The sequence below is a fragment of the Gorilla gorilla genome, chromosome 11 (assembly GCF_029281585.2).
Source record: "Gorilla gorilla gorilla isolate KB3781 chromosome 11, NHGRI_mGorGor1-v2.1_pri, whole genome shotgun sequence".
NCBI lineage: Eukaryota > Metazoa > Chordata > Mammalia > Primates > Hominidae > Gorilla > Gorilla gorilla.
The window spans coordinates 4,775,544-4,919,722 of record NC_073235.2 but is presented as its reverse complement, the minus strand read 5'-3'; positions in this window follow the sequence as shown (position 1 = coordinate 4,919,722).

Sequence of the window (144,179 nt, the reverse complement as noted above, 5' to 3'; positions counted from 1 at the left end):
CAGATGGCGGTGTAGATATTTCCATGTTCGTACGGATGGCAGTGTAGATATTTCCATGTTCATACAGGTGGAGGTGTAGATATTTCCATGTTTATACAGATAGCGGTGAAGATATTTCCAAGTTTATACAGATAGCGGTGTAGATATTTCCATGTTTATACAGATAGCAGTGTAGATATTTCCTTGTTTATAGAGATAGTGGTGTAGATAATTTCAATTTTATACAGAGAGCAGTGTAGATATTTCCAAGTTCATAAAGATAGCGGTGTAGATATTTCCACGTTTATAGAGATGGCGGTCTAGATATTTCCATGTTCATACAGATAGCGGTGTAGATATTTCCATGTTCATACAGATAGCGGTGTAGATATTTCCATGTTCATACAGATAGCGGTGTAGATATTTCCATGTTCATACAGATGACGGTGTAGATATTTACATGTTGATACAGATGGCGGTGTAGATATTTCCATGTTCATACAGATGGCGGTGTAGATATTTCCGTGTTCATACAGATAGCGGTGTAGACATTTCCATGTTTACACAGATAGCGGTGTGGATATTTCCATGTTTTTGCAGATAGAAGTGTAGATATTTCCAAGTTTATACAGATAGCGGTGCGGATATTTCCATGTTTATACAGATAGTTGGGCAGATATTTCCATGTTAATACAGATAGCGGTGTTGATATTTCCATCTTAATACAGATGGCGGTGTAGATATGTCCAGGTTTCTACAGCCGGCGGTGTAGATATTTCCATGTTCACACAGATGGTGGTTTAGATATTTCAAAGTTTATAGAGATAGCGCTGTAGTTATTTCCATATTTATAGAGAAATCTGTGTAGATATTTCCATGTGTATTCAGGTAGCTGTGTAGATATTTCCGTGTTCATGCAGATAGCGAAGTAGATATTTCCATGCTCATCCAGATGCCGGTGCACATATATCCATGTTCATACAGATGGCGGTGAAGATATTTCCATGTTCATACAGCTGGCGGTATAGATGTTTTCATGTTCGTACAGATGGCGGTGTAGCTATTTCCATGTTCATAGAGATGGCGGTGTAGATATTTCCATGTTTATACAGATAGCGGTGTAGTTATTTCCATGTTTATACAGATAGCAGTGTAGAAATTTCCATTGATATAGAGATGGCGGTGTAGATATTTCCATGTTCATACAGTAAGCGGTGTAGATATTTCCATGTTCATATAGATGGCGGTGTAGATATTTACATGTTCAAACAGCTGGCGGTATAGATATTTCCATGTTTGTACAGATGGCGGTGTAGATATTTCCATGTTCTTAGAGATGGCTTTGTAGATATTTCCATGTTTATGCATATAGCGGTATAGATATTTCCATTTTTATACAGATGGTGGTGTAGATATTCGTATGTTTATAGAGATGGTGGTCTAGATATTTCCATGTAAACAGAGATAGTGGAGTAGTTATTTCCAAGTTTATAGAGACAGCGTTGTAGATATTTCCATGTTTTTACAGATAGCGGTGAAGATATTTCCATGTTTATACAGATAGCGGTGTAGATATTTCCATGTTTATACAGATCGCAGTGTAGATATTTCCATGTTTATAGAGATAGTGGTGTAGATAATTTCAATTTTATACAGAGAGCAGTGAAGATATTTCCAAGTTCATACAGATAGCGTTGTAGATATTTCCAGGTTTATAGAGATGGCGGTGTAGATATTTCCATGTTCATACAGATGGCGGTGTAGATATTTCCATGTTTATAGGGATGGCGGTGTAGGTATTTTCATGCTTACACAGCTGGCGGTGTAGATATTTCCATGTTTACACAGATAGCGGTGTAGACATTTCCATGTTTACACAGATGGCAGTGTGGCTATTTCCATGTTTATGCAGATAGCAGTGTAGATATTTCCATGTTTATACAGATAGCGGTGTGGATATTTCCATGTTTATACAGATAGTTGGGCAGATATTTCCATGTTTATACAGATAGCGGTGTAGATATTTCCATCTTAATACAGATGGCGGTGTAGATATGTCCATATTCGTACAGATGGCGGAGTAGATATTTCCATATTCATAGAGATGGTGGTGTAGATATTTCGAACTTTATAGAGATAGCGCTGTAGATATTTCCACACTTATAGAGAAATCTGTGTAGATATTTCCATGTATATTCTGGTAGCTGTGTAGATATATCCATGTTCATGCAGATAGCGGTGTAGATATTTCCATTTTCATCCAGATGCCGGTGTACATATATCCATGTTCACACAGATGGTGATGAAGATATTTCCATGTTCATACAGATGGTGGTGTAGATATTTCCATGTTCATACAAATGGTGGTGTAGATATTTCCCTGTTCATAGAGATGGCGGTGTAGATATTTCCATGTTCATACAAATAGCAGTGTAGATATTTCCATGTTCATAGAGATGGCGGTGTAGGTATTTCCATGTTTATACAGATAGCAGCATAGTTATTTCCATGTTTATAGAGATGGCAGTGTAGATATTTCCATTGATATACAGATAGCTGTGTAGATATTTTCATGTTCATACAGATAGCAGTGTGGATATTTCCATGTTCATACAGATAGCGGTGTGGATATTTCCATGTTCATACAGATAGCGGTGTAGATATTTCCATGTTCATACAGATAGCGGTGTAGATATTTCCATGTTCATACAGATAGCGGTGTAGATATTTCCATGTTCATACAGATAGCGGTGTAGATATTTCCATGTTCATACAGTTAGCGGTGTAGATATTTCCATGTTCCTACAGATGGCGGTGAAGATATTTCGAAGTTTATAGAGGTAGTGCTGTAGATATTTCCATACTTATAGAGAAATCTGTGTAGATATTTCCATGTATATTCAGATAGCTGTGTAGATATTTCCATGTCCATGTAGATAGCGGTGTAGATATTTCCATATTCATCCAGATGCCGGTGTACATATATCCATGTTCATACAGATGGCGGTGTAGATATTTCCATGTTCATACACATGGCGGTGTAGATATTTCGCTGTTCATAGAGATAGCGGTGTAGATATTTCCATGTTCATACAAATAGCGTTGTAGATATTTCCATGTTCGTAGAGATGGCGGTGTACATATTTCCATGTTTATGCAGATAGCTGTATAGATATTTCCATGTTTCTACAGATGGTGGTGTAGATATTTCCATGTTTATTGAGATGGCGGTCTAGATATTTCCATGTTTATAGAGATAGAGGTGTAGTTATTTCCAAGTTAATAGAGACAGCGTTGTAGATTTTTCCATGTTTATACAGATAGCGGTGAAGATATTTCCATGTTTATACCGATAGCGGTGTAGATATTTCCATTTTTATACAGATAACAGTGTACATATTTCCATGTTTATAGAGATAGTGGTGAAGACAATTTCAATTTTATACAGATAGCAGTGGAGATATTTCCAATTTCATACAGATAGCGGTGTAGATATTTCCATGTTCATACAGATAGCGGTGTAGATATTTCCATGTTCATACCAATAGCGGTGTAGATATTTCCATGTTCATACAGTTAGCGGTGTAGATATTTCCATGTTTATAGAAATGGCGGTGTAGATATTTTCATGTTCACACAGATGGCGGTGTAGATATTTCCATGTTTACACAGATAGCGTTGTAGACATTTCCATGTTTACACAGATAGCTGTGCGGATATTTCCATGTTTATACAGATAGTTGGGCAGATATTTCTATGTTTATACAGATAGCGGTGTAGATATTTCCATCTTAATACAGATGGCGGTGTAGATATGTCCATGTTCGTACAGATGGCGGTGTAGATATTTCCATGTTCATACAGATGGCGGTGTAGATATTTCGAAGTTTATAGAGACAGCGCTGTAGTTATTTCCATATTTATAGAGAAATCTGCGTAGATATTTCCATGCATATGCAGACAGCTGTGTAGATATTTCCTTGTTCATGCAGATAGCGGTGTAGGTATTTCCATGTTCATCCAGATGCTGGTGTAGATATATCCGTGTTCATACAGATGGTGGTGAAGATAGTTCCATGTTCATACAGATGGCGGTGTAGATATTTCCATGTTCATACAAATGGCGGTGTAAATATTTCCATGTTCATAGAGATGGCGGTGTAGATGTTTCCATGTTCATACAAATGGCGGTGTAGATATTTCCATGTTCATAGAGATGGCGTTGTAGATATTTCCATGTTTATACAGATAGCAGTGTAGTTATTTCCATGTTTATAGAGATAGCGGTGTAGATAATTTCAATTTTATAAAGATAGCAGTGGAGATATTTCCAATTTCATACAGATAGCGGTGTAGATATTTCCATGTTCATACAGATAGCGGTGTAGATATTTCCATGTTCATACCAATAGCGGTGTAGATATTTCCATGTTCATACAGTTAGCGGTGTAGATATTTCCATGTTTATAGAAATGGCGGTGTAGATATTTTCATGTTTACACAGATGGCGGTGTAGATATTTCCATGTTTACACAGATAGCGTTGTAGACATTTCCATGTTTACACAGATAGCTGTGCGGATATTTCCATGTTTATACAGATAGTTGGGCAGATATTTCTATGTTTATACAGATAGCGGTGTAGATATTTCCATCTTAATACAGATGGCGGTGTAGATATGTCCATGTTCGTACAGATGGCGGTGTAGATATTTCCATGTTCATACAGATGGCGGTGTAGATATTTCGAAGTTTATAGAGACAGCGCTGTAGTTATTTCCATATTTATAGAGAAATCTGCATAGATATTTCCATGCATATGCAGACAGCTGTGTAGATATTTCCTTGTTCATGCAGATAGCGGTGTAGGTATTTCCATGTTCATCCAGATGCCGGTGTAGATATATCCGTGTTCATACAGATGGTGGTGAAGATAGTTCCATGTTCATACAGATGGTGGTGTAGATATTTCCATGTTCATACAAATGGCGGTGTAAATATTTCCATGTTCATAGAGATGGCGGTGTAGATGTTTCCATGTTCATACAAATGGCGGTGTAGATATTTCCATGTTCATAGAGATGGCGTTGTAGATATTTCCATGTTTATACAGATAGCAGTGTAGTTATTTCCATGTTTATAGAGATAGCGGTGTAGATAATTTCAATTTTATACAGATAGCTGGGTAGATATTTGCATGTTCATACAGATAGCGGTGTAGATATTTACATCTTCATACAAATAGCGGGGTAGATATTTCTATGTTCATACAGATAGCGGTGTAGATATTTCCATGTTCATACAGATAGCGGTGTAGATATTTCCATGTTCATACCAATAGCGGTGTGGATATTTCCATGTCCATACAGTTAGCGGTGTAGATATTTCCATGTTCATACAGATGGCGGTGTAGATATTTACATGTTCATACAGATGGCGGTGTAGATATTTCCATGTTCGTACGGATTGCAGTGAAGATATTTCCATGTTCATACAGGTGGCGGTGCAGATATTTCCATGTTTATACAGATAGCAGTGTAGTTATTTCCATGTTTATAGAGATAGCAGTGTATACATTTCCATTGATAGACAGATAGCTCTGTAGATATTTGCATGGTCACACTGATAGCGGTGTAGATATTGCCATGTTCGTACAGATAGCGGTGTAGATATTTCCATGTTCATACAGATAGCGGTGTAGATATTTCCATGTTCATACAGATAACGGTGTAGATATTTCCATGTTCATACAGATAGCGGTGTAGATATTTCCATGTTCATACAGTTAGCGGTGTAGATATTTCCATGTTCATAGAGATGGCGGTTTAGATATTTCCATGTTCATACAAATGGCGGTGTAGATATTTCCATCTTCATAGAGATGGCGGTGTAGATATTTCCATATTTATACAGATAGCAGTGTAGTTATTTCCATGTTTATAGAGATAGCAGTGTAGATATTTCCATTGATATACAGATAGCTGTGTAGATATTTGCATGTTCACACAGATAGCGGTGCAGATATTTCCATTTTCATACAGATAGCGGTTTAGATATTACCATGTTCATACAGATAGCGGTGTAGATATTTCCATGTTCATACAGATAGCGGTGTAGATATTTCCATGTTCATACAGATAGCGGTGTTGATATTTCCATGTTCATACAGATAGCGGTGTAGATATTTCCATGTTCATACAGATAGCGGTGTAGATATTTCCATGTTCATATAGATAGCGGTGTATTTATTTCCATGTTCATACAGATGGCGGTGTAGATATTTACATGTTCATACAGATGGCGGTGTAGATATTTCCATGTTCGTACGGATGGCAGTGAAGATATTTCCATGTTCATACAGGTGGCGGTGCAGATATTTCCATGTTTATACAGATAGCAGTGTAGTTATTTCCATGTTTATAGAGATAGCAGTGTATACATTTCCATTGATAGACAGATAGCTCTGTAGATATTTGCATGGTCACACTGATAGCGGTGTAGATATTGCCATGTTCGTACTGATAGCGGTGTAGATATTTCCATGTTCATACAGATAGCGGTGTAGATATTTCCATGTTCATACAGATAACGGTGTAGATATTTCCATGTTCATACAGATAGCGGTGTAGATATTTCCATGTTCATACAGTTAGCGGAGTAGATATTTCCATGTTCATAGAGATGGCGGTGTAGATATTTCCATGTTCATACAAATGGCGGTGTAGATATTTCCATCTTCATAGAGATGGCGGTGTAGATATTTCCATATTTATACAGATAGCAGTGTAGATATTTCCATGTTTATAGAGATAGCAGTGTAGATATTTCCATTGATATACAGATAGCTGTGTAGATATTTGCATGTTCACACAGATAGCGGTGTAGATATTTCCATTTTCATACAGATAGCGGTGTAGATATTACCATGTTCATACAGATAGCGGTGTAGATATTTGCATGTTCATACAGATAGCGGTGTAGATATTTCCATGTTCATACAGATAGCGGTGTAGATATTTCCATGTTCATACAGATAGCGGTGTAGATATTTCCATGTTCATATAGTTAGCGGTGTAGATATTTCCATGTTCATACAGATGGCGGTGTAGATATTTCCATATTTATACAGATAGCAGTGTAGTTATTTCCATGTTTATAGAGATAGCAGTGTAGATATTTCCATTGATAGATAGCTGTGTAGATATTTGCATGTTCATACAGATAGCGGTGTAGATATTTCCATGTTCATACAGATAGCGGTGTAGATATTTCCATGTTCATACAGATAGCGGTGTAGATATTTCCATGTTCATACAGATAGCGGTGTAGATATTTCCATGTTCATACAGATAGCGGTGTAGATATTTCCATGTTCATAGAGATGGCGGTGTAGATATTTCCATGTTCGTACGGATGGCAGTGAAGATATTTCCATGTTCATACAGGTGGCGGTGCAGATATTTCCATGTTTATACAGATAGCAGTGTAGTTATTTCCATGTTTATAGAGATAGCAGTGTATACATTTCCATTGATAGACAGATAGCTCTGTAGATATTTGCATGGTCACACTGATAGCGGTGTAGATATTTCCATGTTCGTACAGATAGCGGTGTAGATATTTCCATGTTCATACAGATAGCGGTGTAGATATTTCCATGTTCATACATATAACGGTGTAGATATTTCCATGTTCATACAGATAGTGGTGTAAATATTTCCATGTTCATACAGTTAGCGGTGTAGATATTTCCATGTTCATAGAGATGGCGGTGTAGATATTTCCAAGTTCATACAAATGGCGGTGTAGATATTTCCATCTTCATAGAGATGGCGGTGTAGATATTTCCATATTTATACAGATAGCAGTGTAGTTATTTCCATGTTTATAGAGATAGCAGTGTAGATATTTCCATTGACATACAGATAGCTGTGTAGATATTTGCATGTTCACACAGATAGCGGTGTAGATATTTCCATGTTCATACAGTTAGCGGTGTAGATATTTCCATGTTCATAGAGATGGCGGTGTAGATATTTCCATGTTCATACAAATGGCGGTGTAGATATTTCCATCTTCATAGAGATGGCGGTGTAGATATTTCCATATTTATACAGATAGCAGTGTAGTTATTTCCATGTTTATAGAGATAGCAGTGTAGATATTTCCATTGATATACAGATAGCTGTGTAGGTATTTGCATGTTCATACAGATAGCGGTGTAGATATTTCCATGTTCATACAGATAGCGGTGTAGATATTTCCATGTTCATACAGATAGCGGTGTAGATATTTCCATGTTCAGATAGCGGTGTAGATATTTCCATGTTCATACAGATAGCGGTGTAGATATTTCCATGTTCATACAGATAGCGGTCTAGATATTTCCATGTTCATATAGGTAGCGGGGTAGATATTTCCATGTTCATACAGATGGTGGTGTAGATATTTACATGTTCATACAGATGGCGGTGTAGATATTTCCATGTTCGTACGGATGGCAGTGAAGACATTTCCATGTTCATACAGGTGGCGGTGCAGATATTTCCATGTTTATACAGATAGCAGTGTAGTTATTTCCATGTTTATAGAGATAGCAGTGTATAAATTTCCATTGATAGACAGATAGCTCTGTAGATATTTGCATGGTCACACTGATAGCGGTGTAGATATTGCCATGTTCGTACAGATAGCGGTGTAGATATTTCCACGTTCATGCAGATAGCGGTGTAGATATTTCCATGTTCCTACAGATAACGGTGTAGATATTTCCATGTTCATACAGATAGCGGTGTAGATATTTCCATGTTCATACAGTTAGCGGTGTAGATATTTCCATGTCCATAGAGATGGCGGTGTAGATATTTCCACGTTCATACAAATGGAGGTGTAGATATTTCCATCTTCATAGAGATGGCGGTGTAGATATTTCCATATTTATACAGATAGCAGTGTAGTTATTTCCATGTTTATAGAGATAGCAGTGTAGATATTTCCATTGATATACAGATAGCTGTGTAGATATTTGCATGTTCACACAGATAGCGGTGTAGATATTTCCATGTTCATACTGATAGCAGTGTAGATATTACCATGTTCATACAGATAGCGGTGTAGATATTTCCATGTTCATACATATAGCGGTGTAGATATTTCCAAGTTCATACAGATAGCAGTGTAGATATTTCCATGTTCATACAGATAGCGGTGTAGATATTTCCATGTTCATACAGATAGCGGTGTAGATAATTCCATGTTCATACAGATAGCGGTGTAGATATTTCCATGTTCATATAGTTAGCGGTGTAGATATTTCCATGTTCATACAGATAGCGGTGTAGATATTTCCATGTTCATACAGATAGCGGTGTAGATATTTCCATGTTCATACAGATAGCGGTGTAGATATTTCCATGTTCATATAGTTAGCGGTGTAGATATTTCCATGTTCATACAGATGGCGGCGTAGATATTTCCATATTTATACAGGTAGCAGTGTAGTTATTTCCATGTTTATAGAGATATCAGTGTAGATATTTCCATTGAGAGACAGATAGCTGTGTAGATATTTGCATGTTCATACAGATAGCGGTGTAGATATTTCCATGTTCATACAGATAGCGGTGTAGATATTTCCATGTTCATACAGATAGCGGTGTAGATATTTCCATGTTCATACAGATAGCGGTGTAGATATTTCCATGTTCATACAGATAGCGGTGTAGATATTTCCATGTTCATATAGTTAGCGGTGTAGATATTTCCATGTTCATACAGATGGCGGTGTAGATATTTCCATGTTCATACAAATGGCGGTGTAGATATTTCCATCTTCATAGAGATGGCGGTGTAGATATTTCCATATTTATACAGATAGCAGTGTAGTTATTTCCATGTTTATAGAGATAGCAGTGTAGATATTTCCATTGATATACAGATAGCTGTGTAGATATTTGCATGTTCATACAGATAGCGGTGTAGATATTTCCATGTTCATACAGATAGCGGTGTAGATATTTCCATGTTCATACAGATAGCGGTGTAGATATTTCCATGTTCAGATAGCGGTGTAGATATTTCCATGTTCATACAGATAGCGGTGTAGATATTTCCATGTTCATACAGATAGCGGTCTAGATATTTCCATGTTCATATAGGTAGCGGGGTAGATATTTCCATGTTCATACAGATGGTGGTGTAGATATTTACATGTTCATACAGATGGCGGTGTAGATATTTCGATGTTCGTACGGATGGCAGTGAAGACATTTCCATGTTCATACAGGTGGCGGTGCAGATATTTCCATGTTTATACAGATAGCAGTGTAGTTATTTCCATGTTTATAGAGATAGCAGTGTATAAATTTCCATTGATAGACAGATAGCTCTGTAGATATTTGCATGGTCACACTGATAGCGGTGTAGATATTGCCATGTTCGTACAGATAGCGGTGTAGATATTTCCATGTTCATGCAGATAGCGGTGTAGATATTTCCATGTTCCTACAGATAACGGTGTAGATATTTCCATGTTCATACAGATAGCGGTGTAGATATTTCCATGTTCATACAGTTAGCGGTGTAGATATTTCCATGTCCATAGAGATGGCGGTGTAGATATTTCCACGTTCATACAAATGGAGGTGTAGATATTTCCATCTTCATAGAGATGGCGGTGTAGATATTTCCATATTTATACAGATAGCAGTGTAGTTATTTCCATGTTTATAGAGATAGCAGTGTAGATATTTCCATTGATATACAGATAGCTGTGTAGATATTTGCATGTTCACACAGATAGCGGTGTAGATATTTCCATGTTCATACTGATAGCGGTGTAGATATTACCATGCTCATACAGATAGCGGTGTAGATATTTCCATGTTCATACATATAGCGGTGTGGATATTTCCATGTCCATACAGTTAGCGGTGTAGATATTTCCATGTTCATACAGATGGCGGTGTAGATATTTCCATGTTCATACAGATGGCGGTGTAGATATTTCCATGTTCGTACGGATTGCAGTGAAGATATTTCCATGTTCATACAGGTGGCGGTGCAGATATTTCCATGTTTATACAGATAGCAGTGTAGTTATTTCCATGTTTATAGAGATAGCAGTGTATACATTTCCATTGATAGACAGATAGCTCTGTAGATATTTGCATGGTCACACTGATAGCGGTGTAGATATTGCCATGTTCGTACAGATAGCGGTGTAGATATTTCCATGTTCATACAGATAGCGGTGTAGATATTTCCATGTTCATACAGATAACGGTGTAGATATTTCCATGTTCATACAGATAGCGGTGTAGATATTTCCATGTTCATACAGTTAGCGGTGTAGATATTTCCATGTTCATAGAGATGGCGGTTTAGATATTTCCATGTTCATACAAATGGCGGTGTAGATATTTCCATCTTCATAGAGATGGCGGTGTAGATATTTCCATATTTATACAGATAGCAGTGTAGTTATTTCCATGTTTATAGAGATAGCAGTGTAGATATTTCCATTGATATACAGATAGCTGTGTAGATATTTGCATGTTCACACAGATAGCGGTGCAGATATTTCCATTTTCATACAGATAGCGGTTTAGATATTACCATGTTCATACAGATAGCGGTGTAGATATTTCCATGTTCATACAGATAGCGGTGTAGATATTTCCATGTTCATACAGTTAGCGGTGTTGATATTTCCATGTTCATACAGATAGCGGTGTAGATATTTCCATGTTCATACAGATAGCGGTGTAGATATTTCCATGTTCATATAGATAGCGGTGTATTTATTTCCATGTTCATACAGATGGCGGTGTAGATATTTACATGTTCATACAGATGGCGGTGTAGATATTTCCATGTTCGTACGGATGGCAGTGAAGATATTTCCATGTTCATACAGGTGGCGGTGCAGATATTTCCATGTTTATACAGATAGCAGTGTAGTTATTTCCATGTTTATAGAGATAGCAGTGTATACATTTCCATTGATAGACAGATAGCTCTGTAGATATTTGCATGGTCACACTGATAGCGGTGTAGATATTGCCATGTTCGTACTGATAGCGGTGTAGATATTTCCATGTTCATACAGATAGCGGTGTAGATATTTCCATGTTCATACAGATAACGGTGTAGATATTTCCATGTTCATACAGATAGCGGTGTAGATATTTCCATGTTCATACAGTTAGCGGAGTAGATATTTCCATGTTCATAGAGATGGCGGTGTAGATATTTCCATGTTCATACAAATGGCGGTGTAGATATTTCCATCTTCATAGAGATGGCGGTGTAGATATTTCCATATTTATACAGATAGCAGTGTAGATATTTCCATGTTTATAGAGATAGCAGTGTAGATATTTCCATTGATATACAGATAGCTGTGTAGATATTTGCATGTTCACACAGATAGCGGTGTAGATATTTCCATTTTCATACAGATAGCGGTGTAGATATTACCATGTTCATACAGATAGCGGTGTAGATATTTGCATGTTCATACAGATAGCGGTGTAGATATTTCCATGTTCATACAGATAGCGGTGTAGATATTTCCATGTTCATACAGATAGCGGTGTAGATATTTCCATGTTCATATAGTTAGCGGTGTAGATATTTCCATGTTTATACAGATGGCGGTGTAGATATTTCCATATTTATACAGATAGCAGTGTAGTTATTTCCATGTTTATAGAGATAGCAGTGTAGATATTTCCATTGATAGATAGCTGTGTAGATATTTGCATGTTCATACAGATAGCGGTGTAGATATTTCCATGTTCATACAGATAGCGGTGTAGATATTTCCATGTTCATACAGATAGCGGTGTAGATATTTCCATGTTCATACAGATAGCGGTGTAGATATTTCCATGTTCAGATAGCGGTGTAGATATTTCCATGTTCATACAGATAGCGGTGTAGATATTTCCATGTTCATACAGATAGCGGTCTAGATATTTCCATGTTCATATAGGTAGCGGGGTAGATATTTCCATGTTCATACAGATGGTGGTGTAGATATTTACATGTTCATACAGATGGCGGTGTAGATATTTCCATGTTCGTACGGATGGCAGTGAAGACATTTCAATGTTCATACAGGTGGCGGTGCAGATATTTCCATGTTTATACAGATAGCAGTGTAGTTATTTCCATGTTTATAGAGATAGCAGTGTATAAATTTCCATTGATAGACAGATAGCTCTGTAGATATTTGCATGGTCACACTGATAGCGGTGTAGATATTGCCATGTTCGTACAGATAGCGGTGTAGATATTTCCACGTTCATGCAGATAGCGGTGTAGATATTTCCATGTTCCTACAGATAACGGTGTAGATATTTCCATGTTCATACAGATAGCGGTGTAGATATTTCCATGTTCATACAGTTAGCGGTGTAGATATTTCCATGTCCATAGAGATGGCGGTGTAGATATTTCCACGTTCATACAAATGGAGGTGTAGATATTTCCATCTTCATAGAGATGGCGGTGTAGATATTTCCATATTTATACAGATAGCAGTGTAGTTATTTCCATGTTTATAGAGATAGCAGTGTAGATATTTCCATTGATATACAGATAGCTGTGTAGATATTTGCATGTTCACACAGATAGCGGTGTAGATATTTCCATGTTCATACTGATAGCAGTGTAGATATTACCATGTTCATACAGATAGCGGTGTAGATATTTCCATGTTCATACATATAGCGGTGTAGATATTTCCAAGTTCATACAGATAGCAGTGTAGATATTTCCATGTTCATACAGATAGCGGTGTAGATATTTCCATGTTCATACAGATAGCGGTGTAGATAATTCCATGTTCATACAGATAGCGGTGTAGATATTTCCATGTTCATATAGTTAGCGGTGTAGATATTTCCATGTTCATACAGATAGCGGTGTAGATATTTCCATGTTCATACAGATAGCGGTGTAGATATTTCCATGTTCATACAGATAGCGGTGTAGATATTTCCATGTTCATATAGTTAGCGGTGTAGATATTTCCATGTTCATACAGATGGCGGCGTAGATATTTCCATATTTATACAGGTAGCAGTGTAGTTATTTCCATGTTTATAGAGATATCAGTGTAGATATTTCCATTGAGAGACAGATAGCTGTGTAGATATTTGCATGTTCATACAGATAGCGGTGTAGATATTTCCATGTTCATACAGATAGCGGTGTAGATATTTCCATGTTCATACAGATAGCGGTGTAGATATTTCCATGTTCATACAGATAGCGGTGTAGATATTTCCATGTTCATACAGATAGCGGTGTAGATATTTCCATATTCATATAGTTAGCGGTGTAGATATTTCCATGTTCATACAGATGGCGGTGTAGATATTTCCATGTTCATACAAATGGCGGTGTAGATATTTCCATCTTCATAGAGATGGCGGTGTAGATATTTCCATATTTATACAGATAGCAGTGTAGTTATTTCCATGTTTATAGAGATAGCAGTGTAGATATTTCCATTGATATACAGATAGCTGTGTAGATATTTGCATGTTCATACAGATAGCGGTGTAGATATTTCCATGTTCATACAGATAGCGGTGTAGATATTTCCATGTTCATACAGATAGCGGTGTAGATATTTCCATGTTCAGATAGCGGTGTAGATATTTCCATGTTCATACAGATAGCGGTGTAGATATTTCCATGTTCATACAGATAGCGGTCTAGATATTTCCATGTTCATATAGGTAGCGGGGTAGATATTTCCATGTTCATACAGATGGTGGTGTAGATATTTACATGTTCATACAGATGGCGGTGTAGATATTTCCATGTTCGTACGGATGGCAGTGAAGACATTTCCATGTTCATACAGGTGGCGGTGCAGATATTTCCATGTTTATACAGATAGCAGTGTAGTTATTTCCATGTTTATAGAGATAGCAGTGTATAAATTTCCATTGATAGACAGATAGCTCTGTAGATATTTGCATGGTCACACTGATAGCGGTGTAGATATTGCCATGTTCGTACAGATAGCGGTGTAGATATTTCCATGTTCATGCAGATAGCGGTGTAGATATTTCCATGTTCCTACAGATAACGGTGTAGATATTTCCATGTTCATACAGATAGCGGTGTAGATATTTCCATGTTCATACAGTTAGCGGTTTAGATATTTCCATGTCCATAGAGATGGCGGTGTAGATATTTCCACGTTCATACAAATGGAGGTGTAGATATTTCCATCTTCATAGAGATGGCGGTGTAGATATTTCCATATTTATACAGATAGCAGTGTAGTTATTTCCATGTTTATAGAGATAGCAGTGTAGATATTTCCATTGATATACAGATAGCTGTGTAGATATTTGCATGTTCACACAGATAGCGGTGTAGATATTTCCATGTTCATACTGATAGCGGTGTAGATATTACCATGTTCATACAGATAGCGGTGTAGATATTTCCATGTTCATACATATAGCGGTGTAGATATTTCCAAGTTCATACAGATAGCAGTGTAGATATTTCCATGTTCATACAGATAGCGGTGTAGATATTTCCATGTTCATACAGATAGCGGTGTAGATAATTCCATGTTCATACAGATAGCGGTGTAGATATTTCCATGTTCATACAGTTAGCGGTGTAGATATTTCCATGTTCATACAGATAGCGGTGTAGATATTTCCATGTTCATACAGATAGCGGTGTAGATATTTCCATGTTCATACAGATAGCGGTGTAGATATTTCCATGTTCATATAGTTAGCGGTGTAGATATTTCCATGTTCATACAGATGGCGGTGTAGATATTTCCATATTTATACAGGTAGCAGTGTAGTTATTTCCATGTTTATAGAGATATCAGTGTAGATATTTCCATTGAGAGACAGATAGCTGTGTAGATATTTGCATGTTCATACAGATAGCGGTGTAGATATTTCCATGTTCATACAGATAGCGGTGTAGATATTTCCATGTTCATACAGATAGCGGTGTAGATATTTCCATGTTCATACAGATAGCGGTGTAGATATTTCCATGTTCATACAGATAGCGGTGTAGATATTTCCATGTTCATATAGTTAGCGGTGTAGATATTTCCATGTTCATACAGATGGCGGTGTAGATATTTACATGTTCATACAGATGGCGATGTAGATATTTCCATGTTCGTACGGATTGCAGTGAAGATATTTCCATGTTCATACAGGTGGCGGTGCAGATATTTCCATGTTTATACAGATAGCAGTGTAGTTATTTCCATGTTTATAGAGATAGCAGTGTATACATTTCCATTGATAGACAGATAGCTCTGTAGATATTTGCATGGTCACACTGATAGCGGTGTAGATATTGCCATGTTCGTACAGATAGCGGTGTAGATATTTCCATGTTCATACAGATAGCGGTGTAGATATTTCCATGTTCATACAGATAACGGTGTAGATATTTCCATTTTCATACAGATAGCGGTGTAGATATTGCCATGTTCATACAGTTAGCGGTGTAGATATTTCCATGTTCATAGATATGGCGGTTTAGATATTTCCATGTTCATACAAATGGCGGTGTAGATATTTCCATCTTCATAGAGATGGCGGTGTAGATATTTCCATATTTATACAGATAGCAGTGTAGTTATTTCCATGTTTATAGAGATAGCAGTGTAGATATTTCCATTGATATACAGATAGCTGTGTAGATATTTGCATGTTCACACAGATAGCGGTGTAGATATTTCCATGTTCATACAGATAGCGGTGTAGATATTTCCATGTTTATACAGATAGCGGTGTAGATATTTCCATCTTAATACAGATGGCGGTGTAGATATGTCCATGTTTGTACAGATGGCGGTGTAGATATTTCGAAGTTTATAGAGATAGCGCTGTAGATATTTCCATATTTATAGAGAAATCTCTGTAGATATTTCCATGTATATTCAGATAGCTTTGTAGATATTTCCATGTTCATGCAGATAGCGGAGTAGATATTTCCATGTTCATCCAGATGCCGGTGTACATATATCCATGTTCATACAGATGGCGGTGAAGTTATTTCCATGTTCATAGAGATGGTGGTGTAGATATTTCCATGTTCATACAAATGGCGGTGTAAATATTTCCATGTTCATAGAGATGGCGGTGTAGATATTTCCATCTTCATACAAATGGCGGTTTGGATATTTCCATGTTCATAGAGATGGCGGTGTAGATATTTCCATATTTATACAGATAGCAGTGTAGTTATTTCCATGTTTATAGGGATAGCTGTGTAGATATTTTCATTGATATACAGATAGCTGTGTAGATATTTCCATGTTCATACAGATAGCGGTGTAGATATTTCCATGTTCATACAGATAGCGGTGTAGATATTTCCATGTTCATACCAATAGCGGTGTAGATATTTCCATGTTCATATAGTTAGCGGTGTAGATATTTCCATGTTCATACAGATGGCGGTGTAGATATTTACATGTTCATACAGATGGCGGTGTAGATATTTCCATGTTCGTACGGATGGCAGTGTAGATATTTCCATGTTCATACAGGTGGCGGTGTAGATATTTCCCTGTTTATACAGATAGCAGTGTAGTTATTTCCATGTTTATAGAGATAGCAGTGTAGGTATTTCCACTGATATACAGATAGCTGTGTAGATATTTGCATGTTCATACAGATAGCAGTGTAGATATTTCCATGTTCGTACAGATAGCGGTGTTGATATCTCCATGTTCATACAGATAACGGTGTAGATATTTCCATGTTCATACAGATAGCGGTGTAGATATTTCCATGTACATACAGTTAGCGGTGTAGATATTTCCATGCTCATGCAGGTGGCGGTGTAGATATTTACATGTTCATACAGATGGCAGTGTAGATATTTCCATGTTCGTACAGATGGCGGTGTAGGTATTTCCATGTCCATAGAGATGGCGGTGTACATATTTCCATGTTTATGCAGATAGCGGTATAGATATTTCCATGTTTATACAGACGGTGGTGTAGATATTTCCATGTTTATAGAGATGGCGGTCTAGATATTTCCATGTTTATAGAGATAGAGGTGTAGTTATTTCCAAGTTTATAGAGACAGCGTTGTAGATATTTCCATGTTTATACAGATAGCGGTGAAGATATTTCCATGTTTATACAGATAGCGGTGTAGATATTTCCATGTTTATACAGATAACAGTGTAGATATTTCTATGTTTATAGACAGAGTGGTGTAGATAATTTCAATTTTATACAGATAGCAGTGTAGATATTTCCAAGTTCATATAGATAGTGGTGTAGATATTTCCACGTTTATAGAGATGGCGGTGTAGATATTTCCATGTTCATCCAGATGGCGGTGTAGGTATTTCCATGTTCATACAAATGGCGGTGTAGATATTTCCATGTTCATAGAGATGGCGGTGTAGATATTTCCATGTTCATACCAATGGCGGTGTAGGTATTTCCATGTTCATAGAGATGGCAGTGTAGATATTTCCATGTATATACAGATAGCAGTGTAGTTATTTCCATGTTTATAGAGATAGCTGTGTAGATATTTCCATTGATATACAGATAGCTGTGTAGATATTTGCATGTTCATACAGATAGCGGTGTAGATATTTCCATGTTCATACAGATAGCGGAGTAGATATTTCCATGTTCATACAGATAGTGGTGTAGATATTTCCATGTTCATACAAATAGCGGTGTTGATATTTCCATGTTCATACAGATAGCGGTGTAGATATTTCCATGTTCATACAGTTAGCGGTGTAGATATTTCCATGTTTATAGAGATAGTGGTGTAGTTATTTCCAAGTTTATAGAGACAGCGTTGTAGATATTTCCATGTTTATACAGATAGCGGTGGAGATATTTCCATGTTTATACACATAGCGGTGTAGATATTTCCATGTTTATACAGATAGCAGTGTAGATATTTCCATGTTTATAGAGATAGTGGTGTAGATAATTTCCATTTTATACAGAGAGCAGTGTAGATATTTCCAAGTTCGTACAGATAGCGGTGTAGATATTTCGACGTTTATAGCGATGGCGGTGTAGATATTTCCATGTTCATACAGATGGCGGTGTAGATATTTCCAAGTTTATAAGGATGGCGGTGTAGATATTTTCATGTTTAAACAGACGGTAGTGTAGTTATTTCCATGTTTACACAGATAGCGGTGTAGACATTTCCATCTTTACACAGATAGCGGTGTGGATATTTCCATGTTTATGCTGATAGCAGTATAGGTATTTCCATGTTTATACAGATAGCGGTGCGGATATTTCCATGTTTATACAGATAGTTGGGCAGATATTTCCATGTTTATACAGATAGCGGTGTAGATATTTCCATCTTAATACAGATGGCGGTGTAGATATGTCCATGTTTGTACAGAAGGCGGTGTAGATATTTCGAAGTTTATAGAGATAGCGCTGTAGATATTTCCATATTTATAGAGAAATCTCTGTAGATATTTCCATGTATATTCAGATAGCTTTGTAGATATTTCCATGTTCATGCAGATAGCGGAGTAGATATTTCCATGTTCATCCAGATGCCGGTGTACATATATCCATGTTCATACAGATGGCGGTGAAGGTATTTCCATGTTCATACAGATGGTGGTGTAGATATTTCCATGTTCATACAAATGGAGGTGTAAATATTTCCATGTTCATAGAGATGGCGGTGTAGATATTTCCATCTTCATACAAATGGCGGTTTGGATATTTCCATGTTCATACAGATGGTGGTGTAGATATTTACATGTTGATAGAGATGGCGGTGTAGATATTTCCATGTTCATACAAATGGCACTGTGGGTATTTCCATGTTCATAGAGATGGCGGTGTAGATATTTCCATGTTTATACAGATAGCAGTGTAGTTATTTCCATGTTTATAGAGATTGTAGTGTAGATATTTCCATTGATATACAGATAGCTGTGTTGATATTTGCATGTTCATACAGATAGCGGTGTAGATATTTCCATGTTCATACAGAGGGCGGTGTAGATGTTTCCGTGTTCATACAGATAGCGGTGTAGATATTTCCATGTTCATACAGATAGCGTTGTAGATATTTCCATGTTCATACAGATAGTGGTGTAGATATTTCCATGTTCATACAGATAACGGTGTAGATATTTCCATGTTCATACAGATACCGGTGTAGATATTTCCATGTTCGTAAAGTTAGTGGTGTAGATATTTCCATGTGCATATAGATGGCGGTGTAGATATTTACATGTTCATGCAGATGGCGGTGTAGATATTTCCATGTTCGTACAGATGGCGGTGTAGATATTTCCATGTTCATAGAGATGGCGGTGAAGATTTTTCCATGTTTATGCAGATAGCGGTAAAGATATTTCCATGTTTATACAGATGGTGGTGTAGATATTTCCATGTTCATAGAGATGGCGGTCTAGATATTTCCATGTTTATAGAGATAGTGGTGTAGTTATTTCCAAGTTTTAGAGACAGCGTTGTAGATGTTTCCATGTTTATACTGATAGCAGTGAAGATATTTCCATGTTTATACTGATAGCGGTGTAGATATTTCCATGTTTACACAGATAGCAGTGTAGATACTTCCATGTTTATAGAGATAGTGGTGTAGATAATTTCAATTTTATACAGATAGCAGTGTACATATTTCCAAGTTAATACAGATAGCAGTGTAGATATTTCCACGTTTATAGAGATGGCTGTGTAGATATTTCCATGTTCATACAGATGGCGGTGTAGATATTTCCATGTTTATAGAGATGGCGGTGTAGATATTTTCATGTTTACACAGATGGCGGTGTAGATATTTCCATGTTTACACAGATAGCGGTGTAGATATTTCCATGCTTACACAGATAGCGGTGTGGATATTTCCATGTTTATGCAGATAGCGGTGTAGATATTTCCATGTTTATACAGATAGCGGTGTGGATATTTCCATGTTTATGCAGATAGCGGTGTAGATATTTCCATGTTTATACAGATAGTGGTGCAGATAGTTCCATGTTTATAAAGATAGCGGTGTCGATATTTCCATCTTAATACAGATGGCGGTGTAGATATGTCCATGTTCGTACAGATGGCGGTGTAGATATTTCCATGTTCATACAGATGGCGGTGTAGATATTTTGAAGTTTATAGAGATAGCGCTGTAGTTATTTCCATATTTATAGAGAAATCTGTGTAGATATTTCCATGTATATGCAGATAGCTGTGTAGATATTTCCATGTTCATGCAGATAGCGGTATAGATATTTCCATGTTCATCCAGATGCCGGTGTAGATATTTGCATGTTCATACAGATAGCGGTGTAGATATTTCCATGTTCATACAGATAGCGGTGTAGATATTTCCATGTTCATACAGATAGCGGTGTAGGTATTTCCAAGTTCTTACAGTTAGCGGTGTAGATATTTCCATGTTCATACAGATGGCGGTGTAGATATTTACATGTTCATACAGATGGCAGTGTAGATATTTCCATGTACATACAGGTGGAGGTGTAGATATTTCCATGTTTATACAGATAGCAGTGTAGTTATTTCCATGTTTATAGAGATAGCAGTGTAGATATTTCCATTGATATACTGATAGCTGTGTAGATATTTGCATATTTTTAGAGATAGTGTTGTAGATAATTTCAATTTCATACAGAGAGCAGTGTAGATATTTCCAATTTCATACAGATAGCGGTGTAGATATTTCCATGTTCATACAGATAGCGGTGTAGATATTTCCATGTTCATACAAATAGCGGTGTAGATATTTCCATGTTCATACAGTTAGCGGTGTAGATATTCCCATGTTCATACAGATGGCGGTGAAGATATTTATATGTTCATACATTTAGCGGTGTAGATATTTCCATGTTCATACAGATGGCGGTGTAGATATTTCCATGTTCATACAGATAGTGGTGTAGATATTTCCATGTTCATACCAATAGCGGTGTAGACATTTCCATGTTCATACATTTAGCGGTGTAGATATTTCCATGTTCATACAGATGGCGGTGAAGATATTTATATGTTCATACAGATGGCGGTGTAGACATTTCCATGTTTGTACGGATGGCAGTGTAGATATTTCCATGTTCATACAGGTGGCGGTGTAGATATTTCCATGTTTATACAGATAGCAGTGTAGTTATTTCCATGTTAATGGAGATAGCTGTGTAGATATTTCCATTGATATACAGATAGCTGTGTAGATATTTGCATGTTCATATAGATAGCGGTGTAGATATTTCCATGTTCGGACAGATAGCAGTGAAGATATTTCCATGTTTATACAGATAGCGGTGTAGATATTTTCATATTTATACAGATAGCAGGGTAGATATTTCCATGTTTTTAGAGATAGTGTTGTAGATAATTTCAATTTCATACAGAGAGCAGAGTAGATATTTCCATGTTCATGCAGATAGCGGTGTAGATATTTCCATGTTCATCCAGATGCCGGTGTAGATATATCCATGTTCATACAGATGGCGGTGAAGATATTTCCATGTTCATACAGATGGTGGTGTAGATATTTCCATGTTCATACAAATGGCGGTGTAAATATTTCCATGTTCATAGAGTTGGTGGTGTAGATATTTCCATGTTCATACAAATGGCGGTGTGGATATTTCCATGTTCATAGAGATGGCGGTGTAGATATTTCCATATTTATACAGATAGCAGTGTAGTTATTTCCATGTTTATAGGGATAGCTGTGTAGATATATTCATTGATATACAGATAGCTGTGTAGATATTTCCATGTTCATACAGATAGCGGTGTAGATATTTCCATGTTCATACAGATAGCGGTGTAGATATTTCCATGTTCATACTAATAGCGGTGTAGATATTTCCATGTTCATATAGTTAGCGGTGTAGATATTTCCATGTTCATACAGATGGCGGTGTAGATATTTACATGTTCATACAGATGGCGGTGTAGATATTTTCATGTTTAAACAGACGGCAGTGTAGATATTTCCATGTTTACACAGATAGCGGTGTAGACATTTCCATCTTTACACAGATAGCGGTGTGGATATTTCCATGTTTATGCTGATAGCAGTATAGGTATTTCCATGTTTATACAGATAGCGGTGCGGATATTTCCATGTTTATACAGATAGTTGGGCAGATATTTCCATGTTTATACAGATAGCGGTGTAGATATTTCCATCTTAATACAGATGGCGGTGTAGATATGTCCATGTTTGTACAGATGGCGGTGTAGATATTTCGAAGTTTATAGAGATAGCGCTGTAGATATTTCCATATTTATAGAGAAATCTCTGTAGATATTTCCATGTACATTCAGATAGCTTTGTAGATATTTCCATGTTCATGCAGATAGCGGAGTAGATATTTCCATGTTCATCCAGATGCCGGTGTACATATATCCATGTTCATACAGATGGCGGTGAAGGTATTTCCATGTTCATACAGATGGTGGTGTAGATATTTCCATGTTCATACAAATGGCGGTGTAAATATTTCCATGTTCATAGAGATGGCGGTGTAGATATTTCCATCTTCATACAAATGGCGGTTTGGATATTTCCATGTTCATACAGATGGTGGTGTAGATATTTACATGTTCATAGAGATGGCGGTGTAGATATTTCCATGTTCATACAAATGGCACTGTGGATATTTCCATGTTCATAGAGATGGCGGTGTAGATATTTCCATGTTTATACAGATAGCAGTGTAGTTATTTCCATGTTTATAGAGATAGTAGTGTAGATATTTCCATTGATATACAGATAGCTGTGTTGATATTTGCATGTTCATACAGATAGCGGTGTAGATATTTCCATGTTCATACAGAGGGCGGTGTAGATGTTTCCGTGTTCATACAGATAACGGTGTAGATATTTCCATGTTCATACAGATACCGGTGTAGATATTTCCATGTTCGTAAAGTTAGCGGTGTAGATATTTCCATGTGCATACAGATGGCGGTGTAGATATTTACATGTTCATGCAGATGGCGGTGTAGATATTTCCATGTTCGTACAGATGGCGGTGTAGATATTTCCATGTTGATAGAGATGGCGGTGAAGATTTTTCCATGTTTATGCAGATAGCGGTAAAGATATTTCCATGTTTATACAGATGGTGGTGTAGATATTTCCATGTTCATAGAGATGGCGGTCTAGATATTTCCATGTTTATAGAGATAGTGGTGTAGTTATTTCCAAGTTTTAGAGACAGCGTTGTAGATGTTTCCATGTTTATACTGATAGCAGTGAAGATATTTCCATGTTTATACTGATAGCGGTGTAGATATTTCCATGTTTACACAGATAGCAGTGTAGATACTTCCATGTTTATAGAGATAGTGGTGTAGATAATTTCAATTTTATACAGATAGCAGTGTACATATTTCCAAGTTAATACAGATAGCAGTGTAGATATTTCCACGTTTATAGAGATGGCTGTGTAGATATTTCCATGTTCATACAGATGGCGGTGTAGATATTTCCATGTTTATAGAGATGGCGGTGTAGATATTTTCATGTTTACACAGATGGCGGTGTAGATATTTCCATGTTTACACAGATAGCGGTGTAGATATTTCCATGCTTACACAGATAGCGGTGTGGATATTTCCATGTTTATGCAGATAGCGGTGTAGATATTTCCATGTTTATACAGATAGCGGTGCGGATATTTCCATGTTTATGCAGATAGCAGTGTAGATATTTCCATGTTTATACAGATAGTGGTGCAGATAGTTCCATGTTTATAAAGATAGCGGTGTCGATATTTCCATCTTAATACAGATGGCGGTGTAGATATGTCCATGTTCGTACAGATGGCGGTGTAGACATTTCCATGTTCATACAGATGGCGGTGTAGATATTTTGAAGTTTATAGAGATAGCGCTGTAGTTATTTCCATATTTATAGAGAAATCTGTGTAGATATTTCCATGTATATGCAGATAGCTGTGTAGATATTTCCATGTTCATGCAGATAGCGGTATAGATATTTCCATGTTCATCCAGATGCCGGTGTAGATATTTGCATGTTCATACAGATAGCGGTGTAGATATTTCCATGTTCATACAGATAGCGGTGTAGATATTTCCATGTTCATACAGATAGCGGTGTAGGTATTTCCAAGTTCTTACAGTTAGCGGTGTAGATATTTCCATGTTCATACAGATGGCGGTGTAGATATTTACATGTTAATACAGATGGCAGTGTAGATATTTCCATGTACATACAGGTGGCGGTGTAGATATTTCCATGTTTATACAGATAGCAGTGTAGTTATTTCCATGTTTATAGAGATAGCAGTGTAGATATTTCCATTGATATACTGATAGCTGTGTAGATATTTGCATCTTTTTAGAGATAGTGTTGTAGATAATTTCAATTTCATACAGAGAGCAGTGTAGATATTTCCAATTTCATACAGATAGCGGTGTAGATATTTCCATGTTCATACAGATAGCGGTGTAGATATTTCCATGTTCATACAGATAGCGGTGTAGATATTTCCATGTTCATACAGTTAGCGGTGTAGATATTCCCATGTTCATACAGATGGCAGTGTAGATATTTACATGTTCATACAGATAGCGGTGTAGACATTTCCATGTTCATACATTTAGCGGTGTAGATATTTCCATGTTCATACAGATGGCGGTGAAGATATTTATATGTTCATACAGATGGCGGTGTAGACATTTCCATGTTTGTACGGATGGCAGTGTAGATATTTCCATGTTCATACAGGTGGCGGTGTAGATATTTCCATGTTTATACAGATAGCAGTGTAGTTATTTCCATGTTAATGGAGATAGCTGTGTAGATATTTCCATTGATATACAGATAGCTGTGTAGATATTTGCATGTTCATATAGATAGCGGTGTAGATATTTCCATGTTCGGACAGATAGCAGTGAAGATATTTCCATGTTTATACAGATAGCGGTGTAGATATTTTCATATTTATACAGATAGCAGTGTAGATATTTCCATGTTTTTAGAGATAGTGTTGTAGATAATTTCAATTTCATACAGAGAGCAGAGTAGATATTTCCATGTTCATGCAGATAGCGGTGTAGATATTTCCATGTTCATCCAGATGCCGGTGTAGATATATCCATGTTCATACAGATGGCGGTGAAGATATTTCCATGTTCATACAGATGGTGGTGTAGATATTTCCATGTTCATACAAATGGCGGTGTAAATATTTCCATGTTCATAGAGATGGTGGTGTAGATATTTCCATGTTCATACAAATGGCGGTGTGGATATTTCCATGTTCATAGAGATGGCGGTGTAGATATTTCCATATTTATACAGATAGCAGTGTAGTTATTTCCATGTTTATAGGGATAGCTGTGTAGATATATTCATTGATATACAGATAGCTGTGTAGATATTTCCATGTTCATACAGATAGCGGTGTAGATATTTCCATGTTCATACAGATAGCGGTGTAGATATTTCCATGTTCATACTAATAGCGGTGTAGATATTTCCATGTTCATATAGTTAGCGGTGTAGATATTTCCATGTTCATACAGATGGCGGTGTAGATATTTACATGTTCATACAGATGGCGGTGTAGATATTTCCATGTTCGTACGGATGGCAGTGTAGATATTTCCATGTTCATACAGGCGGCGGTGTAGATATTTCCCTGTTTATACAGATATCAGTGTAGTTATTTTCATGTTTATAGAGATAGCAGTGTAGGTATTTCCACTGATATACAGATAGCTGTGTAGATATTTGCATGTTCATACAGATAGCGGTGTAGATATTTCCATGTTCGTACAGATAGCGGTGTTGATATCTCCATGTTCATACAGATAACGGTGTAGATATTTCCATGTTCATACAGATAGCGGTGTAGATATTTCCATGTACATACAGTTAGCGGTGTAGATATTTCCATGCTCATACAGGTGGCTTTGTAGATATTTACATGTTCATACAGATGGCAGTGTAGATATTTCCATGTTCGTACAGATGGCGGTGTATATATTTCCATGTCCATAGAGATGGCGGTGTACATATTTCCATGTTTATGCAGATATCGGTATAGATATTTCCATGTTTATTCAGACGGTGGTGTAGATATTTCCATGTTTATAGAGATGGCGGTCTAGATATTTCCATGTTTATAGAGATAGAGGTGTAGTTATTTCCAAGTTTGTAGAGACAGCGTTGTAGATATTTCCATGTTTATACAGATAGCGGTGAAGATATTTCCATGTTTATACAGATAGCGGTGTAGATATTTCCATGTTTATACAGATAACAGTGTAGATATTTCCATGTTTATAGACATAGTGGTGTAGATAATTTCAATTTTATACAGATAGCATTGTAGATATTTCCAAGTTCATATAGATAGTGGTGTAGATATTTCCACGTTTATAGAGATGGCGGTGTAGATATTTCCATGTTCATCCAGATGGCGGTGTAGATATTTCCATGTTCATACAAATGGCGGTGTAGATATTTCCATGTTCATAGAGATGGCGGTGTCGATATTTCCATGTTCATACCAATGGCGGTGTAGATATTTCCATGTTCATAGAGATGGCGGTGTAGATATTTCCATGTATATACAGATAGCAGTGTAGTTATTTCCATGTTTACAGAGATAGCTGTGTAGATATTTCCATTGATATACAGATAGCTGTGTAGATATTTGCATGTTCATACAGATAGCGGTGTAGATATTTCCATGTTCATACATATAGCGGAGTAGATATTTCCATGTTCATACAGATAGTGGTGTAGATATTTCCATGTTCATACAAATAGCGGTGTAGATATTTCCATGTTCATACAGATAGCGGTGTAGATATTTCCATGTTCATACAGTTAGCGGTGTAGATATTTCCATGTTTATAGAGATAGTGGTGTAGTTATTTCCAAGTTTATAGAGACAGTGTTGTAGATATTTCCATGTTTATACAGATAGCGGTGGAGATATTTCCATGTTTATACACATAGCGGTGTAGATATTTCCATGTTTATACAGATAGCAGTGTAGATATTTCCATGTTTATAGAGATATTGGTGTAGATAATTTCCATTTTATACAGAGAGCAGTGTAGATATTTCCAAGTTCGTACAGATAGCGGTGTAGATATTTCGACGTTTATAGCGATGGCGGTGTAGATATTTCCATGTTCATACAGATGGCGGTGTAGATATTTCCAAGTTTATAAGGATGGCGGTGTAGATATTTTCATGTTTAAACAGACGGCAGTGTAGATATTTCCATGTTTACACAGATAGCGGTGTAGACATTTCCATCTTTACACAGATAGCGGTGTGGATATTTCCATGTTTATGCTGATAGCAGTATAGGTATTTCCATGTTTATACAGATAGCGGTGCGGATATTTCCATGTTTATACAGATAGTTGGGCAGATATTTCCATGTTTATACAGATAGCGGTGTAGATATTTCCATCTTAATACAGATGGCGGTGTAGATATGTCCATGTTTGTACAGATGGCGGTGTAGATATTTCGAAGTTTATAGAGATAGCGCTGTAGATATTTCCATATTTATAGAGAAATCTCTGTAGATATTTCCATGTATATTCAGATAGCTTTGTAGATATTTCCATGTTCATGCAGATAGCGGAGTAGATATTTCCATGTTCATCCAGATGCCGGTGTACATATATCCATGTTCATACAGATGGCGGTGAAGGTATTTCCATGTTCATACAGATGGTGGTGTAGATATTTCCATGTTCATACAAATGGCGGTGTAAATATTTCCATGTTCATAGAGATGGCGGTGTAGATATTTCCATCTTCATACAAATGGCGGTTTGGATATTTCCATGTTCATACAGATGGTGGTGTAGATATTTACATGTTCATAGAGATGGCGGTGTAGATATTTCCATGTTCATACAAATGGCACTGTGGATATTTCCATGTTCATAGAGATGGCTTTGTAGATATTTCCATGTTTATACAGATAGCAGTGTAGTTATTTCCATGTTTATAGAGATAGTAGTGTAGATATTTCCATTGATATACAGATAGCTGTGTTGATATTTGCATGTTCATACAGATAGCGGTGTAGATATTTCCATGTTCATACAGAGGGCGGTGTAGATGTTTCCGTGTTCATTCAGATAACGGTGTAGATATTTCCATGTTCATACAGATACCGGTGTAGATATTTCCATGTTCGTAAAGTTAGCGGTGTAGATATTTCCATGTGCATACAGATGGCGGTGTAGATATTTACATGTTCATGCAGATGGCGGTGTAGATATTTCCATGTTCGTACAGATGGCGGTGTAGATATTTCCATGTTGATAGAGATGGCGGTGAAGATTTTTCCATGTTTATGCAGATAGCGGTAAAGATATTTCCATGTTTATACAGATGGTGGTGTAGATATTTCCATGTTCATAGAGATGGCGGTCTAGATATTTCCATGTTTATAGAGATAGTGGTGTAGTTATTTCCAAGTTTTAGAGACAGCGTTGTAGATGTTTCCATGTTTATACTGATAGCAGTGAAGATATTTCCATGTTTATACTGATAGCGGTGTAGATATTTCCATGTTTACACAGATAGCAGTGTAGATACTTCCATGTTTATAGAGATAGTGGTGTAGATAATTTCAATTTTATACAGATAGCAGTGTACATATTTCCAAGTTAATACAGATAGCAGTGTAGATATTTCCACGTTTATAGAGATGGCTGTGTAGATATTTCCATGTTCATACAGATGGCGGTGTAGATATTTCCATGTTTATAGAGATGGCGGTGTAGATATTTTCATGTTTACACAGATGGCGGTGTAGATATTTCCATGTTTACACAGATAGCGGTGTAGATATTTCCATGCTTACACAGATAGCGGTGTGGATATTTCCATGTTTATGCAGATAGCGGTGTAGATATTTCCATGTTTATACAGATAGCGGTGCGGATATTTCCATGTTTATGCAGATAGCAGTGTAGATATTTCCATGTTTATACAGATAGTGGTGCAGATAGTTCCATGTTTATAAAGATAGCGGTGTCGATATTTCCATCTTAATACAGATGGCGGTGTAGATATGTCCATGTTCGTACAGATGGCGGTGTAGACATTTCCATGTTCATACAGATGGCGGTGTAGATATTTTGAAGTTTATAGAGATAGCGCTGTAGTTATTTCCATATTTATAGAGAAATCTGTGTAGATATTTCCATGTATATGCAGATAGCTGTGTAGATATTTCCATGTTCATGCAGATAGCGGTATAGATATTTCCATGTTCATCCAGATGCCGGTGTAGATATTTGCATGTTCTTACAGATAGCGGTGTAGATATTTCCATGTTCATACAGATAGCGGTGTAGATATTTCCATGTTCATACAGATAGCGGTGTAGGTATTTCCAAGTTCTTACAGTTAGCGGTGTAGATATTTCCATGTTCATACAGATGGCGGTGTAGATATTTACATGTTAATACAGATGGCAGTGTAGATATTTCCATGTACATACAGGTGGCGGTGTAGATATTTCCATGTTTATACAGATAGCAGTGTAGTTATTTCCATGTTTATAGAGATAGCAGTGTAGATATTTCCATTGATATACTGATAGCTGTGTAGATATTTGCATCTTTTTAGAGATAGTGTTGTAGATAATTTCAATTTCATACAGAGAGCAGTGTAGATATTTCCAATTTCATACAGATAGCGGTGTAGATATTTCCATGTTCATACAGATAGCGGTGTAGATATTTCCATGTTCATACAGATAGCGGTGTAGATATTTCCATGTTCATACAGTTAGCGGTGTAGATATTCCCATGTTCATACAGATGGCAGTGTAGATATTTACATGTTCATACAGATAGCGGTGTAGACATTTCCATGTTCATACATTTAGCGGTGTAGATATTTCCATGTTCATACAGATGGCGGTGAAGATATTTATATGTTCATACAGATGGCGGTGTAGACATTTCCATGTTTGTACGGATGGCAGTGTAGATATTTCCATGTTCATACAGGTGGCGGTGTAGATATTTCCATGTTTATACAGATAGCAGTGTAGTTATTTCCATGTTAATGGAGATAGCTGTGTAGATGTTTCCATTGATATACAGATAGCTGTGTAGATATTTGCATGTTCATATAGATAGCGGTGTAGATATTTCCATGTTCGGACAGATAGCAGTGAAGATATTTCCATGTTTATACAGATAGCGGTGTAGATATTTTCATATTTATACAGATAGCAGTGTAGATATTTCCATGTTTTTAGAGATAGTGTTGTAGATAATTTCAATTTCATACAGAGAGCAGAGTAGATATTTCCATGTTCATGCAGATAGCGGTGTAGATATTTCCATGTTCATCCAGATGCCGGTGTAGATATATCCATGTTCATACAGATGGCGGTGAAGATATTTCCATGTTCATACAGATGGTGGTGTAGATATTTCCATGTTCATACAAATGGCGGTGTAAATATTTCCATGTTCATAGAGATGGTGGTGTAGATATTTCCATGTTCATACAAATGGCGGTGTGGATATTTCCATGTTCATAGAGATGGCGGTGTAGATATTTCCATATTTATACAGATAGCAGTGTAGTTATTTCCATGTTTATAGGGATAGCTGTGTAGATATATTCATTGATATACAGATAGCTGTGTAGATATTTCCATGTTCATACAGATAGCGGTGTAGATATTTCCATGTTCATACAGATAGCGGTGTAGATATTTCCATGTTCATACAGATAGCGGTGTAGATATTTCCATGTTCATACTAATAGCGGTGTAGATATTTCCATGTTCATATAGTTAGCGGTGTAGATATTTCCATGTTCATACAGATGGCGGTGTAGATATTTACATGTTCATACAGATGGCGGTGTAGATATTTCCATGTTCGTACGGATGGCAGTGTAGATATTTCCATGTTCATACAGGCGGCGGTGTAGATATTTCCCTGTTTATACAGATATCAGTGTAGTTATTTTCATGTTTATAGAGATAGCAGTGTAGGTATTTCCACTGATATACAGATAGCTGTGTAGATATTTGCATGTTCATACAGATAGCGGTGTAGATATTTCCATGTTCGTACAGATAGCGGTGTTGATATCTCCATGTTCATACAGATAACGGTGTAGATATTTCCATGTTCATACAGATAGCGGTGTAGATATTTCCATGTACATACAGTTAGCGGTGTAGATATTTCCATGCTCATACAGGTGGCTTTGTAGATATTTACATGTTCATACAGATGGCAGTGTAGATATTTCCATGTTCGTACAGATGGCGGTGTATATATTTCCATGTCCATAGAGATGGCGGTGTACATATTTCCATGTTTATGCAGATATCGGTATAGATATTTCCATGTTTATACAGACGGTGGTGTAGATATTTCCATGTTTATAGAGATGGCGGTCTAGATATTTCCATGTTTATAGAGATAGAGGTGTAGTTATTTCCAAGTTTGTAGAGACAGCGTTGTAGATATTTCCATGTTTATACAGATAGCGGTGAAGATATTTCCATGTTTATACAGATAGCGGTGTAGATATTTCCATGTTTATACAGATAACAGTGTAGATATTTCCATGTTTATAGACATAGTGGTGTAGATAATTTCAATTTTATACAGATAGCATTGTAGATATTTCCAAGTTCATATAGATAGTGGTGTAGATATTTCCACGTTTATAGAGATGGCGGTGTAGATATTTCCATGTTCATCCAGATGGCGGTGTAGATATTTCCATGTTCATACAAATGGCGGTGTAGATATTTCCATGTTCATAGAGATGGCGGTGTCGATATTTCCATGTTCATACCAATGGCGGTGTAGATATTTCCATGTTCATAGAGATGGCGGTGTAGATATTTCCATGTATATACAGATAGCAGTGTAGTTATTTCCATGTTTATAGAGATAGCTGTGTAGATATTTCCATTGATATACAGATAGCTGTGTAGATATTTGCATGTTCATACAGATAGCGGTGTAGATATTTCCATGATTATACAGATAGCGGAATAGATATTTCCATGTTCATACAGACAGCGGTGTAGATATTTCCATGTTCATACAGATAGCGGTGTAGATATTTCCATGTTCATACAGATAGCGGTGTAGATATTTCCATGTTCATACAGTTAGCGGTGTAGATATTTCCATGTTTATAGAGATAGTGGTGTAGTTATTTCCAAGTTTATAGAGACAGCGTTGTAGATATTTCCATGTTTATACAGATAGCGGTGGAGATATTTCCATGTTTATACACATAGCGGTGTAGATATTTCCATGTTTATACAGATAGCAGTGTAGATATTTCCATGTTTATAGAGATAGTGGTGTAGATAATTTCCATTTTATACAGAGAGCAGTGTAGATATTTCCAAGTTCGTACAGATAGCGGTGTAGATATTTCCACGTTTATAGAGATGGCGGTGTAGATATTTCCATGTTCATACAGATGGCGGTGTAGATATTTCCAAGTTTATAAGGATGGCGGTGTAGATATTTTCATGTTTAAACAGACGGCAGTGTAGATATTTCCATGTTTACACAGATAGCGGTGTAGACATTTCCATCTTTACACAGATAGCGGTGTGGATATTTCCATGTTTATGCTGATAGCAGTGTAGGTATTTCCATGTTTATACAGATAGCGGTGCGGATATTTCCATCTTTATACAGATAGTTGGGCAGATATTTCCATGTTTATACAGATAGCGGTGTAGATATTTCCATCTTAATACAGATGGCGGTGTAGATATGTCCATGTTTGTACAGATGGCGGTGTAGATATTTCCATGTTCATACAGATGGCGGTGTAGATATTTCGAAGTTTATAGAGATAGCGCTGTAGTTATTTCCATATTTATAGAGAAATCTCTGTAGATATTTCCATGTATATTCAGATAGCTTTGTAGATATTTCCATGTTCATGCAGATAGCGGTGTAGATATTTCCATGTTCATCCAGATGCCGGTGTACATATATCCATGTTCATACAGATGGCGGTGAAGATATTTCCATGTTCATACAGATGGTGGTGTAGATATTTCCATGTTCATACAAATGGCGGTGTAAATATTTCCATGTTCATAGAGATGGCGGTGTAGATATTTCCATGTTCATACAAATGGCGGTGTGGATATTTCCATGTTCATAGAGATGGCGGTGTAGATATTTCCATATTTATACAGATAGCAGTGTAGTTATTTCCATGTTTATAGGGATAGCTGTGTAGATATTTTCATTGATATACAGATAGCTGTGTAGATATTTCCATGTTCATACAGATAGCGGTGTAGATATTTCCATGTTCATACAGATAGCGGTGTAGATATTTCCATGTTCATACCAATAGCGGTGTAGATATTTCCATGTTCATATAGTTAGCGGTGTAGATATTTCCATGTTCATACAGATAGCGGTGTAGATATTTCCATCTTCATATAGATGGCGGTGTAGCTATTTACATGTTCATACAGATGGCGGTGCAGATATTTCCATGTTCGTACATATGGCAGTGTAGATATTTCCATGTTCATACAGGTGGCGGTGTAGATATTTCCATGTTTATACAGATAGCAGTGTAGTTCTTTCCATGTTTACAGAGATAGCAGTGTTGATATTTCCATTGATATACAGATAGCTGTGTAGATATTTGCATGTTCATACAGATAGCGGTGTAGATATTTCCGTGTTCATACAGATAGCGGTGTAGATATTTCCATGTTCATACAGAGAGCATTGTAGATATTTCCATGTTTATAGAGATAGTGGTGTAGTTATTTCCAAGTTTATAGAGACAGCGTTGTAGATATTTCCATGTTTATACAGATAGCGGTGGAGATATTTCCATGTTTATACACATAGCGGTGTAGATATTTCCATGTTTATACAGATAGCAGTGTAGATATTTCCATGTTTATAGAGATAGTGGTGTAGATAATTTCCATTTTATACAGAGAGCAGTGTAGATATTTCCAAGTTCGTACAGATAGCGGTGTAGATATTTCGACGTTTATAGCGATGGCGGTGTAGATATTTCCATGTTCATACAGATGGCGGTGTAGATATTTCCAAGTTTATAAGGATGGCGGTGTAGATATTTTCATGTTTAAACAGACGGCAGTGTAGATATTTCCATGTTTACACAGATAGCGGTGTAGACATTTCCATCTTTACACAGATAGCGGTGTGGATATTTCCATGTTTATGCTGATAGCAGTATAGGTATTTCCATGTTTATACAGATAGCGGTGCGGATATTTCCATGTTTATACAGATAGTTGGGCAGATATTTCCATGTTTATACAGATAGCGGTGTAGATATTTCCATCTTAATACAGATGGCGGTGTAGATATGTCCATGTTTGTACAGATGGCGGTGTAGATATTTCGAAGTTTATAGAGATAGCGCTGTAGATATTTCCATATTTATAGAGAAATCTCTGTAGATATTTCCATGTATATTCAGATAGCTTTGTAGATATTTCCATGTTCATGCAGATAGCGGAGTAGATATTTCCATGTTCATCCATATGCCGGTGTACATATATCCATGTTCATACAGATGGCGGTGAAGGTATTTCCATGTTCATACAGATGGTGGTGTAGATATTTCCATGTTCATACAAATGGCGGTGTAAATATTTCCATGTTCATAGAGATGGCGGTGTAGATATTTCCATCTTCATACAAATGGCGGTTTGGATATTTCCATGTTCATACAGATGGTGGTGTAGATATTTACATGTTCATAGAGATGGCGGTGTAGATATTTCCATGTTCATACAAATGGCACTGTGGATATTTCCATGTTCATAGAGATGGCGGTGTAGATATTTCCATGTTTATACAGATAGCAGTGTAGTTATTTCCATGTTTATAGAGATAGTAGTGTAGATATTTCCATTGATATACAGATAGCTGTGTTGATATTTGCATGTTCATACAGATAGCGGTGTAGATATTTCCATGTTCATACAGAGGGCGGTGTAGATGTTTCCGTGTTCATACAGATAACGGTGTAGATATTTCCATGTTCATACAGATACCGGTGTAGATATTTCCATGTTCATACAGTTAGCGGGGTAGATATTTCCATGTGCATACAGATGGTGGTGTAGATATTTACATGTTCATGCAGATGGCGGTGTAGATATTTCCATGTTCGTACAGATGGCGGTGTAGATATTTCCATGTTGATAGAGATGGCGGTGAAGATTTTTCCATGTTTATGCAGATAGCGGTAAAGATATTTCCATGTTTATACAGATGGTGGTGTAGATATTTCCATGTTCATAGAGATGGCGGTCTAGATATTTCCATGTTTATAGAGATAGTGGTGTAGTTATTTCCAAGTTTTAGAGACAGCGTTGTAGATGTTTCCATGTTTATACTGATAGCAGTGAAGATATTTCCATGTTTATACTGATAGCGGTGTAGATATTTCCATGTTTACACAGATAGCAGTGTAGATACTTCCATGTTTATAGAGATAGTGGTGTAGATAATTTCAATTTTATACAGATAGCAGTGTACATATTTCCAAGTTAATACAGATAGCAGTGTAGATATTTCCACGTTTATAGAGATGGCTGTGTAGATATTTCCATGTTCATACAGATGGCGGTGTAGATATTTCCATGTTTATAGAGATGGCGGTGTAGATATTTTCATGTTTACACAGATGGCGGTGTAGATATTTCCATGTTTACACAGATAGCGGTGTAGATATTTCCATGCTTACACAGATAGCGGTGTGGATATTTCCATGTTTATGCAGATAGCGGTGTAGATATTTCCATGTTTATACAGATAGCGGTGCGGATATTTCCATGTTTATGCAGATAGCAGTGTAGATATTTCCATGTTTATACAGATAGTGGTGCAGATAGTTCCATGTTTATAAAGATAGCGGTGTCGATATTTCCATCTTAATACAGATGGCGGTGTAGATATGTCCATGTTCGTACAGATGGCGGTGTAGACATTTCCATGTTCATACAGATGGCGGTGTAGATATTTTGAAGTTTATAGAGATAGCGCTGTAGTTATTTCCATATTTATAGAGAAATCTGTGTAGATATTTCCATGTATATGCAGATAGCTGTGTAGATATTTCCATGTTCATGCAGATAGCGGTATAGATATTTCCATGTTCATCCAGATGCCGGTGTAGATATTTGCATGTTCATACAGATAGCGGTGTAGATATTTCCATGTTCATACAGATAGCGGTGTAGATATTTCCATGTTCATACAGATAGCGGTGTAGGTATTTCCAAGTTCTTACAGTTAGCGGTGTAGATATTTCCATGTTCATACAGATGGCGGTGTAGATATTTACATGTTAATACAGATGGCAGTGTAGATATTTCCATGTACATACAGGTGGCGGTGTAGATATTTCCATGTTTATACAGATAGCAGTGTAGTTATTTCCATGTTTATAGAGATAGCAGTGTAGATATTTCCATTGATATACTGATAGCTGTGTAGATATTTTCATCTTTTTAGAGATAGTGTTGTAGATAATTTCAATTTCATACAGAGAGCAGTGTAGATATTTCCAATTTCATACAGATAGCGGTGTAGATATTTCCATGTTCATACAGATAGCGGTGTAGATATTTCCATGTTCATACAGATAGCGGTGTAGATATTTCCATGTTCATACAGTTAGCGGTGTAGATATTCCCATGTTCATACAGATGGCAGTGTAGATATTTACATGTTCATACAGATAGCGGTGTAGACATTTCCATGTTCATACATTTAGCGGTGTAGATATTTCCATGTTCATACAGATGGCGGTGAAGATATTTATATGTTCATACAGATGGCGGTGTAGACATTTCCATGTTTGTACGGATGGCAGTGTAGATATTTCCATGTTCATACAGGTGGCGGTGTAGATATTTCCATGTTTATACAGATAGCAGTGTAGTTATTTCCATGTTAATGGAGATAGCTGTGTAGATATTTCCATTGATATACAGATAGCTGTGTAGATATTTGCATGTTCATATAGATAGCGGTGTAGATATTTCCATGTTCGGACAGATAGCAGTGAAGATATTTCCATGTTTATACAGATAGCGGTGTAGATATTTTCATATTTATACAGACAGCAGTGTAGATATTTCCATGTTTTTAGAGATAGTGTTGTAGATAATTTCAATTTCATACAGAGAGCAGAGTAGATATTTCCATGTTCATGCAGATAGCGGTGTAGATATTTCCATGTTCATCCAGATGCCGGTGTAGATATATCCATGTTCATACAGATGGCGGTGAAGATATTTCCATGTTCATACAGATGGTGGTGTAGATATTTCCATGTTCATACAAATGGCGGTGTAAATATTTCCATGTTCATAGAGATGGTGGTGAAGATATTTCCATGTTCATACAAATGGCGGTGTGGATATTTCCATGTTCATAGAGATGGCGGTGTAGATATTTCCATATTTATACAGATAGCAGTGTAGTTATTTCCATGTTTATAGGGATAGCTGTGTAGATATATTCATTGATATACAGATAGCTGTGTAGATATTTCCATGTTCATACAGATAGCGGTGTAGATATTTCCATGTTCATACAGATAGCGGTGTAGATATTTCCATGTTCATACTAATAGTGGTGTAGATATTTCCATGTTCATATAGTTAGCGGTGTAGATATTTCCATGTTCATACAGATGGCGGTGTAGATATTTACATGTTCATACAGATGGCGGTGTAGATATTTCCATGTTCGTACGGATGGCAGTGTAGATATTTCCATGTTCATACAGGCGGCGGTGTAGATATTTCCCTGTTTATACAGATATCAGTGTAGTTATTTTCATGTTTATAGAGATAGCAGTGTAGGTATTTCCACTGATATACAGATAGCTGTGTAGATATTTGCATGTTCATACAGATAGCGGTGTAGATATTTCCATGTTCGTACAGATAGCGGTGTTGATATCTCCATGTTCATACAGATAACGGTGTAGATATTTCCATGTTCATACAGATAGCGGTGTAGATATTTCCATGTACATACAGTTAGCGGTGTAGATATTTCCATGCTCATACAGGTGGCTTTGTAGATATTTACATGTTCATACAGATGGCAGTGTAGATATTTCCATGTTCGTACAGATGGCGGTGTATATATTTCCATGTCCATAGAGATGGCGGTGTACATATTTCCATGTTTATGCAGATATCGGTATAGATATTTCCATGTTTATACAGACGGTGGTGTAGATATTTCCATGTTTATAGAGATGGCGGTCTAGATATTTCCATGTTTATAGAGATAGAGGTGTAGTTATTTCCAAGTTTGTAGAGACAGCGTTGTAGATATTTCCATGTTTATACAGATAGCGGTGAAGATATTTCCATGTTTATACAGATAGCGGTGTAGATATTTCCATGTTTATACAGATAACAGTGTAGATATTTCCATGTTTATAGACATAGTGGTGTAGATAATTTCAATTTTATACAGATAGCATTGTAGATATTTCCAAGTTCATATAGATAGTGGTGTAGATATTTCCACGTTTATAGAGATGGCGGTGTAGATATTTCCATGTTCATCCAGATGGCGGTGTAGATATTTCCATGTTCATACAAATGGCGGTGTAGATATTTCCATGTTCATAGAGATGGCGGTGTCGATATTTCCATGTTCATACCAATGGCGGTGTAGATATTTCCATGTTCATAGAGATGGCGGTGTAGATATTTCCATGTATATACAGATAGCAGTGTAGTTATTTCCATGTTTATAGAGATAGCTGTGTAGATATTTCCATTGATATACAGATAGCTGTGTAGATATTTGCATGTTCATACAGATAGCGGTGTAGATATTTCCATGATTATACAGATAGCGGAATAGATATTTCCATGTTCATACAGACAGCGGTGTAGATATTTCCATGTTCATACAGATAGCGGTGTAGATATTTCCATGTTCATACAGATAGCGGTGTAGATATTTCCATGTTCATACAGTTAGCGGTGTAGATATTTCCATGTTTATAGAGATAGGGGTGTAGTTATTTCCAAGTTTATAGAGACAGCGTTGTAGATATTTCCATGTTTATACAGATAGCGGTGGAGATATTTCCATGTTTATACACATAGCGGTGTAGATATTTCCATGTTTATACAGATAGCAGTGTAGATATTTCCATGTTTATAGAGATAGTGGTGTAGATAATTTCCATTTTATACAGAGAGCAGTGTAGATATTTCCAAGTTCGTACAGATAGCGGTGTAGATATTTCCACGTTTATAGAGATGGCGGTGTAGATATTTCCATGTTCATACAGATGGCGGTGTAGATATTTCCAAGTTTATAAGGATGGCGGTGTAGATATTTTCATGTTTAAACAGACGGCAGTGTAGATATTTCCATGTTTACACAGATAGCGGTGTAGACATTTCCATCTTTACACAGATAGCGGTGTGGATATTTCCATGTTTATGCTGATAGCAGTGTAGGTATTTCCATGTTTATACAGATAGCGGTGCGGATATTTCCATCTTTATACAGATAGTTGGGCAGATATTTCCATGTTTATACAGATAGCGGTGTAGATATTTCCATCTTAATACAGATGGCGGTGTAGATATGTCCATGTTTGTACAGATGGCGGTGTAGATATTTCCATGTTCATACAGATGGCGGTGTAGATATTTCGAAGTTTATAGAGATAGCGCTGTAGTTATTTCCATATTTATAGAGAAATCTCTGTAGATATTTCCATGTATATTCAGATAGCTTTGTAGATATTTCCATGTTCATGCAGATAGCGGTGTAGATATTTCCATGTTCATCCAGATGCCGGTGTACATATATCCATGTTCATACAGATGGCGGTGAAGATATTTCCATGTTCATACAGATGGTGGTGTAGATATTTCCATGTTCATACAAATGGCGGTGTAAATATTTCCATGTTCATAGAGATGGCGGTGTAGATATTTCCATGTTCATACAAATGGCGGTGTGGATATTTCCATGTTCATAGAGATGGCGGTGTAGATATTTCCATATTTATACAGATAGCAGTGTAGTTATTTCCATGTTTATAGGGATAGCTCTGTAGATATTTTCATTGATATACAGATAGCTGTGTAGATATTTCCATGTTCATACAGATAGCGGTGTAGATATTTCCATGTTCATACAGATAGCGGTGTAGATATTTCCATGTTCATACCAATAGCGGTGTAGATATTTCCATGTTCATATAGTTAGCGGTGTAGATATTTCCATGTTCATACAGATAGCGGTGTAGATATTTCCATCTTCATACAGATGGCGGTGTAGCTATTTACATGTTCATACAGATGGCGGTGCAGATATTTCCATGTTCGTACATATGGCAGTGTAGATATTTCCATGTTCATACAGGTGGCGGTGTAGATATTTCCATGTTTATACAGATAGCAGTGTAGTTCTTTCCATGTTTACAGAGATAGCAGTGTTGATATTTCCATTGATATACAGATAGCTGTGTAGATATTTGCATGTTCATACAGATAGCGGTGTAGATATTTCCGTGTTCATACAGATAGCGGTGTAGATATTTCCATGTTCATACAGAGAGCATTGTAGATATTTCCATGTTTATAGAGATAGTGGTGTAGTTATTTCCAAGTTTATAGAGATAGCGTTGTAGATATTTCCATGTTTATACAGATAGCGATGGAGATATTTCCATGTTTATACACATAGCGGTGTAGATATTTCCATGTTTATACAGATAGCAGTGTAGATATTTCCATGTTTATAGAGATAGTGGTGTAGATAATTTCCATTTTATACAGAGAGCATTGTAGATATTTCCAAGTTCGTACAGATAGCGGTGTAGATATTTCGACGTTTATAGCGATGGCGGTGTAGATATTTCCATGTTCATACAGATGGCGGTGTAGATATTTCCAAGTTTATAAGGATGGCGGTGTAGATATTTTCATGTTTAAACAGACGGCAGTGTAGATATTTCCATGTTTACACAGATAGCGGTGTAGACATTTCCATCTTTACACAGATAGCGGTGTGGATATTTCCATGTTTATGCTGATAGCAGTATAGGTATTTCCATGTTTATACAGATAGCGGTGCGGATATTTCCATGTTTATACAGATAGTTGGGCAGATATTTCCATGTTTATACAGATAGCGGTGTAGATATTTCCATCTTAATACAGATGGCGGTGTAGATATGTCCATGTTTGTACAGATGGCGGTGTAGATATTTCGAAGTTTATAGAGATAGCGCTGTAGATATTTCCATATTTATAGAGAAATCTCTGTAGATATTTCCATGTATATTCAGATAGCTTTGTAGATATTTCCATGTTCATGCAGATAGCGGAGTAGATATTTCCATGTTCATCCAGATGCCGGTGTACATATATCCATGTTCATACAGATGGCGGTGAAGGTATTTCCATGTTCATACAGATGGTGGTGTAGATATTTCCATGTTCATACAAATGGCGGTGTAAATATTTCCATGTTCATAGAGATGGCGTTGTAGATATTTCCATCTTCATACAAATGGCGGTTTGGATATTTCCATGTTCATACAGATGGTGGTGTAGATATTTACATGTTCATAGAGATGGCGGTGTAGATATTTCCATGTTCATACAAATGGCACTGTGGATATTTCCATGTTCATAGAGATGGCGGTGTAGATATTTCCATGTTTATACAGATAGCAGTGTAGTTATTTCCATGTTTATAGAGATAGTAGTGTAGATATTTCCATTGATATACAGATAGCTGTGTTGATATTTGCATGTTCATACAGATAGCGGTGTAGATATTTCCATGTTCATACAGATAGCGGTGTAGGTATTTCCAAGTTCTTACAGTTAGCGGTGTAGATATTTCCATGTTCATACAGATGGCGGTGTAGATATTTACATGTTAATACAGATGGCAGTGTAGATATTTCCATGTACATACAGGTGGCGGTGTAGATATTTCCATGTTTATACAGATAGCAGTGTAGTTATTTCCATGTTTATAGAGATAGCAGTGTAGATATTTCCATTGATATACTGATAGCTGTGTAGATATTTGCATCTTTTTAGAGATAGTGTTGTAGATAATTTCAATTTCATACAGAGAGCAGTGTAGATATTTCCAATTTCATACAGATAGCGGTGTAGATATTTCCATGTTCATACAGATAGCGGTGTAGATATTTCCATGTTCATACAGATAGCGGTGTAGATATTTCCATGTTCATACAGTTAGCGGTGTAGATATTCCCATGTTCATACAGATGGCAGTGTAGATATTTACATGTTCATACAGATAGCGGTGTAGACATTTCCATGTTCATACATTTAGCGGTGTAGATATTTCCATGTTTATACAGATAACAGTGTAGATATTTCCATGTTTATAGACATAGTGGTGTAGATAATTTCAATTTTATACAGATAGCATTGTAGATATTTCCAAGTTCATATAGATAGTGGTGTAGATATTTCCACGTTTATAGAGATGGCGGTGTAGATATTTCCATGTTCATCCATATGGCGGTGTAGATATTTCCATGTTCATACAAATGGCGGTGTAGATATTTCCATGTTCATAGAGATGGCGGTGTCGATATTTCCATGTTCATACCAATGGCGGTGTAGATATTTCCATGTTCATAGAGATGGCGGTGTAGATATTTCCATGTATATACAGATAGCAGTGTAGTTATTTCCATGTTTATAGAGATAGCTGTGTAGATATTTCCATTGATATACAGATAGCTGTGTAGATATTTGCATGTTCATACAGATAGCGGTGTAGATATTTCCATGTTCATACAGATAGCGGTGTAGATATTTCCATGTTCATACAGATAGCGGTGTAGATATTTCCATGTTCATACAGATAGCGGTGTAGATATTTCCATGTTCATACAGATAGCGGTGTAGATATTTCCATGTTCATACAGTTAGCGGTGTAGATATTTCCATGTTTATAGAGATAGTGGTGTAGTTATTTCCATGTTTATAGAGATAGTGGTGTAGTTATTTCCAAGTTTATAGAGACAGCGTTGTAGATATTTCCATGTTTATACAGATAGCGGTGGAGATATTTCCATGTTTATACACTTAGCGGTGTAGATATTTCCATGTTTATACAGATAGCAGTGTAGATATTTCCATGTTTATAGAGATAGTGGTGTAGATAATTTCAATTTTATACCGAGAGCAGTGTAGATATTTCCAAGTTCGTTCAGATAACGGTGTAGATATTTCCATGTTTATACAGATGGCGGTGTAGATATTTCCATGTTCATACTGATGGCGGTGTAGATATTTCCATGTTTATAGAGATGGCGGTGTAGATATTTTCATGTTTATACAGATAGCGTTGTAGACATTTCCATGTTTACACAGATAGCGGTGTGGATATTTCCATGTTTATGCAGATAGCGGTGTAGATATTTCCATGTTTATAAAGATAGCGTTGCGGATATTTCCATGTTTATACAGATAGTTGGGCAGATATTTCCATGTTTATACAGATAGCGGTGTAGATATTTGCATGTTCATACAGATAGCGGTGCAGATTTTCCATGTTCATACAGATAGCGTTGTAGATATTTCCATGTTCATACAGATAGCGGTGTAGATATTTCCATGTTCATGCAGATAGCTTTGTAGATATTTCCATGTTCATACCAATAGCGGTGTAGATATTTCCATGTCAATACAGTTAGCGTTGTAGATATTTCCATGTTCATACAGATGGCGGTGTAGATATTTACATGTTCATAGAGATGGCGGTGTAGATATTTCCATGTTCATACAAATGGCGGTGTAGATATTTCCATGTTCATAGAGATGACGGTGTAGATATTTCCATGTTTATACAGATATCAGTGTAGTTATTTCCATGTTTATAGGGATAGCAGTGTAGATATTTTCATTGATATACAGATAGCTGTGTAGATATTTCCATGTTCATACAGATGGCGGTGTAGATATTTACATGTTCATAGAGATGGCGGTGTAGATATTTCCATGTTCATAGAAATGGCACTGTGGATATTTCCATGTTCATAGAGATGGCGGTGTAGATATTTCCATGTTTATACAGATAGCAGTGTAGTTATTTCCATGTTTATAGAGATAGTAGTGTAGATATTTCCATTGATATACAGATAGCTGTGTTGATATTTGCATGTTCATACAGATAGCGGTGTAGATATTTCCATGTTCATACAGAGGGCGGTGTAGATGATTCCGTGTTCATACAGATAGCGGTGTAGATATTTCCATGTTCATACAGATAGCGTTGTAGGTATTTCCATGTTCATACAGACAGTGGTGTAGATATTTCCATGTTCATACAGATAACGGTGTAGATATTTCCATGTTCATACAGATACCGGTGTAGATATTTCGATGTTCGTAAAGTAAGCAGTGTAGATATTTCCATGTGCATACAGATGGCGGTGTAGATATTTACATGTTCATGCAGATGGCGGTGTAGATATTTCCATGTTCGTACAGATGGCGGTGTAGATATTTCCATGTTCATAGAGATGGCGGTGAAGATATTTCCATGTTTATGCAGATAGCGGTATAGATATTTCCATGTTTATACAGATGGTGGTGTAGATATTTCCATGTTCTTAGAGATGGCGGTCTAGATATTTCCATGTTTATAGAGATAGTGGTGAAGTTATTTCCAAGTTTTAGAGACAGCGTTGTTGATGTTTCCATGTTTATACTGATAGCAGTGAAGATATTTCCATGTTTATACAGATAGCGGTGTTGATATTTCCATGTTTACACAGATAGCAGTGTAGATACTTCCATGTTTATAGAGTTAGTGGTGTAGATAATTTCAATTTTATACAGATAGCACTGTACATATTTCCAAGTTCATACAGATTGCAGTGTAGATATTTCCATTGATATACAGATAGCTTTGTAGATATTTCCATGTTCATACAGATGACGGTGTAGATATTTACATGTTGATACAGATGGCGGTGTAGATATTTCCATGTTCATACAGATGGCGGTGTAGATATTTCCGTGTTCATACAGATAGCGGTGTAGACATTTCCATGTTTACACAGATAGCGGTGTGGATATTTCCATGTTTTTGCCGATAGAAGTGTAGATATTTCCAAGTTTATACAGATAGTGGTGCGGATATTTCCATGTTTATACAGATAGTTGGGCAGATATTTCCATGTTAATACAGATAGCGGTGTTGATATTTCCATCTTAATACAGATGGCGGTGTAGATATGTCCAGGTTTCTACATCCGGCGGTGTAGATATTTCCATGTTCATACAGATGGTGGTTTAGATATTTCAAAGTTTATAGAGATAGCGCTGTAGTTATTTCCATATTTATAGAGAAATCTGTGTAGATATTTCCATGTGTATTCAGGTAGCTGTGTAGTTATTTCCGTGTTCATGCAGATAGCGAAGTAGATATTTCCATGCTCATCCAGATGCCGGTGCACATATATCCATGTTCATACAGATGGCGGTGAAGATATTTCCATGTTCATACAGCTGGCGGTATAGATGTTTTCATGTTCGTACAGATGGCGGTGTAGCTATTTCCATGTTCATAGAGATGGCGGTGTAGATATTTCCATGTTTATACAGATAGCGGTGTAGTTATTTCGATGTTTATACAGATAGCAGTGTAGAAATTTCCATTGATATAGAGATGGCGGTGTAGATATTTCCTTGTTCATACAGTAAGCGGTGTAGATATTTCCATGTTCATATAGATGGCGGTGTAGATATTTACATGTTCAAACAGCTGGCGGTATAGATATTTCCATGTTTGTACAGATGGCGGTGTAGATATTTCCATGTTCTTAGAGATGGCTTTGTAGATATTTCCATGTTTATGCATATAGCGGTATAGATATTTCCATTTTTATACAGATGGTGGTGTAGATATTCATATGTTTATAGAGATGGTGGTCTAGATATTTCCATGTAAACAGAGATAGTGGAGTAGTTATTTCCAAGTTTATAGAGACAGCATTGTAGATATTTCCATGTTTTTACAGATAGCGGTGAAGATATTTCCATGTTTATACAGATAGCGGTGTAGATATTTCCATGTTTATACAGATAGCAGTGTAGATATTTCCATGTTTATAGAGATAGTGGTGTAGATAATTTCAATTTTATACAGAGAGCAGTGAAGATATTTCCAAGTTCATACAGATAGCGTTGTAGATATTTCCAGGTTTATAGAGATGGCGGTGTAGATATTTCCATGTTCATACAGATGGCGGTGTAGATATTTCCATGTTTATAGGGATGGCGGTGTAGATATTTTCATGCTTACACAGCTGGCGGTGTAGATATTTCCATGTTTACACAGATAGCGGTGTAGACATTTCCATGTTTACACAGATGGCAGTGTGGATATTTCCATGTTTATGCAGATAGCAGTGTAGATATTTCCATGTTTATACAGATAGCGGTGCGGATATTTCCATGTTTATACAGATAGTTGGGCAGATATTTCCATGTTTATACAGATAGCGGTGTAGATATTTCCATCTTAATACAGATGGCGGTGTAGATATGTCCATGTTCGTACAGATGGCGGAGTAGATATTTCCATGTTCATAGAGATGGTGGTGTAGATATTTCGAAGTTTATAGAGATAGCGCTGTAGATATTTCCACACTTATAGAGAAATCTGTGTAGATATTTCCATGTATATTCAGGTAGCTGTGTAGATATATCCATGTTCATGCAGATAGCGGTGTAGATATTTCCATTTTCATCCAGATGCCGGTGTACATATATCCATGTTCACACAGACGGTGATGAAGATATTTCCATGTTCATACAGATGGTGGTGTAGATATTTCCATGTTCATACAAATGATGGTGTAGATATTTCCCTGTTCATAGAGATGGCGGTGTAGATATTTCCATGTTCATACAAATAGCAGTGTAGATATTTCCATGTTCATAGAGATGGCGGTGTAGGTATTTCCATGTTTATACAGATAGCAGCATAGTTATTTCCATGTTTATAGAGATGGCAGTGTAGATATTTCCATTGATATACAGATAGCTGTGTAGATATTTTCATGTTCATACAGATAGCAGTGTGGATATTTCCATGTTCATACAGATAGCGGTGTGGATATTTCCATGTTCATACAGATAGCGGTGTAGATATTTCCATGTTCATACAGATAGCGGTGTAGATATTTCCATGTTCATACAGATAGCGGTGTAGATATTTCCATGTTCATACAGATAGCGGTGTAGATATTTCCATGTTCATACAGTTAGCGGTGTAGATATTTCCATGTTCATACAGATGGCGGTGAAGATATTTCGAAGTTTATAGAGGTAGTGCTGCAGATATTTCCATACTTATAGAGAAATCTGTGTAGATATTTCCATGTATATTCAGATAGCTGTGTAGATATTTCCATGTCCATGTAGATAGCGGTGTAGATATTTCCATATTCATCCAGATGCCGGTGTACATATATCCATGTTCATACAGATGGCGGTGTAGATATTTCCATGTTCATACACATGGCGGTGTAGATATTTCGCTGTTCATAGAGATAGCGGTGTAGATATTTCCATGTTCATACAAATAGCGTTGTAGATATTTCCATGTTCGTAGAGATGGCGGTGTACATATTTCCATGTTTATGCAGATAGCTGTATAGATATTTCCATGTTTCTACAGATGGTGGTGTAGATATTTCCATGTTTATTGAGATGGCGGTCTAGATATTTCCATGTTTATAGAGATAGAGGTGTAGTTATTTCCAAGTTTATAGAGACAGCGTTGTAGATTTTTCCATGTTTATACAGATAGCGGTGAAGATATTTCCATGTTTATACCGATAGCGGTGTAGATATTTCCATTTTTATACAGATAACAGTGTACATATTTCCATGTTTATAGAGATAGTGGTGAAGACAATTTCAATTTTATACAGATAGCAGTGGAGATATTTCCAATTTCATACAGATAGCGGTGTAGATATTTCCATGTTCATACAGATAGCGGTGTAGATATTTCCATGTTCATACCAATAGCGGTGTAGATATTTCCATGTTCATACAGTTAGCGGTGTAGATATTTCCATGTTTATAGAAATGGCGGTGTAGATATTTTCATGTTTACACAGATGGCGGTGTAGATATTTCCATGTTTACACAGATAGCGTTGTAGACATTTCCATGTTTACACAGATAGCGGTGTGGATATTTCCATGTTTATGCAGATAGCGGTGTAGATATTTCCATGTTTATAAAGATAGCGGTGCGGATATTTCCATGTTTATACAGATAGTTGGGCAGATATTTCTATGTTTATACAGATAGCGGTGTAGATATTTCCATCTTAATACAGATGGCGGTGTAGATATGTCCATGTTCGTACAGATGGCGGTGTAGATATTTCCATGTTCATACAGATGGCGGTGTAGATATTTCGAAGTTTATAGAGACAGCGCTGTAGTTATTTCCATATTTATAGAGAAATCTGTGTAGATATTTCCATGCATATGCAGACAGCTGTGTAGATATTTCCTTGTTCATGCAGATAGCGGTGTAGATATTTCCATGTTCATCCAGATGCTGGTGTAGATATATCCGTGTTCGTACAGATGGTGGTGAAGATAGTTCCATGTTCATACAGATGGCGGTGTAGATATTTCCATGTTCATACAAATGGCGGTGTAAATATTTCCATGTTCATAGAGATGGCGGTGTAGATGTTTCCATGTTCATACAAATGGCGGTGTAGATATTTCCATGTTCATAGAGATGGCGTTGTAGATATTTCCATGTTTATACAGATAGCAGTGTAGTTATTTCCATGTTTATAGAGATAGCGGTGTAGATAATTTCAATTTCATACAGATAGCTGGTTAGATATTTGCATGTTCATACAGATAGCGGTGTAGATATTTACATCTTCATACAAATAGCGGGGTAGATATTTCTATGTTCATACAGATAGCGGTGTAGATATTTCCATGTTCATACAGATAGCGGTGTAGATATTTCCATTTTCATACCAATAGCGGTGTGGATATTTCCATGTCCATACAGTTAGCGGTGTAGATATTTCCATGTTCATACAGATGGCGGTGTAGATATTTACATGTTCATACAGATGGCAGTGTAGATATTTCCATGTTCGTACGGATGGCATTGTAGATATTTCCATGTTCATACAGGTGCCGGTGTAGATATTTCCATGTTCATACCAATAGCGGTGTGGATATTTCCATGTCCATACAGTTAGCGGTGTAGATAATTCCATGTTCATACAGATGGTGGTGTAGATATTTCCATGTTCATACAAATGGCAGTGAAGATTTTCCATGTTCATAGAGATGGCGGTGTAGATGTTTCCGTGTTCATACAAATGGCGTTGTAGATATCTCCATGTTCATAGAGATGGTGGTGTAGATATTTCCATGATAATACAGATAGCAATGTAGTTATTTCCATGTTTATACAGATAGCGGTTTAGATATTTCTATGTTCATACAGATAGCGTTGTAGATATTTCCATGTTCATACTGATAGCGGTGTAGATATTTCCATGTTCATACAGATAGCGGTGTAGATATTTCCATGTTCATAGAGTTAGCAGTGTAGATATTTCCATGTTCATATAGATGGCGGTGTAGATATTTCCATGTTCATTCAGATAGCGGTGTAGATATTTCCATGTTCATCCAGATGCCGGTGCATATATATCCATGTTCATACAGATGGCAGTGAAGATATTTCCATGTTCATACAGATGGCGGTGTAGATATTTCCATGTTCACACAAATGGCTGTGTAGATATTTACATGTTCATAGAGATGGCGGTGTAGATATTTCCATGTTCATACAAGTGGCGGTGTAGATATTTCCATGTTCATAGAGATGGCGGTGTAGATATTTCCATTTTTATACAGATAGCGGTGTAGTTATTCCCATGTTTATGAAGATAGCAGTGTAGAAATTTCCATTGATATAGAGATGGCGGTGTAGATATTTACATGTTCATTCAGATAGCGGTGTAGATATTTCCATGTTCATACAGATAGCGGTGTAGATATTTCCATGTTCATACAGATAGCGGTGTAGATATTTCCTTGTTCATACCAATAGCGGTGTAGCTATTTCCATGTTCATACAGTTAGCGGTGTAGATATTTCCATGTTCATACAGATGGCGGTGTAGATATTTCCATGTTAATACTGGTGGCGGTGTAGATATTTCCTTGTTTATACAGATAGCAGAGTAGTTATGTCCATGTTTATAGAGATAGCATTGTAGATATTTCAATTGATATACAGATAGCTATGTAGATATTTGCATGTTAATTCAGATAGCGGTGTAGATATTTCCATGTTCATACAGATAGCGGTGTGGATATTTCCATGTTCATACAGATAGCGGTGTGGATATTTCCATGTTCATACAGATAGCGGTGTAGATATTTCCATGTTCATACAGATAGCGGGATAGATATTTCCATGTTCATACAGTTAGCGGTGTAGATATTTCCATGTTCATACAGATGGCGATGTAGATATTTACATGTTCATAAAGATGGCGGTGTAGATATTTCCATGTTCGTACGGATGGCAGTGTAGATATTTCCATGTTCATACAGGTGGCGGTGTAGATATTTCCATGTTTATACAGATAGCGGTGAAGATATTTCCATGTTTATACAGATAGCGGTGTAGATATTTCCATGTTTATACAGATAGCAGTGTAGATATTTCCATGTTTATAGAGATAGTGGTGTAGATAATTTCAATTTTATACAGAGAGAAGTGTAGATATTTCCAAGTTCATAAAGATAGCGGTGTAGATATTTCCACGTTTATAGAGACGGCGGTCTGGATATTTCCATCTTCATACAGATAGCGGTGTAGATATTTCCATGTTCATACAGGTAGCGGTGTAGATATTTCCATGTTCATACAGATAGCGGTGTAGATATTTCCATGTTCATACAGATGACGGTGTAGATATTTACATGTTCATACAGATGGCGGTGTAGATATTTCCATGTTCATACAGATGGCGGTGTAGATATTTCCATGTTCATACAGATAGCGGTGTAGAGATTTCCATGTTTACACAGATAGCGGTGTGGATATTTCCATGTTTTTGCAGACAGAAGTGTAGATATTTCCATGTTTATACAGATAGCGTTGCGGATATTTCCATGTTTATACAGATAGTTGGGCAGATATTTCCATGTTTATACAGATAGCGGTGTTGATATTTCCATCTTAATACAGATGGCGGTGTAGATATGTCCAGGTTTGTACAGATGGCGGTGTAGATATTTCCATGTTTACACAGATAGCGTTGTAGACATTTCCATGTTTACACAGATAGCGGTGTGGATATTTCCATGTTTATGCAGATAGCGGTGTAGATATTTCCATGTTTATAAAGATAGCGATGCGGATATTTCCATGTTTATACAGATAGTTGGGCAGATATTTCCATGTTTATACCGATAGCGGTGTAGATATTTCCATCTTAATTCAGATGGCGGAGTAGATATGTCCATGTTCGTAGAGATGGCGGTGTAGATATTTCCATGTTCATACAGATGGCGGTGTAGATATTTCGAAGTTTATAGAGACAGCGCTGTAGTTATTTCCATATTTATAGAGAAATATGTGTAGATATTTCCATGCATATGCAGACAGCTGTGTAGATATTTCCTTGTTCATGCAGATAGCGGTGTAGATATTTCCATGTTCATCCAGATGCCGGTGTATATATATCCATGTTCATACAGATGGTGGTGAAGATATATCCATGTTCATACAGATGGCGGTGTAGATATTTCCATGTTCATACAAATGGCGGTGTACATATTTCCATGTTCATAGAGTTGGCGGTGTAGATGTTTCCATGTTCATTCAAATGGCGGTGTAGATATTTCCATGTTCATAGAGATGGCGTTGTAGATATTTCCATGTTTATACAGATAGCAGTGTAGTTATTTCCATGTTTATAGAGATAGCGGTGTAGATAATTTCAATTTTATACAGATAGCTGGGTAGATATTTGCATGTTCATACAGATAGCGGTGTAGATATTTACATCTTCATACAAATAGCGGGGTAGATATTTCTATGTTCATACAGATAACGGTGTAGATATTTCCATGTTCATACAGATAGCGGTGTAGATGTTTCCATGTTCATACCAATAGCGGTGTGGATATTTCCATGTCCATACAGTTAGCGGTGTAGATATTTCCATGTTCATACAGACGGCGGTGTAGATATTTACATGTTCATACAGATGGCAGTGTAGATATTTCCATGTTCGTACGAATGGCATTGTAGATATTTCCATGTTCATACAGGTGCCGGTATAGATATTTCCATGTTCTTACCAATAGCGGTGTGGATATTTCCATGTCCATACAGTTAGCGGTGTAGATAATTCCATGTTCACACAGATGGCGGTGTAGGTATTTCCATGTTCATACAAATGGCAGTGAAGATTTTCCATGTTCATAGAGATGGCGGTGTAGATATTTCCGTGTTCATACAAATGGCGGTGTAGATATTTCCATGTTCATAGAGATGGTGGTGTTGATATTTCCATGTTTATACAGATAGCAATGTAGTTATTTCCATGTTTATACAGATAGCGGTTTAGATATTTCTATGTTCATACAGATAGCGGTGTAGATATTTCCATGTTCATACAGATAGCGGTGTAGATATTTCCATGTTCATCCAGATGCCGGTGCACATATATCCATGTTCATACAGATGGCGGTGTAGATATTTCCATGTTTATACAGATAGCGGTGAAGGTATTTCCATGTTTATACAGATATCGGTGTAGATATTTCCATTTTTATACAGATAGCAGTGTAGATATTTCCATGTTTATAGAGATAGTGGTGTAGATAATTTCAATTTTATACAGAGAGCAGTGTAGATATTTCCAAGTTCATACAGATAGAGGTGTAGATATTTCCATGTTCATACAGATGGCGGTGTAGGTATTTCCATGTTCATAGAAATGGCGGTGTAGATATTTCCATGTTCATAGAGATGGCGGTGTAGATATTTCCAGGCTCATACAAATGGCGGTGTAGATATTTCCATGTTCATAGAGATGGCGGTGAAGATATTTCCATGTTTATACAGATAGCAGTTTAATTATTTCCATGTTTATAGAGATACCAGTCTGGATATTTCCATTGATATACAGATAGCTGTGTAGATATTTCCATGTTCATACAGATGGCGCTGTAGATATTTCCATGTTCATAGAGATGGCGGTGTAGATATTTCCATATTTATACAGATAGCAGTGTAGTTATTTCCATGTTTGTAGAGATAGCAGTGTAGATATTTCCATTGATATACAGATAGCTGTGTAGATATTTGCATGGTCATACAGATGGCAGTGTAGAAATTTCCATGTTCATACAGGTGGCGGTGTAGATATTTCCATGTTTATGCAGATAGCAGTGTAGTTATTTCCATATTTATAGAGACATCTGTGTAGATATTTCCATTGATATACAGATAGCTGTGTAGATATTTGCATGGTCATACAGATGGCAATGTAGATATTTCCACGTTCATACAGATGGCGGTGTAGATATTTCCATGTTTATAGGGATGGCGGAGTAGACATTTTCATGTTTACACAGATGGCGGTGTTGATATTTCCCTGTTTACACAGATAGCGGTGTTGACATTTCCATGTTTACACAGATAGCGGTGTGGATATTTCCATGTTTATGCAGATAGCAGTGTAGATATTTCCATGTTTATACAGATAGCGGTGTGGTTATTTCCATGTTTATACAGATAGTTGGGCAGATATTTCCATGTTTATACAGATAGCGGTGTAGATATTTCCATCTTAATACAGATGGCGGTGTAGATATGTCCATGTTTCTACAGATGGCGGTGTAGATATTTCCATGTTCATACAGATGGCGGTGTAGATATTTCAAAGTTTATAGAGATAGCGCTTTAGTTACTTCCATATTTATAGAGAAATCTGTGTAGATATTTCCATGTATATTCAGATAGCTGTGTAGATATTTTCATGTTCATGCAGATAGCGGTGTAGATATTTCCATGTTCATCCAGATGCCTGTGTACATATATCCATGTTCATACAGATGGCGGTGAAGATATTTCCATGTTCATACAGATGGTGGTGTAGATATTTCCATGTTCATACAAATGGCGGTGTAGATATTTCCATGTTCATAGAGATGGCGGTGTAGATATTTCCATGTTCATACACATGGCGGTGTAGGTATTTCCATTTTCATAGAGATTGCGGTGTAGATATTTCCATATTTATAGAGATAGCAGTGTAGTTATTTCCATGTTTATAGAGATAGCAGTGTAGATATTTCCATTGATATACAGATAGCTGTGTAGATATTTGCATGTTCATGGAGATAGCGGTGTAGATATTTGCATGTTCATAGAGATTCCGGTGTAGATATTTCCATGTTCATACACATAGCAGTGTAGATATTTCCATGTTCATACAGATAGCGGTGTAGATATTTCCATGTTCATGCAGTTAGCGGTGTAGATATTTCCATGTTCATACAGATGGCGGTGTAGATATTTACATGTTCATACAGATGGCGGTGTAGATATTTCCATGTTCATACAGATAGCGGTTTAGATATTTCCATGTTCATACAGATGGCGGTGTAGATATTTCCATGTTGATACCAATAGCGGTGTAGATATTTCCATGTTCATACAGTTAGCGGTGTAGATATTTCCATGTTCATACAGATGGCGGTGTAGATACTTACATGTTCATACAGATGGCGGTGTAGATATTTCCAAGTTCGAACAGATGGCAGTGTAGATATTTCCATGTTCATACAGGTGGCGGTGTAGATATTTAAATGTTTATACAGATAGCAGTGTAGTTATTTCCATGTTTATAGATACAGCTGTGTAGATATTTCCATTGATATACAGATAGCTGTGTAGATATTTGCATGTTCATACAGATAGCTGTGTAGATATTTCCATGTTCGTACAGATAGCGGTGTAGATATTTCCATGTTCATACAGATAGCGGTGTAGATATTTCCACGTTCATGCAGATAACGGTGTAGATGTTTCCATGTTCATACAGATAACGGTGTAGACATTTCCATGTTCATACAGGTAGCGGTGTAGATATTTCCATGTTCACACAGTTAGCGGTGTAGATATTTCCATGTTCATACAGATGGCGGTGTAGATATTTACATGTTCATGCAGATGGCGGTATAGATATTTCCATGTTCGTACAGATGGCGCTGTAGATATTTCCATGTTCATAGAGATGGCGGTGTAGATATTTCCATGTTTATGCAGATAGCGGTATAGATATTTCCATGTTTATACAGATAGCAGTGTAGATATTTCCATGTTTATAGAGATAGTGTTGTGGATAATTTCAATTTCATACAGAGAGCAGTGTAGATATTTCCAAGTTGATACAGATAGCGGTGTAGATATTTCCACGTTTATAGAGATGGCGGTGTAGATATTTCCATGTTCATACAGAGGACGGTGTAGATATTTCCATGTTTATAGGGATGGCGGTGTAGATATTTTCATGTTTACACAGATGGCGGTGTAGATATTTCCATGTTTACACAGATAGCGGTGTAGACATTTCCATGTTTACACAGATAGCGGTGTGTATATTTCCATGTTTATGCAGATAGCAGTGTAGATGTTTCCATGTTTTTGCAGATAGCGGTGCGGATAATTCCATGTTTATTCAGATAGCGGTGCGGATATTTCCATGTTTATACAGATAGTTGGGCAGATATTTCCATGTTTATACAGATAGCGGTGAAGATATTTCTATCTTAATACAGATGACGGTGTAGATATGTCCATGATCGTACAGATGGCGGTGTAGATATTTCCATGCTCATACAGATGGCGGTGTAGATATTTCGAAGTTTATAGAGATAGCGATGTAGTTATTTCCATATTTATAGAGAAATCTGTGTACATATTTCCATGTAGATTCAGATAGTTGTGTAGATATTTCCATGTTCATGCTGATTACGGTGTAGATATTTCCATGTTCATCAAGATGCCGGTGTACATATATCCATGTTCATACAAATGGCGGTGAAGGTATTTCCATGTTCATACAGATGGCGGTGTAGGTATTTCCATGTTCATAGAAATGGCGGTGTAGATATTTCCATGTTCATAGAGATGGCGGTGTAGATATTTCCAGGTTCATACAAATGGCGGTGTAGATATTTCCATGTTCATAGAGATGGCGGTGTAAATATTTCCATGTTTATACAGATAGCAGTGTAGTTGTTTCCATGTTTATAGAGATACCAGTCTGTATATTTCCATTGATATACAAATAGCTGTGTAGATATTTGCATGTTTATACAGATAGCGGTGTAGATATTTCCATGTTTATACAGATAGCGGGGTAGATATTTCCACGTTTATAGACATAGTGGGGTAGATAATTCCAATTTTATACAGATAGCAGTGAAGATATTTCCAAGTTCATACAGATAGCAGTGTAGATATTTCCACGTTTATAGACATGGCGGTGTAGATATTTCCATGTTCATACAGATGGCGGTGTAGATATTTCCATGTTTACAGAGATGGCTGTGTAGATATTTTCATGCTTACACAGATGGCAGTGTAGATATTTCCATGTTTACACAGATAGCGGTGTAGACATTTCTATGTTTACACAGATAGCGGTGTGGATATTTCCATGTTTATGCAGATAGCGGTGTAGATATTTCCATGTTTATACAGATAGCGGTGCGGTTATTTCCATGTTTATACAGATAGTCGTGCAGATATTTCCATGTTTATACAGATATCGGTGTAGATATTTCCATCTTAAAACAGATGGAGGTGTAGATATGTCCATGTTCGTACAGATGGCGGTGTAGATATTTCCCTGTTCATACAGATGGCGGTGTAGATAATTCGAAGTTTATAGTGATAGCGCTGTAGTTATTTCCATATTTATAGATAAATCTGTGTAGATATTTCCATGTATATGCAGATAGCTGTGTAGATATTTCCATGTTCATGCAGATAGCGGTGTAGATATTTCAATGTTCATCCAGATGCCGGTGTACATATATCCATGTTCATACAGATGGCGATGAAGATATTTCCATGTTCATACAGATGGTGGTATAGGTATTTCCATGTTCATACAAATAGCGGTGTAGGGATTTCCATGTTCATAGAGATGGCGGTGTAGATATTTCCATGTTCATAGAGATGGCGGTGTAGATATTTCCAGGTTCATACAAATGGCTGTGTAGATATTTCCATGTTCATAGAGATGGCGGTGAAGATATTTCCATGTTTATACAAATAGCAGTTTAGTTATTTCCATGTTTATTGAGATACCAGTCTGGATATTCCCATTGATATACAGATAGCTGTGTAGATATTTGCATCTTCATACAGATAGCGGTGTAGATATTTCCATGTTCATACAGATAGCAGTGTAGATATGTCCATGTTAATACAGATAGCAGTGTAGATATTTCCAAGTTCATACAGATAGCGGTGTAGATATTTCCACGTTTATAGAGATGACGGTGTAGGTATTTCCATGTTCATACAGATGGTGGTGTAGATGTTTCCATGTTTATAGGGATGGCGGTGTAGATATTTTCATGTTTACACAGATGGCGGTGTAGATATTTCCCTGATTACACAGATAGCGGTGTAGACATTTCCATGTTTACACAGATAGCGGTGTAGATATTTCCTTGTTCATACAGATAGCGGTGTAGATATTTCCATGTTCATACAGATGGCGGTGAAGATATTTTCATGTTCATACAGATGGCGGTGTAGATATTTCCATGTTTGTACGGATGGCAGTGTAGATATTTCCATGCTCATACAGGTGGCAGTGTAGGTATTTCCGTGTTTATACAGATAGCAGTGTAGTTATTTCCATGTTAATAGAGATAGCGGTGTGGATATTTCCATTGATATACAGATAGCTGTGTAGATATTTGCATGTTCATACAGATAGCGGTGTAGATATTTCCATGTTCGTACAGATAGCGGTGTAGATATTTCCATGTTCATACAGATAGCGGTGTAGATATTTCTGTGTTCATACAGATAACGGTGTAGATATTTCCATGTTCATACAGACAGCGGTGTATATATTTCCATGTTCATACAGTTAGCGGTGTAGATATTTCCATGTTCATACAGATGGCGGTGTGGATATTTACATGTTCATACAGATGGCGGTATAGATATTTCCATGTTCGTACAGATGGCGGTGTAGATATTTCCATGTTCATAGAGATGGCGGTGTAGATATTTCCATGTTTATGCAGATAGCGGTATAGATATTTCCATGTTTATACAGATGGTGGTGTAGATATTTCCATGTTTATAGAGATGGCGCTCTAGATATTTCCATGTTTACAGAGATAGTGGTGTAGTTATTTCCAAGTTTATAGAGATAGCATTGTAGATATTTCCATGTTTATACAGATAGCGGTGAAGATATTTCCATGTTTATACAGATAGCAGTGTAGATATTTCCATGTTTATACTGATAGCAGTGTAGATATTTCCATGTTTATAGAGATAATGGTGTAGATAATTTGAATTTTATACAGAGAGCAGTGTAGATATTTCCAAGTTCATACAGATAGCGGTGTAGATATTTCCACGTTTATAGAGATGGCGGTGTAGATATTTCCACGTTCATACAGATGGCGGTGTAGATATTTCCATGTTTATAGGGATGGCGGTGTAGATATTTTCATGTTTACACAGATTGCGGTGTTGATATTTCCCTGTTTACACAGATAGCGGTGTAGACATTTCCATGTTTACACAGATAGCGGTGTGGATATTTCCATGTTTATGCAGATAGCAGTGTAGATATTTCCATGTTTATACAGATAGCGGTGTGGTTATTTCCATGTTTATACAGATAGTCGTGCAGATATTTCCATGTTTATACAGATATCGGTGTTGATATTTCCATCTTAAAACAGATGGAGGTGTACATATGTCCATGTTCGTACAGATGGCGGGGTAGATATTTCCATGTTCATACAGATGGCGGTGTAGATAATTCGAAGTTTATAGAGATAGCGCTGTAGTTATTTCCATATTTATAGAGAAATCTGTGTAGATATTTCCATGTATATGCAGATAGCTGTGTAGATATTTCCATGTTCATGCAAATAGCAGTGTAGATATTTCCATGTTCATCCAGATGCCGGTGTACATATATCCATGTTCATACAGATGGCGGTGAAGATATTTTCTTGTTCATACTGATGGTGGTGTAGATATTTCCATGTTCATACAAATGGCGGTGTAGGGATTTCCATGTTCATAGAGATGGCGGTGTAGATATTTCCATGTTCATAGAGATGGCGGTGTAGATATTTCCAGGTTCATACAAATGGCGGTTTAGATATTTCCATGTTAATAGAGATGGCGGTGAAGATATTTCCATGTTTATACAGATAGCAGTTTAGTTATTTCCATGTTTATAGAGATACCAGTCTGGATATTCCCATTGACATACAGATAGCTGTGTAGATATTTGCATGTTCATACAGATAGCGGTGTAGACATTTCCATGTTCATACAGATAGCGGTGTAGATATTTCCATGTTAGTACAGATAGCAGTGTAGATATTTCCAAGTTCATACAGATAGCGGTGTAGATATTTCCATGTTTATACAGATAACAGTGTAGATATTTCCATGTTTATAGACATAGTGGTGTAGATAATTTCAATTTTATACAGATAGCATTGTAGATATTTCCAAGTTCATATAGATAGTGGTGTAGATATTTCCACGTTTATAGAGATGGCGGTGTAGATATTTCCATGTTCATCCAGATGGCGGTGTAGATATTTCCATGTTCATACAAATGGCGGTGTAGATATTTCCATGTTCATAGAGATGGCGGTGTCGATATTTCCATGTTCATACCAATGGCGGTGTAGATATTTCCATGTTCATAGAGATGGCGGTGTAGATATTTCCATGTATATACAGATAGCAGTGTAGTTATTTCCATGTTTACAGAGATAGCTGTGTAGATATTTCCATTGATATACAGATAGCTGTGTAGATATTTGCATGTTCATACAGATAGCGGTGTAGATATTTCCATGTTCATACATATAGCGGAGTAGATATTTCCATGTTCATACAGATAGTGGTGTAGATATTTCCATGTTCATACAAATAGCGGTGTAGATATTTCCATGTTCATACAGATAGCGGTGTAGATATTTCCATGTTCATACAGTTAGCGGTGTAGATATTTCCATGTTTATAGAGATAGTGGTGTAGTTATTTCCAAGTTTATAGAGACAGTGTTGTAGATATTTCCATGTTTATACAGATAGCGGTGGAGATATTTCCATGTTTATACACATAGCGGTGTAGATATTTCCATGTTTATACAGATAGCAGTGTAGATATTTCCATGTTTATAGAGATATTGGTGTAGATAATTTCCATTTTATACAGAGAGCAGTGTAGATATTTCCAAGTTCGTACAGATAGCGGTGTAGATATTTCGACGTTTATAGCGATGGCGGTGTAGATATTTCCATGTTCATACAGATGGCGGTGTAGATATTTCCAAGTTTATAAGGATGGCGGTGTAGATATTTTCATGTTTAAACAGACGGCAGTGTAGATATTTCCATGTTTACACAGATAGCGGTGTAGACATTTCCATCTTTACACAGATAGCGGTGTGGATATTTCCATGTTTATGCTGATAGCAGTATAGGTATTTCCATGTTTATACAGATAGCGGTGCGGATATTTCCATGTTTATACAGATAGTTGGGCAGATATTTCCATGTTTATACAGATAGCGGTGTAGATATTTCCATCTTAATACAGATGGCGGTGTAGATATGTCCATGTTTGTACAGATGGCGGTGTAGATATTTCGAAGTTTATAGAGATAGCGCTGTAGATATTTCCATATTTATAGAGAAATCTCTGTAGATATTTCCATGTATATTCAGATAGCTTTGTAGATATTTCCATGTTCATGCAGATAGCGGAGTAGATAATTCCATGTTCATCCAGATGCCGGTGTACATATATCCATGTTCATACAGATGGCGGTGAAGGTATTTCCATGTTCATACAGATGGTGGTGTAGATATTTCCATGTTCATACAAATGGCGGTGTAAATATTTCCATGTTCATAGAGATGGCGGTGTAGATATTTCCATCTTCATACAAATGGCGGTTTGGATATTTCCATGTTCATACAGATGGTGGTGTAGATATTTACATGTTCATAGAGATGGCGGTGTAGATATTTCCATGTTCATACAAATGGCACTGTGGATATTTCCATGTTCATAGAGATGGCGGTGTAGATATTTCCATGTTTATACAGATAGCAGTGTAGTTATTTCCATGTTTATAGAGATAGTAGTGTAGATATTTCCATTGATATACAGATAGCTGTGTTGATATTTGCATGTTCATACAGATAGCGGTGTAGATATTTCCATGTTCATACAGAGGGCGGTGTAGATGTTTCCGTGTTCATACAGATAACGGTGTAGATATTTCCATGTTCATACAGATACCGGTGTAGATATTTCCATGTTCGTAAAGTTAGCGGTGTAGATATTTCCATGTGCATACAGATGGCGGTGTAGATATTTACATGTTCATGCAGATGGCGGTGTAGATATTTCCATGTTCGTACAGATGGCGGTGTAGATATTTCCATGTTGATAGAGATGGCGGTGAAGATTTTTCCATGTTTATGCAGATAGCGGTAAAGATATTTCCATGTTTATACAGATGGTGGTGTAGATATTTCCATGTTCATAGAGATGGCGGTCTAGATATTTCCATGTTTATAGAGATAGTGGTGTAGTTATTTCCAAGTTTTAGAGACAGCGTTGTAGATGTTTCCATGTTTATACTGATAGCAGTGAAGATATTTCCATGTTTATACTGATAGCGGTGTAGATATTTCCATGTTTACACAGATAGCAGTGTAGATACTTCCATGTTTATAGAGATAGTGGTGTAGATAATTTCAATTTTATACAGATAGCAGTGTACATATTTCCAAGTTAATACAGATAGCAGTGTAGATATTTCCACGTTTATAGAGATGGCTGTGTAGATATTTCCATGTTCATACAGATGGCGGTGTAGATATTTCCTTGTTTATAGAGATGGCGGTGTAGATATTTTCATGTTTACACAGATGGCGGTGTAGATATTTCCATGTTTACACAGATAGCGGTGTAGATATTTCCATGCTTACACAGATAGCGGTGTGGATATTTCCATGTTTATGCAGATAGCGGTGTAGATATTTCCATGTTTATACAGATAGCGGTGCGGATATTTCCATGTTTATGCAGATAGCAGTGTAGATATTTCCATGTTTATACAGATAGTGGTGCAGATAGTTCCATGTTTATAAAGATAGCGGTGTCGATATTTCCATCTTAATACAGATGGCGGTGTAGATATGTCCATGTTCGTACAGATGGCGGTGTAGACATTTCCATGTTCATACAGATGGCGGTGTAGATATTTTGAAGTTTATAGAGATAGCGCTGTAGTTATTTCCATATTTATAGAGAAATCTGTGTAGATATTTCCATGTGTATGCAGATAGCTGTGTAGATATTTCCATGTTCATGCAGATAGCGGTATAGATATTTCCATGTTCATCCAGATGCCGGTGTAGATATTTGCATGTTCATACAGATAGCGGTGTAGATATTTCCATGTTCATACAGATAGCGGTGTAGATATTTCCATGTTCATACAGATAGCGGTGTAGGTATTTCCAAGTTCTTACAGTTAGCGGTGTAGATATTTCCATGTTCATACAGATGGCGGTGTAGATATTTACATGTTAATACAGATGGCAGTGTAGATATTTCCATGTACATACAGGTGGCGGTGTAGATATTTCCATGTTTATACAGATAGCAGTGTAGTTATTTCCATGTTTATAGAGATAGCAGTGTAGATATTTCCATTGATATACTGATAGCTGTGTAGATATTTGCATCTTTTTAGAGATAGTGTTGTAGATAATTTCAATTTCATACAGAGAGCAGTGTAGATATTTCCAATTTCATACAGATAGCGGTGTAGATATTTCCATGTTCATACAGATAGCGGTGTAGATATTTCCATGTTCATACAGATAGCGGTGTAGATATTTCCATGTTCATACAGTTAGCGGTGTAGATATTCCCATGTTCATACAGATGGCAGTGTAGATATTTACATGTTCATACAGATAGCGGTGTAGACATTTCCATGTTCATACATTTAGCGGTGTAGATATTTCCATGTTCATACAGATGGCGGTGAAGATATTTATATGTTCATACAGATGGCGGTGTAGACATTTCCATGTTTGTACGGATGGCAGTGTAGATATTTCCATGTTCATACAGGTGGCGGTGTAGATATTTCCATGTTTATACAGATAGCAGTGTAGTTATTTCCATGTTAATGGAGATAGCTGTGTAGATATTTCCATTGATATACAGATAGCTGTGTAGATATTTGCATGTTCATATAGATAGCGGTGTAGATATTTCCATGTTCGGACAGATAGCAGTGAAGATATTTCCATGTTTATACAGATAGCGGTGTAGATATTTTCATATTTATACAGATAGCAGTGTAGATATTTCCATGTTTTTAGAGATAGTGTTGTAGATAATTTCAATTTCATACAGAGAGCAGAGTAGATATTTCCATGTTCATGCAGATAGCGGTGTAGATATTTCCATGTTCATCCAGATGCCGGTGTAGATATATCCATGTTCATACAGATGGCGGTGAAGATATTTCCATGTTCATACAGATGGTGGTGTAGATATTTCCATGTTCATACAAATGGCGGTGTAAATATTTCCATGTTCATAGAGATGGTGGTGTAGATATTTCCATGTTCATACAAATGGCGGTGTGGATATTTCCATGTTCATAGAGATGGCGGTGTAGATATTTCCATATTTATACAGATAGCAGTGTAGTTATTTCCATGTTTATAGGGATAGCTGTGTAGATATATTCATTGATATACAGATAGCTCTGTAGATATTTCCATGTTCATACAGATAGCGGTGTAGATATTTCCATGTTCATACAGATAGCGGTGTAGATATTTCCATGTTCATACTAATAGCGGTGTAGATATTTCCATGTTCATATAGTTAGCGGTGTAGATATTTCCATGTTCATACAGATGGCGGTGTAGATATTTACATGTTCATACAGATGGCGGTGTAGATATTTCCATGTTCGTACGGATGGCAGTGTAGATATTTCCATGTTCATACAGTCGGCGGTGTAGATATTTCCCTGTTTATACAGATATCAGTGTAGTTATTTTCATGTTTATAGAGATAGCAGTGTAGGTATTTCCACTGATATACAGATAGCTGTGTAGATATTTGCATGTTCATACAGATAGCGGTGTAGATATTTCCATGTTCGTACAGATAGCGGTGTTGATATCTCCATGTTCATACAGATAACGGTGTAGATATTTCCATGTTCATACAGATAGCGGTGTAGATATTTCCATGTACATACAGTTAGCGGTGTAGATATTTCCATGCTCATACAGGTGGCTTTGTAGATATTTACATGTTCATACAGATGGCAGTGTAGATATTTCCATGTTCGTACAGATGGCGGTGTATATATTTCCATGTCCATAGAGATGGCGGTGTACATATTTCCATGTTTATGCAGATATCGGTATAGATATTTCCATGTTTATACAGACGGTGGTGTAGATATTTCCATGTTTATAGAGATGGCGGTCTAGATATTTCCATGTTTATAGAGATAGAGGTGTAGTTATTTCCAAGTTTGTAGAGACAGCGTTGTAGATATTTCCATGTTTATACAGATAGCGGTGAAGATATTTCCATGTTTATACAGATAGCGGTGTAGATATTTCCATGTTTATACAGATAACAGTGTAGATATTTCCATGTTTATAGACATAGTGGTGTAGATAATTTCAATTTTATACAGATAGCATTGTAGATATTTCCAAGTTCATACAGATAGTGGTGTAGATATTTCCACGTTTATAGAGATGGCGGTGTAGATATTTCCATGTTCATCCAGATGGCGGTGTAGATATTTCCATGTTCATACAAATGGCGGTGTAGATATTTCCATGTTCATAGAGATGGCGGTGTCGATATTTCCATGTTCATACCAATGGCGGTGTAGATATTTCCATGTTCATAGAGATGGCGGTGTAGATATTTCCATGTATATACAGATAGCAGTGTAGTTATTTCCATGTTTATAGAGATAGCTGTGTAGATATTTCCATTGATATACAGATAGCTGTGTAGATATTTGCATGTTCATACAGATAGCGGTGTAGATATTTCCATGATTATACAGATAGCGGAATAGATATTTCCATGTTCATACAGACAGCGGTGTAGATATTTCCATGTTCATACAGATAGCGGTGTAGATATTTCCATGTTCATACAGATAGCGGTGTAGATATTTCCATGTTCATACAGTTAGCGGTGTAGATATTTCCATGTTTATAGAGATAGTGGTGTAGTTATTTCCAAGTTTATAGAGACAGCGTTGTAGATATTTCCATGTTTATACAGATAGCGGTGGAGATATTTCCATGTTTATACACATAGCGGTGTAGATATTTCCATGTTTATACAGATAGCAGTGTAGATATTTCCATGTTTATAGAGATAGTGGTGTAGATAATTTCCATTTTATACAGAGAGCAGTGTAGATATTTCCAAGTTCGTACAGATAGCGGTGTAGATATTTCCACGTTTATAGAGATGGCGGTGTAGATATTTCCATGTTCATACAGATGGCGGTGTAGATATTTCCAAGTTTATAAGGATGGCGGTGTAGATATTTTCATGTTTAAACAGACGGCAGTGTAGATATTTCCATGTTTACACAGATAGCGGTGTAGACATTTCCATCTTTACACAGATAGCGGTGTGGATATTTCCATGTTTATGCTGATAGCAGTGTAGGTATTTCCATGTTTATACAGATAGCGGTGCGGATATTTCCATCTTTATACAGATAGTTGGGCAGATATTTCCATGTTTATACAGATAGCGGTGTAGATATTTCCATCTTAATACAGATGGCGGTGTAGATATGTCCATGTTTGTACAGATGGCGGTGTAGATATTTCCATGTTCATACAGATGGCGGTGTAGATATTTCGAAGTTTATAGAGATAGCGCTGTAGTTATTTCCATATTTATAGAGAAATCTCTGTAGATATTTCCATGTATATTCAGATAGCTTTGTAGATATTTCCATGTTCATGCAGATAGCGGTGTAGATATTTCCATGTTCATCCAGATGCCGGTGTACATATATCCATGTTCATACAGATGGCGGTGAAGATATTTCCATGTTCATACAGATGGTGGTGTAGATATTTCCATGTTCATACAAATGGCGGTGTAAATATTTCCATGTTCATAGAGATGGCGGTGTAGATATTTCCATGTTCATACAAATGGCGGTGTGGATATTTCCATGTTCATAGAGATGGCGGTGTAGATATTTCCATATTTATACAGATAGCAGTGTAGTTATTTCCATGTTTATAGGGATAGCTGTGTAGATATTTTCATTGATATACAGATAGCTGTGTAGATATTTCCATGTTCATACAGATAGCGGTGTAGATATTTCCATGTTCATACAGATAGCGGTGTAGATATTTCCATGTTCATACCAATAGCGGTGTAGATATTTCCATGTTCATATAGTTAGCGGTGTAGATATTTCCATGTTCATACAGATAGCGGTGTAGATATTTCCATCTTCATACAGATGGCGGTGTAGCTATTTACATGTTCATACAGATGGCGGTGCAGATATTTCCATGTTCGTACATATGGCAGTGTAGATATTTCCATGTTCATACAGGTGGCGGTGTAGATATTTCCATGTTTATACAGATAGCAGTGTAGTTCTTTCCATGTTTACAGAGATAGCAGTGTTGATATTTCCATTGATATACAGATAGCTGTATAGATATTTGCATGTTCATACAGATAGCGGTGTAGATATTTCCGTGTTCATACAGATAGCGGTGTAGATATTTCCATGTTCATACAGAGAGCATTGTAGATATTTCCATGTTTATAGAGATAGTGGTGTAGTTATTTCCAAGTTTATAGAGACAGCGTTGTAGATATTTCCATGTTTATACAGATAGCGGTGGAGATATTTCCATGTTTATACACATAGCGGTGTAGATATTTCCATGTTTATACAGATAGCAGTGTAGATATTTCCATGTTTATAGAGATAGTGGTGTAGATAATTTCCATTTTATACAGAGAGCAGTGTAGATATTTCCAAGTTCGTACAGATAGCGGTGTAGATATTTCGACGTTTATAGCGATGGCGGTGTAGATATTTCCATGTTCATACAGATGGCGGTGTAGATATTTCCAAGTTTATAAGGATGGCGGTGTAGATATTTTCATGTTTAAACAGACGGCAGTGTAGATATTTCCATGTTTACACAGATAGCGGTGTAGACATTTCCATCTTTACACAGATAGCGGTGTGGATATTTCCATGTTTATGCTGATAGCAGTATAGGTATTTCCATGTTTATACAGATAGCGGTGCGGATATTTCCATGTTTATACAGATAGTTGGGCAGATATTTCCATGTTTATACAGATAGCGGTGTAGATATTTCCATCTTAATACAGATGGCGGTGTAGATATGTCCATGTTTGTACAGATGGCGGTGTAGATATTTCGAAGTTTATAGAGATAGCGCTGTAGATATTTCCATATTTATAGAGAAATCTCTGTAGATATTTCCATGTATATTCAGATAGCTTTGTAGATATTTCCATGTTCATGCAGATAGCGGAGTAGATATTTCCATGTTCATCCAGATGCCGGTGTACATATATCCATGTTCATACAGATGGCGGTGAAGGTATTTCCATGTTCATACAGATGGTGGTGTAGATATTTCCATGTTCATACAAATGGCGGTGTAAATATTTCCATGTTCATAGAGATGGCGGTGTAGATATTTCCATCTTCATACAAATGGCGGTTTGGATATTTCCATGTTCATACAGATGGTGGTGTAGATATTTACATGTTCATAGAGATGGCGGTGTAGATATTTCCATGTTCATACAAATGGCACTGTGGATATTTCCATGTTCATAGAGATGGCGGTGTAGATATTTCCATGTTTATACAGATAGCAGTGTAGTTATTTCCATGTTTATAGAGATAGTAGTGTAGATATTTCCATTGATATACAGATAGCTGTGTTGATATTTGCATGTTCATACAGATAGCGGTGTAGATATTTCCATGTTCATACAGAGGGCGGTGTAGATGTTTCCGTGTTCATACAGATAACGGTGTAGATATTTCCATGTTCATACAGATACCGGTGTAGATATTTCCATGTTCATACAGTTAGCGGGGTAGATATTTCCATGTGCATACAGATGGCGGTGTAGATATTTACATGTTCATGCAGATGGCGGTGTAGATATTTCCATGTTCGTACAGATGGCGGTGTAGATATTTCCATGTTGATAGAGATGGCGGTGAAGATTTTTCCATGTTTATGCAGATAGCGGTAAAGATATTTCCATGTTTATACAGATGGTGGTGTAGATATTTCCATGTTCATAGAGATGGCGGTCTAGATATTTCCATGTTTATAGAGATAGTGGTGTAGTTATTTCCAAGTTTTAGAGACAGCGTTGTAGATGTTTCCATGTTTATACTGATAGCAGTGAAGATATTTCCATGTTTATACTGATAGCGGTGTAGATATTTCCATGTTTACACAGATAGCAGTGTAGATACTTCCATGTTTATAGAGATAGTGGTGTAGATAATTTCAATTTTATACAGATAGCAGTGTACATATTTCCAAGTTAATACAGATAGCAGTGTAGATATTTCCACGTTTATAGAGATGGCTGTGTAGATATTTCCATGTTCATACAGATGGCGGTGTAGATATTTCCATGTTTATAGAGATGGCGGTGTAGATATTTTCATGTTTACACAGATGGCGGTGTAGATATTTCCATGTTTACACAGATAGCGGTGTAGATATTTCCATGCTTACACAGATAGCGGTGTGGATATTTCCATGTTTATGCAGATAGCGGTGTAGATATTTCCATGTTTATACAGATAGCGGTGCGGATATTTCCATGTTTATGCAGATAGCAGTGTAGATATTTCCATGTTTATACAGATAGTGGTGCAGATAGTTCCATGTTTATAAAGATAGCGGTGTCGATATTTCCATCTTAATACAGATGGCGGTGTAGATATGTCCATGTTCGTACAGATGGCGGTGTAGACATTTCCATGTTCATACAGATGGCGGTGTAGATATTTTGAAGTTTATAGAGATAGCGCTGTAGTTATTTCCATATTTATAGAGAAATCTGTGTAGATATTTCCATGTATATGCAGATAGCTGTGTAGATATTTCCATGTTCATGCAGATAGCGGTATAGATATTTCCATGTTCATCCAGATGCCGGTGTAGATATTTGCATGTTCATACAGATAGCGGTGTAGATATTTCCATGTTCATACAGATAGCGGTGTAGATATTTCCATGTTCATACAGATAGCGGTGTAGGTATTTCCAAGTTCTTACAGTTAGCGGTGTAGATATTTCCATGTTCATACAGATGGCGGTGTAGATATTTACATGTTAATACAGATGGCAGTGTAGATATTTCCATGTACATACAGGTGGCGGTGTAGATATTTCCATGTTTATACAGATAGCAGTGTAGTTATTTCCATGTTTATAGAGATAGCAGTGTAGATATTTCCATTGATATACTGATAGCTGTGTAGATATTTTCATCTTTTTAGAGATAGTGTTGTAGATAATTTCAATTTCATACAGAGAGCAGTGTAGATATTTCCAATTTCATACAGATAGCGGTGTAGATATTTCCATGTTCATACAGATAGCGGTGTAGATATTTCCATGTTCATACAGATAGCGGTGTAGATATTTCCATGTTCATACAGTTAGCGGTGTAGATATTCCCATGTTCATACAGATGGCAGTGTAGATATTTACATGTTCATACAGATAGCGGTGTAGACATTTCCATGTTCATACATTTAGCGGTGTAGATATTTCCATGTTCATACAGATGGCGGTGAAGATATTTATATGTTCATACAGATGGCGGTGTAGACATTTCCATGTTTGTACGGATGGCAGTGTAGATATTTCCATGTTCATACAGGTGGCGGTGTAGATATTTCCATGTTTATACAGATAGCAGTGTAGTTATTTCCATGTTAATGGAGATAGCTGTGTAGATATTTCCATTGATATACAGATAGCTGTGTAGATATTTGCATGTTCATATAGATAGCGGTGTAGATATTTCCATGTTCGGACAGATAGCAGTGAAGATATTTCCATGTTTATACAGATAGCGGTGTAGATATTTTCATATTTATACAGACAGCAGTGTAGATATTTCCATGTTTTTAGAGATAGTGTTGTAGATAATTTCAATTTCATACAGAGAGCAGAGTAGATATTTCCATGTTCATGCAGATAGCGGTGTAGATATTTCCATGTTCATCCAGATGCCGGTGTAGATATATCCATGTTCATACAGATGGCGGTGAAGATATTTCCATGTTCATACAGATGGTGGTGTAGATATTTCCATGTTCATACAAATGGCGGTGTAAATATTTCCATGTTCATAGAGATGGTGGTGAAGATATTTCCATGTTCATACAAATGGCGGTGTGGATATTTCCATGTTCATAGAGATGGCGGTGTAGATATTTCCATATTTATACAGATAGCAGTGTAGTTATTTCCATGTTTATAGGGATAGCTGTGTAGATATATTCATTGATATACAGATAGCTGTGTAGATATTTCCATGTTCATACAGATAGCGGTGTAGATATTTCCATGTTCATACAGATAGCGGTGTAGATATTTCCATGTTCATACTAATAGTGGTGTAGATATTTCCATGTTCATATAGTTAGCGGTGTAGATATTTCCATGTTCATACAGATGGCGGTGTAGATATTTACATGTTCATACAGATGGCGGTGTAGATATTTCCATGTTCGTACGGATGGCAGTGTAGATATTTCCATGTTCATACAGGCGGCGGTGTAGATATTTCCCTGTTTATACAGATATCAGTGTAGTTATTTTCATGTTTATAGAGATAGCAGTGTAGGTATTTCCACTGATATACAGATAGCTGTGTAGATATTTGCATGTTCATACAGATAGCGGTGTAGATATTTCCATGTTCGTACAGATAGCGGTGTTGATATCTCCATGTTCATACAGATAACGGTGTAGATATTTCCATGTTCATACAGATAGCGGTGTAGATATTTCCATGTACATACAGTTAGCGGTGTAGATATTTCCATGCTCATACAGGTGGCTTTGTAGATATTTACATGTTCATACAGATGGCAGTGTAGATATTTCCATGTTCGTACAGATGGCGGTGTATATATTTCCATGTTCATACAGATAGCGGTGTAGATATTTCCATGTTCATACAGATAGCGGTGTAGATATTTCCATGTTCATACCAATAGCGGTGTAGATATTTCCATGTTCATATAGTTAGCGGTGTAGATATTTCCATGTTCATACAGATAGCGGTGTAGATATTTCCATCTTCATACAGATGGCGGTGTAGCTATTTACATGTTCATACAGATGGCGGTGCAGATATTTCCATGTTCGTACATATGGCAGTGTAGATATTTCCATGTTCATACAGGTGGCGGTGTAGATATTTCCATGTTTATACAGATAGCAGTGTAGTTCTTTCCATGTTTACAGAGATAGCAGTGTTGATATTTCCATTGATATACAGATAGCTGTGTAGATATTTGCATGTTCATACAGATAGCGGTGTAGATATTTCCGTGTTCATACAGATAGCGGTGTAGATATTTCCATGTTCATACAGAGAGCATTGTAGATATTTCCATGTTTATAGAGATAGTGGTGTAGTTATTTCCAAGTTTATAGAGATAGCGTTGTAGATATTTCCATGTTTATACAGATAGCGGTGGAGATATTTCCATGTTTATACACATAGCGGTGTAGATATTTCCATGTTTATACAGATAGCAGTGTAGATATTTCCATGTTTATAGAGATAGTGGTGTAGATAATTTCCATTTTATACAGAGAGCATTGTAGATATTTCCAAGTTCGTACAGATAGCGGTGTAGATATTTCGACGTTTATAGCGATGGCGGTGTAGATATTTCCATGTTCATACAGATGGCGGTGTAGATATTTCCAAGTTTATAAGGATGGCGGTGTAGATATTTTCATGTTTAAACAGACGGCAGTGTAGATATTTCCATGTTTACACAGATAGCGGTGTAGACATTTCCATCTTTACACAGATAGCGGTGTGGATATTTCCATGTTTATGCTGATAGCAGTATAGGTATTTCCATGTTTATACAGATAGCGGTGCGGATATTTCCATGTTTATACAGATAGTTGGGCAGATATTTCCATGTTTATACAGATAGCGGTGTAGATATTTCCATCTTAATACAGATGGCGGTGTAGATATGTCCATGTTTGTACAGATGGCGGTGTAGATATTTCGAAGTTTATAGAGATAGCGCTGTAGATATTTCCATATTTATAGAGAAATCTCTGTAGATATTTCCATGTATATTCAGATAGCTTTGTAGATATTTCCATGTTCATGCAGATAGCGGAGTAGATATTTCCATGTTCATCCAGATGCCGGTGTACATATATCCATGTTCATACAGATGGCGGTGAAGGTATTTCCATGTTCATACAGATGGTGGTGTAGATATTTCCATGTTCATACAAATGGCGGTGTAAATATTTCCATGTTCATAGAGATGGCGTTGTAGATATTTCCATCTTCATACAAATGGCGGTTTGCATATTTCCATGTTCATACAGATGGTGGTGTAGATATTTACATGTTCATAGAGATGGCGGTGTAGATATTTCCATGTTCATACAAATGGCACTGTGGATATTTCCATGTTCATAGAGATGGCGGTGTAGATATTTCCATGTTTATACAGATAGCAGTGTAGTTATTTCCATGTTTATAGAGATAGTAGTGTAGATATTTCCATTGATATACAGATAGCTGTGTTGATATTTGCATGTTCATACAGATAGCGGTGTAGATATTTCCATGTTCATACAGATAGCGGTGTAGGTATTTCCAAGTTCTTACAGTTAGCGGTGTAGATATTTCCATGTTCATACAGATGGCGGTGTAGATATTTACATGTTAATACAGATGGCAGTGTAGATATTTCCATGTACATACAGGTGGCGGTGTAGATATTTCCATGTTTATACAGATAGCAGTGTAGTTATTTCCATGTTTATAGAGATAGCAGTGTAGATATTTCCATTGATATACTGATAGCTGTGTAGATATTTGCATCTTTTTAGAGATAGTGTTGTAGATAATTTCAATTTCATACAGAGAGCAGTGTAGATATTTCCAATTTCATACAGATAGCGGTGTAGATATTTCCATGTTCATACAGATAGCGGTGTAGATATTTCCATGTTCATACAGATAGCGGTGTAGATATTTCCATGTTCATACAGTTAGCGGTGTAGATATTCCCATGTTCATACAGATGGCAGTGTAGATATTTACATGTTCATACAGATAGCGGTGTAGACATTTCCATGTTCATACATTTAGCGGTGTAGATATTTCCATGTTTATACAGATGACAGTGTAGATATTTCCATGTTTATAGACATAGTGGTGTAGATAATTTCAATTTTATACAGATAGCATTGTAGATATTTCCAAGTTCATATAGATAGTGGTGTAGATATTTCCACGTTTATAGAGATGGCGGTGTAGATATTTCCATGTTCATCCATATGGCGGTGTAGATATTTCCATGTTCATACAAATGGCGGTGTAGATATTTCCATGTTCATAGAGATGGCGGTGTCGATATTTCCATGTTCATACCAATGGCGGTGTAGATATTTCCATGTTCATAGAGATGGCGGTGTAGATATTTCCATGTATATACAGATAGCAGTGTAGTTATTTCCATGTTTATAGAGATAGCTGTGTAGATATTTCCATTGATATACAGATAGCTGTGTAGATATTTGCATGTTCATACAGATAGCGGTGTAGATATTTCCATGTTCATACAGATAGCGGTGTAGATATTTCCATGTTCATACAGATAGCGGTGTAGATATTTCCATGTTCATACAGATAGCGGTGTAGATATTTCCATGTTCATACAGATAGCGGTGTAGATATTTCCATGTTCATACAGTTAGCGGTGTAGATATTTCCATGTTTATAGAGATAGTGGTGTAGTTATTTCCATGTTTATAGAGATAGTGGTGTAGTTATTTCCAAGTTTATAGAGACAGCGTTGTAGATATTTCCATGTTTATACAGATAGCGGTGGAGATATTTCCATGTTTATACACTTAGCGGTGTAGATATTTCCATGTTTATACAGATAGCAGTGTAGATATTTCCATGTTTATAGAGATAGTGGTGCAGATAATTTCAATTTTATACCGAGAGCAGTGTAGATATTTCCAAGTTCGTTCAGATAACGGTGTAGATATTTCCATGTTTATACAGATGGCGGTGTAGATATTTCCATGTTCATACTGATGGCGGTGTAGATATTTCCATGTTTATAGAGATGGCGGTGTAGATATTTTCATGTTTATACAGATAGCGTTGTAGACATTTCCATGTTTACACAGATAGCGGTGTGGATATTTCCATGTTTATGCAGATAGCGGTGTAGATATTTCCATGTTTATAAAGATAGCGTTGCGGATATTTCCATGTTTATACAGATAGTTGGGCAGATATTTCCATGTTTATACAGATAGCGGTGTAGATATTTGCATGTTCATACAGATAGCGGTGTAGATTTTCCATGTTCATACAGATAGCGTTGTAGATATTTCCATGTTCATACAGATAGCGGTGTAGATATTTCCATGTTCATGCAGATAGCTTTGTAGATATTTCCATGTTCATACCAATAGCGGTGTAGATATTTCCATGTCAATACAGTTAGCGTTGTAGATATTTCCATGTTCATACAGATGGCGGTGTAGATATTTACATGTTCATAGAGATGGCGGTGTAGATATTTCCATGTTCATACAAATGGCGGTGTAGATATTTCCATGTTCATAGAGATGGCGGTGTAGATATTTCCATGTTTATACAGATATCAGTGTAGTTATTTCCATGTTTATAGGGATAGCAGTGTAGATATTTTCATTGATATACAGATAGCTGTGTAGATATTTCCATGTTCATACAGATGGCGGTGTAGATATTTACATGTTCATAGAGATGGCGGTGTAGATATTTCCATGTTCATAGAAATGGCACTGTGGATATTTCCATGTTCATAGAGATGGCGGTGTAGATATTTCCATGTTTATACAGATAGCAGTGTAGTTATTTCCATGTTTATAGAGATAGTAGTGTAGATATTTCCATTGATATACAGATAGCTGTGTTGATATTTGCATGTTCATACAGATAGCGGTGTAGATATTTCCATGTTCATACAGAGGGCGGTGTAGATGATTCCGTGTTCATACAGATAGCGGTGTAGATATTTCCATGTTCATACAGATAGCGTTGTAGATATTTCCATGTTCATACAGACAGTGGTGTAGATATTTCCATGTTCATACAGATAACGGTGTAGATATTTCCATGTTCATACAGATACCGGTGTAGATATTTCGATGTTCGTAAAGTAAGCAGTGTAGATATTTCCATGTGCATACAGATGGCGGTGTAGATATTTACATGTTCATGCAGATGGCGGTGTAGATATTTCCATGTTCGTACAGATGGCGGTGTAGATATTTCCATGTTCATAGAGATGGCGGTGAAGATATTTCCATGTTTATGCAGATAGCGGTATAGATATTTCCATGTTTATACAGATGGTGGTGTAGATATTTCCATGTTCTTAGAGATGGCGGTCTAGATATTTCCATGTTTATAGAGATAGTGGTGAAGTTATTTCCAAGTTTTAGAGACAGCGTTGTAGATGTTTCCATGTTTATACTGATAGCAGTGAAGATATTTCCATGTTTATACAGATAGCGGTGTTGATATTTCCATGTTTACACAGATAGCAGTGTAGATACTTCCATGTTTATAGAGTTAGTGGTGTAGATAATTTCAATTTTATACAGATAGCACTGTACATATTTCCAAGTTCATACAGATTGCAGTGTAGATATTTCCATTGATATACAGATAGCTTTGTAGATATTTCCATGTTCATACAGATGACGGTGTAGATATTTACATGTTGATACAGATGGCGGTGTAGATATTTCCATGTTCATACAGATGGCGGTGTAGATATTTCCGTGTTCATACAGATAGCGGTGTAGACATTTCCATGTTTACACAGATAGCGGTGTGGATATTTCCATGTTTTTGCAGATAGAAGTGTAGATATTTCCAAGTTTATACAGATAGTGGTGCGGATATTTCCATGTTTATACAGATAGTTGGGCAGATATTTCCATGTTAATACAGATAGCGGTGTTGATATTTCCATCTTAAAACAGATGGCGGTGTAGATATGTCCAGGTTTCTACATCCGGCGGTGTAGATATTTCCATGTTCATACAGATGGTGGTTTAGATATTTCAAAGTTTATAGAGATAGCGCTGTAGTTATTTCCATATTTATAGAGAAATCTGTGTAGATATTTCCATGTGTATTCAGGTAGCTGTGTAGTTATTTCCGTGTTCATGCAGATAGCGAAGTAGATATTTCCATGCTCATCCAGATGCCGGTGCACATATATCCATGTTCATACAGATGGCGGTGAAGATATTTCCATGTTCATACAGCTGGCGGTATAGATGTTTTCATGTTCGTACAGATGGCGGTGTAGCTATTTCCATGTTCATAGAGATGGCGGTGTAGATATTTCCATGTTTATACAGATAGCGGTGTAGTTATTTCGATGTTTATACAGATAGCAGTGTAGAAATTTCCATTGATATAGAGATGGCGGTGTAGATATTTCCTTGTTCATACAGTAAGCGGTGTAGATATTTCCATGTTCATATAGATGGCGGTGTAGATATTTACATGTTCAAACAGCTGGCGGTATAGATATTTCCATGTTTGTACAGATGGCGGTGTAGATATTTCCATGTTCTTAGAGATGGCTTTGTAGATATTTCCATGTTTATGCATATAGCGGTATAGATATTTCCATTTTTATACAGATGGTGGTGTAGATATTCATATGTTTATAGAGATGGTGGTCTAGATATTTCCATGTAAACAGAGATAGTGGAGTAGTTATTTCCAAGTTTATAGAGACAGCATTGTAGATATTTCCATGTTTTTACAGATAGCGGTGAAGATATTTCCATGTTTATACAGATAGCGGTGTAGATATTTCCATGTTTATACAGATAGCAGTGTAGATATTTCCATGTTTATAGAGATAGTGGTGTAGATAATTTCAATTTTATACAGAGAGCAGTGAAGATATTTCCAAGTTCATACAGATAGCGTTGTAGATATTTCCAGGTTTATAGAGATGGCGGTGTAGATATTTCCATGTTCATACAGATGGCGGTGTAGATATTTCCATGTTTATAGGGATGGCGGTGTAGATATTTTCATGCTTACACAGCTGGCGGTGTAGATATTTCCATGTTTACACAGATAGCGGTGTAGACATTTCCATGTTTACACAGATGGCAGTGTGGATATTTCCATGTTTATGCAGATAGCAGTGTAGATATTTCCATGTTTATACAGATAGCGGTGCGGATATTTCCATGTTTATACAGATAGTTGGGCAGATATTTCCATGTTTATACAGATAGCGGTGTAGATATTTCCATCTTAATACAGATGGCGGTGTAGATATGTCCATGTTCGTACAGATGGCGGAGTAGATATTTCCATGTTCATAGAGATGGTGGTGTAGATATTTCGAAGTTTATAGAGATAGCGCTGTAGATATTTCCACACTTATAGAGAAATCTGTGTAGATATTTCCATGTATATTCAGGTAGCTGTGTAGATATATCCATGTTCATGCAGATAGCGGTGTAGATATTTCCATTTTCATCCAGATGCCGGTGTACATATATCCATGTTCACACAGACGGTGATGAAGATATTTCCATGTTCATACAGATGGTGGTGTAGATATTTCCATGTTCATACAAATGATGGTGTAGATATTTCCCTGTTCATAGAGATGGCGGTGTAGATATTTCCATGTTCATACAAATAGCAGTGTAGATATTTCCATGTTCATAGAGATGGCGGTGTAGGTATTTCCATGTTTATACAGATAGCAGCATAGTTATTTCCATGTTTATAGAGATGGCAGTGTAGATATTTCCATTGATATACAGATAGCTGTGTAGATATTTTCATGTTCATACAGATAGCAGTGTGGATATTTCCATGTTCATACAGATAGCGGTGTGGATATTTCCATGTTCATACAGATAGCGGTGTAGATATTTCCATGTTCATACAGATAGCGGTGTAGATATTTCCATGTTCATACAGATAGCGGTGTAGATATTTCCATGTTCATACAGATAGCGGTGTAGATATTTCCATGTTCATACAGTTAGCGGTGTAGATATTTCCATGTTCATACAGATGGCGGTGAAGATATTTCGAAGTTTATAGAGGTAGTGCTGCAGATATTTCCATACTTATAGAGAAATCTGTGTAGATATTTCCATGTATATTCAGATAGCTGTGTAGATATTTCCATGTCCATGTAGATAGCGGTGTAGATATTTCCATATTCATCCAGATGCCGGTGTACATATATCCATGTTCATACAGATGGCGGTGTAGATATTTCCATGTTCATACACATGGCGGTGTAGATATTTCGCTGTTCATAGAGATAGCGGTGTAGATATTTCCATGTTCATACAAATAGCGTTGTAGATATTTCCATGTTCGTAGAGATGGCGGTGTACATATTTCCATGTTTATGCAGATAGCTGTATAGATATTTCCATGTTTCTACAGATGGTGGTGTAGATATTTCCATGTTTATTGAGATGGCGGTCTAGATATTTCCATGTTTATAGAGATAGAGGTGTAGTTATTTCCAAGTTTATAGAGACAGCGTTGTAGATTTTTCCATGTTTATACAGATAGCGGTGAAGATATTTCCATGTTTATACCGATAGCGGTGTAGATATTTCCATTTTTATACAGATAACAGTGTACATATTTCCATGTTTATAGAGATAGTGGTGAAGACAATTTCAATTTTATACAGATAGCAGTGGAGATATTTCCAATTTCATACAGATAGCGGTGTAGATATTTCCATGTTCATACAGATAGCGGTGTAGATATTTCCATGTTCATACCAATAGCGGTGTAGATATTTCCATGTTCATACAGTTAGCGGTGTAGATATTTCCATGTTTATAGAAATGGCGGTGTAGATATTTTCATGTTTACACAGATGGCGGTGTAGATATTTCCATGTTTACACAGATAGCGTTGTAGACATTTCCATGTTTACACAGATAGCGGTGTGGATATTTCCATGTTTATGCAGATAGCGGTGTAGATATTTCCATGTTTATAAAGATAGCGGTGCGGATATTTCCATGTTTATACAGATAGTTGGGCAGATATTTCTATGTTTATACAGATAGCGGTGTAGATATTTCCATCTTAATACAGATGGCGGTGTAGATATGTCCATGTTCGTACAGATGGCGGTGTAGATATTTCCATGTTCATACAGATGGCGGTGTAGATATTTCGAAGTTTATAGAGACAGCGCTGTAGTTATTTCCATATTTATAGAGAAATCTGTGTAGATATTTCCATGCATATGCAGACAGCTGTGTAGATATTTCCTTGTTCATGCAGATAGCGGTGTAGATATTTCCATGTTCATCCAGATGCTGGTGTAGATATATCCGTGTTCGTACAGATGGTGGTGAAGATAGTTCCATGTTCATACAGATGGCGGTGTAGATATTTCCATGTTCATACAAATGGCGGTGTAAATATTTCCATGTTCATAGAGATGGCGGTGTAGATGTTTCCATGTTCATACAAATGGCGGTGTAGATATTTCCATGTTCATAGAGATGGCGTTGTAGATATTTCCATGTTTATACAGATAGCAGTGTAGTTATTTCCATGTTTATAGAGATAGCGGTGTAGATAATTTCAATTTCATACAGATAGCTGGTTAGATATTTGCATGTTCATACAGATAGCGGTGTAGATATTTACATCTTCATACAAATAGCGGGGTAGATATTTCTATGTTCATACAGATAGCGGTGTAGATATTTCCATGTTCATACAGATAGCGGTGTAGATATTTCCATTTTCATACCAATAGCGGTGTGGATATTTCCATGTCCATACAGTTAGCGGTGTAGATATTTCCATGTTCATACAGATGGCGGTGTAGATATTTACATGTTCATACAGATGGCAGTGTAGATATTTCCATGTTCGTACGGATGGCATTGTAGATATTTCCATGTTCATACAGGTGCCGGTGTAGATATTTCCATGTTCATACCAATAGCGGTGTGGATATTTCCATGTCCATACAGTTAGCGGTGTAGATAATTCCATGTTCATACAGATGGTGGTGTAGATATTTCCATGTTCATACAAATGGCAGTGAAGATTTTCCATGTTCATAGAGATGGCGGTGTAGATGTTTCCGTGTTCATACAAATGGCGTTGTAGATATCTCCATGTTCATAGAGATGGTGGTGTAGATATTTCCATGATAATACAGATAGCAATGTAGTTATTTCCATGTTTATACAGATAGCGGTTTAGATATTTCTATGTTCATACAGATAGCGTTGTAGATATTTCCATGTTCATACTGATAGCGGTGTAGATATTTCCATGTTCATACAGATAGCGGTGTAGATATTTCCATGTTCATAGAGTTAGCAGTGTAGATATTTCCATGTTCATATAGATGGCGGTGTAGATATTTCCATGTTCATTCAGATAGCGGTGTAGATATTTCCATGTTCATCCAGATGCCGGTGCATATATATCCATGTTCATACAGATGGCGGTGAAGATATTTCCATGTTCATACAGATGGCGGTGTAGATATTTCCATGTTCACACAAATGGCTGTGTAGATATTTACATGTTCATAGAGATGGCGGTGTAGATATTTCCATGTTCATACAAGTGGCGGTGTAGATATTTCCATGTTCATAGAGATGGCGGTGTAGATATTTCCATTTTTATACAGATAGCGGTGTAGTTATTCCCATGTTTATGGAGATAGCAGTGTAGAAATTTCCATTGATATAGAGATGGCGGTGTAGATATTTACATGTTCATTCAGATAGCGGTGTAGATATTTCCATGTTCATACAGATAGCGGTGTAGATATTTCCATGTTCATACAGATAGCGGTGTAGATATTTCCTTGTTCATACCAATAGCGGTGTAGCTATTTCCATGTTCATACAGTTAGCGGTGTAGATATTTCCATGTTCATACAGATGGCGGTGTAGATATTTCCATGTTAATACTGGTGGCGGTGTAGATATTTCCTTGTTTATACAGATAGCAGAGTAGTTATGTCCATGTTTATAGAGATAGCATTGTAGATATTTCAATTGATATACAGATAGCTATGTAGATATTTGCATGTTAATTCAGATAGCGGTGTAGATATTTCCATGTTCATACAGATAGCGGTGTGGATATTTCCATGTTCATACAGATAGCGGTGTGGATATTTCCATGTTCATACAGATAGCGGTGTAGATATTTCCATGTTCATACAGATAGCGGGATAGATATTTCCATGTTCATACAGTTAGCGGTGTAGATATTTCCATGTTCATACAGATGGCGATGTAGATATTTACATGTTCATAAAGATGGCGGTGTAGATATTTCCATGTTCGTACGGATGGCAGTGTAGATATTTCCATGTTCATACAGGTGGCGGTGTAGATATTTCCATGTTTATACAGATAGCGGTGAAGATATTTCCATGTTTATACAGATAGCGGTGTAGATATTTCCATGTTTATACAGATAGCAGTGTAGATATTTCCATGTTTATAGAGATAGTGGTGTAGATAATTTCAATTTTATACAGAGAGAAGTGTAGATATTTCCAAGTTCATAAAGATAGCGGTGTAGATATTTCCACGTTTATAGAGACGGCGGTCTGGATATTTCCATCTTCATACAGATAGCGGTGTAGATATTTCCATGTTCATACAGGTAGCGGTGTAGATATTTCCATGTTCATACAGATAGCGGTGTAGATATTTCCATGTTCATACAGATGACGGTGTAGATATTTACATGTTCATACAGATGGCGGTGTAGATATTTCCATGTTCATACAGATGGCGGTGTAGATATTTCCATGTTCATACAGATAGCGGTGTAGAGATTTCCATGTTTACACAGATAGTGGTGTGGATATTTCCATGTTTTTGCAGACAGAAGTGTAGATATTTCCATGTTTATACAGATAGCGTTGCGGATATTTCCATGTTTATACAGATAGTTGGGCAGATATTTCCATGTTTATACAGATAGCGGTGTTGATATTTCCATCTTAATACAGATGGCGGTGTAGATATGTCCAGGTTTGTACAGATGGCGGTGTAGATATTTCCATGTTTACACAGATAGCGTTGTAGACATTTCCATGTTTACACAGATAGCGGTGTGGATATTTCCATGTTTATGCAGATAGCGGTGTAGATATTTCCATGTTTATAAAGATAGCGATGCGGATATTTCCATGTTTATACAGATAGTTGGGCAGATATTTCCATGTTTATACCGATAGCGGTGTAGATATTTCCATCTTAATTCAGATGGCGGAGTAGATATGTCCATGTTCGTAGAGATGGCGGTGTAGATATTTCCATGTTCATACAGATGGCGGTGTAGATATTTCGAAGTTTATAGAGACAGCGCTGTAGTTATTTCCATATTTATAGAGAAATATGTGTAGATATTTCCATGCATATGCAGACAGCTGTGTAGATATTTCCTTGTTCATGCAGATAGCGGTGTAGATATTTCCATGTTCATCCAGATGCCGGTGTATATATATCCATGTTCATACAGATGGTGGTGAAGATATATCCATGTTCATACAGATGGCGGTGTAGATATTTCCATGTTCATACAAATGGCGGTGTACATATTTCCATGTTCATAGAGTTGGCGGTGTAGATGTTTCCATGTTCATTCAAATGGCGGTGTAGATATTTCCATGTTCATAGAGATGGCGTTGTAGATATTTCCATGTTTATACAGATAGCAGTGTAGTTATTTCCATGTTTATAGAGATAGCGGTGTAGATAATTTCAATTTTATACAGATAGCTGGGTAGATATTTGCATGTTCATACAGATAGCGGTGTAGATATTTACATCTTCATACAAATAGCGGGGTAGATATTTCTATGTTCATACAGATAACGGTGTAGATATTTCCATGTTCATACAGATAGCGGTGTAGATGTTTCCATGTTCATACCAATAGCGGTGTGGATATTTCCATGTCCATACAGTTAGCGGTGTAGATATTTCCATGTTCATACAGACGGCGGTGTAGATATTTACATGTTCATACAGATGGCAGTGTAGATATTTCCATGTTCGTACGAATGGCATTGTAGATATTTCCATGTTCATACAGGTGCCGGTATAGATATTTCCATGTTCTTACCAATAGCGGTGTGGATATTTCCATGTCCATACAGTTAGCGGTGTAGATAATTCCATGTTCACACAGATGGCGGTGTAGGTATTTCCATGTTCATACAAATGGCAGTGAAGATTTTCCATGTTCATAGAGATGGCGGTGTAGATATTTCCGTGTTCATACAAATGGCGGTGTAGATATTTCCATGTTCATAGAGATGGTGGTGTTGATATTTCCATGTTTATACAGATAGCAATGTAGTTATTTCCATGTTTATACAGATAGCGGTTTAGATATTTCTATGTTCATACAGATAGCGGTGTAGATATTTCCATGTTCATACAGATAGCGGTGTAGATATTTCCATGTTCATCCAGATGCCGGTGCACATATATCCATGTTCATACAGATGGCGGTGTAGATATTTCCATGTTTATACAGATAGCGGTGAAGGTATTTCCATGTTTATACAGATATCGGTGTAGATATTTCCATTTTTATACAGATAGCAGTGTAGATATTTCCATGTTTATAGAGATAGTGGTGTAGATAATTTCAATTTTATACAGAGAGCAGTGTAGATATTTCCAAGTTCATACAGATAGAGGTGTAGATATTTCCATGTTCATACAGATGGCGGTGTAGGTATTTCCATGTTCATAGAAATGGCGGTGTAGATATTTCCATGTTCATAGAGATGGCGGTGTAGATATTTCCAGGCTCATACAAATGGCGGTGTAGATATTTCCATGTTCATAGAGATGGCGGTGAAGATATTTCCATGTTTATACAGATAGCAGTTTAATTATTTCCATGTTTATAGAGATACCAGTCTGGATATTTCCATTGATATACAGATAGCTGTGTAGATATTTCCATGTTCATACAGATGGCGCTGTAGATATTTCCATGTTCATAGAGATGGCGGTGTAGATATTTCCATATTTATACAGATAGCAGTGTAGTTATTTCCATGTTTGTAGAGATAGCAGTGTAGATATTTCCATTGATATACAGATAGCTGTGTAGATATTTGCATGGTCATACAGATGGCAGTGTAGAAATTTCCATGTTCATACAGGTGGCGGTGTAGATATTTCCATGTTTATGCAGATAGCAGTGTAGTTATTTCCATATTTATAGAGACATCTGTGTAGATATTTCCATTGATATACAGATAGCTGTGTAGATATTTGCATGGTCATACAGATGGCAATGTAGATATTTCCACGTTCATACAGATGGCGGTGTAGATATTTCCATGTTTATAGGGATGGCGGAGTAGACATTTTCATGTTTACACAGATGGCGGTGTTGATATTTCCCTGTTTACACAGATAGCGGTGTTGACATTTCCATGTTTACACAGATAGCGGTGTGGATATTTCCATGTTTATGCAGATAGCAGTGTAGATATTTCCATGTTTATACAGATAGCGGTGTGGTTATTTCCATGTTTATACAGATAGTTGGGCAGATATTTCCATGTTTATACAGATAGCGGTGTAGATATTTCCATCTTAATACAGATGGCGGTGTAGATATGTCCATGTTTCTACAGATGGCGGTGTAGATATTTCCATGTTCATACAGATGGCGGTGTAGATATTTCAAAGTTTATAGAGATAGCGCTTTAGTTACTTCCATATTTATAGAGAAATCTGTGTAGATATTTCCATGTATATTCAGATAGCTGTGTAGATATTTTCATGTTCATGCAGATAGCGGTGTAGATATTTCCATGTTCATCCAGATGCCTGTGTACATATATCCATGTTCATACAGATGGCGGTGAAGATATTTCCATGTTCATACAGATGGTGGTGTAGATATTTCCATGTTCATACAAATGGCGGTGTAGATATTTCCATGTTCATAGAGATGGCGGTGTAGATATTTCCATGTTCATACACATGGCGGTGTAGGTATTTCCATTTTCATAGAGATGGCGGTGTAGATATTTCCATATTTATAGAGATAGCAGTGTAGTTATTTCCATGTTTATAGAGATAGCAGTGTAGATATTTCCATTGATATACAGATAGCTGTGTAGATATTTGCATGTTCATGGAGATAGCGGTGTAGATATTTGCATGTTCATAGAGATTCCGGTGTAGATATTTCCATGTTCATACACATAGCAGTGTAGATATTTCCATGTTCATACAGATAGCGGTGTAGATATTTCCATGTTCATGCAGTTAGCGGTGTAGATATTTCCATGTTCATACAGATGGCGGTGTAGATATTTACATGTTCATACAGATGGCGGTGTAGATATTTCCATGTTCATACAGATAGCGGTTTAGATATTTCCATGTTCATACAGATGGCGGTGTAGATATTTCCATGTTGATACCAATAGCGGTGTAGATATTTCCATGTTCATACAGTTAGCGGTGTAGATATTTCCATGTTCATACAGATGGCGGTGTAGATACTTACATGTTCATACAGATGGCGGTGTAGATATTTCCAAGTTCGAACAGATGGCAGTGTAGATATTTCCATGTTCATACAGGTGGCGGTGTAGATATTTAAATGTTTATACAGATAGCAGTGTAGTTATTTCCATGTTTATAGATACAGCTGTGTAGATATTTCCATTGATATACAGATAGCTGTGTAGATATTTGCATGTTCATACAGATAGCTGTGTAGATATTTCCATGTTCGTACAGATAGCGGTGTAGATATTTCCATGTTCATACAGATAGCGGTGTAGATATTTCCACGTTCATGCAGATAACGGTGTAGATGTTTCCATGTTCATACAGATAACGGTGTAGACATTTCCATGTTCATACAGGTAGCGGTGTAGATATTTCCATGTTCACACAGTTAGCGGTGTAGATATTTCCATGTTCATACAGATGGCGGTGTAGATATTTACATGTTCATGCAGATGGCGGTATAGATATTTCCATGTTCGTACAGATGGCGCTGTAGATATTTCCATGTTCATAGAGATGGCGGTGTAGATATTTCCATGTTTATGCAGATAGCGGTATAGATATTTCCATGTTTATACAGATAGCAGTGTAGATATTTCCATGTTTATAGAGATAGTGTTGTGGATAATTTCAATTTCATACAGAGAGCAGTGTAGATATTTCCAAGTTGATACAGATAGCGGTGTAGATATTTCCACGTTTATAGAGATGGCGGTGTAGATATTTCCATGTTCATACAGAGGACGGTGTAGATATTTCCATGTTTATAGGGATGGCGGTGTAGATATTTTCATGTTTACACAGATGGCGGTGTAGATATTTCCATGTTTACACAGATAGCGGTGTAGACATTTCCATGTTTACACAGATAGCGGTGTGTATATTTCCATGTTTATGCAGATAGCAGTGTAGATGTTTCCATGTTTTTGCAGATAGCGGTGCGGATAATTCCATGTTTATTCAGATAGCGGTGCGGATATTTCCATGTTTATACAGATAGTTGGGCAGATATTTCCATGTTTATACAGATAGCGGTGAAGATATTTCTATCTTAATACAGATGACGGTGTAGATATGTCCATGATCGTACAGATGGCGGTGTAGATATTTCCATGCTCATACAGATGGCGGTGTAGATATTTCGAAGTTTATAGAGATAGCGATGTAGTTATTTCCATATTTATAGAGAAATCTGTGTACATATTTCCATGTAGATTCAGATAGTTGTGTAGATATTTCCATGTTCATGCTGATTACGGTGTAGATATTTCCATGTTCATCAAGATGCCGGTGTACATATATCCATGTTCATACAAATGGCGGTGAAGGTATTTCCATGTTCATACAGATGGCGGTGTAGGTATTTCCATGTTCATAGAAATGGCGGTGTAGATATTTCCATGTTCATAGAGATGGCGGTGTAGATATTTCCAGGTTCATACAAATGGCGGTGTAGATATTTCCATGTTCATAGAGATGGCGGTGTAAATATTTCCATGTTTATACAGATAGCAGTGTAGTTGTTTCCATGTTTATAGAGATACCAGTCTGTATATTTCCATTGATATACAAATAGCTGTGTAGATATTTGCATGTTTATACAGATAGCGGTGTAGATATTTCCATGTTTATACAGATAGCGGGGTAGATATTTCCATGTTTATAGACATAGTGGGGTAGATAATTCCAATTTTATACAGATAGCAGTGAAGATATTTCCAAGTTCATACAGATAGCAGTGTAGATATTTCCACGTTTATAGACATGGCGGTGTAGATATTTCCATGTTCATACAGATGGCGGTGTAGATATTTCCATGTTTACAGAGATGGCTGTGTAGATATTTTCATGCTTACACAGATGGCAGTGTAGATATTTCCATGTTTACACAGATAGCGGTGTAGACATTTCTATGTTTACACAGATAGCGGTGTGGATATTTCCATGTTTATGCAGATAGCGGTGTAGATATTTCCATGTTTATACAGATAGCGGTGCGGTTATTTCCATGTTTATACAGATAGTCGTGCAGATATTTCCATGTTTATACAGATATCGGTGTAGATATTTCCATCTTAAAACAGATGGAGGTGTAGATATGTCCATGTTCGTACAGATGGCGGTGTAGATATTTCCCTGTTCATACAGATGGCGGTGTAGATAATTCGAAGTTTATAGTGATAGCGCTGTAGTTATTTCCATATTTATAGATAAATCTGTGTAGATATTTCCATGTATATGCAGATAGCTGTGTAGATATTTCCATGTTCATGCAGATAGCGGTGTAGATATTTCAATGTTCATCCAGATGCCGGTGTACATATATCCATGTTCATACAGATGGCGATGAAGATATTTCCATGTTCATACAGATGGTGGTATAGGTATTTCCATGTTCATACAAATAGCGGTGTAGGGATTTCCATGTTCATAGAGATGGCGGTGTAGATATTTCCATGTTCATAGAGATGGCGGTGTAGATATTTCCAGGTTCATACAAATGGCTGTGTAGATATTTCCATGTTCATAGAGATGGCGGTGAAGATATTTCCATGTTTATACAAATAGCAGTTTAGTTATTTCCATGTTTATTGAGATACCAGTCTGGATATTCCCATTGATATACAGATAGCTGTGTAGATATTTGCATCTTCATACAGATAGCGGTGTAGATATTTCCATGTTCATACAGATAGCAGTGTAGATATGTCCATGTTAATACAGATAGCAGTGTAGATATTTCCAAGTTCATACAGATAGCGGTGTAGATATTTCCACGTTTATAGAGATGACGGTGTAGGTATTTCCATGTTCATACAGATGGTGGTGTAGATGTTTCCATGTTTATAGGGATGGCGGTGTAGATATTTTCATGTTTACACAGATGGCGGTGTAGATATTTCCCTGATTACACAGATAGCGGTGTAGACATTTCCATGTTTACACAGATAGCGGTGTAGATATTTCCTTGTTCATACAGATAGCGGTGTAGATATTTCCATGTTCATACAGATGGCGGTGAAGATATTTTCATGTTCATACAGATGGCGGTGTAGATATTTCCATGTTTGTACGGATGGCAGTGTAGATATTTCCATGCTCATACAGGTGGCAGTGTAGGTATTTCCATGTTTATACAGATAGCAGTGTAGTTATTTCCATGTTAATAGAGATAGCGGTGTGGATATTTCCATTGATATACAGATAGCTGTGTAGATATTTGCATGTTCATACAGATAGCGGTGTAGATATTTCCATGTTCGTACAGATAGCGGTGTAGATATTTCCATGTTCATACAGATAGCGGTGTAGATATTTCTGTGTTCATACAGATAACGGTGTAGATATTTCCATGTTCATACAGACAGCGGTGTATATATTTCCATGTTCATACAGTTAGCGGTGTAGATATTTCCATGTTCATACAGATGGCGGTGTGGATATTTACATGTTCATACAGATGGCGGTATAGATATTTCCATGTTCGTACAGATGGCGGTGTAGATATTTCCATGTTCATAGAGATGGCGGTGTAGATATTTCCATGTTTATGCAGATAGCGGTATAGATATTTCCATGTTTATACAGATGGTGGTGTAGATATTTCCATGTTTATAGAGATGGCGCTCTAGATATTTCCATGTTTACAGAGATAGTGGTGTAGTTATTTCCAAGTTTATAGAGATAGCATTGTAGATATTTCCATGTTTATACAGATAGCGGTGAAGATATTTCCATGTTTATACAGATAGCAGTGTAGATATTTCCATGTTTATGCTGATAGCAGTGTAGATATTTCCATGTTTATAGAGATAATGGTGTAGATAATTTGAATTTTATACAGAGAGCAGTGTAGATATTTCCAAGTTCATACAGATAGCGGTGTAGATATTTCCACGTTTATAGAGATGGCGGTGTAGATATTTCCACGTTCATACAGATGGCGGTGTAGATATTTCCATGTTTATAGGGATGGCGGTGTAGATATTTTCATGTTTACACAGATTGCGGTGTTGATATTTCCCTGTTTACACAGATAGCGGTGTAGACATTTCCATGTTTACACAGATAGCGGTGTGGATATTTCCATGTTTATGCAGATAGCAGTGTAGATATTTCCATGTTTATACAGATAGCGGTGTGGTTATTTCCATGTTTATACAGATAGTCGTGCAGATATTTCCATGTTTATACAGATATCGGTGTTGATATTTCCATCTTAAAACAGATGGAGGTGTACATATGTCCATGTTCGTACAGATGGCGGGGTAGATATTTCCATGTTCATACAGATGGCGGTGTAGATAATTCGAAGTTTATAGAGATAGCGCTGTAGTTATTTCCATATTTATAGAGAAATCTGTGTAGATATTTCCATGTATATGCAGATAGCTGTGTAGATATTTCCATGTTCATGCAAATAGCAGTGTAGATATTTCCATGTTCATCCAGATGCCGGTGTACATATATCCATGTTCATACAGATGGCGGTGAAGATATTTTCTTGTTCATACAGATGGTGGTGTAGATATTTCCATGTTCATACAAATGGCGGTGTAGGGATTTCCATGTTCATAGAGATGGCGGTGTAGATATTTCCATGTTCATAGAGATGGCGGCGTAGATATTTCCAGGTTCATACAAATGGCGGTTTAGATATTTCCATGTTAATAGAGATGGCGGTGAAGATATTTCCATGTTTATACAGATAGCAGTTTAGTTATTTCCATGTTTATAGAGATACCAGTCTGGATATTCCCATTGACATACAGATAGCTGTGTAGATATTTGCATGTTCATACAGATAGCGGTGTAGACATTTCCATGTTCATACAGATAGCGGTGTAGATATTTCCATGTTAGTACAGATAGCAGTGTAGATATTTCCAAGTTCATACAGATAGCGGTGTAGATATTTCCACGTTTATAGAGATGGTGGTGTAGGTATTTCCATGTTCATACAGATGGCGGTGTAGATGTTTCCATGTTTATAGTGATGGCGGTGTAGATATTTTCATGTTTACACAGATGGCGGTGTAGATATTTCCCTGTTTACACAGATAGCGGTGTAGACATTTCCATGTTTACACAGATAGCGGTGTAGATATTTCCATGTTCATAGAGATAGCGGTGTAGATATTTCCATGTTCATACAGATGGCGGTGAAGATATTTACATGTTCATACAGATGGCGGTGTAGATATTTCCATGTTTGTACGGATGGCAGTGAAGATATTTCCATGTTCATACAGGTGGCGGTGTAGGTATTTCCATGTTTATACAGATAGCAGTGTAGTTATTTCCATGTTAATAGAGATAGCGGTGTAGATATTTCCATGTTCATACAGATAGCGGTTTAGATATTTCCATGTTCACAGAGTTAGCGGTGTAGATATTTCCATGTTCATACAGATGGCGGTGTAGATATTTCCATGTTCATAGAGATGACGGTGTAGATATTTCCATGTTTATGCAGATAGCGGTATAGATATTTCCATGTTTATACAGATGGTGGTGTAGATATTTCCATGTTTATAGAGATGGTGGTCTAGATATTTCCATGTTTACAGATATAGTGGTGTAGTTATTTCCAAGTTTATAGAGACAGCGTTGTAGATATTTCCATGTTTATACAGATTGCGGTGAAGATATTTCCATGTTTATACAGATAGCGGTGTAGATATTTCCATGTTTATACAGATAGCAGTGTAGATATTTCCATGTTTATAGAGATAGTGTTGTGGATAATTTCAATTTCATACAGAGAGCAGTGTAGATAATTCCAAGTTGATATAGATAGCGGTGTAGATATTTCCACGTTTATAGAGATGGCGGTGTAGATATTTCCATGTTCATACAGAGGACGGTGTAGATATTTCCGTGTTTATAAGGATGGCGGTGTAGATATTTTCATGTTTACACAGATGGCGGTGTAGATATTTCCATGTTTACACAGATAGCGGTGTAGACATTTCCATGTTTACACAGATAGCGGTGTGGAAATTTCCATGTTTATGCAGATAGCAGTGTAGATGTTTCCATGTTTATACAGATAGCGGTGCGGATATTTCCATGTTTATTCAGATAGCGGTGCGGATATTTCCATGTTTATACAGATAGTTGGGCAGATATTTCCATGTTTATACAGATAGCGGTGTAGATATTTCCATCTTAATACAGATGGCGGTGTAGATATATCCATGATCGTACAGATGGCGGTGTAGATATTTCCATGTTCTTACAGATGGCGGTGTAGATATTTCGAAGTTTATAGAGATAGCGATGTAGTTATTTCCATATTTATAGAGAAATCTGTGTAGATATTCCATGTAGATTCAGATAGCTGTGTAGATATTTCCATGTTCATGCAGATTACAGTGTAGATATATCCTTGTTCATCAAGATGCCGGTGTACATATATCCATGTTCATACAGATGGCGGTGAAGATATTTCCATGTTCATACAGATGGCGGTGTAGGTATTTCCATGTTCATACAAATGGCGGTGTAGATATTTCCATGTTCATAGAGATGGCGGTGTAGATATTTCCAGGTTCATACAAGTGGCGGTGAAGTTATTTCCATGTTCATAGAGATGGCGGTGAAGATATTTCCATGTTTATACAGATAGAAGTTTAGTTATTTCCATGTTTATAGAGATACCAGTCTGGATATTTCCATTGATATACAGATAGCTGTGTAGATATTTGCATGTTCAAACAGATAGCGGTGTAGATATTTCCATGTTCATACAGATAGCGGTGTAGATATTTCCATGTTCATACAGATAGCGGTGTAGATATTTCCATGTTAATACAGATAGCAGTGTAGATATTTCCATGTTCATGCAGATAGCGGTGTAGATATTCTAGTGTTCATACAGTTAGCGGTGTAGATATTTCCATGTTCATACAGATGGCTGTGTAGATATTTACATGTTGATACAGATGGCGGTGTAGATATTTCCATGTTCATACAGATAGTGTTGTAGATATTTCCATGTTTATACACATACCGGTGAAGAGATTTCCATGTTTATACAGATAGCGGTGTAGATATGTCCAAGTTTATAGAGATAATGGTGTAGATAATTTCAATTTTATACAGAGAGCATTGTAGATATTTCTAAGTTCATACAGATAGCGGTGTAGATATTTCCACGTTTATAGAGATGGCGGTGTAGATATTTCCATGTTTACACAGATGGCGGTGTAGATATTTCCATGTTTACACAGATAGCGGTGTAGACATTTCCATGTTTACACAGATAGCGGTGTGGATATTTCCATGTTTATGCAGATAGCAGTGTAGATGTTTCCATGTTTTTGCAGATAGCGGTGCGGATATTTCCATGTTTATTCAGATAGCGGTGCAGATATTTCCATGTTTATACAGATAGTTGGGCAGATATTTCCATGTTTATACAGATAGCGGTGTAGATATTTCCATCTTAATACAGATGACGGTGTAGCTATGTCCATGATCGTACAGATGGCGGTGTAGATATTTCCATGCTCATACAGATGGCGGTGTAGATATTTCGAAGTTTATAGAGATAGCGATGTAGTTATTTCCATATTTATAGAGAAATCTGTGTAGATATTTCCATGTATATTCATATAGCTGTGTAGATATTTCCATGTTCATGCAGATGCCTGTGTACATATATCCATGTTCATACAGATGGCGGTGAAGATATTTCCATGTTCATACAGATGGTGGTGTAGATATTTCCATGTTCATACAAATGGCGGTGTAGATATTTCCCTGTTCATAGAGATGGCGGTGTAGATATTTCCATGTTCATACAAATGGCGGTGTAGATATTTCCATGTTCATAGAGATGGCGGTGCAGATATTTCCATCTTTATAGAGATAGCAGTATAGTTATTTCCACGTTTATAGAGATAGCAGTGTAGACATTTCCATTGATATACAGATAGCTGTGAAGATATTTGCATGTTCATACAGATAGCGGTGTAGATATTTCCATGTTTGTACAGATAGTGGTGTAGATATTTCCATGTTCATACAGATAGCGGTGTAGATATTTCCATGTTCATACAGATAACGGTGTAGATATTTCCATGTTCATACAGATAGCAGTGTAGATATTTCCATGTTCATACAGTTAGCGGTGTAGATATTTCCATACTCATACAGATGGCGGTGTGGATATTTACATGTTCATACAGATGGCGGTATAGATATTTCCATGTTCGTACAGATGGCGGTGTAGATATTTACATGTTCATAGAGATGGCGGTGTAGATATTTACATGTTCATACAGATAGCGGTGTAGATATTTCCATGTTCATACCAATAGCGGTGTAGACATTTCCATGTTCATACATTTAGCGGTGTAGATATTTCCATGTTCATACAGATGGCGGTGAAGATATTTACATGTTCGTACAGATGGCGGTGTAGATATTTCTATGTTTGTACGGATGGCCATGTAGATATTTCCTTGTTCATACAGGTGGCGGTGTAGATATTTCCCTGTTTATACAGATAGCAGTGTAGTTATTTCCATGTTAATATAGATAGCGGTGTAGATATTTCCATTGATATACAGATAGCTGTGTAGATATTTGCATGTTCATACAGATAGCGTTGTAGATAATTCCATGTTCGTACAGATAGCGGTGTAGCTATTTCCATGTTCATACAGATAGCGGTGTAGATATTTCTATGTTCATACAGATAACGGTGTAGATATTGCTATGTTCATACAGACAGCGGTGTAGATATTTCCATGTTCATGCAGTTAGCGGTTTAGATATTTCCATGTTAATACAGATGGCGGTGTAGATATTTACATGTTCATACAGATGGCGGTATAGATATTTCCATGTTCGTACAGATGGCGGTGTAGATATTTCCATGTTCATAGAGATGGCGGGGTAGTTATTTCCATGTTTATGCAGATAGCGGTATAGATATTTCCATGTTTATACAGATGGTGGTGTAGATATTTCCATGTTTATAGAGATGGCGGTGTAGATATTTCCATGTTCATACAGATGGCAGTGTAAATATTTCCATGGTTATAGGGATGGCGGTGTAGATATTTTCATGTTTACACAGATGGCGGTGTAGATATTTACATGTTCATACAGATGGCGGTATAGATATTTCCATGTTCGTACAGATGGCGGTGTAGATATTTCCATATTCATAGAGATGGCGGTGTAGTTATTTCCATGTTTATGCAGATAGCGGTATAGATATTTCCATGTTTATACAGATGGTTGTGTAGATATTTCCATGTTTATAGATATGGCGGTGTAGATATTTCCATGTTCATACAGATGGCAGTGTAAATATTTCCATGTTTATAGGGATGGCGGTGTAGATATTTTCATGTTTACACAGATGGCGGTGTAGATATTTCCATGTTTACACAGATAGCGGTGTAGACATTTCCATGTTTACACAGATAGCGGTGTGGATATTTCCATGTTTATGAAGATAGCAGTGTAGATATTTCCATGTTTATACAGATAGCGGTGGGGATATTTCCATGTTTATACAGATAGTTGGGCAGATATTTCCATGTTTATACAGATAGCGGTGTAGATATTTCCATCTTAATACAGATGGCGGTGTAGATATGTCCATATTTGTATAGATGGCGGTGTAGATATTTCCATGTTCATACAGATGGCGGTGTAGATATTTCGAAGTTTATAGAGATAGCGCTGTAGTTATTTCCATATTTATAGAGAAATCTGTGTAGATATTTCCGTGTATATTCAGATAGCTGTGTAGATATTTCCATGTTCATGCAGATAGCGGTGTAGATATTTCCATGTTCATCCAGATGCCAGTGTACGTATATCCATGTTCATACAGATGGCGGTGAAGATATTTCCATGTTCATACAGATGGCGGTGCAGATATTTCCATGTTCATAGAGATGGCGGTGTAGATATTTCCATGTTGATACAGATAGCAGTGTAGTAATTTCCATGTTTATAGATATATCAGTGAAGATATTTCCATTGATATACAGATAGCGGTGTAGATATTTCCATGTTCATGCAGATAGCGGTGTAGATATTTCCATGTTCATACAGATAGCAGTGTAGATATTTCCATGTTTATACAGATAGCGGTGTAGATATTTCCATGTTCATAGAGTTAGCGGTGTAGATATTTCCATGTTCATACAGATGGCGGTGTAGATATTTCCATGTCCATACAGTTAGCGTTGTAGATATTTCCATGTTCGTACGGATGGCTGTGTAGATATTTCCATGTTCATACAGGTGGCGGTGTAGATGTTTCCATGTTTATACAGATAGCAGTGTAGTTATTTCCTTGTTTATAGAGATAGCAGTGTAGATATTTCCATTGATATACAGATAGCTGTGTAGATATATGCATGCTCATACAGATAGCGGTGTAGATATTTCCATGTTCATACAGACAGCGGTGTAGATATTTCCATGTTCATACAGATAGCAGTGTAGATATTTCCATTTTCCTACAGATAGCGGTGTAGGTATTTCCATGTTCATACAGTTAGCGGTGTAGATATTTCCATGTTCATACAGATAGCGGTGTAAATATTTCCATGTTCATACAGATAGCGGTGTAGATATTTCCATGTTCATACCGATAGCGGTGTAGACATTTCCATGTTCATATATTTAGCGGTGTAGATATTTCCATGTTCATACAGATGGCGAAGATATTTCCATGTTCATACAGATAGCGGTGTAGACATTTCCATGTTCATACAGTTAGCGGTGTAGATATTTCCATGTTCATACAGATGGCGGTGTAGATATTTCCATGTTCATAGAGATGGCGGTGTAGATATTTCCATATTTATACAGATAGCAGTGTAGTTATTTCCATGTTTATACAGATATCAGTGTAGATATTTCCGTTGATATACAGATAGCGGTGTAGGTATTTGCATGGTCATACAGATAGCGGTGTAGATATTTCCATGTTCGTACAGATAGCGGTGTAGATATTTCCATGTTCATACAGATAGTGGTGTAGATATTTCCATGTTCAAACAGATAGCGGTGTAGATATTTTCATGTTTACACAGATGGCGGTGTAGATATTTCCATGTTTACACAGATAGCGGTGTAGACATTTCCATGTTTACACAGATAGCGGTGTGGATATTTCCATGTTTATGCAGATAGCAGTGTAGATATTTCCATGTTTATACAGATAGCGGTGGGGATATTTCCATCTTTATACAGATAGTTGGGCAGATATTTCCATGTTTATACAGATAGCGGTGTAGATATGTCCATTTTCATACAGATAGCAGTGTAGATAATTCCACGTTCATAGAGTTAGCGGTGTAGATATTTCCATGTTCATACAGATGACGGTGTAGATATTTACATGTTCATACAGATGGTGGTGTAGATATTTCCATGTTCGTAACGGATGGCAGTGTAGATATTTCCATGTTCATACAGGTGGTGGTGTAGTTATTTCCATGTTTATACAGATGGTGGTGTAGATATTTCCATGTTTATACAGATGGCGGTCTGGTTATTTCCATGTTTATAGAGATAGTGGTGTAGTTATTTCAAAGCTTATAGAGACCGCATTGTAGTTATTTCCATGTTTATACAGATAGCGGTGAAGTTATTTCCATGTTTATACAGATAGCGGTGTAGATATTTCCATGTTTATACAGATAGCGGGGTAGATATTTCCATGTTTATACAGATATCGGTGTTGATATTTCCATCTTAAAACAGATGGAGGTGTAGATATGTCCATGTTCGTACAGATGGCGGTGTAGATATTTCCATGTTCATACTGATGGCGGTGTAGATATTTCGAAGTTTATAGAGATAGCGCTGTAGTTATTTCCATATTTACAGACAAATCTGTGTAGATATTTCCATGTATATGCAGATAGCTGTGTAGATATTTCCATGTTCATGCAGATAGCGGTGTAGATATTTCCATGTTCATACAGATGGCGGTGTAGATATTTCCATGTTCATACAGATAGCGGTGTAGAGATTTCCATGTTCATACAGATAGCGGTGTAGATATTTCCATGTTTATACAGATGGTGTTGTAGATATTTCCATGTTTATACAGATGGCGGTCTGGATATTTCCATGTTTATAGAGATAGTGGTGTAGTTATTTCAAAGCTTATAGAGACAGCATTGTAGATATTTCCATGTTTATACAGATAGCGGTGAAGATATTTCCATGTTTATACAGATAGCGGTGTAGATATTTCCATGTTTATACAGATAGCGGGGTAGATATTTCCATGTTTATAGACATAGTGGGGTAGATAATTCCAATTTTATACAGAGAGCAGTGTAGATATTTCTACGTTTATAGACATGGCGGTGTAGATATTTCCATGTTCATACAGATGGCGGTGTAGATATTTCCATGTTTATAGAGATGGCGGTGTAGATATTTTCATGCTTACACAGATGGCAGTGTAGATATTTCCATGTTTACACAGATAGCGGTGTAGACATTTCTATGTTTACACAGATAGCGGTGTGGATATTTCCATGTTTATGCAGATAGCGGTGTAGATATTTCCATGTTTATACAGATAGCGGTGCGGTTATTTCCATGGTTATACAGATGTTCGTGCAGATATTTCCATGTTTATACAGATATCGGTTTAGATATTTCCATCTTAAAACAGATGGAGGTGTAGATATGTCCATGTTCGTACAGATGGCGGTGTAGTTATTTCCATGTTCATACAGATGGCGGTGTAGATATTTCGAAGTTTATAGAGATAGCGCTGTAGTTATTTCCATATTTACTGACAAATCTGTGTAGATATTTCCATGTATATGCAGATAGCTGTGTAGATATTTCCATGTTCATGCAGATAGCGGTGTAGATATTTCCATGTTCATCCAGATGCCGGTGTACATATATCCATGTTCATACAGATGGCGGTGAAGATATTTCCATGTTCATACAGATGGTGGTGTAGGTATTTCCATGTTCATACAAATGGCGGTGTAGATATTTCCATGTTCATAGAGATGGCGGTGTAGATATTTCCAGGTTCATACAAATGGCGGTGTAGATATTTCCATGTTCATAGAGATGGCCGTGTAGATATTTCCATGTTTATACAGATAGCAGTGTAGTTATTTCCATGTTTATAGAGATACCAGTGTGGATATTTCCATTGATATACAGATAGCTGTGTAGATATTTACATGTTCATACAGATAGCGGTGTAGATATTTCCATGTTCATACAGATAGCGGTGTAGATATTTCCATGTTCATGCAGATAGCGGTGCAGATATTTCCAAGTTCATACAGGTAGCGGTGTAGATATTTCCATGTTCATACAGATAGCGGTGTAGATATTTCCATGTTCATACAGTTAGCAGTGTAGATATTTCCAGGTTCATACAGATGGCGGTGTAGATGTTTCCATGTTCGTACGGATGGCAGTGTAGATATTTCCATGTTCATACAGGTGGCGGTGTAGATATTTCCACGTTTATACAGATAGCAGTGTAGTTATTTCCATGTTTATAGATATAGCAGTGTAGATATTTCCATTGATATACAGATAGCTGTGTAGATATTTGCATGGTCATACAGATAGTGGTGTAGATATTTCCATGTTCGTACAGATAGCGGTGTAGATATTTCCATGTTCATGCAGATAGCGGTGTAGATATTTCCATGTTCCTACAGATAACGGTGTAGATATTTCTATGTTCATACAGATAGTTGTGTACATATTTCCATGTTCACACAGATAGCGGTGCAGATATTTCCATGTTCATACAGATGGCGGTGTATATATTTAAATGTTCATACAGATGGCGGTATAGATATTTCCATGTTCGTACAGATGGCGGTGTAGTTATTTCCATGTTCATAGAGATGGCGGTGTAGATATTTCCATGTTTATGCAGATAGCGGTATAGATATTTCCATGTTTATACAGATGGTGGTGTAGATATTTCCATGTTTATAGAGATGGCGGTCTAGATATTTCCATGTTTACAGAGATAGTGGTGTAGTTATTTCCAAGTTTATAGAGACAGCGTTGTAGATATTTCCATGTTTATACAGATAGCGGTGAAGATATTTCCATATTTATACAGATAGCGGTGTAGATATTTCCATGTTAATACAGATAGCGGTGTAGATATTTCCATGTTTATAGAGATAGTGTTGTAGATAACTTCAATTTTATACAAAGAGCAGTGTAGATATTTCCAAGTTCATACAGATAGCGGTGTAGATATTTCCACGTTTATAGAGATGGCGGTGCAGATATTTCCATGTTCATATAGAGGACGGTGTAGATATTTCCATGTTTATAGGGATGGCGGTGTAGATATTTTCATGTTTACACAGATGGCGGTGTAGATATTTCCATGTTTACACAGATAGCGGTGTAGACATTTCCATGTTTACACAGATAGCGGTGTGGATATTTCCATGTTTATGCAGATAGCAGTGTAGATATTTCCATGTTTATACAGATAGCGGTGCGGATATTTCCATGTTTATTCAGATAGCGGTGCGGATATTTCCATGTTTATACAGATAGTTGGGCAGATATTTCCATGTTTATACAGATAGCGGTGTAGATATTTCCATCTTAATACAGATGGCGGTGTAGATATGTCCATGTTTGTATAGATGGCGGTGTAGATATTTCCATGTTCATACAGATGGCGGTGTAGATATTTCGAAGTTTATAGAGATAGCGCTGTAGTTATTTCCATATTTATAGAGAAATCTGTGTAGATATTTCCATGCATTTTCAGATATCTGTGTAGATAGATCCATGTTCATGCAGATAGCGGTGTAGATATTTCCATGTTCATCCAGATGCCGGTGTACATATATCCATGTTCATATGGATGGCGGTGAAGATATTTCCATGTTCATACAGATGGTGGTGTAGATATTTCCATGTTCATACCAATAGCGGTGTAGAGATTTCCATGTTCATATATTTAGCTGTGTAGATATTTCCATGTTCATACAGATGAAGAAGATATTTCCATGTTCATACAGATAGCGGTGTAGATGTTTCCATGTTCATACAGTCAGCGGTGTAGATATTTCCATGTTCATACAGATGGCGGTGTCGATATTTCCATGTTCATAGAGATGGCGGTGTAGATATTTCCATATTTATACAGATAGCAGTGTAGTTATTTCCATATTTATAGAGATAGCAGTGTAGATATTTCCATTGATATACAGATAACTGTGTAGATATTTGCATGGTCATACAGATGGCAATGTAGATATTTCCATGTTCATATAAGTGGCGGTGTAGATATTTCCATGTTTATACAGATAGCAGTGTAGTTATTTCCATGTTTATAGAGACAGCTGTGTAGATATTTCCATTGATATACAGATAGCTGTGTAGATATTTGCATGTTCGTACAGATAGCGGTGTGGATATTTCCATGTTCGTACAGATAGCGGTGTAGATATTTCCCTGTTTACACAGATAGCGGTGTAGACATTTCCATGTTTACACAGATAGCGGTGTGGATATTTCCATGTTTATGAAGATAGCAGTGTAGATATTTCCATGTTTATACAGATAGCGGTGGGGATATTTCCATGTTTATACAGATAGTTGGGCAGATATTTCCATGTTTATACAGATAGCGGTGTAGATATTTCCATCTTAATACAGATGGCGGTGTAGATATGTCCATATTTGTACAGATGGCGGTGTAGATATTTCCATGTTCATACAGATGGCGGTGTAGATATTTCGAAGTTTATAGAGATAGCGCTGTAGTTATTTCCATATTTATAGAGAAATCTGTGTAGATATTTCCGTGTATATTCAGATAGCTGTGTAGATATTTCCATGTTCATGCAGATAGCGGTGTAGATATTTCCATGTTCATCCAGATGCCAGTGTACGTATATCCATGTTCATACAGATGGCGGTGAAGATATTTCCATGTTCATACAGATGGCGGTGCAGATATTTCCATGTTCATAGAGATGGCGGTGTAGATATTTCCATGTTGATACAGATAGCAGTGTAGTAATTTCCATGTTTATAGATATATCAGTGTAGATATTTCCATTGATATACAGATAGCGGTGTAGATATTTCCATGTTCATACAGATAGCGGTGTAGATATTTCCATGTTCATACAGATAGCAGTGTAGATATTTCCATGTTTATACAGATAGCGGTGTAGATATTTCCATGTTCATAGAGTTAGCGGTGTAGATATTTCCATGTTCATACAAATGGCGGTGTAGATATTTCCATGTCCATACAGTTAGCGTTGTAGATATTTCCATGTTCGTACGGATGGCTGTGTAGATATTTCCATGTTCATACAGGTGGCGGTGTAGATGTTTCCATGTTTATACAGATAGCAGTGTAGTTATTTCCTTGTTTATAGAGATAGCAGTGTAGATATTTCCATTGATATACAGATAGCTGTGTAGATATTTGCATGCTCATACAGATAGCGGTGTAGATATTTCCATGTTCATACAGAGAGCGGTGTAGATATTTCCATGTTCATACAGATAGCGGTGTAGATATTTCCTTTTTCCTACAGATAGCGGTGTAGGTATTTCCATGTTCATACAGTTAGCGGTGTAGATATTTCCATGTTCATACAGATAGCGGTGTAAATATTTCCATGTTCATACAGATAGCGGTGTAGATATTTCCATGTTCATACCGATAGCGGTGTAGACATTTCCATGTTCATATATTTAGCGGTGTAGATATTTCCATGTTCATACAGATGGCGAAGATATTTCCATGTTCATACAGATAGCGGTGTAGACATTTCCATGTTCATACAGTTAGCGGTGTAGATATTTCCATGTTCATACAGATGGCGGTGTAGATATTTCCATGTTCATAGAGATGGCGGTGTAGATATTTCCATATTTATACAGATAGCAGTGTAGTTATTTCCATGTTTATACAGATAGCAGTGTAGATATTTCCGTTGATATACAGATAGCGGTGTAGGTATTTGCATGGTCATACAGATAGCGGTGTAGATATTTCCATGTTCGTACAGATAGCGGTGTAGATATTTCCATGTTCATACACATAGTGGTGTAGATATTTCCATGTTCAAACAGATAGCGGTGTAGATATTTTCATGTTTACACAGATGGCGGTGTAGATATTTCCATGTTTACACAGATAGCGGTGTAGACATTTCCATGTTTACACAGATAGCGGTGTGGATATTTCCATGTTTATGCAGATAGCAGTGTAGATATTTCCATGTTTATACAGATAGCGGTGGGGATATTTCCATCTTTATACAGATAGTTGGGCAGATATTTCCATGTTTATACAGATAGCGTTGTAGATATTTCCATTTTCATACAGATAGCAGTGTAGATAATTCCACGTTCATAGAGTTAGCGGTGTAGATATTTCCATGTTCATACAGATGACGGTGTAGATATTTACATGTTCATACAGATGGTGGTGTAGATATTTCCATGTTCGTACGGATGGCAGTGTAGATATTTCCATGTTCATACAGGTGGTGGTGTAGTTATTTCCATGTTTATACAGATGGTGGTGTAGATATTTCCATGTTTATACAGATGGCGGTCTGGTTATTTCCATGTTTATAGAGATAGTGGTGTAGTTATTTCAAAGCTTATAGAGACAGCATTGTAGTTATTTCCATGTTTATACAGATAGCGGTGAAGTTATTTCCATGTTTATACAGATAGCGGTGTAGATATTTCCATGTTTATACAGATAGCGGGGTAGATATTTCCATGTTTATACAGATATCGGTGTTGATATTTCCATCTTAAAACAGATGGAGGTGTAGATATGTCCATGTTCGTACAGATGGCGGTGTAGATATTTCCATGTTCATACAGATGGCGGTGTAGATATTTCGAAGTTTATAGAGATAGCGCTGTAGTTATTTCCATATTTACAGACAAATCTGTGTAGATATTTCCATGTATATGCAGATAGCTGTGTAGATATTTCCATGTTCATGCAGATAGCGGTGTAGATATTTCCATGTTCATACAGATGGCGGTGTAGATATTTCCATGTTCATACAGATAGCGGTGTAGAGATTTCCATGTTCATACAGATAGCGGTGTAGATATTTCCATGTTTATACAGATGGTGTTGTAGATATTTCCATGTTTATACAGATGGCGGTCTGGATATTTCCATGTTTATAGAGATAGTGGTGTAGTTATTTCAAAGCTTATAGAGACAGCATTGTAGATATTTCCATGTTTATACAGATAGCGGTGAAGATATTTCCATGTTTATACAGATAGCGGTGTAGATATTTCCATGTTTATACAGATAGCGGGGTAGATATTTCCATGTTTATAGACATAGTGGGGTAGATAATTCCAATTTTATACAGAGAGCAGTGTAGATATTTCTACGTTTATAGACATGGCGGTGTAGATATTTCCATGTTCATACAGATGGCGGTGTAGATATTTCCATGTTTATAGAGATGGCGGTGTAGATATTTTCATGCTTACACAGATGGCAGTGTAGATATTTCCATGTTTACACAGATAGCGGTGTAGACATTTCTATGTTTACACAGATAGCGGTGTGGATATTTCCATGTTTATGCAGATAGCGGTGTAGATATTTCCATGTTTATACAGATAGCGGTGCGGTTATTTCCATGGTTATACAGATGTTTGTGCAGATATTTCCATGTTTATACAGATATCGGTTTAGATATTTCCATCTTAAAACAGATGGAGGTGTAGATATGTCCATGTTCGTACAGATGGCGGTGTAGATATTTCCATGTTCATACAGATGGCGGTGTAGATATTTCGAAGTTTATAGAGATAGCGCTGTAGTTATTTCCATATTTACTGAAATATCTGTGTAGATATTTCCATGTATATGCAGATAGCTGTGTAGATATTTCCATGTTCATGCAGATAGCGGTGTAGATATTTCCATGTTCATCCAGATGCCGGTGTACATATATCCATGTTCATACAGTTGGCGGTGAAGATATTTCCATGTTCATACAGATGGTGGTGTAGGTATTTCCATGTTCATACAAATGGCGGTGTAGATATTTCCATGTTCATAGAGATGGCGGTGTAGATATTTCCAGGTTCATACAAATGGCGGTGTAGATATTTCCATGTTCATAGAGATGGCGGTGTAGATATTTCCATGTTTATGCAGATAGCGGTATAGATATTTCCATGTTTATACAGATGGTGGTGTAGATATTTCCATGTTTATAGAGATGGCGGTCTAGATATTTCCATGTTTACAGAGATAGTGGTGTAGTTATTTCCAAGTTTATAGAGACAGCGTTGTAGATATTTCCATGTTTATACAGATAGCGGTGAAGATATTTCCATATTTATACAGATAGCGGTGTAGATATTTCCATGTTAATACAGATAGCGGTGTAGATATTTCCATGTTTATAGAGATAGTGTTGTAGATAACTTCAATTTTATACAAAGAGCAGTGTAGATATTTCCAAGTTCATACAGATAGCGGTGTAGATATTTCCACGTTTATAGAGATGGCGGTGCAGATATTTCCATGTTCATACAGAGGACGGTGTAGATATTTCCATGTTTATAGGGATGGCGGTGTAGATATTTTCATGTTTACACAGATGGCGGTGTAGATATTTCCATGTTTACACAGATAGCGGTGTAGACATTTCCATGTTTACACAGATAGCGGTGTGGATATTTCCATGTTTATGCAGATAGCAGTGTAGATATTTCCATGTTTATACAGATAGCGGTGCGGATATTTCCATGTTTATTCAGATAGCGGTGCGGATATTTCCATGTTTATACAGATAGTTGGGCAGATATTTCCATGTTTATACAGATAGCGGTGTAGATATTTCCATCTTAATACAGATGGCGGTGTAGATATGTCCATGTTTGTATAGATGGCGGTGTAGATATTTCCATGTTCATACAGATGGCGGTGTAGATATTTCGAAGTTTATAGAGATAGCGCTGTAGTTATTTCCATATTTATAGAGAAATCTGTGTAGATATTTCCATGCATTTTCAGATATCTGTGTAGATAGATCCATGTTCATGCAGATAGCGGTGTAGATATTTCCATGTTCATCCAGATGCCGGTGTACATATATCCATGTTCATATGGATGGCGGTGAAGATATTTCCATGTTCATACAGATGGTGGTGTAGATATTTCCATGTTCATACCAATAGCGGTGTTGAGATTTCCATGTTCATATATTTAGCTGTGTAGATATTTCCATGTTCATACAGATGAAGAAGATATTTCCATGTTCATACAGATAGCGGTGTAGATGTTTCCATGTTCATACAGTCAGCGGTGAAGATATTTCCATGTTCATACAGATGGCGGTGTAGATATTTCCATGTTCATAGAGATGGCGGTGTAGATATTTCCATATTTATACAGATAGCAGTGTAGTTATTTCCATATTTATAGAGATAGCAGTGTAGATATTTCCATTGATATACAGATAACTGTGTAGATATTTGCATGGTCATACAGATGGCAATGTAGATATTTCCATGTTCATATAAGTGGCGGTGTAGATATTTCCATGTTTATACAGATAGCAGTGTAGTTATTTCCATGTTTATAGAGACAGCTGTGTAGATATTTCCATTGATATACAGATAGCTGTGTAGATATTTGCATGTTCGTACAGATAGCGGTGTGGATATTTCCATGTTCGTACAGATAGCGGTGTAGATATTTCCATGTTCATATAGATAGCGGTGTAGATATTTCCATGTTCATACAGATAACGGTGTAGCTATTTTCATGTTCATACAGATAACGGTGTAGATATTTCCATGTTCATACAGGTAGCGGTGTGGATATTTCCATGTTCATACAGATAGCGGTGTAGATATTTCCATGTTCATACAGATACCGGTGTAGATATTTCCATGTTCATACCAATAGCGGTGTAGACATTTCCATGTTCATACATTTAGCGGTGTAGATATTTCCATGTTCATACAGATGGCGGTGAAGATATTTACATGTTCATACAGATGGCGGTGTAGATATTTCCATGTTTGTACAGATGGCAGTGTAGATATTTCCATGTTCATACAGGTGTCAGTGTAGATATTTCCATGTTTATACAGATAGCAGTGTAGTTATTTCCATGTTTATAGAGATATCGGTGTAGATATTTCCATTGATATACAAATAGCTGTGTAGATATTTGCATGTTCATACAGATAGCGGTGTAGATATTTCCATGTTCGTACAGACAGCGGTGTATATATTTCCATGTTCATACAGTTAGCGGTGTAGATATTTCCATGTTCATACAGATAACGGTGTAGATATTTCCATGTTCATACAGACAGCGGTGTATATATTTCTATGTTCATACAGATAACGGTGTAGATATTTCCATGTTCATACAGACAGCGGTGTATATATTTCCATGTTCATACAGTTAACGGTGTAGATATTTCCGTGTTCATACAGACGGCGGTGTAGATATTTACATTTTCATACAGATGGCGGTATAGATATTTCCATGTTCGTACAGATGGTGGTGTAGATATTTCCATGTTCATAGAGATGGCGGTGTAGATATTTCCATGTTTATGCAGATAGCGGTATAGATATTTCCATGTTTATACAGAAGGTGGTGTAGATATTTCCATGTTTATAGAGATGGCGCTCTAGATATTTCCATGTTTACAGAGATAGTGGTGTAGTAATTTCCAAGTTTATACAGACAGAGTTGTAGATATTTCCATGTTTATACACATAGCGGTGAAGAGATTTCCATGTTTATACAGATAACAGTGTAGATATTTCCATGTTTATAGAGATAATGGTGTAGATAATTTCAATTTTGTACAGAGAGCAGTGTAGATATTTCCAAGTTCATACAGATACCGGTGTAGATATTTCCACGTTTATAGAGATGGCGGTGTAGATATTTCCATGTTCATACAGATGGCGGTGTAGATATTTCCATGTTTATAGGGATGGCGGTGTAGATATTTTCATGTTTACACAGATGGCGATGTAGATATTTCCATGTTTACACAGATAGCGGTGTACACACTTCCATGTTTACACAGATAGCGGTGTGGATATTTCCATGTTTATGCAGATAGCAGTGTTGATATTTCCATGTTTATACAGATAGCGGTGCGGATATTTCCATGTTTATACAGATAGTTGGGCAGATATTTCCATGTTTATACAGATAGCGGTGTAGATATTTCCATCTTAATACAGATGGCGGTGTAGATATGTCCATGTTTGTACAGATGGAGGTGTAGATATTTCCATGTTCATACAGATGGCGGTGTAGACATTTCGAAGTTTATAGAGATAGCGCTTTAGTTATTTCCATATTTATAGAGAAATCTGGGTAGATATTTCCATGTATATTCATATTGCTGTGTAGATATCTCCATGTTCATGCAGATAGCGGTGTAGATATTTCCATGTTCATCCAGATGCCTGTGTACATATATCCATGTTCATACAGATGGCGGTGAAGATATTTCCATGTTCATACAGATGGTGGTGTAGATATTTCCATGTTCATACAAATTGCGGTGTAGATATTTCCCTGTTCATAGAGATGGCGGTGTAGATATTTCCATGTTCATACAAATGGCGGTGTAGATATTTCCATGTTCATAGAGATGGCGGTGTAGAGATTTCCATATTTATAGAGATAGCAGTGTAGTTATTTCCATGTTTATAGAGATAGCAGTGTAGATATTTCCATTGACATACAGATAGCTGTGTAGATATTTGCATGTTCATAGAGATAGCGGTGTAGATATTTGCATGTTCATAGAGATAGCGGTGTAGATATTTAAATGTTCATACAGATAGCGGTGTAGATATTTCCATGTTCATACAGATAGCGGTGTAGATATTTCCATCTTCATACAGATAGCGGTGTAGATATTTCCATGTTCATACAGTTAGCGGTGTAGATATTCCCATGTTCATACAGATGGCGGTGTAGATACTTACATGTTCATACAGATGGCGGTATAGATATTTCCATGTTCATACAGATGGCGGTGTAGATATTTCCATGTTCATACAGATAGCGGTTTAGATATTTCCATGTTCATACAGATAGCGGTGTAGATATTTCCATGTTCATACCAATAGCGATGTAGACATTTCCATGTTCACACATTTAGCATTGTAGATATTTCCATGTTAATACAGATGGCGGTGAAGATATTTACATGTTCATACAGATGGCGGTGTAGATATTTCCATGTTTGTACGGATGGCAGTGTAGATAATTCCATGTTCATACAGGTGGTGGTTTAGATATTTCCATGTTTATACAGATAGCAGTGTAGTTATTTCCATGTTAATAGAGATAGCGGTGTAGATATTTCCATTGATATACAGATAGCTGTGTAGATATTTGCATGTTCATACAGATAGCGGTGTAGATATTTCCATGTTCGTACAGATAGCGGTGTAGCTATTTCCATGTTCATACAGATAGAGGTGTAGATATTTCTATGTTCTTACAGATAACGGTGTAGATATTTCCATGTTCATACAGATAGCGGTGTAGATATTTCCATGTTCATACAGTTAGCGGTGAAGATATTTCCATGTTCATACAGATGGCGGTGTAGATATTTCCATGTTCATACAGTTAGCGGTGAAGATATTTCCATGTTCATACAGATGGTGGTGTAGATATTTCCATGTTTGTAGAGATGGCGGTCTAGATATTTCCATGTTTATAGAGATAGTGGTATAGTTATTTCCAAGTTTATAGAGACAGCGTTGTAGATATTTCCATGTTTATACAGATAGCGTTGAAGATATTTCCATGTTTATACAGATAGCGGTGTAGATATTTCCATGTTTATACAGATAGCAGTGTAGATATTTCCATGTTTATACAGATAGTGGGGTAGATAATTTCAATTTTACACAGAGAGCAGTGTAGATATTTCCAAGTTCATACAGATAGCGGTGTAGATATTTCCACGTTTATAGAGATGGCGGTGTAGATATTTCCATGTTCATACAGATGGCAGTGTAGATATTTCCACGTTTATAGGGATGGCAGTGTAGATATTTTCATGTTTACACAGATGGCGGTGTAGATATTTCCATGTTTACACAGATAGCGATGTAGACATTTCCATGTTTACGCAGATAGCGGTGTGGATATTTCCATGTTCATACAAATGTCGGTGTAGATATTTCCATGTTCATAGAGATGACGGTGTAGATATTTCCATGTTTATACAGATTGCAGTGTAGTTATTACCGTGTTTATAGAGATAGCAGTGTAGATATTTCCATTGATATACAGATAGCTGTGTAGATATTTGCATGTTCATACTGATAGCGGTGTAGATATTTCCATGTTTATTCAGATAGCGGTGTAGATATTTCCATATTCATACAGTTAGCGGTGTAGATATTTCCATGTTCATACAAATGGCGGTGTAGATATTTCCATGTTTATACAGATTGCAGTGTAGATATTTCCATGTTTATAGAGATAGCATTTTAGATATTTCCATTGATATACAGATAGCTGTGTAGATATTTGCATGTTCATACACATAGCGGTGTAGATATTTATATGTTCATACAGATAGCGGTGTAGATATTTCCATGTTCGTACAGAGAGCGGTGTAGATATTTCCATGTTCATACAGATAGCGGTGTAGATATTTCCATGTTCATACAGATGACGGTGTAGATATTTACATGTTCATACAGATGGCGGTGTAGATATTTCCATGTTCGTACGGATGGCAGTGTAGATATTTCCACGTTCATACAGGTGGCGGTGTAGATATTTCCATGTTCATACAGATGGCGGTGTAGATATTTCCATGTTCATAGAGATAGCAGTGTAGTTATTTCCATTAATATACAGATAGCTGTGTAGGTATTTGCATGTTCATACAGATAGCGGTGTAGATATTACCATGTTTGTTCAGGTGGCGGTGTAGATATTTCCATGGTCATACAGATAGCGGTGTAGATATTTCCATGTTCATACAGATAACGGTGTAGATATTTCCATGTTCATACAGATAGCGGTGTAGATATTTCCATGTTCATACAGGTGGCGGTGTAGATATTTCCATGTCTATACAGATAGCAGTGTAGTTATTTCCATGTATACAGAGATAGCAGTGAAGATATTTCCATTGATATACAGATAGCTGTGTAGATATTTGCATGTTCATACAGATAGCGGTGTAGTTATTTCCATGTTCATACAGAGAGCGGTGTAGATATTTCCATGTTCATACAGATAGCGGTGTAGATATTTCCATTTTCTTACAGATAGCGGTGTAGCTATTTCCATGTTCATACATTTAGCGGTGTAGATATTTCCATGTTCATACAGATTGCGGTTTAGATATTTACATGTTCATACAGATGGCGGTGTAAATATTTCCAAGTTCTTACAGATGGCGGTGTAGATATTTCCATGTTCATAGAGATGGCGGTGTAGATATTTCCATGTTTATGCAGATAGCGGTATAGATATTTCCATGTTTATACAGATGGTGGTGTAGATATTTCCATGCTTATAGAGATAGTGGTGTAGATAATTCCAATTTTATACTGATAGCAGAGTAGATATTTCCAAGTTCATACAGATAGCAGTGTAGATATTTCCACGTTTATAGAGATGGCTGTGTAGATATTCCCATGTTCATACAGATGGCGGTGTAGATATTTCCATGTTTATAGAGATGGCGGTGTAGATATTTTCAGGTTTACACAGATGGCAGTGTAGATATTTCCATGTTTACACACATAGCGGTGTAGAGATTTCCATGTTTACACAGATAGCGGTGTGGATATTTCCATGTTTATGCAGATAGCGGTGTAGATATTTCCATGTTCATACAGATAGCGGTGTAGATATTTCCATGTTCATACCAATAGTGGTGTAGAGATTTCCATGTTCATACAGTTAGCGGTATAGATATTTCCATGTTTATACAGATGGTGGTGTAGATATTTGCATGTTTATGCAGATGGCGGTATAGATATTTCCATGTTTATACAGATGGTGGTGTAGATATTTCTATGTTCATACAGATGGCGGTGTAGATATTTCGAAGTTTATAGAGATAGCGCTGTAGTTATTTCTATATTTATATAGAAACCTGTGTAGATATTTCCATGTATATGCAGATAGCTGTGTAGATATTTCCATGTTCATGCAGATTGCGGTGTAGTTATTTCCATGTTCATCCAGATGCCGGTGTAGATACATCCATGTTCATAGAGATGGCGGTGAAGATATTTCCATGTTCATACAGATGGCTGTGTAGGTATTTCCATGTTCATAGAGATGGCGGTGTAGATATTTCCATGTTGATACAGATAGCAGTGCAGTTATTTTCATGTTTATAGAGATAGCAGTGTAGATATTTCCATTGATATACAGATAGCGGTGTAGATATTTCCATGTTCATACAGAGAGCGGTGTAGATACTTCCATGTTCATACAGATAGCTGTGTAGATATTTCCATGTTCATACAGATATCTGTGTAGATATTTCCATTTTCATACATTTAGCAGTGTAGATATTTCCATGTTTATACAGTTAGCGGTGTAGATATTTCCATGTTCATACAGATGGCGGTGTAGATATTTACATGTTCATACAGATGGCGGTGTAGATATTTCCATGTTCGAACAGATGGCAGTGTAGATATTTCCATGTTCATACAGGTGGCGGTGTAGATATTTCCATGTTTATACAGATAGCAGTTTAGTTATTTCCATGTTTACAGAGATAGCAGTGTAGATATTTACATTGATATACAGATAGCTGTGTAGATATTTGCATGTTCATACAGATAGCAGTGTAGATATTTCCATGTTCATACAGATAGCGGTGTAGATATTTCCATGTTCATACAGAGAGCGGTGTAGATATTTCCATGTTCATACAGATAGCGGTGTAGATATTTCCATGTTCATACAGATAGCGGTGTAGGTATTTCCATGTTGATACAGTTAGCGGTATAGATATTTCCATGTTCTTACAGATAGCGGTTTAGATATTTACATGTTCATACAGATGGCGGTGTAAATATTTCCAAGTTCTTTCAGATGGCGGTGTAGATATTTCCATGTTCATAGAGATGGCGGTGTAGATATTTCCGTGTTTATGCAGATAGCGGTATAGATATTTCCATGTTTATACAGATGGTGGTGTAGATATTTCCATGTTTATACAGATGGCGGTCTGGATATTTCCATGTTTATAGAGATAGTGGTGTAGTTATTTCAAAGCTTATAGAGACAGCATTGTAGATATTTCCATGTTTATACAGATAGCGGTGAAGTTATTTCCATGTTTATACAGAGAGCGGTGTAGATATTTCCATGTTTATACAGATAGCGGGGTAGATATTTCCATGTTTATAGACATAGTGGGGTAGATAATTCCAATTTTATACAGATAGCAGTGTAGATATTTCCAAGTTCAAACAGGTAGCAGTGTAGATGTTTCCACGTTTATAGAGATGGCGGTGTAGATATTTCCATGTTCATACAGATGGCGGTGTAGATATTTCCATGTTTATAGAGATGGCGGTGTAGATATTTTCATGCTTACACAGATGGCAGTGTAGATATTTCCATGTTTACACAGATAGCGGTGTAGACATTTCTATGTTTACACAGATAGCGGTGTGGATATTTCCATGTTTATGCAGATAGCGGTGTAGATATTTCCATGTTTATACAGATCGCGGTGCGGTTATTTCCATGTTTATACAGATAGTCGTGCAGATATTTCCATGTTTATACAGATATCGGTGTAGATATTTCCATCTTAAAACAGATGGAGGTGTAGATATGTCCATGTTCGTACAGATGGCGGTGTAGATATTTCCATGTTCATACAGATGGCGGTGTAGATATTTCCATGTTCATACAGATAGCGGTGTAGATATTTCCATGTTCATACAGATAACGGTGTAGATATTTCCATGTTCATACAGATAGCGGTGTAGATATTTCCATATTCATACAGGTGGCGGTGTAGATATTTCCATGTTTATACAGATAGCAGTGTAGTTATTTCCATGTTTACAGAGATAGCAGTGAAGATATTTCCATTGATATACAGATAGCTGTGTAGATATTTGCATGTTCATACAGATAGCGGTGTAGTTATTTCCATGTTCATACAGAGAGCGGTGTAGATATTTCCATGTTCATACAGATAGCGGTGTAGATATTTCCATTTTCTTACAGATAGCGGTGTAGGTATTTCCATGTTCATACAGTTAGCGGTGTAGATATTTCCATGTTCATACAGATGGCGGTTTAGATATTTACATGTTCATACAGATGGCGGTGTAAATATTTCCAAGTTCTTACAGATGGCGGTGTAGATATTTCCACGTCCATAGAGATGGCGGTGTAGATATTTCCATGTTTATGCAGATAGCGGTATAGATATTTCCATGTTTATACAGATGGTGGTGTAGATATTTCCATGTTTATAGAGATGGCGGTCTAGATATTTCCATGTTTATAGAGATAGTGGTGTAGTTATTTTAAAGTTTATAGAGACAGCATTGTAGATATTTCCATGTTTATACACATAGCGGTGAAGTTATTTCCATGTTTATACAGATAGCGGTATAGATATTTCCATGTTTATACAGATAGCGGTGTAGATATTTCCATGTTCATACAGATGGCGGTGTAGATATTTACATGTTCATACAGATGGCGGTGTAGATATTTCCATGTTCGTACAGATGGCAGTGTAGATATTTCCATGTTCATACAGGTGGCGGTGTAGATATTTCCATGTTTATACAGATAGCAGTTTAGTTATTTCCATGTTTACAGAGATAGCAGTGTAGATATTTCCATTGATATACAGATAGCAGTGTAGATATTTCCATGTTCATACAGATAGCGGTGTAGATATTTCCATGTTCATACAGAGAGCGGTGTAGATATTTCCATGTTCATACAGATAGCGGTGTAGATATTTCCATCTTCATACAGATAGCGGTGTAGGTATTTCCATGTTGATACAGTTAGCGGTGTAGATATTTCCATGTTCTTACAGATAGCGGTTTAGATATTTACATGTTCATACAGATGGCGGTGTAAATATTTCCAAGTTCTTACAGATGGCGGTGTAGATATTTCCATGTTCATAGAGATGGCGGTGTAGATATTTCCGTGTTTATGCAGATAGCGGTATAGATATTTCCATGTTTATACAGATGGTGGTGTAGATATTTCCATGTTTATACAGATGGCGGTCTGGATATTTCCATGTTTGTAGAGATAGTGGTGTAGTTATTTCAAAGCTTATAGAGACAGCATTGTAGATATTTCCATGTTTATACAGATAGCGGTGAAGTTATTTCCATGTTTATACAGAGAGCGGGGTAGATATTTCCATGTTTATAGACATAGTGGGGTAGATAATTCCAATTTTATACAGATAGCAGTGTAGATATTTCCAAGTTCAAACAGGTAGCAGTGTAGATGTTTCCACGTTTATAGAGATGGTGGTGTAGATATTTCCATGTTCATACAGATGGCGGTGTAGATATTTCCATGTTTATAGAGATGGCGGTGTAGATATTTTCATGCTTACACAGATGGCAGTGTAGATATTTCCATGTTTACACAGATAGCGGTGTAGACATTTCTATGTTTACACAGATAGCGGTGTGGATATTTCCATGTTTATGCAGATAGCGGTGTAGATATTTCCATGTTTATACAGATAGCGGTGCGGTTATTTCCATGTTTATACAGATAGTCGTGCAGATATTTCCATGTTTATACAGATATCGGTGTAGATATTTCCATCTTAAAACAGATGGAGGTGTAGATATGTCCATGTTCGTACAGATGGCGGTGTAGATATTTCCATGTTCATACAGATGGCGGTGTAGATAATTCGAAGTTTATAGAGATAGTGCTGTAGTTATTTCCATCTTTATAGAGAAATCTGTGTAGATATTTCCATGTATATGCAGATAGCTGTGTAGATATTTCCATGTTCATGCAGATAGCGGTGTAGATATTTCCATGTTCTTGCAGATGCCGGTGTACATATATCCATGTTCATACAGATGGCGGTGAAGATATTTCCATGTTCATACAGATGGTGGTGTAGGTATTTCCACGTTCATACAAATGGCGGTGTAGGGATTTCCATGTTCATAGAGATGGCGGTGTAAATATTTCCAGGTTCATACAAATGGCAGTGTAGATATTTCCATGTTCATAGAGATGGCCGTGTAGATATTTCCATGTTTATACAGATAGCAGTGTAGTTATTTCCATGTTTATAGAGATACCAGTGTGGATATATCCATGGATATACAGATAGCTGTGTAGATATTTACATGTTCATACAGATAGCGGTGTATATATTTCCAAGTTCATACAGATAGCGGTGTAGATATTTCCATGTTCATACAGATAGCGGTGTAGATATTTCCATCTTCATACAGATAGCGGTGTAGATATTTCCATGTTCATACAGATAGCGGTGTAGATATTTCCATGTTCATACAATTAGCGGTGTAGATATTTCCATGTTCATACTGATGGTGGTTTAGATATTTCCATGTTCATAGAGATGGCGGTGCAGATATTTCCATGTTTATGCAGATAGCGGTATAGATATTTCCATGTTTATCCAGATGGTGGTGTAGATATTTCCATGTTTATACAGATTGCGGTCTGGATATTTCCATGTTTATAGAGATAGTAGTGTGGTTATTTCAAAGCTTATAGAGACATCATTGTAGATATTTCCATGTATATACAGATAGCGGTGAAGTTATTTCCATGTTTATACAGATAGCGGTGTAGATATTTCCATGTTTATACAGATAGCGGGGTAGATATTTCCATGTTTATAGACATAGTGGGTTAGATAATTCCAATTTTAAACAGATAGAAGTGTAGATATTTCCAAGTTCATACAGATAGCAGTGTAGATATTTCCACGTTTATAGACATGGCGGTGTAGATATTTCCATGTTCATACAGATGGCGGAGTAGATATTTCCATGTTTAAAGAGATGCCGGTGTAGTTATTTTCATGCTTACACAGATGGCAGTGTAGATATTTCCATGTTTACACAGATAGCGGTGTAGACATTTCTATGTTTACACAGATAGCGGTGTGGATATTTCCATGTTTATGCAGATATTTCCATGTTTATACAGATAGCGGTGCGGTTATTTCCATGTTTATACAGATTGTTGTGCAGATATTTCCAAGTTTATACAGATATCGGTGTAGATATTTCCATCTTAAAACAGATGGAGGTGTAGATATGTCCATGTTCGTACAGATGGCGGTGTAGCTATTTCCATGTTCATACAGATGGCGGTGTAGATATTTCGAAGTTTATAGAGATAGTGCTGTAGTTATTTCCATATTTATAGAGAAATCTGTGTAGATATTTCCATGTATATGCAGATAGCTGTGTAGATATTTCCATGTTCATGCAGATAGCGGTGTAGATATTTCCATGTTCATCCAGATGCCGGTGTACATATATCCATGTTCATACAGATGGCGGTGAAGATATTTCCATGTTCGTACAGATGGCGGTGTAGATATTTGGAAGTTTATAGAGATAGCGCTGTAGTTATTTCTATATTTATATAGAAACCTGTGTAGATATATCCATGTATATGCAGATAGCTGTGTAGATATTTCCATGTTCATGCAGATTGCGGTGTAGTTATTTCCATGTTCATCCAGATGCCTGTGTAGATACATCCATTTTCATAGAGATGGCGGTGAAGATATTTCCATGTTCATACAGATGGCTGTGTAGGTATTTCCATGTTCATAGAGATGGCGGTGTAGATATTTCCATTTTGATACAGATAGCAGTGTAGTTATTTTCATGTTAATAGAGATAGCAGTGTAGATATTTCCATTGATATACAGATAGCGGTGTAGATATTTCCATGTTCATACAGATAGCGGTGTAGATATTTCCATGTTCATACAGAGAGCGGTGTAGATATTTCCATGTTCATACAGATAGCTGTGTAGATATTTCCATGTTCATACAGATATCTGTGTAGATATTTCCATTTTCATACAGATAGCGGTGTAGATATTTCCATGTTCATACAGTTAGCGGTGTAGATATTTCCATGTTCATACAGATGGCGGTGTAGGTATTTACATGTTCATACAGATGGCGGTGTAGATATTTCCATGTTCGTACGGATGGCAGTGTAGTTATTTCCATGTTCATACAGGTGGCGGTGTAGATATTTCCATGTTTATACAGATAGCATTTTAGTTATTTCCATGTTTACAGAGATAGCAGTGTAGATATTTCCATTGATATACAGTTAGCTGTGTAGATATTTGCATGTTCATACAGATAGCAGTGTTGATATTTCCATGTTCATACAGATAGCGGTGTAGATATTTCCATGTTCATACAGAGAGCGGTGTAGATATTTCCATGTTCATACAGATAGCGGTGTAGATATTTCCATGTTCATACAGATAGCGGTGTAGGTATTTCCATGTTCATACAGTTAGCGGTGTAGATATTTCCATGTTCTTACAGATAGCGTTTTAGATATTTACATGTTCATACAGATAGCGGTGTAAATATTTCCAAGTTCTTACAGATGGCGGTGTAGATATCTCCATGTTCATAGAGATGGCGGTGTAGATATTTCCATGTTTATGCAGATAGCGGTATAGATATTTCCATGTTTATACAGATGGTGGTGTAGATATTTCCATGTTTATACAGATGGCGGTCTGGATATTTCCATGTTTATAGAGATAGTGGTGTAGTTATTTCAAAGCTTATAGTGACAGCATTGTAGATATTTCCATGTTTATACAGATAGCGGTGAAGTTATTTCCATGTTTATACAGAGAGCGGTGTAGATATTTCCATGTTTATACAGATAGCGGGGTAGATATTTCCATGTTTATAGACATAGTGGGGTAGATAATTCCAATTTTATACAGATAGCAGTGTAGATATTTCCAAGTTCAAACAGGTAGCAGTGTAGAGGTTTCCACGTTTATAGAGATGGCGGTGTAGATATTTCCATGTTCATACAGATGGCGGTGTAGATATTTCCATGTTTATAGAGATGGCGGTGTAGATATTTTCATGCTTACACAGATGGCAGTGTAGATATTTCCATGTTTACACAGATAGCGGTGCGGTTATTTCCATGTTTATAAAGATAGTCGTGCAGATATTTCCATGTTTATACAGATATCAGTGTAGATATTTCCATCTTAAAACAGATGGAGGTGTGGATATGTCCATGTTCGTACAGCTGGCGGTGTAGATATTTCCATGTTCATACAGATGGCGGTGTAGATATTTCAAAGTTTATAGAGATAGCGCTGTAGTTATTTCCATATTTATAGAGAAATCTGTGTAGATATTTCCATGTATAGGCAGATATCTGTGTAGATATTTCCATGTTCATGCAGATAGCGGTGTAGATATTTCCATGTTCATCCAGATGCCGGTGTACATATATCCATGTTCATACAGATGGCAGTGAAGATATTTCCATGTTCATTCAGATGGTGGTGTAGGTATTTCCATGTTCATACAGATGGCGGTGTAGATATTTCCATGTTCATTGAGATGGCCGTGTAGATATTTCCAGGTTCATACAAATGGCGGTGTAGATATTTCCATGTTCATAGAGATGGCCGTGTAGATATTTTCATGTTTATACAGATAGAAGTGTAGTTATTTCCATGTTTATAGAGATACCAGTGTGGATATTTCCATTGATATACAGATAGCTTTGTAGATATTTACATGTTCATACAGATAGCGGTGTAGATATTTCCATGTTCATTCAGATAGCGGTGTAGATATTTCCATGTTCACAGTTAGCGGTGTAGATATTTCCATGTTCATACAGATGGCGGTGTAGATATTTATAAGTTCATACAGATGGCGGTGTAGATATTTCCATGTTCATACAGATAGCGGTGTAGAGATTTCCATGTTCATACAGATAGCGGTGTAGATATTTCCATGTTCATACAGATAGCGGTCTAGATATTTCCAGGTTCATACCAATAGCGGTGTAGACATTTCCATGTTCATACAGTTAGCGGTGTAGATATTTCCATGTTCATACAGATGGCGGTGTAGATATTTACATGTTCATACAGATGGCGGTGTAGATATTTCCATGTTCGTACGGATGGCAGTGTAGATATTTCCATGTTCATACAGGTGGCAGTGTAGATATTTCCATGTTTATAGAGATAGCAGTGTAGTTATTTCCATGTTTATAGAGATAGCAGTGTAGATATTTCCATTGATATACAGATAGCTGTGTAGACATTTGCATGGTAATACAGATAGCGGTGTAGATATTTCCATGTTCGTACAGATAGCGGTGTAGATATTTCCAAGTTCATACAGATAGCGGTGTAGATATTTCCATGTTCATACAGATAACGGTGTAGGTATTTCCATGTTCATACAGATAGCGGTGTAGATATTTCCATGTTCATACAGTTAGCGGTGTAGATATTTCCATGTTCATACAGATGGCGGTGTAGATATTTACATGTTCATACAGATGGTGGTATAGATATTTCCATGTTCGTACAGATGGCGGTGTAGATATTTCCATGTTCATAGAGATGGCGGTGTAGATATTTCCATGTTTATGCAGATAGCGGTATAGATATTTCCATGTTTATGCAGATGGTGGTGTAGATATTTCCATGTTTATAGAGATGGCGGTCTAGATATTTCCATGTTTACAGAGATAGTGGTGTAGTTATTTCCATGTTTATAGAGACAGCGTTGTAGATATTTCCATGTTTATACAGATAGCGGTGAAGATATTCCATGTTTATACAGATAGCAGTGTAGATATTTCCATGTTTATACAGATAGCAGTGTAGATATTTCCATGTTTATAGAGATAGTGGTGTAGATAATTTCAATTTTATACAGATTGCAGTGTAGATATTTCCAAGTTCATGAAGATAGCGGTGTCGATATTTCCATGTTCATACAGATGGCAGTGTAGATATTTACATGTTCATACAGATGTCGGTGTAGATATTTCCATGTTTATAGAGATAGTAGGGTAGTTATTTTGAAGTTTAAAGAGACAGCATTGCAGATATTTCCATGTTTATAGAGACAGCGTTGTAGATATTTCCATGTTTATAGAGATAGCGGTGAAGATATTTCCATGTTTATACAGATAGCGGTGTAGATATTTCCATGTTTATACAGATAGCGGTGTAGATATTTCCATGTTTATACAGATCGCGGTGTAGATATTTCCATGTTTATAGAGATGGCAGTCTAGATATTTCAATGTTTATAGAGATAGTGGTGTAGTTATTTCAAAGTTTATAGAGACAGCATTGTAGATATTTCCATGTTTATACAGATAGCGGTGAAGATATTTCCATGTTTATACAGATAGCGGTGTAGATATTTCCATGTTTATACAGATCACGGTGTAGATATTTCCATGTTTATAGAGATAGTGGTGTAGATAATTCCAATTTTATACAGATAGCAGTGTAGATATTTCCAAGTTCATACAAATAGCAGTGTAGATATTTCCACATTTATAGAGATGGCTGTGTAGATATTTCCATGTTCATACAGATGGCGTTGTAGATATTTCCATGTTTATAGAGATGGCGGTGTAGATATTTTCAGGTTTACCCAGATGGCAGTGTAGATATTTCCCTGTTTACACAGATAGCGGTGTAGACATTTCCATGTTTACACAGATAGCGCTGTGGATATTTCCATGTTTATGCAGATAGCGGTGTAGATATATCCATGTTCATACAGATATCGGTGTAGATATTTCCATGTTCATATCAATAGCGCTGTAGATATTTCCATGTTCATACAGAGAGCGGTGTAGATATTTCCATGTTCATACAGATAGCTGTGTAGATATTTCCATGTTCATACAGATAGCTGTGTAGGTATTTCCATTTTCCTACAGATATCGGTGTAGATATTTCCATGTTCATACAGTTAGCGGTATAGATATTTCCATGTTCATACAGATGGCGGTGTAGATATTTACATGTTCATACAGATGGCGGTGTAGATATTTCCATGTTCGTACGGATGGCAGTGTAGATATTTCCATGTTCATACAGGAGGCTGTGTAGATTTTTCCATGTTTATACAGATAGCAGTGTAGTTATTTCCATGTTTACAGAGATAGCAGTGTAGATATTTCCATTGATATACAGATAGCTGTGTAGACATTTGCATGTTTATACAGATAGCAGTGTAGATATTTCCATGTTCATACAGATAGCGGTGCAGATATTTCCATTTTCATACAGAGAGAGGTGTAGATATTTCCATGTACATACAGATAGCGGTGTAGATATTTCCATGTTCATACAGATGCCGGTGTAGATATTTCCATGTTCATACACATGGCGGTGTAGATATTTCCATGTTCAAAGAGATGGCGGTGTAGATATTTCCATGTTCATAGAGATGGCGGTGTAGATATTTCCATGTTCATACAAATGGCGGTGTAGATATTTCCATGTTCATAGAGATGACGGTGTAGATATTTCCATGTTTATACAGATAGCAGTGTAGTTATTTCCATGTTTATACAGATAGCAGTGTAGATATTTCCATTGATATACGGATAGCTGTGTAGATATTTGCATATTCATACAGATAGCGGTGTAGATATTTCCATGTTCATACACATAGCGGTGTAGATATTTCCATGTTCATACAGGTAGCGGTGTAGATATTTCCATGTTCATACAGATAGCGGTGTAGATATTTCCATGTTCATACCAATAGCGGTGTAGATATTTCCATGTTCATACAGTTAGCGGTGTAGATATTTACATGTTCTGATGGCGGTGTAGATATTTCCATGTTCGTACGGTTGGCAGTGTAGATATTTCAATGTTCATACAGGTGGCGGTGTAGATATTTCCATGTTTATACAGATAGCAGTGTAGATATTTCCATGTTAATAGAGATAGCAGTGTAGATATTTCCAAAGATATACAGATAGCTGTGTAGATATTTGCATGTTCATACGGATAGTGGTGTAGATATTTCCAAGTTCGTACAGATAGCTGTGTAGATATTTCCATGTTTTACAGATAGCGGTGTATATATTTCCATGTTCATACAGATAACGGTGTAGATATTTCCATCTTCATACAGATAGCGGTGTAGATATTTCCATGTTCATACAGTTAGGGGTGTAGATATTTCCATGTTCATACAGATGGCGGTGTAGATATTTACATGTTCATACAGATGGTGGTATAGATATTTCCATGTTCGTACAGATGGTGGTGTACATATTTCCATGTTCATAGAGATGGGGGTGTAGATATTTCCATGTTTATGCAGATAGCGGTATAGGTATTTCCATGTTTATACAGATGGTGGTGTAGATATTTCCATCTTTATAGAGATGGAGGTCTAGATATTTCCATGTTTACAGAGATAATGGTGTAGTTACTTCCAAGTTTATAGAGACAGCGTTGTAGATATTTCCATGTTTATACAGATAGCGGTGAAGTTATTTCCATGTTTATACAGATAGCGATGTAGATATTTCCATGTTTATACAGATAGCAGTGTAGATATTTCCATGTTTATACAGATAGTGATGTAGAGAATTTCAATTTTATACAGAGAGCAGTGTAGATATTTAGAAGTTCATACAGATAGCGGTGCAGATATTTCCACGTTTATAGAGATGGCAGTGTAGGTATTTCCATGTTCACACAGAGGACGGTGTAGATATTCCCATGTTTATAGGGATGGCGGTGTAGATATTTTCATGTTTACACAGATGGCGGTGTAGATATTTCCATGTTTACACAGATAGAGGTGAAGACATTTCCATCTTTACACAGATTGCGATGTGGATATTTCCATGTTTATGCAGATAGCAGTGTAGATATTTCCATGTTTATACAGATAGCGGTGCGGATATTTCCATGTTTATTCAGATAGCGGTGCGGATATTTCCATGTTTATACAGATAGTTGGGCAGATATTTCCATGTTTATACAGATAGCGGTGTAGATATTTCCATCTTAATACAGATGGCGGTGTAGATATCTCCATGTTCGTACATATGGCGGTGTAGATATTTCCATGTTCATACAGATGGCGGTGTAGATATTTCGAAGTTTATAGAGATAGCACTGTAGTTTTTTCCATATTTATAGAGAAATCTCTGTAGATATTTCCATGTATATTCAGATAGCTGTGTAGATATTTCCATGTTCATGCTGATTACGGTGTAGATATTTCCATGTTCATACATATAGCGGTGTACATATTTCCATGTTCGTACAGATAGCGGTGTAGATATTTCCATGTTCATACAGAAAGCGGTGTGGATATTTCCATGTTCATACAGTTAGCGGTGTAGATATTTCCATGTTCATACAGATGGCGGTGTAGATATTTCCATGTTCATAGAGATGGCGGTGTAGATATTTCCATATTTATGCAGATAGCAGTGTGGTTACTTCCATGTTTATAGAGATAGCAGTGTAGATATTTCCATTGATATACAGATAGCTGTGTAGATATTTGCATGGTCATACAGATAGCGGTGTAGATATTTCCATGTTCGTACAGATAGCGGTGTAGGTATTTCCATGTTCGTACAGATAGCAGTGTAGCTATTTCCATGTTCCTACAGATAACGGTGTAGATATTTCCATGTTCATACAGATAGCGGTGTAGTTATTTCCATGTTCATACAGTTAGCGGTGTAGATATTTCCATGTTCATACAGATGGCGGTGTAGATATTTACATGTTCATACAGATGGCGGTGTAGATATTTCCATGTTCGTACAGTTGGCGTTGTAGATATTTCCATGTTCATAGAGATCGCGGTGTAGGTTTTTCCATGTTTATGCAGATAGCGGTATAGATATTTCCATGTTCGTACAGATGGCGGTGTAAATATTTCCACGTTTATAGGGATGGCGGTGTAGATATTTTCATGTTTACACAGATGGCGGTGTAGATATTTCCATGTTTACACAGATAGCGGTGTAGACATTTCCATGTTTACACAGATAGCGGTGTGGATATTTCCATGTTTATGCAGATAGCAGTGTAGATATTTCCATGTTTATACAGATAGCGGTGTGGATATTTCCATGTTTATACAGATAGTTGGGCAGATATTTCCATGTTTATACAGATAGCGGTGTAGATATTTCCATCTTAATACAGATGGCGGTGTAGATATGTCCATGTTTGTACAGATGGCGGTGTAGATATTTCCATGTTCATACAGATGGCGGTGTAGATATTTCGAAGTTTATAGAGATAGCGCTGTAGTTATTTCCATATTTATAGAGAAATCTGTGTAGATCTTTCCAAGTATATTCAGATAGCTGTGTAGATATTTCCATGTTCATACAGATAGCGGTGTATATATTTCCATGTTCATCCAGATGCCGGTGTACATATATCCATGTTCATACAGATGGCGGTGAAGATATTTCCATGTTCATACAGATGGTGGTGTAGATATTTCCATGTTCATACAAATGGCGGTGTAGATATTTCCATGTTCATAGAGATGGCGGTGTAGATACTTCAATGTTCATACAAATGGCGGTGTAGATATTTCCATGTTCATAGAGATGGAGGTGTAGATATTTCCATATTTATACAGATAGCAGTGTAGTTATTTCCATATTTATAGGGATAGCAGTGTAGATATTTTCATTGATATACAGATAGCTGTGTAGATATTTGCATTTTCATACAGATAGCGGTCTAGATATTTCCATGTTCATACAGAGAGCGGTGTAGATATTTCCATGTTCTTACAGATAGCGGTGTAGATATTTCCATGTTCATACAGATAGCGGTGTAGATATTTCCATGTTCATACAGATAGCGGTGAAGATATTTCCATGTTCATACAGTTAGCGGTGTAGATATTTCCATGTTAATACAGATGGCGGTGTAGATATTTCCATGTTCATACAGATGGCGGTGTAGATATTTCCATGTTCATACAGATTGCAGTGTAGATATTTCCATGTTCATATAGATGGCGGTGTAGATATTTCCATGTTCATACAGATAGCGGTGTAGATATTTCCATGTTCATACCAATAGCGGTGTAGATATTTGCATGTTCATACAGTTAGCGGTGTAGATATTTCCATGTTCATGCAGATGGCGGTGTAGATATTTACATGTTCATACAGATGGCGGTGTAGATATTTCCATGTTCGTACGGATGGCAGCGTAGATACTTCCCTGTTCATACAGGTGGCGGTGTAGATATTTCCATGTTCATACAAATGGCGGTGTAGATATTTCCATGTTCACAGAGATGGCGGTGTAGATATTTCCATATTTATACAGATAGCAGTGTAGTTATTTCCATGTTTATAGAGATAGCAGTGTAGATATTTCCATTGATATACAGATAGCTGTGTAGATATTTGCATGTTCATACAGATAGCGGTGTAGATATTTCCATGTTCATACAGATAGGGGTGTAGATATTTCCATGTTCATACAGATAGCGGTGTAGATATTTCCATGTTCATACAGATAGCGCTGTAGATATTTCCATGTTCATACAGTTAGCGGTGTAGATATTTCCATGTTCATACAGATGGCGGTTTAGATATTTCCATGTTCATAGAGATGGCGGTGTAGATATTTCCATATTTATACAGATAGCAGTGTAGTTATTTCCATGTTTATAGAGATAGCAGTTTAGATATTTCCATTGATATACAGATAGCTGTGTAGATATTTGCATGGTCATACAGATAGCGGTGTAGATATTTCCATGTTGTTACAGATAGCGGTGTAGATATTTCCATGTTCATACAGATAGCAGTGTAGATATTTTCATGTTCATGCAGATAACGGTGTAGATATTTCCATGTTCATACAGATAGCGGTGTAGATATTTCCATGTCCATACAGTTAGCGGTGTAGATATTTCCATGTTCATACAGATGGCGGTGTAGATATTTACATGTTCATACAGATGGCGGTATAGATATTTCCATGTTCGTACAGATGGCGTTGTAGATATTTCCATGTTCATAGAGATGGCGGTGTAGTTATTTCCATGTTTATGCAGATAGCGGTATAGATATTTCCATGTTTATACAGATGGAGGTGTAAACATTTCCACGGTTATAGGGATGGCGGTGTAGATATTTTCATGTTTACACAGATGGCGGTGTAGATATTTCCATATTTACACAGATAGCGGTGCAGTCATTTCCATGTTTACTCAGATAGCGGTGTGGATATTTCCATGTTTATGCAGATAGCAGTGTAGATATTTCCGTGTTTATACAGATAGTCGTGCGGATATTTCCAAGTTTATACAGATAGTTGGGCAGATATTTCCATGGTTATACAGATGGTGGTGTAGATATTTCCATGTTTATAGAGATGGCGGTCTAGATATTTCCATGTTTACAGAGATAGTGGTGTAGTTATTTCCAAGTTTATAGAGACAGCGTTGTAGATATTTCCAGGTGTATACATATAGCGGTGAAGTTATTTCCATGTTTATACAGATAGCGGTGTAGATATTTCCATGTTTATACAGATAGCAGTGTAGATATTTCCATGTTTGTACAGATAGCAGTGTAGTTATTTCCATGTAAATAGAGATAGCTGTGTAGATATTTCCTTTGATATACAGATAGCTGTGCAGATATTTGCATGTTCATACAGATAGCGGTGTAGATATTTCGCTGTTCGCACAGATAGCGGTGTAGATATTTCCATGTTCATACAGATAGCGGTGTAGATATTTCCATGTTCATACAGATAACGGCGTAGATATTTCCATGTTCATACAGACAGCAGTGTAGATATTTCCATGTTCATACAGATAACGGTGTAGATATTTCCATGTTCATACAGATAGCGGTGTAGTTATTTCCATGTTCCTACAGTTAGCGGTGTAAATATTTCCATGTTCATACAGATGGCAGTGTAGATATTTACTTGTTCATACAGGTGGCGGTGTAGATATTTCCATATTAATACAGATAGCAGTGTAGTTATTTCATTGTTTATAGAGACAGCTGTGTTGATATTTCCATTGATATACAGATAGCTGTGTAGATATTTGCATGTTCATACAGATAGCGGTTTAGATATTTCCATGTTCGTACAGATAGCTTTGTAGATATTTCCATGTTCATACAGATAGCGGTGTAGATATTTCCATGTTCATACAGATAACGGTGTAGATATTTCCATGTTCATACAGATAGCAGTGTAGATATTTCCATGTTCATACATTTAGCGGTGTAGATATTTCCATGTTCATACAGATGGCGGTGAAGATATTTCCATGTTCATACAGATGGCGGTGTAGATATTTCCATGTTCGTACAGGTGGCGGTGTAGATATTTCCATGTTAATACAGATAGCAGTGTAGATATTTCCATGTTTATAGAGATAGTGTTGTAGATAATTTCAATTTCATACAGAGAGCAGTGTTGATATTTCCAAGTTCAAACAGATAGCGGTGTAGATATTTCCACGTTTATAGAGATGGCGGTGTAGATATTTCCATGTTGATACAGAGGACGGTGTAGATATTTCCATGTTTATAGGGATGGCGGTGTAGATATTTCCATGTTTACACAGATAGCGGTGTAGACATTTCCATGTTTACACAGATAGTGGTGTGGATATTTTCATGTTTATGCAGATAGCAGTGTAGATATTTCCATGTTTATACAGATAGCGGTGAGGATATTTCCATGTTTATTCAGATAGCGGTGCGGATATTTCCATGTTTATACAGATAGTTGGGCAAATATTTCCATGTTTATACAGAGAGCGGTGTAGATATTTCCATCTTAATACAGATGGCGGTGTAGATATGTCCATGATCGTACAGATGGCGGTGTAGATATTTCCATGTTCATACAGATGGCGGTGTAGATATTTCGAAGTTTTTAGAGATAGCGATGTAGTTATTTCCATATTTATAGAGAAGTCTGTGTAGATATTTCCATGTATATTCAGATAGCTGTGTAGATATTTCCATGTTAATGCAGATTACGGTGTAGATATTTCCATGTTCATCCAGATGCCGGTGTACATATATCCATGTTCATACAAATGGCAGTGAAGGTATTTCCATGCTCATACAGATGGCGGTATAGGTATTTCCATGTTCATACAAATGGCGGTGTAGATATTTCCATGTTCATAGAGATGGTGGTGTAGATATTTCCAGGTTCATACAAATGGCCCTGTAGATATTTCCATGTTCATAGAGATGGCGGTGTAGATATTTCCATGTTTATACAGATAGCAGTGTAGTTGTTTCCATGTTTATAGAGATACCAGTCTGGATATATCCATTGATATACAGATAGCTGTGTAGATATTTGCATGTTCATACAGATAGCGGTGTAGATATTTACATGTTCATACAGAAGGCGGTGTAGATATTTCCATGTTCATATAGATAGCGGTGTAGATATTTCCATGTTGATACCAATAGCGGTGTAGATATTTCCATGTTCATACAGTTAGCGGTGTAGATATTTCCATGTTCGTACGGATGGCAGTGTAGATATTTCAATGTTCATACAGTTGGCGTTGTAGATATTTCCATGTTTATACAGATAACATTGTAGTTATTTCCATGTTTATAGAGACAGCTGTGTAGATATTTCCATTGATATACAGATAGCTGTGTAGATATTTGCATGTTCATACAGATAGCGGTGTAGATATTTCCATGTTCGTACAGATAGCGGTGTAGATATTTCCATGTTCATACAGATAGCGGTGTAGATATTTCCATGTTCATACAGATAACGGTGTAGATATTTCCATGTTCATACAGATAGCAGTGTAGATATTTCCATGTTCATACAGTTAGCGGTGTAGATATTTCCATGCTCATACAGATGGCGGTGTGGATATTTCCATGTTTATACAGATGGCGGTATAGATATTTCCATGTTCGTACAGATGGCGGTGTAGATATTTACATGTTCATAGAGATGGCGGTGTAGATATTTACATGTTCATACAGATGGCGGTGTAGATATTTCCATGTTCATACAGATAGCGGTGTAGATATTTCCATGTTCATACCAATAGCGGTGTAGACATTTCCATGTTCATACATTTAGCGGTGTAGATATTTCCATGTTCATACAGATGGCGGTGAAGATATTTACATGTTCGTACAGATGGCGGTGTAGATGTTTCCATGTTTGTACGGATGGCCGTGTAGATATTTCCTTGTTCATACAGGTGGCGGTGTAGATATTTCCCTGTTTATACAGATAGCAGTGTAGTTATTTCCATGTTAATATATATAGCGGTGTAGATATTTCCATTGATATACAGATAGCTGTGTAGATATTTGCATGTTCATACAGATAGCGTTGTAGATAATTCCATGTTCGTACAGATAGCGGTGTAGCTCTTTCCATGTTCATACAGATAGCGGTGTAGATATTTCTATGTTCATACAGATAACGGTGTAGATATTGCTATGTTCATACAGACAGCGGTGTAGATATTTCCATGTTCATGCAATTAGCGGTTTAGATATTTCCATGTTAATACAGATGGCGGTGTAGATATTTACATGTTCATACAGATGGCGGTATAGATATTTCCATGTTCGTACAGATGGCGGTGTAGATATTTCCATGTTCATAGAGATGGCGGTGTAGTTATTTCCATGTTTATGCAGATAGCGGTATAGATATTTCCATGTTTATACAGATGGTGGTGTAGATATTTCCATGTTTATAGAGATGGCGGTGTAGATATTTCCATGTTCATACAGATGGCAGTGTAAATATTTCCATGTTTATAGGGATGGCGGTGTAGATATTTTCATGTTTACACAGATGGCGGTGTAGATATTTCCATGTTTACACAGATAGCGGTGTAGACATTTCCATGTTTACACAGATTGCGGTGTGGATATTTCCATGTTTATGAAGATAGCAGTGTAGATATTTCCATGTTTATACAGATAGCGGTGGGGATATTTCAAGGTTTATACAGATAGTTGGGCAGATATTTCCATGTTTATACAGATAGCGGTGTAGATATTTCCATCTTAATACAGATGGCGGTGTAGATATGTACATATTTGTACAGATGGCGGTGTAGATATTTCCATGTTCATACAGATGGCGGTGTAGATATTTCGAAGTTTATAGAGATAGCGCTGTAGTTATTTCCATATTTATAGAGAAATCTGTGTAGATATTTCCGTGTATATTCAGATAGCTGTGTAGATATTTCCATGTTCATGCAGATAGCGGTGTAGATATTTCCATGTTCATCCAGATGCCAGTGTACGTATATCCATGTTCATACAGATGGCGGTGAAGATATTTCCATGTTCATACAGATGGCGGTGTAGATATTTCCATGTTCATAGAGATGGCGGTGTAGATATTTCCATGTTGATACAGATAGCAGTGTAGTAATTTCCATGTTTATAGATATATCAGTGTAGATATTTCCATTGATATACAGATAGCGGTGTAGATATTTCCATGTTCATACAGATAGCGGTGTAGATATTTCCATGTTCATACAGATAGCAGTGTAGATATTTCCATGTTTATACAGATAGCGGTGTAGATATTTCCATGTTCATAGAGTTAGCGGTGTAGATATTTCCATGTTCATACAGATGGCGGTTTAGATATTTCCATGTCCATACAGTTAGCGTTGTAGATATTTCCATGTTCGTACGGATGGCTGTGTAGATATTTCCATGTTCATACAGGTGGCGGTGTAGATGTTTCCATGTTTATACAGATAGCAGTGTAGTTATTTCCATGTTTATAGAGATAGTGTTGTAGATAATTTCAATTTCATACAGAGAGCAGTGTAGATATTTCCATTGATATACAGATAGCTGTGTAGATATTTGCATGCTCATACAGATAGCGGTGTAGATATTTCCATGTTCATACAGAGAGCGGTGTAGATATTTCCATGTTCATACAGATAGCGGTGTAGATATTTCCATTTTCCTACAGATAGCGGTGTAGGTATTTCCATGTTCATACAGTTAGCGGTGTAGATATTTCCATGTTCATACAGATAGCGGTGTAGATATTTCCATGTTCATACAGATAGCGGTGTAGATATTTCCATGTTCATACCGATAGCGGTGTAGACATTTCCATGTTCATATATTTAGCGGTGTAGATATTTCCATGTTCATACAGATGGCGAAGATATTTCCATGTTCATACAGATAGCGGTGTAGACATTTCCATGTTCATACAGTTAGCGGTGTAGATATTTCCATGTTCATACAGATGGCGGTGTAGATATTTCCATGTTCATAGAGATGGCGGTGTAGATATTTCCATATTTATACAGATAGCAGTGTAATTATTTCCATGTTTATACAGATAGCAGTGTAGATATTTCCGTTGATATACAGATAGCGGTGTAGGTATTTGCATGGTCATACAGATAGCGGTGTAGATATTTCCATGTTCGTACAGATAGCGGTGTAGATATTTCCATGTTCATACAGATAGCGGTGTAGATATTTCCATGTTCAAACAGATAGCCGTGTAGATATTTTCATGTTTACACAGATTGCGGTGTATATATTTCCATGTTTACACAGATAGCGGTGTAGACATTTCCATGTTTACACAGATAGCGGTGTGGATATTTCCATGTTTATGCAGATAGCAGTGTAGATATTTCCATGTTTATACAGATAGCGGTGGGGATATTTCCATCTTTATACAGATAGTTGGGCAGATATTTCCATGTTTATACAGATAGCGGTGTAGATATTTCCATCTTAATACAGATGGCGGTGTAGATATGTCCATATTTGTATAGATGGCGGTGTAGATATTTCCATGTTCATACAGATGGCGGTGTAGATATTTCGAAGTTTATAAAGATAGCGCTGTAGTTATTTCCATATTTATAGAGAAATCCGTGTAGATATTTCCGTGTATATTCAGATAGCTGTGTAGATATTTCCATGTTCATGCAGATAGCGGTGTAGATATTTCCATGCTCATCCAGATGCCGGTGTACCTATATCCATGTTCATACAGATGGCGGTGAAGATATTTCCATGTTCATACATATGGCTGTGTAGATATTTCCATGTTCATAGAGATGGCGGTGTGGATATTTCCATGTTGATACAGATAGCAGTGTAGTAATTTCCATGTTTATAGAGATAGCAGTGTAGATATTTCCATTTTCATACAGATAGCGGTGTAGATAATTCCACGTTCATAGAGTTAGCGGTGTAGATATTTCCATGTTTATACAGATGACGGTGTATATATTTACATGTTCATACAGATGGTGGTGTAGATATTTCCATGTTCGTACGGATGGCAGTGTAGATATTTCCATGTTCATACAGGTGGTGGTGTAGTTATTTCCATGTTTATACAGATGGTGGTGTAGATATTTCCATGTTTATACAGATGGCGGTCTGGTTATTTCCATGTTTATAGAGATAGTGGTGTAGTTATTTCAAAGCTTATAGAGACAGCATTGTAGTTGTTTCCATGTTTATACAGATAGCGGTGAAGTGATTTCCATGTTTATACAGATAGCGGTGTAGATATTTCCATGTTTATACAGATAGCGGGGTAGATATTTCCATGTTTATACAGATATCGGTGTAGATATTTCCATCTTAAAACAGATGGAGGTGTAGATATGTCCATGTTCGTACAGATGGCGGTGTAGATATTTCCATGTTCATACAGATGGCGGTGTAGATATTTCGAAGTTTATAGAGATAGCGCTGTAGTTATTTCCATATTTACAGACAAATCTGTGTAGATATTTCCATGTATATGCAGATAGCTGTGTAGATATTTCCATGTTCATGCAGATAGCGGTGTAGATATTTCCATGTTCATACAGATGGCGGTGTAGATATTTCCATGTTCATACAGATAGCGGTGTAGAGATTTCCATGTTCATACAGATAGCGGTGTAGATATTTCCATGTTTATACAGATGGTGTTGTAGATATTTCCATGTTTATACAGATGGCGGTCTGGATATTTCCATGTTTATAGAGATAGTGGTGTAGTTATTTCAAAGATAATAGAGACAGCATTGTAGATATTTCCATGTTTATACAGATAGCGGTGAAGATATTTCCATGTTTATACAGATAGCGGTGTAGATATTTCCATGTTTATACAGATAGCGGGGTAGATATTTCCATGTTTATAGACATAGTGGGGTAGATAATTCCAATTTTATACAGAGAGCAGTGTAGATATTTCCAAGTTCATACAGATAGCAGTGTAGATATTTCTACGTTTATAGACATGGCGGTGTAGATATTTCCATGTTCATACAGATGGCGGTGTAGATATTTCCATGTTTATAGAGATGGCGGTGTAGATATTTTCATGCTTACACAGATGGCAGTGTAGATATTTCCATGTTTACACAGATAGCGGTGTAGACATTTCTATGTTTACACAGATAGCGGTGTGGATATTTCCATGTTTATGCAGATAGCGGTGTAGATATTTCCATGTTTATACAGATAGCGGTGCGGTTATTTCCATGGTTATACAGATATTCGTGCAGATATTTCCATGTTTATACAGATATCGGTGTAGATATTTCCATCTTAAAACAGATGGAGGTGTAGATATGTCCATGTTCGTACAGATGGCGGTGTAGATATTTCCATGTTCATACAGATGGCGGTGTAGATATTTCGAAGTTTATAGAGATAGCGCTGTAGTTATTTCCATATTTACAGACAAATCTGTGTAGATATTTCCATGTATATGCAGATAGCTGTGTAGATATTTCCATGTTCATGCAGATAGCGGTGTAGATATTTCCATGTTCATCCAGATGCCGGTGTACATATATCCATGTTCATACAGATGGCGGTGAAGATATTTCCATGTTCATACAGATGGTGGTGTAGGTATTTCCATGTTCATACAAATGGCGGTGTAGATATTTCCATGTTCATAGAGATGGCGGTGTAGATATTTCCAGGTTCATACAAATGGCGGTGTAGATATTTCCATGTTCATAGAGATGGCCGTGTAGATATTTCCATGTTTATACAGATAGCAGTGTAGTTATTTCCATGTTTATAGAGATACCAGTGTGGATATTTCCATTGATATACAGATAGCTGTGTAGATATTTACATGTTCATACAGATAGCGGTGTAGATATTTCCATGTTCATACAGATAGCGGTGTAGATATTTCCATGCTCATGCAGATAGCGGTGCAGATATTTCCAAGTTCATACAGGTAGCGGTGTAGATATTTCCATGTTCATACAGATAGCGGTGTAGATATTTCCATGTTCATACAGTTAGCAGTGTAGATATTTCCATGTTCATACAGATGGCGGTGTAGATGTTTCCATGTTCGTCCGGATGGCAGTGTAGGTATTTCCATGTTCATACAGGTGGCGGTGTAGATATTTCCACGTTTATACAGATAGCAGTGTAGTTATTTCCATGTTTATAGATATAGCAGTGTAGATATTTCCATTGATATACAGATAGCTGTGTAGATATTTGCATGGTCATACAGATAGTGGTGTAGATATTTCCATGTTCGTACAGATAGCTGTGTAGATATTTCCATGTTCATACAGATAGCGGTGAAGATATTTCCATGTTCCTACAGATAACGGTGTAGATATTTCCATGTTCATACAGATAGTTGTGTAGATATTTCCATGTTCACACAGATAGCGGTGCAGATATTTCCATGTTCATACAGATGGCGGTGTATATATTTACATGTTCATACAGATGGCGGTATAGATATTTCCATGTTCGTACAGATGGCGGTGTAGTTATTTCCATGTTCATAGAGATGGCGGTGTAGATATTTCCATGTTTATGCAGATAGCGGTATAGATATTTCCATGTTTATACAGATGGTGGTGTAGATATTTCCATGTTTATAGAGATGGCGGTCTAGATATTTCCATGTTTACAGAGATAGTGGTGTAGTTATTTCCAAGTTTATAGAGACAGCGTTGTAGATATTTCCATGTTTATACAGATAGCGGTGAAGATATTTCCATATTTATACAGATAGCGGTGTAGATATTTCCATGTTAATACAGATAGCGGTGTAGATATTTCCATGTTTATAGAGATAGTGTTGTAGATAACTTCAATTTTATACAAAGAGCAGTGTAGATATTTCCAAGTTCATACAGATAGCGGTGTAGATATTTCCACGTTTATAGAGATGGCGGTGCAGATATTTCCATGTTCATACAGATAGCGGTGTAGATATTTCCATGTTTATAGGGATGGCGGTGTAGATATTTTCATGTTTACACAGATGGCGGTGTAGATATTTCCATGTTTACACAGATAGCGGTGTAGACATTTCCATGTTTACACAGATAGCGGTGTGGATATTTCCATGTTTATGCAGATAGCAGTGTAGATATTTCCATGTTTATACAGATATCGGTGCGGATATTTCCATGTTTATTCAGATAGCGGTGCGGATATTTCCATGTTTATACAGATAGTTGGGCAGATATTTCCATGTTTATACAGATAGCGGTGTAGATATTTCCATCTTAATACAGATGGCGATGTAGATATGTCCATGTTTGTATAGATGGCGGTGTAGATATTTCCATGTTCATACAGATGGCGGTGTAGATATTTCGAAGTTTATAGAGATAGCGCTGTAGTTATTTCCATATTTATAGAGAAATCTGTGTAGATATTTCCATGCATTTTCAGATATCTGTGTAGATAGATCCATGTTCATGCAGATAGCGGTGTAGATATTTCCATGTTCATCCAGATGCCGGTGTACATATATCCATGTTCATATGGATGGCGGTGAAGATATTTCCATGTTCATACAGATGGTGGTGTAGATATTTCCATGTTCATACCAATAGCGGTGTAGAGATTTCCATGTTCATATATTTAGCTGTGTAGATATTTCCATGTTCATACAGATGAAGAAGATATTTCCATGTTCATACAGATAGCGGTGTAGATGTTTCCATGTTCATACAGTCAGCGGTGTAGATATTTCCATGTTCATACAGATGGCGGTGTAGATATTTCCATGTTCATAGAGATGGCGGTGTAGATATTTCCATATTTATACAGATAGCAGTGTAGTTATTTCCATATTTATAGAGATAGCAGTGTAGATATTTCCATTGATATACAGATAACTGTGTAGATATTTGCATGGTCATACAGATGGCAATGTAGATATTTCCATGTTCATATAGGTGGCGGTGTAGATATTTCCATGTTTATACAGATAGCAGTGTAGTTATTTCCATGTTTATAGAGACAGCTGTGTAGATATTTCCATTGATATACAGATAGCTGTGTAGATATTTGCATGTTCGTACAGATAGCGGTGTGGATATTTCCATGTTCGTACAGATAGCGGTGTAGATATTTCCATGTTCATATAGATAGCGGTGTAGATATTTCCATGTTCATACAGATAACGGTGTAGCTATTTTCATGTTCATACAGATAACGGTGTAGATATTTCCATGTTCATACAGGTAGCGGTGTGGATATTTCCATGTTCATACAGATAGCGGTGTAGATATTTCCATGTTCATACAGATACCGGTGTAGATATTTCCATGTTCATACCAATAGCGGTGTAGACATTTCCATGTTCATACATTTAGCGGTGTAGATATTTCCATGTTCATACAGATGGCGGTGAAGATATTTACATGTTCATACAGATGGCGGTGTAGATATTTCCATGTTTGTACAGATGGCAGTGTAGATATTTCCATGTTCATACAGGTGGCAGTGTAGATATTTCCATGTTTATACAGATAGCAGTGTAGTTATTTCCATGTTTATAGAGACAGCGGTGTAGATATTTCCATTGATATACAAATAGCTGTGTAGATATTTGCATGTTCATACAGATAGCGGTGTAGATATTTCCATGTTCTTACAGACAGCGGTGTATATATTTCCATGTTCATACAGTTAGCGGTGTAGATATTTCCATGTTCATACAGATAACGGTGTAGATATTTCCATGTTCATACAGACAGCGGTGTATATATTTCTATGTTCATACAGATAACGGTGTAGATATTTCCATGTTCATACAGACAGCGGTGTATATATTTCCATGTTCATACAGTTAACGGTGTAGATATTTCCATGTTTATAGAGATAGTGTTGTAGATAACTTCAATTTTATACAAAGAGCAGTGTAGATATTTCCAAGTTCATACAGATAGCGGTGTAGATATTTCCACGTTTATAGAGATGGCGGTGCAGATATTTCCATGTTCATACAGAGGACGGTGTAGATAATTCCATGTTTATAGGGATGGCGGTGTAGATATTTTCATGTTTACACAGATGGCGGTGTAGATATTTCCATGTTTACACAGATAGCGGTGTAGACATTTCCATGTTTACACAGATAGCGGTGTGGATATTTCCATGTTTATGCAGATAGCAGTGTAGATATTTCCATGTTTATACAGATAGCGGTGCGGATATTTCCATGTTTATTCAGATAGCGGTGCGGATATTTCCATGTTTATACAGATAGTTGGGCAGATATTTCCATGTTTATACAGATAGCGGTGTAGATATTTCCATCTTAATACAGATGGCGGTGTAGATATGTCCATGTTTGTATTGATGGCGGTGTAGATATTTCCATGTTCATACAGATGGCGGAGTAGATATTTCGAAGTTTATAGAGATAGCGCTGTAGTTATTTCCATATTTATAGAGAAATCTGTGTAGATATTTCCATGCATTTTCAGATATCTGTGTAGATAGATCCATGTTCATGCAGATAGCGGTGTAGATATTTCCATGTTCATCCAGATGCCGGTGTACATATATCCATGTTCATATGGATGGCGGTGAAGATATTTCCATGTTCATACAGATGGTGGTGTAGATATTTCCATGTTCATACCAATAGCGGTGTAGAGATTTCCATGTTCATATATTTAGCTGTGTAGATATTTCCATGTTCATACAGATGAAGAAGATATTTCCATGTTCATACAGATAGCGGTGTAGATGTTTCCATGTTCATACAGTCAGCGGTGTAGATATTTCCATGTTCATACAGATGGCGGTGTAGATATTTCCATGTTCATAGAGATGGCGGTGTAGATATTTCCATATTTATACAGATAGCAGTGTAGTTATTTCCATATTTATAGAGATAGCAGTGTAGATATTTCCATTGATATACAGATAACTGTGTAGATATTTGCATGGTCATACAGATGGCAATGTAGATATTTCCATGTTCATATAGGTGGTGGTGTAGATATTTCCATGTTTATACAGATAGCAGTGTAGTTATTTCCATGTTTATAGAGACAGCTGTGTAGATATTTCCATTGATATACAGATAGCGGTGTAGATATTTGCATGTTCGTACAGATAGCGGTGTGGATATTTCCATGTTCGTACAGATAGCGGTGTAGATATTTCCATGTTCATATAGATAGCGGTGTAGATATTTCCATGTTCATACAGATAACGGTGTAGCTATTTTCATGTTCATACAGATAACGGTGTAGATATTTCCATGTTCATACAGGTAGCGGTGTGGATATTTCCATGTTCATACAGATATCGGTGTAGATATTTCCATGTTCATACAGATACCGGTGTAGATATTTCCATGTTCATACCAATAGCGGTGTAGACATTTCCATGTTCATACATTTAGCGGTGTAGATATTTCCATGTTCATACAGATGGCGGTGAAGATATTTACATGTTCATACAGATGGCGGTGTAGATATTTCCATGTTTGTACAGATGGCAGTGTAGATATTTCCATGTTCATACAGGTGGCAGTGTAGATATTTCCATGTTTATACAGATAGCAGTGTAGTTATTTCCATGTTTATAGAGATAGCGGTGTAGTTATTTCCATTGATATACAAATAGCTGTGTATATATTTGCATGTTCATACAGATAGCGGTGTAGATATTTCCATGTTCGTACAGACAGCGGTGTATATATTTCCATGTTCATACAGTTAGCGGTGTAGATATTTCCATGTTCATACAGATAACGGTGTAGATATTTCCATGTTCATACAGACAGCGGTGTATATATTTGTATGTTCATACAGATAACGGTGTAGATATTTCCATGTTCATACAGACAGCGGTGTATATATTTCCATGTTCATACAGTTAACGGTGTAGATATTTCCATGTTCATACAGACGGCGGTGTAGATATTTACATGTTCATACAGATGGCGGTATAGATATTTCCATGTTCGTACAGATGGTGGTGTAGATATTTCCATGTTCATAGAGATGGCGGTGTAGATATTTCCATGTTTACGCAGATAGCGGTATAGATATTTCCATGTTTATACAGATGGTGGTGTAGATATTTCCATGTTTATAGAGATGGCGCTCTAGATATTTCCATGTTTACAGAGATAGTGGTGTAGTAATTTCCAAGTTTATACAGACAGAGTTGTAGATATTTCCATGTTTATACACATAGCGGTGAAGAGATTTCCATGTTTATACAGATAACAGTGTAGATATTTCCATGTTTATAGAGATAATGGTGTAGATAATTTCAATTTTGTACAGAGAGCAGTGTAGATATTTCCAAGTTCATACAGATACCGGTGTAGATATTTCCACGTTTATAGAGATGGCGGTGTAGATATTTCCATGTTCATACAGATGGCGGTGTAGGTAATTCCATGTTTATAGGGATGGCGGTGTAGATATTTTCATGTTTACACAGATGGCGATGTAGATATTTCCATGTTTACACAGATAGCGGTGTAGACACTTCCATGTTTACACAGATAGCGGTGTGGATATTTCCATGTTTATGCAGATAGCAGTGTAGATATTTCCATGTTTATACAGATAGCGGTGCGGATATTTCCATCTTTATACAGATAGTTGGGCAGATATTCCCATGTTTATAAAGATAGCGGTGTAGATATTTCCATCTTAATACAGATGGCGGTGTAGATATGTCCATGTTTGTACAGATGGAGGTGTAGATATTTCCATGTTCATACAGATGGCGGTGTAGACATTTCGAAGTTTATAGAGATAGCGCTTTAGTTATTTCCATATTTATAGAGAAATCTGTGTAGATATTTCCATGTATATTCATATTGCTGTGTAGATATTTCCATGTTCATGCAGATAGCGGTGTAGATATTTCCATGTTCATCCAGATGCCTGTGTACATATATCCATCTTCATACAGATGGCGGTGAAGATATTTCCATGTTCATACAGATGGTGGTGTAGATATTTCCATGTTCATACAAATTGCGGTGTAGATATTTCCCTGTTCATAGAGATGGCGGTGTAGATATTTCCATGTTCATACAAATGGCGGTGTAGATATTTCCATGTTCATAGAGATGGCGGTGTAGAGATTTCCATATTTATAGAGATAGCAGTGTAGTTATTTCCATGTTTATAGAGATAGCAGTGTAGATATTTCCATTGACATACAGATACCTGTGTAGATATTTGCATGTTCATAGAGATAGCGGTGTAGATATTTGCATGTTCATAGAGATAGCGGTGTAGATATTTAAATGTTCATACAGATAGCGTTGTAGATATTTCCATGTTCATACAGATAGCGGTGTAGATATTTCCATGTTCATACAGTTAGCGGTGTAGATATTCCCATGTTCATACAGATGGCGGTGTAGATACTTACATGTTCATACAGATGGCGGTATAGATATTTCCATGTTCATACAGATGGCGGTGTAGATATTTCCATGTTCATACAGATAGCGGTTTAGATATTTCCATGTTCATACAGATAGCGGTGTAGATATTTCCATGTTCATACCAATAGCGATGTAGACATTTCCATGTTCACACGTTTAGCATTGTAGATATTTCCATGTTCATACAGATGGCGGTGAAGATATTTACATGTTCATACAGATGGCGGTGTAGATATTTCCATGTTTGTACGGATGGCAGTGTAGATAATTCCATGTTCATACAGGTGGTGGTGTAGATATTTCCATGTTTATACAGATAGCAGTGTAGTTATTTCCATGTTAATAGAGATAGCGGTGTAGATATTTCCATTGATATACAGATAGCTGTGTAGATATTTGCATGTTCATACAGATAGCGGTGTAGATATTTCCTTGTTCGTACAGATAGCGGTGTAGCTATTTCCATGTTCATACAGATAGAGGTGTAGATATTTCTATGTTCTTACAGATAACGGTGTAGATATTTCCATGTTCATACAGATAGCGGTGTAGATATTTCCATGTTCATACAGTTAGCGGTGAAGATATTTCCATGTTCATACAGATGGCGGTGTAGATATTTACATGTTCATACAGATGGCGGTATAGATATTTCCATGTTCGTACTGATGGCGGTGTAGATATTTCCATGTTCATAGAGATGGCGGTGTAGATATTTCCATGTTCATACAGATGGTGGTGTAGATATTTCCATGTTTATAGAGATGGCGGTCTAGATATTTCCATGTTTATAGAGATAGTGGTATAGTTATTTCCAAGTTTATAGAGACAGCGTTGTAGATATTTACATGTTTATACA